The 125,562-nt window shown below is 35.4% G+C and overlaps 2 protein-coding genes across 5 annotated transcripts; both read left to right on the top strand.

The window, feature by feature from the left end:
• Positions 1-7,787: 7,787 nt before the first annotated feature.
• Positions 7,788-29,342, top strand: GNRHR (gonadotropin releasing hormone receptor; the record flags this gene model as incomplete). Of its 2 annotated transcripts, none has more annotated exons than XM_082838372.1 (3): positions 7,788-8,309; positions 21,405-21,624; positions 29,098-29,342. In XM_082838372.1, the coding sequence occupies 3 exons, from the start codon at positions 7,788-7,790 to the stop codon at positions 29,340-29,342; spliced, it is 987 nt and encodes a 328-aa protein (XP_082694498.1). The 2 variants fall into 2 exon arrangements, with proteins under 2 accessions (XP_082694498.1, XP_082694499.1); XM_082838373.1 differs by having other exon boundaries at positions 21,533-21,624; positions 29,098-29,125.
• Positions 29,343-45,752: 16,410 nt separating this feature from the next.
• On the top strand, positions 45,753-125,249 carry UBA6 (ubiquitin like modifier activating enzyme 6). Of its 3 annotated transcripts, XM_082838363.1 has the most exons (33): positions 45,753-45,851; positions 49,877-49,939; positions 62,740-62,834; positions 63,372-63,400; positions 67,441-67,535; positions 68,063-68,174; positions 80,385-80,465; positions 82,718-82,840; positions 84,642-84,765; positions 88,170-88,273; positions 89,803-89,865; positions 90,802-90,878; positions 91,362-91,428; positions 95,003-95,146; positions 96,601-96,668; positions 97,380-97,458; positions 98,583-98,663; positions 102,133-102,210; positions 103,748-103,929; positions 105,490-105,595; positions 107,387-107,476; positions 107,705-107,785; positions 108,761-108,889; positions 110,353-110,404; positions 110,499-110,562; positions 111,883-111,952; positions 113,399-113,470; positions 116,004-116,121; positions 117,308-117,501; positions 118,251-118,378; positions 120,735-120,822; positions 121,004-121,098; positions 122,891-125,249. In XM_082838363.1, exons 1-33 carry the CDS (start codon positions 45,781-45,783, stop codon positions 123,024-123,026), a joined length of 3,159 nt encoding a protein of 1,052 aa, XP_082694489.1. In that variant the 5' UTR covers positions 45,753-45,780; the 3' UTR covers positions 123,027-125,249. The 3 variants fall into 3 exon arrangements, with proteins under 3 accessions (XP_082694489.1, XP_082694491.1, XP_082694490.1); XM_082838364.1 differs by lacking the exons at positions 45,753-45,851; positions 49,877-49,939 and adding an exon at positions 61,892-62,084; XM_082838365.1 differs by lacking the exons at positions 121,004-121,098; positions 122,891-125,249 and having other exon boundaries at positions 118,251-118,390; positions 120,735-120,792.
• The last annotated feature ends 313 nt before the right edge of the window (positions 125,250-125,562 follow it).

Below are 125,562 nucleotides of genomic sequence, written 5' to 3'. Positions count from 1 at the left end.
AGAGGTCAAGTAAGATAAGTGCTGGAAAGTGTCTATCAAATTCAACAATTGCTTATTGGTAAAGTTTGGAAAGGTGCACTGGTGGAAAAACCATTTAGAAGTAAGCTGAGTAAAAGATTTTTAGTTTGCTATAGTCTCGTTTATGTTTGCTTTTATTGCCCTTGCCTGAGGAGACATATCCAAAACAATATTGCTAAGATCAATGTCAAAGAGGTTACCGCCTATGTTTTCTTCTAGGAGTTTTATGGTTTCAGGTCTTACATTTAAGTCTTTAACCCATTTTGAGTTTATTTTTGTATATAGTGTAAGAAAATGGTTCAGCTTCATTCTTTTGCATGTAGCTGTCCAGTTTCCACAGAACCATTTATTAAAGAGACTGTCTTTTCCCCATTGCATACTATTCTTGCCACATGAAAAGATGCTCAACATCACTAATCATTAGAGAAATGCAAATCAAAACCGTAATGAGCTATCACCTCACACCTGTCATAACGGCAATTATGAAAAAGACAAGAAACAAGTGATGGAGAGAATGTGAAGACAAGGAAACCCTTGTGCACTGTTGGTGGGAATGTAAATTGGTGCAGCCATTTTGGAAAACAGTATGGAGGTTCCTCAAAAACTTAAAAATAGAACTACCATATGACATGGAAGCAACATAAGTGTCCATCAATAAGTGAATAGATAAAGAAGATGTGGTGTACACACACACACACACACACACACACACACACACACACACACACTGGAATATTATTCAGCCATAAAAAAGAATGAAATCTTGCCATTTGCAGCAATATGGATGGACCTGAAGGGTATTGTGCTAAGTGTAATAAGCCAGACAGAACAACAATTACCATATGATTTCACTTATATGTGGAATCTGAAAAACAAAACAAAACAGAAGCAGACTTATAGGAACAGAGAACAATCTGGTGGTTACCAGAGGGGAGGGGGTGGGGGAACAGATGAAATAGGTGAAGGAGATTAAGAGATACAAAATTCCAACTATAAAATAAATAAGGTTGTAACGTACACATAGGAAATGTAGTCAATAATATTGTAACAACTTTGTACGGTGCCAGATGGTACCTGGACTTACAGTAGTGATCATTTCATAATGTATAAAAAATCAAATCACTATGTTATACACCTGAAACATATAATACTGTATGTTAATCATAATTTAATTTTAAAATAAAAAAAGAAGTAAGTGGAGAATGGAATGAGAAACTGGAAACTTCAGTATAGACTACTACTTCAAGTCACTTAGCTATGAGAGAAAGATAATTAGGGCAATAGAGGAGGTCTTAAAATCCAGAAAGTTTGTCATTTTTCACGCAGGCAAGACCAAAAACAAACAAACAAAAAAATGTATATGCCTGGAGAGAAATGACAGTGGAGGAAATGAAGACATATTAGGAAAAAACAAATACACAAAGCAATTATTGATAGAACAAGGTCCTTGATTCAAAGAACAGATGGGGGGATTAACCTTGGAAAGAACCAAATACATCCATTTGTCTGAAAAGGAGAGTAAATACAGATGTAGGCTGATGTAGTTGAGCTGGGAAATCAAAAGGGCCTTCCGAGTGTATAAACAATCCCCTGCTGAATCACATGGACTCCACAAGATCCCAATATTGGTGGGTTTTTGGCTAGTGAGTTGCAATAATACAGACTATAAAAATTTTTCAGTAAAATCTGTCTACCTGTTTTCTTTCTAGTCTTTGTACCAACGCTAATCCCTTCTCTATTTATGGCTTCCTCACCTTGAGTGACGCACAACAGCATGATAATCGTTGATAGATTCCTTGACGTATGCTGATGACTGTTGATTTGTCCCTATTTCTCTTTCATGTGAAAGTGAGGTAGAAGACAGTTCTCACATATACACATACAATAGTAAAATTATCCTCAGACACATGGGCTATATTTCATTATTAGGCTTAAATACACTATGTCAATAACACCATATTACATGTCTCCAATCTCTTAAAATTCCTCAACAATACAAATTATCAAACAGAATAAATAATATGAAAATGTTGCTTCTACTTTACTTTCCTTTTGCCCATATAGAAAAATTCTAGATGATGGCATATATATCTATAAAATTCACTGTTATGCCTCATGCCAACTTGCCAAATAAGCAGATCAGTTGGCTTTTATCTGGAATACGATTTCATCAGGGTGCTTTCCGAGACTGCAGTCCACCACTATCTCTATAGCAGTTTTCCCTTCTCTTTTCATCACTGACATTCCTACAGCTACCAATAATAGCCTTCATTATGATATAATTTTTTTCAAAGACCCAAAGAATAATTGCATTAATAATAGTAGCTAATATTCATAGACCACTTACTATGTGCCAGGCACACTTTACATGTATTATTACATTGAACTCTCACCATAGTCCTGTGAGGATTGTCCCCTTGTAAACTTAATTTTATAAATAAGGAAACTGAGGTAAGGAGAAGTCAAGATCAGAGAGTTTATAATTAGCTGAGCTGGGATTCAAAATCGGACAACTGAATTCCAGAGCCCACACTTATAACAACTATGCTATGTTATGTAATATAGTTGTAACTAAGTATCTGCCTAGCATAGTATTCTAAAATGAAATATTTGTCATAAAATTTTGGGATGAGTTAATAGAGTGTGTTTATTATTTGATTGGTTTTAAAATATTTTGATATACCTTGAGTTATAAATATAGCAGAATTAATATTTCTATATTTTTATTGTCTAGAAATCAAGAATAAACAAAAAACTGTATGCATTTTGGCCAGAATTCTTTGGTTGCAAGTGACAGAAACTCAATTAATAGTAGCTTAAGTGAAAAGAAGAAATATATTGACTCATTTAATTAAAAATATAAGGATCTACAAATGGCAGAGTTGAGGCTAGATCCAGGAGCTCAAACAATGTCTTGATCTCTAGCCACATCTTAACTTTCCTCTCCTCTGTCTTCATTCATGGCCAGATACTACCCACTAAGGTGGTAAAGACAGGCCTATTGGCTCTAGACTTAGATTTTCCTTAGTGGTAGGCTAACAGTCCCTCAAAAACAGAGCCCTCCTACCCATTGCCTTGAGTAAAGAAAAAAGTCCTGAGATGCCTATGATTGGCCCAGGGAACCACTCATGGTGGAGGAGGTGGGGCCTTTTACTGATAGCTTCTCAGGTCAGGGAAGGACTTTTCCAGAAAAAGCATGCTGGTAGACCAAAAAAAAAAAAGTTGTTCATTATCCAGTGGAAAATGTACTATCTTCTGAAGCAATATAATGTTATTCAAAATCTTATTACTTCACAACAGAGATTCTATGTTTTCGTGTGTTTATTGTCTTAATCAGATTTTCCATAAAACAATGTCACACTATGCATATCTTGATATCTTGGAAAAAAGCAAGATGGACTAATACTTTAAGGCATAGTACTCCTCTTTATCTAATTTCCTTGTGTATAGCAGGTATATAAAATTCCTGTGGGGGGAAAAAGTACAAAACACTCAATATTTATGTTTAGAAAATAATTTGACATGAAAACAGCTACATTGTTAGCACATTTAAGAAGTATGCCAGTTCCAAATAAGGATGGTTTAAGTGAACTAATCTGCATGATAGTATACTATGTGATCATAGACTCTCTTTCCCTCTCTACAAGAGAGACAAAACAACAGGTAATGTCAATGATAATGGTGCCTCCCCATCTGGCACCAGTGTCTTAACTACTGAGTCTCTTCAGATTCAGGCATTTCTTCTATAAATAGTATCTGGCAAGAGTTCATGATGAGAACTTCGAAATAATAGTGAAAACTCAATACACTGAATATAAATAAATTATTACCAAGTTTATTAAATAGGTAAGTTCAATATTACACAGATAACACTACAAGTAAGTACTGTTTGTTGAAGTGCACTTTTTCTTTCTGGCCATATCTACACCATATTACTCCATCCTTCAAGACACTGTGCATAGGTAAAGCCCAGACTTCTTAGTATATAATATAGATTTTCCTGATCTGATGGCTGCTTCATCTTTTCCACTCCTGTTCTCAGATTCCCTTTCCAGCCACATTGAATATCCTAACATTGTATTTGAGCATGTTGTTCCAGCTTCTGAGAATGCCCTCCCCATCCATCTACTTCATCCCCCAATCACCTTTTTGCCTTTGTCATAAGTTCTCTTTCTCTTTCTTTCTCCTTTCCTTCCTTCCTTCATTTCTTTTTCTTCCTTTCTTTTTTCTTTCTCTTTCTCTTTTCTTCCTTTCTTTCTTTCTTTTGTTATCTTCCTTTACTTCCTTTTTCTTACTTTGATGGACTAATACATATTGGAAGAAGTTTCAACCAAGCTGAATCTTGGAAAGAGAAAGGGAAAGAAATAGAACAGAAAGATACAATGAAGCTTTTATGTGTCAGTTTTTCTTTCCCTAAATGTAAAAGGCAAGGGCAAAATATACCTCAGTGTCATCAGATTTTACCGTGAACATTTTTTCCTTTATTCTTTAGGTTGCTGACCCACATATAATAGCTTTTCAGATTTATAAAATCTATCCAATGGTTACCTTGTTTTGTTTTGTCTCAAGCATATGGCCTCGATCAGATTAACTGGCATGATATATATGCAAAGTCTTTTGAGTTTTTCAGAATAATAAATTGTTATAATCAAGACTGTTTGATTTTAAGGAACCTACTATAGCTAATGCAGTAGGTACAAAATTTATGTTCACAAGTTTCAGATGTGAAAAAAAATGCCTTCAATATTCTATATAAAATCAAAATAGCTTCAAGTTCAACAAATATATTTTAATGTATTGTGAACTTCTAGATTAAAACACTATTATTTTTAATGTTATGAACATTTTCATTGTAATACAGCTTAAATTATTTGGAAGTTCTAGTGGGAATTTTAATTTTTCTTTATTCTATTTGACATCAATTCTTATTTATAGTTGATCTTTATTATTTGCAAATATATCTATTTGCTAAAATTTCTTTCAAACCCCAAAATCATATTCATAGTGATTTTGTGATTATTCCCAGGCATGTACATGCACAGAATAGGGAAATACTTGAGTTGCCCATGGTGCAATTTCCCAGCCAAGGATGAAAAAGGCAATGCTCTGCCTCCTTGTTTCAGCTCTCATATTCCAAGCTAGCATCCTTTTCATGGTTTATTTAGTACCACATTTTTCATGGTATGTATAGTACCATGTTTGTGCTTTTTGTTGGTGATTTCACTGTTAAAATGGCCCCCCAAGCATACTGCTGAAGTCCTGTCCAGTGTTCCTAAGCACAAGAAGGCTGTGATGTGCCTTATGGAGAAAATGGATGTGTTATATGGGCCTTGTCAGGCAAAAGTGATAGTGCTCTGTCCATGAGTTCAATGTCAATGACTCAAAACCATGGTATACCCAGAAAAAGGAAGAGGAAATTTTCTGATCTGTACATGAGGCTGCTTCGGAGAGTGCTAAGGTGAAATCTATAGTTTGTGATGAAACCACAGAAAACATGCACAAGTGGTGAAATTTGTGGATTCATGAGATGAGGGCTAATTTTTTTAAGTAGAGTGGACAGCACTGTTATGAGACTGAAAGCCAAAGAAACTTATGGTTACCGGTTTGCACATTTTGAAAGGTGATATAGTGTGAAAAATGTCACACTTGCAGGTGAGGCAATTTCTGCAAATCAGGCATCGCATCTTGGGAAGAATTTTTTAATGAAGTATAGTTGATTTACAATATTATATTACAGAATTTTAAAAATATCTGCTCTGTGTTATACAGGAAAAGGGTTATGTGGAGGAGCAGGTGTTCAACACTGATGAGTTTGGGCTTGTTTTACAAAGACATTGGCAAATGAATCTGTATGATGCAAATGATGTTTTTGGCTTGGAGAAACCTAACCCTGTATCTTCACGAGGAGCAACGGTTCAGTATTCACTAACTCAGAATTCATGGCAACTCTGTAGAACAGAATTACCACAAATAATGAGTAGCATGAACTGTATACTTATGCTATATTTCTGCTTAAAAATGCATTGTTACATTTTTCTAAAAAACACCTGCCTCTTGATTTCTGATTCATCTACTCCTCCCACTAATTTTTCTAAAGTAGTTTATTTCAGGACCAAAATAATCCATTTGAAAATATTTATAGATCCTTCAGAAAGGCACTTAAGAAGCCAGATTTCATGTCCTGCAGTATAATATTTCATCCAAGTCTAGAAGTATTGAGAAAAGCCAGTATTTCTGGGCATGTGGTAACAACCAAAGGGGAACCCAGGTAAGCAACTGGTCTAAGCTGCTCAAGACCCAGGAGCCAGCACAGCAGGAACTGAGGAGGCACATAAGGTAAATCCAGTCCTCTTGTCTAATCTTCTATAGTACCAAATAGGTTCCTTCAGGGCCTGGTTGATGCCATATTCACGTTTTGGCTCCGGACGCGCAGGCTCAGCGGCCATGGTTCACGGGCCCAGCCGCTCCCCAGCACGTGGGATCTTCCCGGACCGGGGCACGAACCCGTGTCCCCTACATTGGCAAGCGGACTCTCAACCACTGCGCCACCAGGGAAGCCTACCCATATTCACGTTTTAATCACCTGCTAAGGCCAAGAGAGTATATATAGCAGGTATTTAGTAATTATTTATTAAATAAATGAATATAAGACAGAACAAACAAATAAATGAACCAACAAGAATGGACCATCTAAATTAAAATAGCCACCTTTATTCTTAACATTATTCCTTCTTTGGCTGCCACAGAAGCAAACTAGTTGACATAAGACAAATCAAGCTGGTGATTTAATAAATTCCAATCTAAGTCATACCAGTATTAGTAAACAACATCATCAAGCACTCATCATGAAAGTTAAAGCAATAACACAGAGAAAGTTTCTAAGTGACCCTAATGTGAAACAATCAGATTGCATATAAAGGGATATAAACAAATATTCATATTATATATAAACATACATAGATGTGGTTACAGCATTTATACAGTATTCTCTCCAATACCTAGTCACCTTATGCAATATGCACAATAATGGCAGGTATAATATTTAGACAATTATGAAATCAAGGCAATAACAGAAAAAATAGTTAATGATTTTACTCTAACTTAAGCATGGATAATCTGACTGTTAAAACTGGTAAATTTGAATGCAGCCCAATTTGTATCAGATCAAATTGATTCTAACTGTTAAGGCATTAATTTGGTGTTTCGTGGAGGATGGTTTTAAATAAATCTATTTATCTAGTGTTTGAATGCTCAGCAGTTTGCGATTGAAAAGAAAACAAACGTTTTTGAGAAATATATTAGTTTCTTAAAACAACAAAGTTTAACTGGATCAAGTTCTTTTTTTAGTATTTTTTTTCATTTTGCATCTATTGACATGTAATAGTTTTTAGAAAATCTCTTCATTAGAGTTATTTGAACACTATCATAAGTGAATTTTAAATATAAAATTAAGTTTCAAACGTCCTTCTTCACTTAAGAAAAATGTGGTGGAAACCAGGCCATCTGCTGAGATACTACAGTTACATTTGGCCCTCAGAAAGTGTTTGCTCGCTTTAGCACTCTGTTGGATTATAAGCCCACAAAACAAGTTCACCTTGATATTTCACTTTAAATATAAAGTATCTCAGGGACAAATTTTGACGTAAATATAAACCCGTGACGTTTCTCTTTAAAGAAGGCTGAAATAAAACAGGACTTTGAGTGCAATTACAATTAAAACATCAGAAGTGCCAGAAACACAAGTTTTGAAGCTATATCAGCCGTGAAGGATGGCAAACAGTGCCTCTCCTGAACAGAATCAAAATCACTGCTCAGCAATCAACAGCAGCATCCCGCTGACACAGGGCAACCTCCCCACACTGACCTTATCTGGAAAGATTCGAGTGACAGTTACTTTCTTCCTTTTTCTACTCTCCACAACTTTCAATGCTTCTTTCTTGTTGAAACTTCAGAAGTGGACTCAAAAGAAAGAAAAAGGGAAAAAACTCTCAAGAATGAAAGTGCTTTTAAAACATTTGACCTTAGCCAACCTGTTGGAGACTCTGATTGTCATGCCACTGGACGGAATGTGGAACATCACTGTGCAATGGTATGCTGGAGAACTCCTCTGCAAAGTCCTCAGCTATCTGAAGCTTTTCTCCATGTACGCCCCCGCCTTCGTGATGGTGGTGATCAGCCTGGACCGCTCTCTGGCCATCACGAGGCCCCTAGCTGTGAAAAGCAACAACAAGCTCGGACAGCTCATGATTGGCTTGGCCTGGCTCCTCAGTAGCATCTTTGCTGGACCACAGGTAAACCAGTATCATAAACTTTTTAGGACATGGAGATCACAGATTGCCTATATAAACTTGAATGAAGGTCTTGTCAAAGGCAGTATTGTATTATCTCTAAGAGCTTGGGTTCTGGAAGTCAGAGTGTGGAATTTAATCCTGGCTCTACTCTGTTACCTTGGGCAAATGTCTTAACCCCTCTGGGTTTCAGTTCCTTCATTTATAAAATGGAGGTAATGCCTACTTTATGCACCTTTTGTGATGATTAAATGAATAGTGTGTTAAAGTGTCTATCATAATCCCTGGTACCTAGTAAATGCTCCCTGAAAATGTAGCTATTCTCAAATTTGACCACATCCCCATTCTATTCTTCCATCTACTTTTCCTTTCACTCAGGTTGACATGGTAAATTGAGAGAACCTTTAGGAACAATGAAATTTGCATAGGTAGAAAGTACGTATACCTTGTTTTACTTGGGGCTTCTTGAGTCTTCTGTCATTGCAGCTTAGAGAGAACTATACTTGATTAGTATGTTGTTTTGCAGTTTGCAGCTATGTGCGATTGAATAAAGAGGAAATGTGGGAAATCTCAGACTTTTGTAAATTTGAACATTTCCCTGAGGTTGACTTGAGCTTTTCTGGAGGTAGGCTAGACTGTAACATGCTGTTAGAAAAACTATAAGACTGTTGCTTCAGGCAAGGCCCTCTCCTATAGAAAGCAGATATCTCTCCAGACTGTCTTCGTCAGAGGCAACCTGATTGACTGACCTGCAGAATCTGCCTTTTCAACAGTCAGATCTCTGAAGAAAAGGACACATTCTTGAAAAGGACAAAGATCCTTTAATAACAGATGAACAAGTTGTCTCTATGCTTGTAAAGGTACTCTATGGTGAACCCAGGGTACAAGGATGTGTCAAGAAGTAAAGTCAGAGTTTACTGTGATTCTCCAAAAACTTGTCACTACAAATGGAAATTTATCTAGACATTCTAAACTGGCCAGGTGGCATAAAAACAACAAACAAACAAAAACTGTCACACAGGACTCACTAAATAGTGCAAGACATTAAAACCTTCTGGCAACTGTTTGAGCTGGATGGATCATTTTGATGAGGGGCTGCATAATTACTGAGTACTTGTAGGGCATCAGGGATTGTGCTGCAGAAAGGCAGAGACGGAGAGGTGGTCTAACCTAGTTCTTCCCCTTTCCATCTCCTCCTTGCATCCCAGATTTGACTCACCAGTGTTTTGACCTGGCATTCTCCTAAGCTTCCACTCCGTTCCTCCTCTCAGGCCTCTTTTATAACAGGAAGCGTGGCTCTTTCTTGCCAAGTGTTCACATCAGTGTTTCCTAGCTAGTTCCTCTTGTTAAGTGGCCACATCCTAACAGACATTTTGGTCAAGGTTGCAGGAAAAGGACTGAAGATAGACTGTTAAGGTAGTTTTCCATCTAGCCTATGGGTCAGGTTCACTCCAGTTAAGTCTTAGGCCACAGTGAAATTTTGGGGATTCGTTGTTTCTTTTCCCCTTTTCCATCTGTGTGGTATATTTTTAAACAGAATTTTATTTTTATTTTTTTAACATTATTTTGGAGTATAATTACTTTACGATGGTGTGTTAGTTTCTGCTTTATAACAAAGTGAATCAGTTATACATATACATATGTCCCCATATCTCTTCCCTCTTGCATCTCCCTCCCTCCCACCCTCCCTATCCCCCCCCTCTAGGTGGTCACAAAGCACCAAGCTGATCTCCCTGTGCTATGTGGCTGCTTCCCACTAGCTATCTATTTTACATTTGGTAGTGTATATATGTCCATATATACTAGAGAAATGGAAATAAAAACAAACAAATGAGATCTAATGAAACTTAAAAGCTTTTGCACAGCAAAGGAAACCATAAACAAGATGAAAAGACAACCCTCGGAATGGGAGAAAATATTTGCAAATGAAGCAACTGACAAAGGATTAATCTCCAAACTTTATGAGCAGCTCATGCAGCTCAATATCAATAAAACAAACAACCCAATCCAAAAAATGGGCAGAAGACCTAAATAGACATTTCTTCAAAGAAGATATACAGATTGCCAACAAACACATGAAAGGATGCTCACCATCACTAATAATTAGAGAAATGCAAATCAAAACTACAATGAGATATCACCTCACACCGGTGAGAATGGCCATCATCAAAAACAATAAATGCTGGAGAGGGTGTGGAGAAAAGGGAACCCTCTTGCACTGTTGTTGGGAATGTAAATTGATACAGCCACTATGGAGAACAGTATGGAGGTTCCTTAAAAAACTAAAAACAGAACTACCATGTGACCCAGCAATCCCACTACTGAGCATATACCCTGAGAAAACCATAATTCAAAAAGAGTCATGTACCGCAATGTTCATTGCAGCTCTATTTACAATAGCCAGGACACATAAGCAGAATCTTACTTTTAAAATAAAAGTTATTTATAAGATGATACCTTAATTACACTCCTGCAATATAGCCATTATTTTATTGTATAGTTCTAGTTATCTGTATTTTATTAATAAAATTGACAAGGTGGCTGCGGCAGAATGCTGGGTGTCACAGGGAACATACATAGCTATTCCCTGAAATTTTCCCTTTTAATTCCAACTGTGGCCCTTTTCCATGTGCCTTCACTTTAGCTGTTTGCCTTAAAATCTACAGTCTTGCTCTCCAGGGTAGTAAATAAAAAGCAACACTTGGCATTCTTTTATGTTTAAAAAAATAGTATTTTATTTATAATAAAATCTGAATATTTGTAACCCTCAAAAAAATTTTTTTCTCTCTTCCTAGTGCATTTTCTTGCACTAGAAAGCTAGATATCTAAATTCTCCCACCAATTCCTCACTTAACATTTTTTTGTACATCAGTGTGTGTTTTATTGAAGAAGAAATGGGAAAAACCAAAATGCTTTCATTCCCCTGGAAAAAAAGCATATTACAATTATTCTCACAGTGACTGCATATACAAGAATTAGTTTAGCAAATATGTCACTTAAAATGAGGTTGCTTAGCAAAGGCTTATGTTCTGAAATTTTCCATTGTACTTCTTTAAAGTAGGAGTGCTGTGTATTGTCCAGTTTTCTTAGAAAAGATAAACACAAGTTAGGTTCCTAACACTGAGCCCGGTACTGATGAAACAAAGAAACAGCCCTCAAAGAAAGTGTCATTCAGTTGTAGAGACAAAACTTACATAAAATGAATATAACTATGTACCAAAAAGTTTTTAAATGTACTAGAAGTGTAAGAAGAGAGAGAGAGATGAACAAGAGTTGAAATGGTGAAGGAAGGTTTTAGGGTAAAAGAAGGATGAACTGAGTTTTTAAAGATGAATGAGTTTTGGATGGAAAAAGTAAGCCAAGGTTCACATATATTTCTCAGCAAAGGCTGAAAAGTGATTAATTTTCATAGGAGACTTGTTTGGCTGAAGTGAAAGACTGAGAGTTGAGAGTAGCAGGAAATTAGATTTGGTGGTTGCTGTCTTTCCTTTAACCTCATGGCACATTATTTCTTTGTCAGAAAACATTATGATTATGTATTTGTTTGTCTTTTCCATTATGGTATTTGCTCTTACAACAGTGAAGACTGTTATGTTCAACTTAATATTCACAGTACACAATGAGATACCCAACAAAAATAGAAATTTTAAATGTTTGGATACTCCCGTTTCTCTCCAGATCAAGTAGACCTTTCACCTTTTACAAAAAAAAGAAAGAAAGAAAGAAAAAAAAAGTTTGGATAAATGAATCAATCATTGGGGGTGGAATGGATGTATATAACAGAAGACACCAATATCCAGGGGAAATTCTGAAAATAATGCAGAAGCCATATAGCCTTCATGAGTCCTGTGCAAGGAGTAAAATTTTTTTTTTGCTTCTTTTTTCTTATTTCCAGTTTTATTGAGAAATAATTGATATACATCACTGTATAAGTTTAAGGGATACAGCATGATAGTTTGATTTACATATATTGTGAAATGATTACCACACTAGGTTCCGCTAACATCCATCATCTCATATTGATACAGTAAAAAGAAAAAAAAATTTTCTCCTTGATGAGAATGCTTAGGATTTACTCTCAACAACTTTTCTAGACATCATACATCAGTGTTAACTGTAGCCATCATGTTGTACATTATTAAAATGATTTTTAACAAAAAAGTTTTGAGAAAATTACATAAACCAAATAGAGTGGAGAGAGGCAAAGAAGCCTTTTCAGGTCATCTGGTGATGAGGTAGTTAGGTTGGAGGCTAGGATGGTGTTAGAGGAGGTTGATAGTATTTATGAGGGACTTTTCAACCAAAAAAACAAAGCTTGGCAACAAATTGGATTTAGGGGGGTTAGTAATAGACCAAAGTAAAATAAAGTTCCAATATTTTTAGCCAAGGAGTTTTAAAACCATTGGAAATAGACCGGTAGGTTGGGAACAGAAGGGTTTGTTTGTTTGTCTGCCTGTCTGTTTGTTTGAAGGGGGAGAGAAGGCAGGCTAGTAAAAGAGCTATTTGGAAAGCATTTGGTAATTTGGGATATTGATGCAAATGGAAGTCTAAACAAAAGTCTAAATAAGTCAATTTGTGAAAATAACAAACACAAACCCAGAATTTCACTTTCTTTTAAAGGACTCTCCCAGAGACTATAAATAAAATATTGATGTATTAATTCAATTATTTTCATCTAAGTATATCACAGCAATAACAGAAAGAAAATGCCAAATACTTATCTGTCTTGATGTAATGAAAAGAAAATATGAAATTAATTTCGAATTGTTTAGGAATTTCATGTAATAGGCTGAGCTCAAATACATTACTCTACCTGAGAGATTTGTGTGAATTTGGGCCACAGAAAATGGTAGTACTCTTTCATTTTGTAAAACAAATGACCCATTTTTGATTTCAGCAACACTTTAAATTTATAAAGCACTTTGCTGAAGTTTCCTGAAAAACCGCACAGTCAGAATCTTTGGTATTTACATTGACTCTGTGAGGTACATAAAAGCTGTGTTATTGTCCCCATTTCACATATAAGAGAACATACAAAGAGAACCTTGGAAAGCAATGTCCTTCAAACTTTTTTTACAGTAACAGAAAGATATACATACTACATAAAGACTTTGTCTCTCTCACACACTTATAACTGAGAAAAGTTTTCATAAAATAAATATTCTACTCTGTTCCATTTCATTTTTTAATGCTGATTACAACCAACTGATGGGTACAACCCGCAGTTTGAAAAGCACTGGTTTAAAGGGATTGTTTGCCCAATGCCACTTGGCCTGTTGGACTCCTGTCTCTTCACTAAGTCCAGTTTATCTTTTTATAATAGCTCTCTGCTCTCTCTCTGAATAAAAGAAGTTTCAACCCTGTGACTAATGTTATGTGTATTTGATGGGGAAGACAAGAGGTAGGGAGGGCTTTTTATTTCCAGACCATGGGATACAGAGTGAGTACACCTCACGCTTCACAATGCTCCACGAAGAAGCCCATTGACAAAGGCGCATCCTGTCGTGGCCAATTTACATTGAAAGGATGACTTTTATCTTCATCTTTTGGTGCATATATTGATATTCTATCACTTGAGTAATTCATACCTAAGTTGAATGAAGAAATAAACTAACGAGCTGGTTGTCACATTGCCAGGAATCTAAGAATTTATGACATTTTGCTAGAGCTCAGAATGACCAAATTTCAAACTGACCACCTTGTTTTTCCACCTCCTAATAACCTCAGTGTTCTGTGATGATTTGGGGATATATTTTCAGAAGTTTTAGCATAGTGTGGCCAAAATGTCATACTTTTTGCTAGTAATGGAATTTTCTTTTAAAACGGAATTCTATGTGGAGCTTCAGTAAATGAAACAGATATAAGTGGACTTGCTCTGGTCAAATAGGGATAAAGGAGCCCCAGTCCTCTGCTTGGTCATAGTCTCTGAAGACCTCAGATCCCATTGCAAGTCTGAAAGGCAATGGGATAGTCAAAATAGCATGGATACTGGATTTAAACAAAGCTGGTTTCAGATCTCAATGCTGTCTCTTACCAGCTATCTGAGTAAATTAGTTAACTAAGTTTAAAAGGGTAATTGTAAAGAATTACAATTCTTTTGTAATTTTCAATTGTAACAAGTAAGATATATAAAATCATCCAGTACAAGACTATACTTAAACACTCAATGTTCATTCCTTCCTCTTTTCCTATCTTCATTACTTCCTTCATAACAGGGTTTTTGAAGTCAGGAGAAAAAAATAATAAGGAAATATGAGTATGAAAATCTAATAATTATTTAAGAAACAGCAAAGAAAATTGCTTATATAAAGATTACTTCATATTTCTCAAATTATGACATTTATTCTGACTGATAAGTAAATTTGGCCAATATACTCCCTAGTCACCAAGCTGTCCTACTCACTCTGAAAGCTCTATATGCCAGAGCACAATGATTCCACTCTTGGAAGTATCGTGTCTAAAAGCAGGATAAGAAAGGAAGAAAGAGAGGAAGGGTGAGGAAGAAAAGGAAGGGAAAAGAAAGGGAAGGGAAGGGCAGGGGAGAGGAGAGGAGTGGAGGGGAGGCAAGGCAACAAACAGAATCTGAAAGGATTTAAAACCGGCTATGGTTAGGCTAGTAAGTGCATGTTAAGAAGAAAATATTTCCTGAATTAGATGTGTCCATATCTAATTTAAAATAATAAGGTTTCCAATGACAGTCACCTAAGACCACAAGAACTCCAGAGCAGCAAATTATTTGCAGATAGAGTTCACATCATTAGTTTATCTGTGTTACTAGGGTGAATTACATGTTGACAGCTTTTTAATTCTATAGGTAACCCAGGCCTGCAGGGAAGATATGGACATCCCTCAGTGTCCTGAGGGATTGGTTCACCGATATCCTCCCTCTCCCCCTACCCCACCCCGTGGCTGCAGATAATAAATTTCCCAGATGCTCAAGTCCCTTATATAAAATGGCATAGTATTTGCATGTAACCTACGCACATCCTCCCATATACTTTAAATCTAGATTACTTATAATACCTAATACAGTGTAAATGCTAGGTAAGTAATTGTAAATACAATGTAAGTTTTATGTAAATAGTTGCTGGAGCTTGGCAAATTCAAGTTTTGCTTTCTGGAACTTTCTGAAATTTTTTTTCCAAATATTTTTCCATCTGCAGTTGGTTGAATCTGAAGATATGGAACCCACAGATTTGGAGGGTCTGTTGTATATGAGCAATCCTTTATTCTTTGGTGTGAAGACATGTGGTCTGAATAAATGTGGAGGCTTGCCTGTTACACACAGAATTTACAGGGCTAGAATGCACTGCTGAACTTGACAAGCAGTTTAAATTCAATAAATACTCGTTACACGTGTACAATATGCCCAAAACAGTACTGGAACATAGTAGTAGCATGCTAATAGCAAAAATAACAATAATGATTTTGATAAATAATAGTTATTCAGTACATAAATATGTGCCAGGAACTGTGCTAAATGCTTCTGTGGGGTTTTTTTTAATATTTATTTATTTAGCTGTGCCAGGTCTTAGTTGAGGTATGAGGGATCTTCTTTGCCGCCTGTGGGATCTTTAGTTGCAGCATGCGGGATGAGGGATCCTTTAGTTGCAGCATGCGGAATCTAGTTCGAACGTGGGCTCCTTGCATTGGGAGTGCAGAGTCTTAACCACTGGACCACCAGGAAAGTCCCTCTTCTGTATTGTGTTTTTGTTTTGTCTTGTTTTGTTTTTTTCAACCATGCTGCACGGCTTGAGGGGTCTCAGCTCCCCAAGCAGGGATTGCATCCAGGCCGCAGCAGTGAAAGCCCAGAATCCTAACCACTAGGCCACCAGGGAACTCCCTTCTGTGTTCATTACTTCATGTAAGGCTCCCAATAACCATATAAATTAGATACAATTATTATCTTTATTTTATTCATGAATAAACTAAGATTATGAATGTGATGTAACATGGCCAAGATTACCATCTAGTAAGTGGAGATGTCAGTACATCCAGTTAGCTCCATACCCAGAGTTTTTAATGACTACAATATATCGCACTATACAATATTATCTATTTTCTTTCTTCCTGTAGGAGGCTGAAGAAGAAAAAGACAGGAAAATCTTAAGGTGAGAATAGATAGTTAAGAGATATCAGAGGGACGGACTTCCCTGGTGGCTCAGTGGTTAAGAATCCGCCTGTCGATGCAGGGGACAAGGTTTGATCCCTGGTCCAGGAAGATCCTACATGCCGCGGAGCAACTAAGCCTATGTGCCACAACTACTGAAGCCAGTGCACCTAGAGCCCATGCTCTGCAACAAGAGAAGCCACCGCAATGAGAAGCCCGCGCACCACAACAAAGAGTAGCCCCCGCTTGCCACAGCTAGAGAAAAGCCTGTGCGCAGCAACGAAAACCCAAAGCAGACAAAAAGTAATTAATTAAAAAAAAAGACTCTTACAAATTATTAAAAAAAGAAGAGAGAGAGATCAGAGGGTCTTCCCTGGCAGTGCAACAGTTAAGACTCTGTGCTCCCAATGCAGGGGGCACAGGTTCAATCCCTGGTCAGGGAACTAAGATCTCACATGCCCCATGGCACGGCCAAAAAACACAGACACACACACACACATATATATCATATATATGAGATACATATTTATAAGTTGTGTGCCTCTAAATTTTTATTTTAATAATGATTATAATTTACATAGTGTTGTGTGCCAGGCACTACTCTAAGTGCAAGTATTCACTTGTTATTGTCATGACAGCTCCTAGAGGCAGATACTATTAATATCTCCCTTTTATAGATGAGAGGCACCTGAAGCACATCATCTAAAGTTAATCACCTTTGGAAAAGATTAAGTCATGTTGTCACTAGCGTGGGTAAGGTGAAGGTTAAAAATAATATGCTATGAGGAATAGCATCTGCAAGGACTGTAAATATGGAAAACAGATTGCTATTGTTGAGGGCAAAATAAAGCAAACACTGATGAGAACTGGGGCCAGGCATGACAGTAAAGAAACATAAAGAAGTTTTAAAAATATGATCCAAGGACAAAAGAACCACAGGAAGTAAAGTGGAACCTTATATTAATCATTCAAATGAACATGGCCTTGGAGCTGAAAATAAACGGAACCAAGCCTAAAACAAATTAATTTATGGACAAGTAAGATTCTGAATTTTCATAACACGATACTTCTCCTTGGGAACTTATCACAGTCTATCTTGTATTACAGATGTCACATACATGCTATATCTCCCCTACCAAAAATTTAATTCCCTGATGGCAGGATATATGAAGGTCATCTTTTACAACAGAGTGTGCCTAGTATAGTTTTTTGACCAAGGAGTTGCTTTAAAAAGTAACATTTGTTACATAAATAAAGATGACAACCAAATTCAAATCATAGTACTATAAAGTCAATTTTATTGAAAGTTTCATCATTATAACTTAAAAACGTGAAATATTAAAGTGAAAATGTGACCCAGTGCAGAGCAGAAAATGAAATTCGGGTCATCTGGTTCCAAGGCTGATTGGAGAGGTAGAGAGAAAAAGATTTTTAAGAAATATAGGACTCTCCGATTCTATGCGAAGGAACTCTTCCAAGGATTTCAACTCACAACACCTGTTGAGTCAAATTCAAACTGAACTTTAAAGGTCAGTTTGCAAAGAAGTATGGAAAAACTGAAACGGTCACTTTGTAATGTGGAAAAAGTTGGTCTGGATCATAAAATAGAATTAGCTGAATGTATGTCATTTCGACTTAAGGTAGATAATATGATCATTGGCGTCCTCTAGTGGATTGATTTTAAAATTCTTTTTTGCCCTAGACGCTGAAAAGATCTGAAACTGAAAATCAACATTTTAACTACAAATAAAAGAAATAGGTTTATATTTTGTATTATACTTACTTACATTTTATTACATTTGTATATATTTTATTATATTTTACATTTAGTAAAATTTTTCTACTCTACAAGCAAAGAGGAAAAACAGTATTTTTTTTAAGGCATAATCTACTCCCACTCCAGCCCTCCCCAAAAGGAAAGAAATTCTGGGCCTATTAAGTTAATTAAATGTAATTTAAATTTACTAATTTAATCAAAACTAATGAAAATGTATACTCTCCCTCATTTGCTTAAAAAATCCTGTAACATTTTTGCTTGAATTAACTTGCTATCAGTTTTTAAGTGCTTGGGCACTCTTTTCATTTTAATGTTTCATGGTAAAACGAAGTTTTTCAGTAGAAAATCTTGGAAATGACGAAGTCAGAAATGTGCTTGATGGATGGGGAAAGGATAAATAAATGTCCACTAAAACTTGTTTTTGAAAACCACTTGCAACATTTCCTTAATAGTTAACTCAACTTGTTCTTTTTTTAACATAATTTCACATTTAGAGAAAGGTTGCAAGAATCATACAAAGATTTCTAGGATACCTTTCCCTTGATTCCCCAAATATTAACATTTTACTACATTTGTTTATTTGCCTTATTCTCTCTCTTGTGTACATTTTTTTCTGGATTGTTTAAAAGTAAGTTCAGACATGACGTCCCTTTCAATACTTCATTGTGTTTTTTCTAGCACATAACCACAGTACTAATTATCAAAATCAGGAAATTATCACTAATACAGTGCTATTTTTTATCTATATACCTTATCCATATCTCACTCGCTGTCTCAATAATATCCCTTTTAGCAAAAGAAAATCCAAGATTATGCGAGGGATTCAGTTGCCATGTCTTTTTAGTCTCCTTTAAACTGGAACCATTCCTTGGTCTTCCTTTGAATTTCATGATGCTAACATTTTTGAAGAGTGCAGGCCAATTATTTTGTAGAATGTCCCTCAATTTGAGTTTGTCTGATGTTTGCTCGTGGGTAGATTCAGGTTATGCACTTGTCGACTGAAAAAAAATGTACAGCCTAAAAGTTGAGAATTATGTTTTATTCAGTAGATTTTCTGAGGACGTAAGCCCAGAAGACAGCCTCTCAGATAACTCTGAGGGAATATTCCCAAGAAGCAAGGGAGGAGCCAGGATGTATAGGTTGTTTTGCAACAAAAAACAGGTAGTCGGAACATCAAAAGATTATTGTTAATTAAAGAAAAATGATATATCTCAAGTTAATGAATTTAGTGTTTTTCTAAGTATGGGAAGGTGCAAGAGTCCAGACTTATTGAAATCATCCCTTTGAAATGCACCTTAACTATCTAGAGCCAGTATCCTGCCTTTTTCCATCTTGAATGCCCTCAGTGTGCACACTCGGGGGTGGCTGCAGGGGCTATGGCTTGATGGCCACAACATTCTTTGTTTACTGATATGGTAGGTGACATTCTTCATCCACACACTTTTAGCAAAAAATACCTAAGAGGTGACACAGCAGCACATTCTAGAAGGAAGCAGAAACTGTCAATTGGTCCCATTATTGGCAATGTTAATTATTTGGTTATTTCTTGACTAGTAAAGTTATTATTTTATAATAACGTTATAATGACATGTATCCTGCAGGTAGATACTTTGAGATGATATAAATAAACTACTCTCCTCAAACTTACACCCATATTTTTACCATCCATTGGTGATTCTTGCCTGAATCAATTATTATTATAGTGATTACAAAATGGTAATCACTACTTCCACTATACCTTTTACATTTATTAATTGACTTTCTACAGTAAAGAGCTTTTTCCTCTCCCCATTTATTTGTCGTTGTTGGTTTGTAATTTATATCAGCATGGAGTCATGGTTTCTTTCTTTATTCGATAGTTTATCATTGTTTTCTATCAGTGTTTGTTTGTTTTCATGCTTAAACTATCCCAGATTTGGCCAACTGAAGCTCTTTCAAGCTGGTGCCTGAACATTTTTCACATGCTCCATCATTCTCTGGGCATTTCCTGACTTTTCAGCACAACAGCTGTTCCAAGGACATATTGTACTTTGCTTTCCCCAGCCTTGGGATCACCCATTTCTCCAGTTAGGTCTGGTTCCTTCTGATAGAGAATGATACTTAGAAAACAAGATCTGGGTGCTGGAGTGCTGGGTGTGCTCATTGCTACTCAGATGTCATTATTCCTAGGCTCTTTCCACAGGCAGAGCTGGAATAAATGTATTTATGTGTACACACGCAAACACACACACACACACACACACACACACGTTACCCTTACTCTTTTTTTACAATTGTACAGCACCCCATTGTGTGGCCAACTGTAGTTTATTCAGTTACTATTCAATGAATTGTTATTTAGATTATTTTCAATGTTTTTCAGTTATAAGCAATGCATCAATGGATAATCTTGTGCATATGTATTTTCATATAATGGAAGTAGGGGTGTATCTTCAGGGTAAATTCCTGAATGTCAGATTGCTGAGTCAAAGGTAAATGCATATGTAGTTATGCTAGTTATTGCCAAATTCCCCTCCTTAATGGTTGTACCAATTTGCATTCCCATTAGCAATGTATGAGTCCCTGTTTCCCTACAGCCTTACCATGAAAGTGTGCTATTTTTTTTTTAATTTTGCCAATCTTGATAGTGGAAGATGGCATATCATTGTAGCCTTAATTGGTTGGCACTGCTCTCATAAGTGAGGTTGAACGTCTTTTCATATGATTAAGGGCCACTGTTATATCTTTTCTGTGAACTGTCTGTTCATGTTTTATGACCATTTTAATGAGATTTTGTCTCAAAAATAAAATCTAAATTTGTATTTTGAGGGTATATTCTAAATACCAGACACAGTTTTATGTGCTGAGGACATAACAATAAAATCACTTGCAAAATCACTCGCAAAAAGTTTACTCAGCATAATAGCATCTGAAATTGAAATACAAACAAGGTTTAAATCTTTGGTTGATGATTGTGCTGCGAGGTTGAAATAATTGCAAAAGAAATCCAAAATCCTACAGATCCATTCACATTACCCAAACATATTTTAAGTAAAAATCCACTTATAACTTTTTGTAGAAATGCCAAAAGAATATCAAGATACTTAGCAGTTGCTTTGGGCAACAACATGTTAGAAGGTTAGCAGAATACAGAAGAGAAAACTTTCAAGAAAACTTGCAAATACTGTTTGAAAATAAGCAACATCACTTTTTTAAAAATTTTCTTATACAGTTATACATCTTCAGGATGATCCATTTAGAAGATGACTCTGGACAGACAGAAGGTTTCTCTCAATGTGTAACACACTGCAGTTTTCCACAATGGTGGCATCAAGCCTTTTATAACTTTTTCACCTTCACCTGCCTCTTCATCATCCCTCTTCTCATCATGTTGATCTGCAATGCAAAGATCATCTTCACCCTGACAAGCGTCCTTCATCAGGATCCCCACAGTACGTATTCCTTAGATTTGGTGTTAATTGGGGGTAGACAGCTTTTAACAGCAATACTCAAAGCATAGAAGCAGAGTGGCACTTACGATGCGCTAGATACTGTTCTAAGCAGTTTACGTATATTAATTAACTCTTTTAATATTCAGAATCAACCCATGAGGCAATACTTTTATTATCCCCAATTTAGATATGAGGTAATTTAATACTCCCAATATTATAAATTTGCAGCATGAAATTAAAAATGAAAGGACAGTTACTCCAATTACCCGATAGAAGCATCTGCAACTTGTTCCTGCTGGTCCATCACAAAGCTCTATCAAACACCTAATGTCTAGAATGTAGCAAAGTACAACTCGTTAAATGGTAGCCAATAGACTTGTTAAAGTTAAGCTTTTCTGTATCACATTCAAATCTCCTGTACCCACAAATATATCCACACACTATGCACATTTGTATGTTGAGTATATGAACTTGAACGTGTAATGGACTATTTCATCTTTAACTTCACAGATGCAGTTGTGCCTTTTTGCTTTAAGAATCTGGTGCATTCTCAAATACTAAAATTTATGAATTTTTAAAATTTTATATTGTAGTATAGTTGATTAACAATGCTGTGTTAGTTTCAGATGTATAGCAAAGTGATTCAATTATACATATACATGTATCTATTCTTTTTCAAATTCTTTTCCCATTTAGGTTATTACAGAGTATTGAGCACAGTTCCCTGTGCTATATAGCAGGTCCTTGTTGGTTATCTATTTTTTTTGTTTTTAATTGGGGTATAGTTGCTTTACAATGTTGTGTTAATTTCTCCTGTACAGTGAAGTGAATCAGCAATATGTATACATATATCCTCTCTTTTTTGGATTTCCTTCCCATTTAGGATACCACAGAGCATTGAGTAGAGTTCCCTGGGCTACACAGCAGGTAGTCATTAGTTATCTATTTTATACATATTAGTGTATATATGTCAATCCCAGTCTCCCAATTCATTTCACCTTGGTGTCCATACATTTCTTCTGTACAGCTGGGTCTCTATTTCTGCCTTGCAAATAGGTTCATCTGCACCATCTTTCTAGATTCCACATATATGCATTAATATACAATATTTGTTTTTCTTTTTCTGACTTACTTCACTCTGTATGACAGTCTCTAGGTCCATCCACGTCTCTGCAAATGATCCAATTTCATTCCTTTTTATGGCTGAGTAATATTCCATTGTATGTATATATATATATATATATGTACTATATCTTCTTTATCCATTCATCTGTCAATGGACATTTAGGTTGCTTTCATGTCCTGGCTATTATAAATAGTGCTGCAATAAACATTGGGGTGCTTGTGTCTTTTAAAATTATGGCTTTCTCAGGGTATATGCCCAGTAGTGGGATTGCTGGGTCACATGGTACTTCTATTTTTAGTTTTTAAGGAACCTCCACTGTTCTCCATAGTGGCTCTATCAATTTACATTCCCACCAATAGTGCAAAGGGGTTCCCTTTTCTCCACACCCTCTCCAGCACTTATTGTTTGTAGATTTTTTTGATGATGGCAATTCTGACCAATGTGAGGTGATACCTCATTGTAGTTTTGATTAGCATTTCTCTAATAATTAGTGATATTGAGCATCTTTTTCATGTGCCTCTTGGTCATCTGTATGTCTTCTTTGGAGAAATGTCTGTTTGGGTCTTCCTCTCATTTTTTGATTGGGTTGTTCGTTTTCTGATATTGAGCTGCATGAGCTGTTTGTATATTTTGGAGATTAATCCCTTGTCAGTTGCTTCATTTGCAAATATTTTCTCCCATTCTGAGGGTTGTCTTTTGGTCTTGTCTATTGTTTCCTTTGCTGTGCAAAAGCTTTTAAGTTTCATTAGGTCCCATTTGTATATTTTTGTTTTTATTTTCATTACTCTAGGAGGTGGGCCAAAAAAGATCTTGCTGTAATTTATGTCAAAGAGTGTTCTTCCTAATTTTCCTCTAAGACCTTTATATTGTCCACTCACATTTAGGTCTTTAATCCATTTTGAATTTATTTTTGTGTATGGTGTTAGGGAATATCTATTTTAAATATAGCAGTGTGTACATGTCAATCCCAAACTCCCAATCTATCCCTTCCCCCTACCCTTCCACTATGATAACCATAAGGTTGTTCTCTAAGTTTGTGAGTCTGTTTCTATTTTGTAGATAACTTCAATTGTTTCAGGTTTTTTTAGAATCCACATATAAGCAATATCATATGATATTTGTCTTTCTCTGTCTGACTTACTTCACTTAGTATGATAATCTCCAGGTCCATCCATGTTGCTGCAAATGGCATTATTTTATTTTTTTAATGGCTAATATTCCACTGTACATATGTACCACATCTTCTTTATCCATTCATCTGTCGATGGACATTTAGGTAGCTTCCATGTCTTGGCTATTGTAAACAGCACTGCAATGAATATCGGGGTGCATGTATCCTTTTGAACCATGTTTTTCTCTGGATATATGCCCAGGAGTGGGATTGCTGGATCATATGGTAGTTCTATTTTTAGTTTTCTAAGGAACCTCCATACTCTTCTCCATAGTGGCTGTATCAATTTACATTCCCACCAGCAGTGCAAGAGGGTTCCCTTTTCTCCACACCCTCTCCAGCATTTATTATTTGTAGACTGTTTGATGATGGCCATTCTGACTGGTGTGAGGTGATATTTCATTGTAGTTCTGATTTGCATTTCTCTGATAATTAGCCATGTTGAGCATCTTTTCATGTGCCTCATGGCTATCTGTATGTCTTCTTTGGAGAAATGTTTATTTAGGTATTCTGACCAGTTTGTGAGGGGTCATTTGTTTTTTTGATGTTGAGCCACATGAGCAGCTTGTAAATTTTAGAGATTAATCCCTTGTTGGTTGCATCATTTGCAAAAATTTTCTCCCATTCTGAGGTTTGTCTTTTCATTTTGTTTATGGTTTCCTTTGCTGTGCAAAAGCCTTTGAGTTATTTAGGTCCCATTTGGTTATTTTGTTTTTATTTACATTACTCTAGGAGATGGACTGAAAAAGATATTGCTGTGATTTACATAAAAGAGTGTTCTGCCTATGTTTTCCTCTAGGAGTTTTAAAGTATCTGGCCTTACATTTAGGTATGTAATCCATTTTGAGTTTATTTTTGTGTATAGTGTTAGAGAATGTTCTGAGTTCATTCTTTCACATGTGGCTGTCCAATTTTCCCAGCACCACTTATTGAAGAGACTAACTTTTCTCCACTGTATATCCTTGCCTCCTTTGTCATAGATTAACTGACCAAAGGTGTGTGGGTTTATTTTTGGCCTTTCTATCCTGTTCCATTGATCTATATGTCTGTTTTTGTTCCCATACCAGGTTTTGATTACTGTACCTTTGTAGAATACTCTTAAGTCAGGGAGCCTCATTCCTCCAGCTCTGTTTTTCTTTCTCAAGATTGCTTTGGTTATTCTGGGTATTTTTGTTTTCCATACAAATTTTAAAATTTTTTGTTCTAGTTCTGTGAAAAATGCCATTGGTACATTGATAGGGATTGCACTGAATCTGTAGATTGCCTTGGGCAGTAGAGTCATTTTGACTATACTGATTCTTCCAGTCTAAGAACACGGTATATCTGTCCATCTGTTTGTGTCATCTTTGATTCGTTTCAGCAGTGTCTAATAGTTTTCAGAGTACAGTTTTTTTGCCTCTTTAGGTAGGTTTATTCCTAGGTATTTTATTCTTTTTTATGCTATGGTAAATGGGATTCTTTCTTTAATTTCTCTTTCTGAAATTTCATTGTTAGTTTATAGAAATTCAACAGATTTCTGTGTATTAATTTTTTAACATGTTTATTAGAGTATAATTGCTTTACATTGGTGTGTTAGTTTCTGCTGCATAACAAAGTGAATCAGTTATACATATACATTTCTCTCCATATTTCCTCCCTCTTGCGTCTCCCTCCCACACTCCCTATCCCACCGCTCTAGGTGGTCACAAAGCACCGAGCAGATATCCCTGTGCTATACAGCTGCTTCCCACTAGCTATCTATTTTACATTTGGTAGCATATATATGTCCATGCCACTCTCTCACTTCGTCCCAGCTTACCCTTCCCATACCCCATGTCCTCAAGTCCATTCTCTACATCTTCATCTTTATTCCTGTCCTACCCTTAGGTTCATCAGAATCATTTTTTTTCTTAGATTCCATATATATGTGTTAGCATACAGTATTTGTTTTTCTCTTTCTGACTTACGTCACTCTGTATGACAGACTCTAGGTCCATCCACCTCACTACAAAAACTCGATTTCATTTCTCCTTATGGTTGAGTAATATTCCATTGTATATATGTGCCACATCTTCTTTATCCATTCATCTGTCGATGGACTCCTAGGTTGCTTCCATGTCCTGGCTATTGTAAATAGAGCTGCAATGAACATTGTGGTACATGACTCTTTTTGAATTATAGTTTTCTAAGGGTATATGCCCAGTAGTGGGATTGCTGGGTCACATGGTAGTTCTATTTTTAGTTTTTTAAGGAACCTCCACAGTGTTCTACATAGTGGCTGTATCAATTTACATTCCCACCAACAATGCAAGAGGTTTCCCTTTTCTCCACACCCTCTCCAGCATTTATTGTTTGTAGATTTTTTGATGATGGCCATTCTGACTGCTGTGAGGTGATACCTCATTGTAGTTTTGATTTGCATTTCTCTAATGATTGGTGATGTTGAGCATCCTTTCATGTGTTTCTTGGCAATCCGTATATCTTCTTTGAAGAAATGTCTATTTAGGTCTTCTGCCCATTTTTGGATTGGGTTATTTGTTTCATTGATATTGAGCTGCATGAGCTGCTTATAAATTTTGGAGATTAATCCTTTGTCAGTTGCTTCATTTGTAAATATTTTCTCCAATTCTGAGTGTTGTCTTTTCTTATTGTTTATGGTTTCCTTTGCTGGGCAAAAGCTTTTAAGTTTCATTAGGTCCCATTTGTTTATTTTTGCTTTTATTTCCATTACTCTAGGAGGTGGATCCAAAAAGATCTTGCTGTGGTTTATGTCAAAGAGTGTTCTTCCTATGTTTTCCTCTAAGAGTTTTAAAGTGTCAGGTCTTACATTTAGGTCTCTAATCCATTTTGAATTTATTTTTCTGTATGGTGTTAAGGAGTGTTCCAATGTCATTCTTTTACATGTAACTGTCCAGATCTCCCAGCATCACTTATTGAAGAGACTGTCTCTTCTCCATTGTATATCCTTGCCTCCTTTGTCATAGGTTAGTTGACCATAGGTGCATGGGTTTATCTCTGGGCTTTCTATCCTTTTCCATTGATCTATATTTCTGTTTCTGTGCCAGTACCATATTGTCTTGATTACTGTAGCTTTGTAGTAAAGTCTGAAGTCAGGGAGTCTGATTCCTCCACCTCCGCTTTTTTCCTTCAAGACTTCTTTGGCTATTCGGGGTCTTTTGTGTCTCCATACAAATTGTGAAATTTTTTGTTCTCGTTCTGTGAAAAATGCCATTGGTAGTTTCATAGGGATGGCATTGAATCTGTAGATTGCTTTGTGTGGTATAGTCATTTTCATAATATTGATTTTTCCAATCCAGGAACATGGTATATCTCTCCATCTGTTTGTATCATCTGTAATTTCTTTCATCAGTGTCTTATAGTTTTCTGCATACAGGTCTTCTGTCTCCTTAGGTAGGCCTATTCCTGGGTATTTTATTATTTTTGTTGCAACGGTAAAGAGAAGTGTTTCCTTAATTTCTCTTTCAGATTTTTCATCATTAAAGTATAGGAATGCAAGATACTTCTGTGCATTAATTTTGTATCCTGCTACTTTACCAAGTTCATTGATTAGCTCTAGTAGTTTTCTGGTAGCATCTTTAGGATTCTCTATGTAAAGTATCATGTCATCTGCAAACAGTTACACCTTTACTTGTTCTTTTCCGATTTGGATTACTTTTATTTCTTTTTCTTCTCTGATTGCTGTGGCTAAAACTTCCAAAACTATGTTGAATAATAGTGGTGAGAGTGGAAAACCTTGTTTTGTTCCTGATCTTAGAGGAAATGGTTTCAGTTTTTCAATATTGAGAAAGATGTTGGCTGTGGGTTTTTTCATATATGGCCTTTATTATGTTGAGGTAAGTACCCTCGATGCCTACTTTCTGGAGAGTTTTTATCATAAATGGATGTTGAATTTTGTCAAAAGCTTTTACTGCATCTACTGAGATGATCATATGGTTTTCCTCTTTCAATTTGTTAATATGGTGTATCACATTGATTGATTTGCATATATTGAAGAATCCTTGCATTCCTGGGATAAACCCCACTTGATCATGGTGTATGATCCTTATAATTTGCTGTTGGATTCTGTTTGCTAGTGTTTTGTTAAGGATTTTTGCTCTATGTTCCTCAGGGATATTGGCCTGTAGTTTTCTTTCTTTGTGACATCTTCGTCTGGTTGTGGTATCAGGGTGATGGTGGCCTTGCAGAATGAGTTTGGGAGTGTTCCTCCCTCTGCTATATTTTGGAAGAGTTTGAGAAGGATAGGTGTTAGCTCTTCTCTAAATGTTTATCGAATTCTCCTGTGAAGCCATCTGGTCCTGGGCCTTTGTTTGGTAGAAGATTTTTAATCACAGTCTCAATTTCCGGGAGCTCCTCTTTCCATTGCCTGACCCCCAGGCTGGGGAGCCATACATGGGGCTCAAAACTTTCACTCCTTTGGGAGAACTTCTGTGGTATAATTACTTTCCAATTTGTGGGCTGCCAACCCAGCATATATGGGATTTGTTTTTATCACGACTGAGCCCCTCCTACCATCTCATTGAGTCTTCTTCTTTGTCTTTGGATGTAGGGTATCTTTGGGGGTAGGTCCCAGCATGTTTTGTTCAGCAGTTAGTTGTGATTTTGGTGTTTCTGTAAGAAGAGGTGAGCTCACGTTCTTCTACTCTGCCATCTTGTCCTCGTCCTTCAATGTCCTTAATGCCAACTAGGATTCTGACACCAGTTCCAATGCATGTGTTTCTTCCATGTGCCAAGCTTACACTGCCTCCCACAATGGCAATGACACCTCCTATGTGGCCAGTTGGGAAAGAGGAGGAATTTATAAATTTATAAAGTAAACATGGTTATGTTGGCATGACAACCAAAAGGTAGGGAATTCAACTCAGCTCAACCTCAGTCTGTTCTCTTAAATTTATATTTTAAGAATTTGAGTAACCCCTTATTTCAAATCCATATTAGTTTGATGGAAAATTTATTTTAAGAGCACTACTATCTTTAATATTTTCTATTTATTATGTAACATAGTGGAAAAATTGAAATATAAACAAGCTTTTCAAACAAATTGTCATTATTAAAAATATTAGAAATTTGCTTCCATTATATTCATCAGGTTGAATTATGATTCTGTCTTCCTTTTTGTCTATTTTGGTTTTGTAATAAAACTGGTTGTTAAACACCTACTCTTTTCTCTATCTAAAAGAACTACAACTGAATCAATCCAAGAATAATATACCACAAGCTCGACTGAGGACCCTAAAGATGACGGTTGCATTTGCCACTTCATTTACTGTCTGCTGGACTCCCTACTATGTCCTTGGAATTTGGTATTGGTTTGATCCTGAAATGGTAAACAGGGTGTCAGATCCAGTAAATCACTTCTTCTTTCTCTTTGCTTTTTTAAATCCATGCTTTGATCCACTTATATATGGATATTTCTCTCTGTAATTGTTAGACTACATAGGAAGTCACGTAAACATACACATAAACTATGTAGGACAAGGTAATGGATTTCCCCTTTTTGGAATGATAAACACAAAGCATATTCCAGCACATTTACATACAAACAAAGCAGAGTTTCAGATTACGGTATTACACTTATTCCTTTGGAAACCACATTGTCAGAAATTCAATTACTAGGAAAATTTTTTTCAGGAAAAATAATTATATATTTCCTCTTAACCATTAGCTTCTAAATTAATCTCTTCACTTTCTGAGCTCCTATAACACATTATATGGGTTTTTAAATCACTTTCTTCTTGTATAATAATATATAAATATTTAAAATAGCCATGGCCTAAGGCAAACAGATGCCAAAAAGTAACGCTGAGAAACACAGTCCTAACCTCAGCATGCCTTGGAGAGTTTTTCTCCAAAGGGGCTTAGCAGCAATTACAATCTTATGCTAAAACAATAAATGCATAGAGCACAGAGATAGTATTTCCCCTGCCCATGTGATCAGTTTTCCCTTCTATGGTTTAAAAAAACAAAATGCAATGAATCAAATTTTTTCCTTGACTTCAAAAGCATTCTGATGTTTGGAGTATTCAGCAGCCAACCCACCGTCCACTGCTCCAACCTGACAAGATTTATAAATAGTTCTCTTTCATCCCATTCTTCACTTGGTACAGGTTGTGAAGTGCCTCCATATAAAAGGGAGTTTCAGAGGGGCTCAGATTTGGACAGGGGGTTAGAACATTCCTCTTGGGCTGTGTAGTCTATGGAGTTTGTGGTAATTAAGTGTAGTAATAATAACAATGTTTTAAAATACAATCATGAAAAGATATATACTCATTATGTTTTATAAATAACATACCTTCTCTTTTAATATCAGGGATTTTTTTCTATCTTCTGATCTTTCTAAATCCATAATCCACAAATCACTAAAAAAAAAAATAAGAAATCAAGCAAATGCACAAGCAAAAATTATTTGATATGTAAAATTAACTCTGAAAACCTCAGTTTCACTATATATAGGTCAAAGGAGACAGAAAGGTATTAGAAAAGGGAAAAGAAAAACTCTCTGTAAACGTATAACTAATACCTGCTGATGTTCACATTGAGTGGTATGGTTTCCAAAATACGTCAGCACAATACCTCTTGTAATTTAGGCCTGTTTCCACCCATTCCATGAAAAAGGGGATAGGATGACATAATAACCATTAAATAAGAAAACTGTATAAGGGAATTAAAAGAAATTCAACCACTCTTTAACTTATTTTTTAAAAGAAATAGGTAAAATATTATTATATTCACATGAGGTATGTAGTGCCACACAAAAGATGAAATGTCATTTCCACACATTCCAGGCCTTGTGGAACTGTGGTTAAGTAAACTACTAATTAAACTAATGGTAGGTCTTTCCTTTCCTTATTTTTCTCTTCTCATACTTTTAGTGTTGTAGTGTGTAGTAGTTATTTTTCCACATTCTAGGTTATTTTCCAATTCTGTCTCCATTGGTCCTATTTCTGTCACTATTGAACTCCTTCCTTCTACTCTTTCATTCATATCGTCTTTTTACTAAACTCATACCTTTAATTAGCCAATCAATGCCCCAACTCTACAGTTGAATTGGGCTGGACTCAAATTTGTAATGTGCTAAAATGCTCAAAGTTAACTTTAAAGGTGTGTATACTGATACCAAGAATTTAAAGTTCACTAGATGACACAGGAATATAGATAAGTCACAACAAAACCATTCTTCTCCACCATCTCTTTATTATACGTATTCTTATTCCCAAACTGATAACAATTCTTACATATGGATTTAAAGGCAAAAATATACAAGATACAATCTAAGGGCTTTGTTAGATATGTGTTTATTGAACATATGTCAGTTTGGCTTTTACACATTCAAGAAACTGTTCTACTTAGATACACTCTTAGGCATTTTTTAATACATTAACTAAAGGGCTATTCAAAATCTTGATGCAGGTGTTTTTAAACTGTGGACCATGTGCAAAACTGTATTACAATGCAACTGCTTTACTTTTATTCCTATTTGTATTATTTTATGCATTTAAAAACATTATCCTGAGAAGGGTTTTTGGCCACACCAGACTGCCAAAGGAGCCAATGTCACAAAAAAGGTTAGGAATTCCCAACTGATTCTGTATATTCATAAAGAAGTTTATTACAATAAAAATGTATCAGAATGTATTCACCTGATACATTTTTATATATATATATTCATAATAATGTTAATATTGAAACTGTACTGGATTGATTCAATTTGATCACTCACCATTTTCAACCTTAAAAACTCTCTTAAGGCTCAACATGTAATGAAAAACTTGGCAGGAATAAATATATTATATAAATGTTGTGGTCTGTAAATTATAATGTGGATATGGATTTATACCAAAATTAATAGTGCAAAAGGTAAATGTGGCTTTTAAGTTAAAGATACATCACTCAACATAGAGTATTTCATATTTGGTATTATAGTCATTTACTCTATTTTCAGTCATAATAAAAGATGAGGATTCCTTGTAAAAAAGGATATGTTCTGCAGAGTTAATCCAATATATCAGATAATTAAGATTCTATCTTGGATATCTCCTCTTCTATTTGGCATATAAAACTGGTTAAAAACTGGATTTCCTCTTGCTAAATTCAATTTAGTAATACATGACATGAACAAACAACAATGAATTAAAAGATTGTGCAAATTCAATTTCAGCCTACAAAACAGAGATATCATGTCTTAAAACAAACAAACCAAAAATGTTGGAGCACTACAAACATAATCTTCCCAGCAGCATAAATCAGTGTAAATGAGTTAGAAAAAAATTTTAAGTGCCCTATCTCAGAACTTACTTGGTAGTCACAAAGAGATAATATTTATGAGCAGCTAAAATACATTTGAATTTCATCTATTTTACCTTTAGCCTAGTTTCAAATGTCAAACCAATTCTTGTTGTCTAATTACTATAAATTGTGTCCATAGGAGACTAAATAGAATAAGATTCAATTTAATTTCTAAGATTAATTGATTTAAATCTTCAATTTAATTCTTTTGGTTATTAAGTATAAAAATTAGGTATAAAACAGTAAGTCTAATTTTTTAAATTATATAATATACAAAGTGCATACATAGGAAAAATAGAATATGTGCAAAAAGTATTGATATAGTTACCTCTGAATGATTTTTTAAATTTCTTGTGAATACCTGTATCCCAAATTTCCAGAATGAACATATATTGCTTTTCTAATGAGAAAAAGGTACAATAAATATTATATGTGTGTTTGTATGACTTTTGTGCTGTTTCTGTTAGAGTGCTTTCTGCTGTAAGCAATAGAAATGTCAGACTAGACGTGGCATGTTTTCATTTCACGTTACAGGAAGTCCAGAAGAAAGCATGCAGAGTTGGTTAGTTCAGAGCTTTGAGTCATTTTCTCTGCTTCCTCTAGGCTTTAGTGATCAGAAACTACTTGTCACCAACTAGAAGTCTCAAAGGCACAAAGAAAGGGTGGCTTCTCACTATACATCTCTCTTTCCCAGAACCCTCAGCACTTCCTCTTAGATTGGCTAGAACTGGAGCACATGACCACCTCTAAACTATCACTAGCAAAGGAGAAAGGGATTACCCTAAACACCTTAAGGGTATGTTTTATCTTATGGAGAGCAGCACTCAATTTCCCTGAACATTTAGTCACCTGATAACTTTAAAAAAATATTTAGTTCTTTTTTTCCTCTCTCTTTTTTTTTTTTTTGTGAGAGCAAGAGGGGAATGTTTTGGGGATCAGAAGACAGAAGTACCTGCTACAATCACCAATTACCTTCTCAAAATAAAATCAGGACTATGTATATCACAAAATTTAACAGCACACAATTTAAACACAAAGAATAAAGGCTAAATATAGTCTTGGTACACTGTAATTACACAATAAATGTAGCCCTAAGGGAAAAGAACAAACTTTATTATTTTTCACAATCTAAATCCGAACATTTAAACTCCTGTGGTTGGAATCTTCATCTGATGCATAGAGGGTAACTTCCACCCAATTATTGACTTTCTTTTATAACTAGTCCACTGGATAAGAAATTCGCATAAGTTTTAAAAATTCTAACTATGACTTGAGATCAAGTGAATAATTGTCAAATTAATAATTTAAAAATGTGATTAAAACTAAAAAACTAAAAACTAAAAAAAAAAAAAAAATGTGGTAACCTGAAGTGGATTTCCCATGAAGCTAATGAAACTTAATTTCAAAGCTCCTCATTTAGCCGCCTCATGAGCCCTGGAAAAGAAGTCTTCCCATGGGTACATGTTTTATAAAATTCATAAAAATAAGATATTATAATTGCAATAATTAAGACTATCTCTTTTCACTTTTACTTCCCCTCTGTCACACTCATGCCTCAGATGAGGTGGTGTTGGAATGGCCATGGATAGCTTTGGGATCCAGCCAAGGGGAACTTGAATTAGGTATATATTTACATTGAATCTAGAGGGATATTTTGTGGTTCTTGGTCACTTTCATGTGTAGTTAAGTCACTGCTAACCATCACAGTAAGCATCTAGGCATAGTACTAGATAAAATATTGTTACCCCCATACAGACTTACCTGGCATAGTGACAGGAAAGTGTAGGCCCATACATATCATGATATGTAGAGGTCATATCATGATATGGAGGTGTCTAGAGTATGGCACCAAAACTATTTGAGTAGTGGAGGAAAAGTAGGGTATAAAACGTACAGAAACTGGTCTACAGAAATTATTTCACTCTTTAGCATGTCCACCCTAAAGTGATTCCCAATAAATCACACCCCTGTGATTTATTCCCAATAAATCACACCCCTGTATAAGGTACTCTTGCTTCCAACCATGCTTTACCTATGGAAAAGGTAATGGGATATCATTTCTTTGATTAAGCTATAAGGTAAAGGTGATAGGATGTTCCTCCCATGACTCTTGTTACATTATATATGATTATCTTAGCTGACTGAGCCCGAAATTCTCCTGCTGCCCTTGAAGAAGCAAACAGCCATGCTGTGAACTACTTTTGCAGAGAGTATGTGGCAGGGAATTGTGGGCAGCCTCTAGGACCTGAGGGTAGCCTCTGGTGGACAGCCAATGAGAAGTTGGGACCCTCAGTCATACAGATGCAAGGAAACGAATTCTGCCAACAACCTGATAGCCTGCAAGTGGATTTGTCCTTAGTCAAGCCTACAGAGAAGAGCACAGCCTGGCCAACATCTTGATTACAGCCTGCTGACACCCAAAACAGAAGACCCAGTCTCAAGCCTGGGCTCCACACCCACAGAAACTGTGAGATAAATGTGTGTTGTTTCAAATCACTATGCTTGTGGTAATTTATTATGCAACAATGGAAAACTAATACACTTAGCATGTAAAATTGTAAGAAAAAGATTGGGTCCTCATCAAATCCTAGTTAAAATAGAAATTCTCTCCTTTCAGAAATATACTCAACAGTGCAGCATATACAATTATAAATGCCTACATTATTTTTTCTTTTTGACTGGAAATGTAAAATTTATCAGAATTCCTGTGTTTGTAGGGTACAAAACTGTAGCAGTACTAAAGCCACTGAGTACATCTGTTTCATGCATCTCAATGTATGCGATTAAATGTTAGGATGTCATTACTTACAAAGAATTTTGAAATTGAAAGAAAAAATTTTAAACTATCACTATATAAAACATTATATTATAAAACATTGTTATACTAAGACATAATTAGGGAGTATGAAGCCAAAATAATTTATGGGAAAAAGTACTTTAGAGTTATGTCAAGCAGTTAATGCTTAAAATTATTACTTTTTTTAATATTTTTTTAGATTTTGTGATGTTTGTGAAAACTTCAGGCCCCAGAAAACATGAATCCTTCTGATAGGAACTAAGCCTCTGCATTATTTCTAAGACCACTTCCCACTTTCCAAACTTATACACTAGTTCTGGTAAAAGGATTCAAATTTTATTTTCTTGCCAAATTCACTATCCCAGTGATCTCTTCAGAAAGCTAGACTTGCTAGAATGGGGTCCTGCCTTATTCCTACCATTCTAATGCCTCCTCTCCATTAGAATGGGACTGAAGTCTGCTCCTAAACCAACTTTAACTAAGGAGAACATGCTATTTTTATTTCACGCATCTCTGCTGCAAACTATATACTGGTCTGTGTACCAAAATCTCTAATGCTCCCTACTTTTACAGATTTTTAATTACTATGCTCCACACACCTAATAGGATGTATCTTGCTGCACTCTCATCCACTGCTTTCTCTATTACTAGTTGATCTCTGCAACTAGTAATTATCTATCACTAAACATGCTGAATGTGTTCTACTTTCTAGGATGCACTTACCATATTCACTGATAGCTGGTTCCTCTACAACAATTGCTTGCCCCAATAGATGTAGTTCCCAGGAATACCTTCATAAGGTCTCCAAGTCCATTGCAGATAACAATACCATGACAATCTATTTGACAAAATGCAACCACTATCAGAACAGCACTGTCAAATTCAATAGAAAACAGATTCCAAAGAAATAGAAATGCAGAAGCTGACAAAGATTTATCAGAGGAGCGCTCTCTCAACTTCCCACTGTTAAACATTCCTAAACTATATCCTGTTCTCTGTGTTCTCCTATTACAATGGAAGACTTGTCCCTGCTCCTCTTAAAAGCCAATTCCTCTCCTTGTGTTGTGGATACCATTCTCTCTCACCTTTCAAGGACATCACTTCTTCGGATATCCCCTTGTCCTCCTATACCATCAATCTCCCCCTTTCTACTAAATCATTCCCACTGCTGTATGAAAATGCTTTTTATCTTGCATCTTAAAAAAAAATCCTCCTCAGCCATATACTCAATTTCAGCTTCACCTCCCACAATTCATTTCTCTACTGTCCCTCCCAGAAAACTTCTCAAGAGTTGTCCACACCTGATAACTCCTCTTCCTTACTTCCCTTTTAATCTTCAACACCTGTCACCTTGTAGTCTGTCCTTACTACTCCAGTGAAACTCTAGTAAAGGTCACCAAAGATCACCCTACTATGAAAACTAATGGTGATTTCTCTGTTCTTGACTTACTGTAATTTTCATCAACAGTCAAACAATTGTTCATTCTCTCTGTAAGGAGCTCAGGTGAAGGAGGACTGGGCCATATCTTGGAGAATACTGGAGTGGCAGGAGTTGAAAGAGAAAGCTTAATTTGGGAGAGAGCACAAGACAAAGAGGTGGGTTGGGAAATTGTCAAGCACCAGGGAGCTACATGGAAGCTTAATTGATGTCTGAAGGCCATCCCTCTGTCTTCAAGTGAGTAAATAAGATTGCCGTCACAGAGGAGCCCCATTGTTGTTTTTCTTATCACTATCTGGTTAATGGCCTTCCATTTTCAGATATCAGCACAATATCCCTTAGCCATTCATGAAAACAGTAATCATCCTAAAACAAGGCTGAGCCCCCATCTGAATAACTATTCTGGGTAGAAATCCAATTTTCATCAGTCTAGTATATTTTTAATTCCACTGAAAAGAGGGGGTGGTAATTCCTTAACAAATTAAGAACAAAGCCCAGCATCAATACTTGAGTGGAACCGGACAGTGATGAATTCCTATACCAATTTGTTTCCCACTTGAGACACTCCTCTTAGCTCTGTGAAACCATCCCCTCCCAGTTTTTCTCCTATCTCACTAGGAGTTCTTTCTCAGTTTCATTTTTTCCTCTTTCTATTCTACCTAATGTTTATATGGGCTCAGATCTAGGGATTCTTGGTTTATCTGTCTACCCTCTCCCCCTTGGGGATATCACCCAGTACTCTGTGTGTGTGTGTGTGTGTGTGTGTGTGTGTATACACATATACAAACACATGCACATGTACACACACATATTTATATATATATTATTAAATTTATATATTTAGCTCAGACTTCTTTAAGCTACAAGTTCATAGATCCAAATTTATACTTGATTCCTCTTCATGTACATCTTAAACTCAATATATCTTTATTATGTTATAATGAACTCTTTATTTCTTCCCTAAATCACTTTCTCATTTATTCTTTCCATCTCAATGCTGGCACCAAAATATGCCTAACTTGTTCAAGCCAAAATTCAGGATTTATTCTTAATTTATCTCTCCATAGTATCTTATATCTAATCCATCAATAAGTTCAGTCTTCAAAACATTTTCCAAATCTATTTCTCTATTTCTATTGTCATTGACCTAGTCTAATCCAGCATCACCTCTCTCAACCTGATTAGAGCCACAAACTTCTCACCAAATTCCTCTTGCTCTGCTATAATCCATTCTCCACAATGCAGCCAGAATGCTCGTTTTAAATATAATTAAAATGTCACTAGTCTGCTTACTCTCTAATGACTCCACATCCCACTTAAAACAAAATCCAAATTTCTTATCTTGGTGTTCTTGAGCAACTTTGAATGATCAATTCTGACTTCAGGCTGAGAGGCTGTGGGACATTGCCAATGTTAACTTTTTTCCTTCTTCAGTAAAAGGATGGAATTAGTATAATATCATCATTGTCCCTAAAGAGTGACACAGCAAGACCCACACTGTGGTTCAAGGAAATATATGTGTGTGTGTATATTTTTTATATATTTATAATTTTGTATATATATTTACATGTATATGCTAAGAAAAATGAAATATGTAAAACTCTGTAAAATTCTTTGAGATATTTCAGAGTGCAGATGTAATACAAGTTTGCTGCCTTAATGTTTCTATTCAGTAATGGAGAAAAATACTACCTTCATCAATTAGGATGCTTTAAGCTAGAAGAATGAGAAACCCAATTAAAAATGGCTTAAACAAAAATAAACTATTTCACATATCAAGCATTCCAGAGCTTAGCTGACTCAGAGTTCCGGGAAATTTAGGATTTTGGCATATGCACTATATGAGTTTTCTGATCTCAGGCTTGTCCATTTTGGCCAGGAAAAACCTGAAACGGCTGCAGGAGGCATCTCCTCACAGAGTAAGTCCAAAGACACAAAAGGGAATATTTCCATGATGTGTCTATTCTTATCAACAGGGAGAATCTTCTTCAGAAACCCATCCATAGGACTACCTCTCACTTATTATCCTGAACCGCCTAACATGTCAATGCCTAAACCAGTCAACTCTAAGGAGATTGGGATTTTGACTATTTTAGTCCAATCATAACTCAGTATCTAGGGTTAGGGAGAAATCTAGCCTCCCATGAAGCTCATGGCAGCCTTATGTCTGAACAAAATTGATATTCTGTTAACAAGAAAGAAGATAGATCTCTTACCAAGAAAGAAGGAGTGTGATGTCTGTCAACCTGTCTTTCAGCAATTTAAATGACTAAAAAGAAGCTGTGATTAGATGTCATCAATGACCATAATTTATGTTCAGTAGAAGTATTAAAAGTGATGGGAGCATCTCCCATTTTGAAGCAATCACCAGATCTATCCACGAAACTTGGTGGTAGGCAAATCTATTTCTTGCCTATTCCTTTCATCCAGAATTGCCCAACATTTGGAACTAAACATGAAATCTCACCAGCAGAGGGCTGAGGATTCATGCAGGTAATTTGCTGTTGTTGCCATTGTTACTTAATATTATCTTAATTGATAATAAAGAATCTTTAGAGTATGTTTATTCTAAACTTGTCATTTTACTAATTATTAAAACAGATATCTCTCTTCCTACCTTATTGGAGATGATAACCTGGACTCAGTATCTATTCCCTCACCTTTGCTTCCTGTTTCTACCACCCTGCATTAAAGCATCCCTAATCACATTGGTGAGGTTAGTGTCCAGAATAGAAACAGCTGCTGGGAACTCTATTTCCTGGAATATAAAATCCAGCGTCCCACCCAAAGCCCAGTGATAAGAGGATTGTGAGAGATGACTCTTTCAATACCTTCTTCAGTGAGAATAGTGTTATCTAGTATGTCCCCACAAGAATGTTTATAGACCTACAACGAATTGTAACTGATGAAGGTCTCTCTAGAATGCCGTCACTGGCAAAGATGTTGCAAATAGCTGTGCCTCTAGGCACTACACCATTGAAAGGAAATCAGTGACCTAGTGTTGAACAGGATTCAGAAGCTAGCTGACCTGCGTGTAGGTTCAGGCTTTCTTGGATTTCTGCTGGTTGGTTGTAAAGTCAGTTTCTATTTCTCATTCCTGCTGATAGTTGATTATAGGAACAGTTCTCCATTTACCCAGCTTCCTAGTTTTTCTTAGCTGTATCTGAAGTCTTCAACTTCATCTACTCTGGAGTATTACGATTGTGATTTTATATGAGATAATGGGGCTGCCTATATTTGAGTAGAAACCTTAATTACAAGCACTCAGTATACAATAACCTTAACCATATTATCAACAGTATTGTATTCTCCATCACTGCTTCCCTCAGATTTTATGATGCCTTGCACATTTATGTGACAGAATTCCGTACTAACTTTTTCTCTATCTCCATACCTACCTCCCTCTGTCCACATATATCCCAGTTATCTTTGCTAGAAAAGCCAATCACAAACATTTTCTGTACCCAAAATTACTAATTCTTTTTCTGTTACCTTGCAATGGTAAATATAAGGCATGTCTAAAGGCAGGATCCAGAGTATAACATGACATCAGAGCCAAGAGGAATGGAACCGCAAATAAACTAAGCAACAGAAACAAAAGACTAACACAAAGATCCGTGCAGTCCAGAACGCAGTAAGGAAAGCCGTACTGAAAGGAGGTTTAGAGGTAGCCCAAAGAATGAGTTAGAGGAAGCAAGTTAGAGCAGCGCAAAATTTGGTCCTAGGTCTAGCAGCGCACAGATCACCAGGGAACTTGTCAGAAATGCAAATTCTCAGCCCCTACCCAAGCATACTGAAGCATAAATGCTAGTGGGGGTCCAACAAGCTGCTTTAATAGGCAGGCCAGGAGATTCTGGTGTGTGCTGAAGTTTGATGCCTCCAGGCTAGAGGTGCTGGCTGCCAAACCAAAGATGAGAAAACAAGCTGAAGATGAGAAGGGAGATGATCTGAACGTCGTTTCAGTCAAGAAAAAAGATGTGAAATTGGATAGTATAGTTTGAGTCTATGGTGAACAGTGACTGTGGCTGAATTCATCTTTGGAGTAGGGCTCTGAGCATCCTCTTTCATAAAGGGGTTGAGGTGCCTTTATCATCCAATTAGGGCACATCCGGATGCATTTACAGCATATTGCCTAGAAAGACACAAAAACATGAAGTCCCACTTAGGGATTTTCAGGTTTGTCATCTGTTTTCTACCAATATTTGAAGAAGGTTAAACTTAGGAGCATGATTTATTATATTTTATCTCTAGTCACTGTTGCATAATCAGTTAAACAATAAAGTGCCTTGAAAAATATATTTCAATCGTTAATCTAAAATGACTTGTCTTTTTATTGCTCTATGGGCAATTTTTAAAAAATATTTCAGGAAAATGGGATATGCATATATCCTAATTCATAGACCACTTATGATGATAATTATTCACATTTTGAAAAGGTTTATTTCCTTCGCAAAGGAATTCCCTCTAGGTTCTTCTAAATAGTCTGTAATAATCAGCTTCAAGCCAGTTCAAATGTTATAGCAACATCTTTGGACAAAGAAGCCTGCTTTAAAACTCAGGAGGTTGGCTGCTTTCCAACCATGTTCATGAAGGCCTGACCTCAGGACGTAGTACTTCTTATTCTTTATGACAGTCACGGAACAGGTATTCCAATTGTTGGGATCTGGGTATAATATACTAGAGAAATACTCAACGAGGGATGAAGCTAGTCATGGCTCTATACCTGTAATGATGTGAATTTATCCAAGACATTTAAACTCTTTACCTCTTTGACTCATCCTCTATAAAGCAATAGGGTTGTATACTGAGGTGACTGCTAAATATCCTTTCTGTGCTAATAGTGAATAACTTAGGAGAATGAAGTGAAAAATGCATGTAAATAGCCTGTGTAATTATAAAACACAATATAGATGTTGTTTATTATCTTTATAATTTATGATGTGAACTATTTAATTTGCAGAAATCCAATTTGTACATAAAATTTCAGGAAGATATTCATTACAATGTACACTTACATGATGATCAAGACAGGGCAATTCTAAATGTATTGTGGTATCCTGGATTGGATCCATACAGAAAAAAGAACATTAGTGAAAAACTGGTGAAATCCAGATAAAATATGTAGCTAGTTAATAGTATTGAACCAGTATTAATTTCTTAGTTTTGACAAATGGACCACCGTTATGTAAGATGTTATCGTTAGAGGAAGCTGAGTGAAGTATATACAGAAATTGTTTTACCTTTGCAAATTTTCTGTAAATCTAAAATTACCCAAAATAAAGATTTTAAAATAAAATTATTGTACCATGCCTTGAGAATGTAACTATGCATTCATACATACATACACACATATAAACACATGCAGCACAGAGACAACAGAAATGAAGGAAATCACAGAAAACAAGCCACCATATTTTTCAGCACTACACCAAAGCAACAAAAAAGGAGCTCTCTGGCGTTAGAAAAGTTTTCCTGAAACCTGTGAGAAAGTAAAAATGAGCTTGGACTAAGAAAGTAAAAATCTGCTTTGCCATTCATCAGGTATAGATAATAAACACAGATAAAGCCAGCTGTAAAGTTAACAGAAAATAGTATTTCTCCCAAGAACATGCTGTAGTGTCACCAAAAAAACCCACTATGAGTAACTGCTGCTTTTTTTACTCACAGAGAACTCTTTTCTCTAAAATCATAGATTGTCAAAAAACTTGCTCTTTGAAATCTTTCATTAAGATTGAAATATCCCATTCTTGGCTAGATGATCTGAGTTATGTGATAGAGAAACAGCCTCTACTTCCAGAACTTCAGAAAAGGGGTTTGTGGACACATTCCTCACCTACTTCAACTCTGTAGCTACCAAAAAAACAGGGTCCCTGTTACAGTCCAGACCTAAGGTAGGCCCCCTTACATACATCCTTCCTTTCTTTTGAGTCTATCAAAATACTACTTCGTTTTATTTCTCCTAAATTCTACACTTCCCCAAATTCCTATAATAAACCTACCTTTTCCTTTGATGAGGCATCCCATGGTGGGCTCCATGGAATGTGGCCTCCCTCCTTGCAATGAGCCAGAAACCTGACATTCTTGGAATACAGTTTTGTTTCTGATGGATATAGTCTTATTGGACTAGGAAGCCTGCCTCATACTAAAAGTTAAAGAACAGTAATTTCACATAAAACTGAGCTGCCCAAAAATATCAAGTTCAAATACTATACAAAATTATTATCATAAAAGGGAGAATAGGGCTTCCCTGGTGGCGCAGTGGTTGAGAGTCCACCTGCCGATGCAGGGGACACGGGTTCGTGCCCCGGTCCGGGAAGATCCCACATGCCGCGGAGCGGCTGGGCCCGTGAGCCATGGCCGCTGAGCCTGCGCGTCTGGAGCCTGTGCTCCGCAACGGGAGGGGCCACAACAGTGAGAGGCCCGCGTACGGCAAAAAAAAAAAAAAAGAGAGAGAGAGAGAATAAGGAGTATAACATCATCATTACAGATAATGAAAGCATGGCCCAAAGATATGTCACAAAATAGATCAAAACCGAAAGTTACTATTTTTAAACTAGCTAAATGACATTAAGAAAATGATACAAGGTATGAAAGAACAACATGATTCAGAATTAGAAAAACACAATTCTATGGAGGGAATCCTTTCACACTGTATACATATATCAGATCATCACATTGCACACTTTAAATATCTTACAATTTTATTTGTCAATTATATCTTGAAAAAGCTGGGAAGAAAATAGAAAAACTCAAAAGTTAAGGTGACAGAACTCAGGAGAATTAGTAATAAAGAATTAATTACACACAACAGATTATGATTTTCCGTAAAGAACCTGAACCAATCCTTAGGTCAATGTTTTTCTCATCATTTTCGTTGTCTGATGCTCATTCTCTAGTAATTCTCCAGGAAGGGCTCATGAAAATGATAGTCTCATCAAATACTGATATCATATCAAGTGTTGATAGTAGTTTATACCCTTTGCACGTGAGAGTTAGTTTTGCTGGATATAAAATCCTTAGTGCATTCTTTGTCCCTTGAGTACCCAAAATATGTTGTTCCACTTTCTTCTGACAAAAGTTTCACTGTGAAAAGTCTAGTGATATTCCAATTTTCTTCCCCATTTTGCAAATGTAAGAATACATTTAAATCTGGGTATCTGTTATATTGTTTGTTTGAAATAATTCATACTATACTTCACCAAATCATGACCTCAGTTTTAAGAACACCATTATTTTCTGTACTGATAAAAAAGAAAAAAAATACATTGCAATTTCAAGGAAGTTAAAATGTGGAAAAATGTGGGTCTTAGATAATATTCAGTATATTCATTTTCTATTGCTGTATAACAACTTACTATAAACATAGTGGCTTAAAACAACACAAATTTATTAGCTCACAGTTCTAAGGTCATAATTGTGGGCCCATCACAGCTGGGTTCTCTGCCCAGGGCCTCACAAAGTTGAAATCAAGGTACTAGCAGACCTGTTGTGATCTGGAACTTGGGGTTTTCTTTCAAGGTCATGTAGGTGTTGACCAAATTTAGTTCCTTGCAGCTGTAGGCCAAGGTCCCCTTCTCCTTATTGGCTGGAAGCTGGAGGCCACTGTAAGCCCCTAGAGGCCATTCCCATTCCTTTCTATGTGCCCCCTTCCCTTTTCGAAGCCAGCAATGGAGATTTTCCCTCCCATCAAATTCCTCCTCACACTCTGAATCTCCTTCTCCAGGAAAAGACCAGTCTCTTTTAAAGGTAGCGAGGCAATTTACAAATAAACAAACATACACCAGAAGGTGACAAATCTCAAAAAAGAAAAATTTTAAAGTGTACACTTGATTTTCCCTCAGTCTAGAATGCTCTTCTGCTAGATATTCACAGGACTCACATCACTTAGGTTTTTAGCTCAAATGTCACTTCTTCAAAGAGGCCACCTTTGACTACTATGTCTAAAATTGTCTCTGTCCTCCTCCCCAAGTCTCTTTTCTTCACCTTATAAAGTTTTCTTCATCGTATTTACTTTCTAATGTTATTTTTCATTTATTTTCCATTTTTTTGCCTTCCCACAATGAGACTGATGAAATCAGGGATCACTGTATCACTATCACCTAATCATCATCTAGTCATTTGGCCCTAATGTTTAACAGGCATTCAATAAATATTTAAGAAGGAAAGAAACAGGGAAAAGAAATTAGGAGAGAAACTGGTGTTATTTGCGGAGCGAACCTTTCAAAGATATTTATATCTATTAATTTTTGAATAAAGAGAGAAGACAGGGGATTAGTCCAGTCCTAGAGCAGAACCTTGAAAGAATGGGACACAGACCAAGTTCATTTTCATGATTATGTAGAAAAGGTACACAACTTGATTGAGAGATCTGAATGATGGCATAGGTGAGCAATATGAAGTTTCCAGGTATTTGGAGATGTGCAAGTTGAAAAGAGAAGAGAGACACAAAGGATAATGCCCTTTTGCCTGGACCCTCTCTCCACACCAGAATGGGAAGAAATTCTAAGTAAAAATATCATACATTACAGATGATATAAATACATAGTGTCAAAGTATTTGCCAGTTTTTAAAATCCTACAGACATTTCTCCAAACATACACTTATTTAGAATGAAAGATAAATCGTAATATTATTGAGTCACACTAATTCTTGTTGTTTTCCAAGAAAAGTGAAAGGGGAGTCAATGGAAAGGGAATTAGATGAGAGGTCCTTACACATATGTTCAGGTACTTAATCTGGCAAGTCACACCAACCGTAAATTTCTGTCCCTCACAAATTGAAGGGGGCAACCTGGATGACATATGCCATTCCTAGCTCATAAAATCACGATTCTATCAAATTTGTGACAGTGCTTGACACGTAGTAGACGTCCAAAATTATTTGTTAAACGTGTAACGTCTTAAAATGGAATCCCAGACTGGAAATCCGGAGCTACTTATTACTAGCTTTTGGGGTTTTTAAAAGTATAAAATGAAAGGGTTTCTTCTTCCTGCTATAAAACTCTTAAGGATTTTGCTACGCAATCCTATCACTTCGCTGGCCGCTGGAATCCTCTGTGTTTGGTAGGTGACTCGTACCTTCAGTGTTTTGGTTCGGTTTACATCTGCCAGACGCCAGTCGCAACATTCCATTCCCTGCAATCACCTACAGCAAAGCCCACTCCACGACCACACCCAAACCGGAAGCCAGGACGCCTCTGGGCTTGACGGGAAGGCGCCGCCGGGCTGCGCGCTCCCCCAGGCCCGCCCCCTCCGGTGACGTCACCGCCCGCCCCTTGACCTCACAGTCCTGCCCCCTTCCCTGCCTCCCAATATCCAGCAGCGGCTGCGTCTCAGGAGGCGATGGAGGGCTCTCAGCCGGTGGCCGCACGTCAGGGGGAAGAGGCGTCCTGCTCCTCCTGGGGGGCCGGCAGGTGAGAGGACGTGTGTGGGCGCGAAGAAGCAAGGCGTGGCGGGCAGGACCCAGAGCCCGGCTTTCTGCTTCTCCCCCTAAGGCGGGCAGGGAGTGCGCGAGAGGCCGCGGGGCTGGCCAGAGCCGGCCCTGGGCGGCTAGGGGAGCGCGCGGTGTGGGTGTGGCGGCGTGGGCTCCGACCTCTGCGACTGCCGGCTTCGTTGAGGAAAAAGCCCACTTATCGCCCCTTTCAGCGCTTTCTCAGTTCCGGTTGGGGTTTGCCATTCCTCCTTCCTCCCAGTCACCGGACGTGGAGGGGAGGGAGAGGCTCCGGCGGGGAGTTCTGGTCCGAGTCGCTCGGTGTGAGCTTCCCAGACCTGGTGCCGGACACCTTCCCTCCTTTCGATAAAGTGAAAGCTAAGCTCTGCTATGCGCTGTCCTCCGCTGAGATCCTCTGAAAACTATTACCAGAGGGAACTTGGTAATAATGAATCAGTGGTAGTCAGGACACTCTGAGGCCTCTGTTGACTGCACTTTAAAAAGAAAGAAAGAAAGAAAAAGAAATCCAGGAAAAAAACACGAGTTACCTATTCTTATTTCCCAGTTGGTGTTGAGGTTCACGTCTTTTCCATTCTGGCAAAAATAGAGGGGAAATGTGCGTGTAGTTCCTGTTTCAATCATTTCGTAATTAATAAAGCGGATAGTTAAATTCTGCCCACTACCAGAATACAATATGCCAAAGATAAAAGTGGCGCAGATTTGATTTTGAGCTAATGTGAGTGTTCACAAACCTGTAGCATTTTCACCAGCTTCAGACTGAAGGGATGCTTTTTGGTACCATGGTATTGCCTGCCATTGCCAGCATTGCCAAATTTACTTGGGAGATATTATGTAATACAAACAAAACCTTCCCTTATTTAAAGCATTTTTGATCGCCATGTAGACCTTATCATAAGAATGATTTTTGAAATATTCCAGTAAGGCAGAACTTTCTGAAAAGTAGGTGCCAGTTGTATCGTTAAGTGACAGAACTGGTTAGAATGTAATGCTCTACTCATGTTTACTTAAGAGCTTTACCCACTAGACTATTGCCCTCCATGCAAGGAAGATAGCTAGTGAAAGTATACCAGGGATAAGAAAGCTGTAATAAAAATTTTTGTTACAGTGCCAGGGTATATTGTGTATTTGTGTGTTTTTATTAGCTAGAAGCTGATATCACTTGATCATCTAATCAATATTTGATAACAGAAATAGTCACATTTTGATATTATATTTTCAAATACTTTAGCTTGTATAGCAACACCAGGCCTAGAAAATAAGTTTCCAAAACTGGATTTTGTGCTATCACGTTGTTTTTAGAATCCTGTGATTGATAATTAGAGCTTCCCAAAACCTAGAATGGATCACACTTTTGCCAAGATGATATTGATCTTAGCTGTCACTGTGGCTCAGGCCCAAATGTCCCAGCTGGTTCCCTCTGGCTAGGAACTATTTCTGTTTCCCAGTGTTTACCTATTATTTTTCTTTCTGTGCCATGCTGTGAAAAAATTGGAATGAACTGCGGTAAATGATACATCACTTTGTGTCTTGTTACACTAGTATGTTTAACCTTTTTTTAATTTTTAAAATTCATTTAACATATTTTTTTTTTTAGTGCTTTCTTCATGCCTACTGTGAGAGGCAATAGGCAGTATAATGTGGTTGTCAGGAGCTAGACTGATTAGATTCAGGGCTCTGCCATTTACCTGCTCTGTGACCATGGGCATATTATTTAAGTTAATCTCTGTCAGTCTCAGGTTTTTTCCTCTGTTCAATGGAGACAGTAATAGTGTCTATCTCATAAAATTGTTGAAAGGGTTAACTGAGTTAGTACATCTAAAGCACTTAAAGCAGTGTGTGACACATATTTGCTCTTGTTATTAAATGTCAGGTACTGTTTTAGGGATTTGGAATACAGTAGTGAATTCCTAATGGATCATATATTCTATAGGGGAAGGCAGATGATAGTTAATGATAATGAAAAAAATACATAATTAATGATTTGAAGAAAATACAGCAGGTTGACAAGTTAGGGAGCCACTTCGTTGATTGTGTTACTAAACCAAACTTGGTCTGCTTCCCCAATGCACACCAAAGCCAATCTCCTGGCACCAGGTAATGGTGAAGAAAAGTACAGTTTATTGCAGGGCCAAGCAAAGAGAATGGGCAGCTCATGCTCAGAAGACAGAAACTCCCCATTGGCTTTCAGGGAAGGGTTTTTAAAGACAGTCTGAGGGAGAGGGTTGTGGGGTGTGTGATCCATGCTCAGTTCTCTGATTGCTTGATGGTGAGGTAACAGGGTAATGTTTTTGGAACCTCAATCATCAACCTTCTGGTTCCAGCTGATCAGCAGTTCAGCACACAGTTAACTTCGTCCACCTGGTGGGAGTTCTAGCATCTGCAAGACAACGAAAGGTCCTTGACTTTGTTTTATGGCTAAACTGTTATTACTTTGACTGCTTTCCTTTGTTTCTACATTTTCTCATCACTCTGATTAAATTTGCTCTTTGGAACTCGGGGAAAGCCTAGGAGGCTAAAACTTTTGTACAAACAAGCGGGGAGGGGAAATCTGTCCCAGGGAAGGCCCCACAGGGTCCTGCTCAGTTTCAATGGGGTGATCTCGAATGGTCTGTGATGTTTGTGAAGCAATATTTTAATAGAGGCTTAAATGGTAAGAGTCAGTTTTTCAGAGATCTGAAGGAAGAACATTTGAAGCAAAGGGAATAGCGAGTATAAAAACACTGAAGAGATAGCAAGCCTGGCTTTTTGAGAACCATCAAGTAGGCCAGTGTAGTTGAAGATAGTGAGCAAGAGGGAGAGGTGTGGGCGTTGAGGTTGGACAGGTAACTGGGAGACATACATAAAGGCCCTATTATGTATGCTAAGGTGTTTGAATTTTGTTCTAATGGTAAAGAAAACTTACTGAAGGATAATTCTAAGTTAGGGAGTAATGTCTGACTACATTCTAAACGTTTTAGGCTGTTAGATGGAAAATTAATTAAAGGGCAGGGCAATAGAAATAGAATAGTTTAGGAGGCCTTTGAAGTAGTTCAGATGAGATATGATGATGGTTTGGCCTGAGATTGTATTGACTGAAATGGTGAGAAGTGATCAGATGTGAGATCCCTTTTGAAGGTAGAACTAACAGCGCTCACAGATAGAGAAAATAAGGGAACAAGTAAAGATCCTTAGATTTTTGGCCAGAGCATGTGAGTAAATGGTGGCATCATTTGCTTGGTGGTCCCAAGTGAGTTGGGAAAGACTGGGGAAGAATAGATTAAGCAAGGGAAATTGAATTCTATTTGAGGCTTGTTATTTTTTTGTTGTTTTTTGTGGGGTTTTTTTTTGTGGTACACAGGCCTCTCACTGTTGTGGCCTCTCCCATTGCGGAGCACAGGCTCCAGACGCGCAGGCTCCGCGGACATGGCTCATGGGCCTAGCTGCTCCGCGGCATGTGGGATCTTCCTGGACCGGGACACGAACCCGTGTCCCTTGCATCAGCAGGCGGACTCTCAAACACTGCGCCACCAGGGAAGCCCGAGGCTTGTTATGTTTGTGATACCAGTTAGACATCAGAATAGAGATATTGTTCTGGCAGATGCATAAAATCTGGAGGGCAGAGGAAAGGTCAAACATGTAGAAATAAGCTTAGATATCATTATATGGTAAATTCCGAGTGTGTATATTATAGAAGGTTTATGGGGCACTCAAATAAAATTGCTAAAATATAGATCCATCAGAATATATGTAGCATTGATAAACAGCACGTGAGAATAAAGCAACCATGGGCTCTAATTTTATAATACAGGGTAGGCAGTCAGTGAATTTAATCTTGATCTGTTTTTAAAATCTAAATAAAGTGGTAAATAATAAAATATATATCTGGTTTGTAAAACCTGTTTTAGTAACTAGTGAATCTGATCCCATGTATAATTGAATATGAGTATTACAGAATATGAGTATTGAATAGCCATACTGGCCCTTATAAGTTATGTTTTCTTTTTTCAGTGTGAATACAAATTTGCCCAATATGCCAACAGAATCTGTGGAGATTGATGATGCATTATACAGGTAAGAACATTATGGAAACTGAAACATTTTCCCCATTCATTGTTCTCCAGTAATGGAGTAGTTTTATTCAAAGACACCACTAGGCCTATGCAGAATTTTGTAATATATATTCTAAGAGTTCCACTCAAGTTAAAAATTCGGGTTTCTTTTTTTGTTTTTTTGTTTTTTTTTTTTTTTACTATAGGCTGAAAGCTTGAATAATATTTAAATCTTGGTTGTGTTAGGTTTAGGTGATATGACTAAAAATGATTTTGCTATCCACTACAAAATATACCTCTTGTTTCTGGACAGGAGTACATATTTATGTTCTTGATAGTGCAGGAGTCTCATGAAAGACAATTCATTTCACTTTAGTTAGTTATACAGTAGCATCTAGAGACCATGTTAACTTCAGTGTGATCTCATTAACAACATTGCATGTTTGCACTGTATAGACAGTGGAGAAGTATTTTGTGATTGAAGATCTGTGATTTGAATGGAATTTAGTGGGACTTTTTTTACCATATTTTTTCATGAAATAAAAATACTTTTTTCAAAATTAAAGAAAAATTAAAAACACATAAATTGCTGTCATTTCTAGTAGATACTTTGAGATGTTTGCATGAAAGATAGTATACTCTCAGTTTAAAAGTTTTTAGATTTCCTCTATAACTAATCATGAAAAAATAAATTTTATATAGGTAAATTTGGAACAATAGGCTCATCATGTATTTTGGATTTCTTTCTATATTTTTTTATGTGGGATGCAGAGTCAATTTTGAGCAGTTTAGGAGGAGCTGATACATACCACCTGGTATGTTGATTTCAAGTCACATTTTGCGCTATACCTTGGAAGAAGAGATAAAGACTAACTTGTTTTGCTTATGTGAAAACTGTTTCACCATGTGGTCTCCTGACTATGATTATACTTCCGAAGTCATCTTAAATTTGGACTCTTCAGCTGTAATTACGATGTTCTTAATGTCCTTCTGATCATATTCTTAGGAAAACAAATGGCAGCTCCTTGAGATAGCATTGGCTAATTTTTTTCATTATTTGTTACCGTCCTTGTGAAACATTTTTATATCCCTCCAATCCTATAATGACTGATTAATGAACATAATTTTCAGTAAACCAGAGATTAAATTTTCCATTTGCAAAGCTAGGTAAGTAGGCTTACAGTTCACTTGTAGTCAGTTTGCTGGACTGAAAGTAATAGAATACAGCAATTTAGGTATCATATATAGCAGTTCATATATGATCAGGTATTGCTGGATCATAAGGTAGTTCTATTTTTAATTTTTTAAGGAACCTCCATACTGTTTTCCATTGCATCTGGACCATTTTACATTCCCACCAACAGTGCACAAGAATCCAGTTTCTCCACATTCTCACCAACACTTGTTATTTTCTCGGGTTTTATTTTTGTTTTATTATAGCCATCCTTACAGGTGTGAGGTGCTGTCTCGTTGTGTTTTTGCATTTCCCTGATGATATGTGATGTTGAGCACCTTTTCATATTCTTGTTCGCCATTTGTGTGTTGTTGTTGGAGAAATGTCTAGTCCTTGCCCATTTTTTAATTAGGTTATAGGCAGGGTGGGGGGGGGTTGCTATTCAGTTGTAGTTTCTTATATATTTTAGACATTAAACCCCTTATCAGACACCTGGTTTGCAAATATTTTCTCGCATTCCATAGTTTGCATTTTCATTTTGCTGATTGTTTGCTTCACTATGCAGAAGATTTTGAGTCTGTGGTAGTCTCACTTGTCTGTTTTTGCTTTTATTGCTGTGCTTTTGGTGTCATATCCAGGAAATCCTTGCCAAAACCAATGCTGAGAAGTTTCCCTCCTATGTTTTCTTCTAGAAGTTTTATAGTTTCAGGTCTTTTGTCTACGTTTTTAATCCATTTTGAGTTGATTTTGTGGATGGTATAAGGTAGAGGTCTAAATTCTAATCTTTTCATCTTTTGTTTTGGAAATCCAGTTTTCCCAATGCTATTTGTTAGTCCAAACCTACCTTTTCCTCTGAGTACACTGGCCATACTAGACTACTTCTTACCATAGTTTATGCGTTTACACCTGTTGTCTTTTCTTTTTTCTTTTTAGTTTATTTTTGGCTGGGTTGGGTCTTCATTGCTGCGCAAGGGCTTTCTCTAGTTGCGGTGAGTGGGGGCTACTCTTATTGCAGTGCGTGGGCTTCTTATTGCGGTGGCTTCTCTTGTTGTGGAAAACGGGCTCTAGGCACACATGCTTCAGTAGTTGTGGCGCATGGGCCCAGTTGCTCCGCAGCATGTGGGATCTTCCTGGACCAGGGCTTGAACCCGTGCCCCTACATTGGCAGGCAGATTCCCAACCACTGCACCACCAGGGAAGTCCCCAAGGTCAATACTTTAAATACTATTTATTTATTCCTAAATATTGTCATTGAAATTTGTTTAATATTTACTAGGTATACAAGTTTTTCCCAGATATGAATAATTGAATCTCAGGTTATAATTATTTGTAAACATTTAGGCTTTCCTACGAAACTGAAACTCTGTAAAATCTACAAATCTTGAATGTTAACTAAGTCTGATATTTGTACATATATTTAGGTAGGAAATATTTTTAGGGCAGTTTCAATACCTACTTTAACAAAGTGGTTTGCTAAATATATTTCACTTTTTTCTTACTACTCAATCTTAAATTACCTCATAGTTACTGATCAACTAAACCTGAAATTATTCTCAGAATCTAAAGATTTCTTTTTTGGGGTAGGGGAGCACTTCTAAAAGCATTCTGGGCTCCATCTCTATTTCATTTTGCATCTTTATTGCCAGCAAATTGCTGGGTGAGTTAGACAGCTAGTTAGACTTGAGCCAGTTCTGTAGATCTGCCCATTTCTTTTCCTCTGAAGATATGCCTGAGCCTGCTAATCCCAAGATTTATCTAAAGAAATGAATGAGTCCTAATTTAGGACTAAAGCCTTGGTTGTCTAACTCTGCTTTTACCAAAGAACTCTCTGTTGGAGGTAATTAAAACTAATTCAGATAGTGATACTTTGCTGTCTCTTTTTTTATGTTCCTTGCATATAGGTTCCTGTGTAAAGATCACTATAGGAACAAGGCGTGAATATCAGAGCAGCACCAGGGCATTCTTAGCTTTCTGGATTAATACAGTCATAATAGTATCAAAACTGTGTGTGTTCTAGTGTAATACTAGAGGAAACTTCTCTGGCTTTTGAGATAACAGTTTTTCTGGATTTGCTTCTACTCCTCTTGACTTCTTTCTGAGACTTTTCTTAGTCTGCTCTTGCTTTGCCTGCACCATGAATGCCAGGTTCCAACTTGAGGATTTTTCTCTCAGTTCATACTCTAGTTCACATCCATTTCCATGATTTTAGCTTTCTGTCTATATTTGAGTCCCTTTCCGCAGCTTTCTTCTTCCAAGTTCAAGACCTTTGTTTTTAAATGCACACAGGATGCTGTTTTCTTGTTTGTTTGTTTTGACTGTGTTGGGTCTTAGTTGAGGCACACGGGATCTTTTCATGACGGCACGCAGTCTGCTCAGGTTTCTCTCTAGTTGTGATGTGCAAGTTTTCTCTCTCTAGTTGTGGCACACAGGCTCCAGGGCACATGGGCTCTGTAGATTGCAGCACATGGCCTCTCTCGTCGAGGTGAGCAAGTTCAATAGTTGTGGCACGTGGGCTTAGTTGCCCCGTGGCATGTGGGATCTTAGTTCCCCGACCAGGGATTGAACCCGCATCCCCTGCATTGGAAGGCAGATTCTTTACCACTGGACCACCAGGGAAGTCCACAAGGTGCTTTAAAGGTAAACCAGGCAGATGTTCAGCAAATAACTACCTTTTTTTTAATTGACACATAGTTGATTTACAATGTTGTGTTAGAATATCTACTTCTTAGAGAAACACTATGGTACAGTGAAATGAACATGGTCCCTGGATTTAGAGGATAATGTTCACATCCAATCCTGACATTTATATGAACCAAAACTAGTTATTTAATCTTTCTACTTCTCATGTGTAAATAAGAATAATTTAATCTTTCTACTTCTCATGTGTAAATAAGAATAACATCTCTTAAAAATAATATCTAAGTCTTAAAGTGTTCACGCAAAAACTTAATATAAAATTTTCAGCATTAAGTAGCACTCAACACCATTGGAATCCTTTTCCTTCCCTCTTCCCATTCTCAAGCTTAATTAAATGGTGCCACACCCACTCAGTAACCTAAGCTAGAAACCTTGGTGTCATCTTAGGTTATTCCCTGTTTGTCATCTTCCAAATTAACTTTTTTAAATCCTTTATTTTTAAACAACTCTTAATTCCAGCTTTTTCATTTTTCTCTCCCTGCATTTGGAATCTCTCAATTGAGCTATTATAATATTCTCTTATGTGTTCTCTTTAAAACTATTCTTGTCTCTAATCCATCTTTCATAAGTTATTCAAAGTTGTATTTTTGGCACTTAGCATGGAGTCCATGGCTTCTTGGCTTAAAATCCTTAAATGATTCCCTATAATCTACACTGATGAGGCCAAACTGTACAATACACATTTAAGCCCTTTTATGGATACAGCATAACAGTAGCTGACAGTTTGAACTTAGGTATTAGATATGAATTTGAATCATTCTCCATCATTTATTAGTGTATGATCTTAGGTTACTTAACCTTTAAGTCCAATCATTTCTTTCATTTATTCATTAAATATTTAATGAGAAAATGTGCACAAATTGCAAATAAATCATGAAGAATAGTACTGTACCTATGAATTCAGTAGCTTCTAATTTACCATGAGTTATGGCCATATCTTTCTTTTTAGACTCCATGTCACTTCTCACCACTTTACACTCTGACATCCTATTCTTTAGCCTTGTTCAAAATTTATGTATATATTGTCAGGGTCTAGGATTTAATTTTGCCCTATTTACAAGCTAAAAGCTAGCCTATTATTCTTTAGTGGATGCTAACATAAGGTGTGAAACATCTGGGTCAGAGACAGAGGATTTCATTACTTATAGCAAACAGCATGGGCATCAGCCTGCCCACTGTTATCAGTGGGCATAATTTGTGTGACTTAAATTTTTTTAAAGCTTTTTAGTGCAGAATATGGTTTATCTTGATCAATGTTCTGTGTGCATTTGGAAAAAATGTGTATTCTGTTATTTATTGGATTGTCCTATCAATGTCAATTAGGTCAACTCGATTAATAGTGTTGTTCAGCTCTTCTGTATCATGACTGATTTTCTGTCATTCTTTATATCAGTTACTGAGAGAGCGGTGTTGTCCATAATTTCCTGTTTGTATATTTCTTATTTCAGTTCTACCAGTTTTTGCTTCACATAGGTTGAAGCTCTGTTATTAGTGCATAAACATTTAGAATTGTTATGTCCTCTTGGTGTATTGACCATTTTATCATTATGAAATGGCCCTCTGTATCCCGGTGATTTTCTTTGCTCTGAAATCTGTTTATCTGATATTAAAAGTCTGCTTTTCTCTTGCTTATTGGTAGCATATCTTTTTCCACCCTTTGACTTTCATTTGTGTATTCAAATTGGGCTCCTTATAGATAGAATATAGTCGGATTTTTCTTTTTATTCAATCTGACAGTCTTTTTTTATAATTAATTAATTAGGCCGCATTGGGTCTTAGTTGTGGCGCGCAGGCTCTTCCTTGCAGCGTGCGGGCTTCTTTATTTGTGGCACACAGTCTTCTCTCTAGTTGTGGCACACGGGCTTCAGAGCGCAAAGGCTTAGTAGTTGTGGCACGAGGGTTTAGTTGCCCCGCAGCTTGTAGGATCTTAGTTCCCTGACCAGGGATCAAACCCGCGTCCCCTGCATTGAAAGGTGTTTTCTTCACCACTAGACCACCAGGGAAGTCCCTGACAGTTTGTCTTTTAATGGAGTGTTTACACCATTTAAATTTAATGTGGAATGTTGATACTGTTTTTGCTGTTTGTTTTCTAATTGCCTAATCTGTTACTGGTGTTCCTTTTTTTCTCTCTCTCCTTTCTTTTGGTTGAATAATTGAGTATTTTAATTATATCTTATCTCCTTTAATTGGCATGTTACTCTACAGGTGTCCCTCACTACCCTTGGGGGATTGGTTCCAGGAGCCTCCATGTACACCAAAATCCATGGATGCTCAAGCCTCTTACATCAAGTGTTGTAGTACAGTGAGTGCAGTTGGCCCTCCATATCCTCAGATGTGAATATGGAGGGCTGACTGTATAGTTATTGAAAAAAATCCACGTATAAGTGGACCCACACAGTTCAAACCTGTGTTGTTCAAGAGTCAACTGTACTTCTTTCTTTTGCCTTTTTTAGTGATTACTTTATGGTTTATAGTGTACATCTTTAATGTGTCACAGTGTATGTTCAAATCTTATTCTGTCACTTCCTGTATAAGAAGGTTACAACAGTGTACTTCTGTTTTTCCTGTTCCAGGATTTGAGTTATTGTTGTCTTAACATTTTACTTCTACATATGTTATAAACTCACAGTACGTTATTGGTTTTGGCTTAAGCAGTCAATTATCATTAAAAGAGATTTTAAAAATAAAGAAAAGGGGGTTTTGTATTTATCCATAGATTTGTCATTTCTGATATTCTCTATTCCTTCGTGTAAATTAAGATTTCCATCTGGTATCATTTTCCTGAGGATTTGCTATAACATTTCTTATAGTGAAGGTCTGCCAGCAATGAATTCTTTCACCTTTTGTATGTCCAATGAAGTCTTTACTTCCTTTTTTTGAAATTGAGTATAGAATTTTAGGTTGACAGTGTCTTCCTTTCAGTGTTATAAAAATGTTGTGCCGCTGCCATCTGATTTGTACTGCTTTCCTGGGAGAAAGTTGTCATTTGTACCCTTCCTCTGCATGATCTGTTTTCTCTGATTTTTTTAATATTTCCTCATCATCCCCAGTTTTAAACAATTATGATATGCCTTGGTATAGTTTTCTTTATATATCTTGTTCTTTGTTTGTATCATGGTCTGTGAGTTTATTGTGTTCCTGGAAAAATTTTAACTGTTTAGTTCTTCAGTTTTGTTTTTCTCTCCCCCTTTCTCTAGTCTCTTTCAGGGACCTCAGTTTCACATATATTAGACCAAGTGAAGTTGTCCTGCAGCTCATTTAAGGTCTGGGTTTGGGGGTTTGTTTGGTTTTTTTTCCCAGTCTTTTTTGTTTTCATCTCTGTATTTCAATTTGTAAAGTCTATTGCCATGTCTTCAGGTTCACTTCTGCAGTGTCGAATCTGTTGTTAATTCCATTCAGAGTATTTTTCATCTTAGATTTTATAGTTTTCATCTCTAAAAGTTTTGCTGCTTCTTGAGCATATGAATTATATTTTTAATTATTTTAATGTCTGTTTACACATTCTATCATCTGTCATTTCTAAATGTGTTCTATTGTTGATTTTTCTGTTCACTGTAAGTTGTATTTTCTTGCTCTTTTGCATATCTGTAATTTTTTAGTGTATGTCAGACATTATGAATTTTACATTTTTGGTTGCTGGATAACCTTGAATTCCTTTAAATATTCTTGAGCTTTTTCAGGGACACAGTTAAATTACTTGAAAATAATTTTATTTTCTCAAGGCTTACTTACTTTTAAGCTTTGTTAGGTGAGATGAGAGGAGACTCAATTCTGAGGCTACTTTTCCCCCAGTATTGATGTAATATTCTTTGGAGTATTCTATCCAGTGCTCTCTGTATTATAAGGTTTTCCATTTGGCTGGAGAGGAACATAAACTCTTTCTGACCCTTTTTAAAAACAGTGATTGTTTCACTTGCACTTGTCACCTGGTTCTTTCCCCAGCTTGAGGTTGTTTCCTCATCGTAACTTAGCTGAAGACTCAAGGAGAACCCTCTACAGATGTCTGGTGTTCTCTCTGTGCATCTTTCTGCTCACAAATTCTAGCCTTGAATTCACAGCTCGCTCTCTTCAATTCAACAAGGAGACCACCAGGCTCTTCTTGGGTTTCCCTTCCTACTCTGTCTCCTGGAAACTCCAGGCTAGGCAATCATAAAACTCACCTCATTTATTCTTCTCCTCTGAGATTACTGTCCTCAGTTACCTATTTTCCAGTGTCTCAAATCTATTGTTTCATTTATATTGTCCAGTTTTCAATTGTTTAAGGCAGAAAGAGGATAAATCTGGTCCCTGTTACTTAACCAAGGCCAGAAGTAGAAGTTTTAGGTACATACTATATATCTCTTACCTGCCATTCTTTTTCATGCTTTTCTTTTTCCTAGCATAGAATGCTTTTCCTTCTTCGATTAATTTAACTCCTCTTAAGTCTTCAGATTTCAACTTGGAGGAACCTCATTTGTGAAGCTTTCCATGACCTCCACTGATAGAGATAATCACTTTCTCTTCTGTATTTCAGGTTCCCTTAGTTTCTGGTACTTCTGTATATAGTACTTAATAATGGATTATTTGATTATTTATCTCCCCCAATAACATGTCGCAGGCATCCTCCTAGGTATTTTATATATTTTATTTTAAATAATTTAATCCTCACAGTACCTCATGAGGTTGTTGCTGTCTTGATCCCCACACAGTGCCAGTGCCTGCCTTGAAATAGATATTTTAATAAATTTATGAATGCCTGAAGATAATTGAAGTACATCCAGAAGATAGTGATTAGAGTGTTGAGGGGGACTCAAAATGATGCCATGTTTGGAGTTGTTTAAGGAACTGGAGATGTTTAGCCTGGAGAAACCTGGAGGAACCTGAATACCATCTTCAAATGTTTGGAGGGCTGTCACATAGAAGAGGGATTACACAAGTTCCCTATGGCCCCAAGGAGGTAAAATTAGGACTAGTGGTCAAAACTACAGGGAGATATTGTACCTTCATTAAAGGGAGAATCTTTAATAAATAGGGCTCTTTAAAAGTAGAGTAGTTAGCCTTGGAAATTTCCTTTTTACTGGGTACATTCACTGATATGTTGCATGTCTATTTAATACAGTCAGCTGTAATGTATCAATGCTGGGCTTGAAGTTACACTCTCAGCTCTTTAAATCCCATCCGGTAAGATTTAAGGGTCAATTGCAGAGTACCTGCCATCGCCTAGCACAAACTAGGCACTCACTTAGTACCCTTACCCTTGGTGGCCAGCATTGAAAAGGCAGGTAATTTAATCAACTGTTGAGAATTTGTCTGAGATTATATGATTCTTTGAATTTGAGACCTGAGGACAAGTAGGAGTTATTCAGGCATAAAATAGTGGGGGAGAGGAATATTCCAGAAAAACATCTAATAGCCAAAGAGAAAATACGTTTGGAGAACTGAAAATCTTTAGTACACCTGGAACATGGAGTTTGTTGGTAGAGTGACAAAAATGAGACTGGAGAGCCAAGCAGAGACTAGATTATGAACAGCTTTGTGACTAATATTAGAGTCTAGACTTTATCATAAGGGATATAGGAAACCACTGGAGTTTTTAAAGCAGGAAAATGATTTGACCAGATTTGTATTCAGAAAAGTAATTCTGTCTTACTTAGTTGGAAGTTAATAGGTAATATGTAAAACTGAAAAATCAAGAAAAAGTACAGACATGTTATTGAGAAAGAAGGGGGTAAATATTAGAAGAAATAACTAAAAGAATTGAGGGTGGTTGGTCTTAGGACTTGGGAATCAGGGTAGGGAAGAGTTAGGTCAGGAACTGATTTTTTTTCTTCCTGTAAAAGCCTTGTAGAATGATTTAACTTTCTTAATCTATGTGCAGTGTAGTACAGTGGTTAAGAATATGGATACTAAGACCAGACTGCCTGGGTTGAATCTTGCCTCCACTATTTATAAATTGCTTAATTTCTCTATAAAGTTTTCCTCTCTGTAAAAATGGGAATAACAACAGAACTTATAGAATTTTTGTGAGGATTAAATGAGTTAATACAAATAAAACACTAAAACAGTGCATGGTGTGTAATAAACACTGAGTTTTAGCTGTTATTCTTACATGTCAGCACTGTTCAGGTACTAATATATAAGGAGGATAGACAAATTTACAATCATAGTGGGGCATTTTTTAAATGTTGCTTTTAGTAATCAAGAGAACAAGCGAACAAAAAAGTCAGAACAGGTATAGAGTTCATCAACATGATTATTAAGATTAATCTAATGCACATATAAGGAATGTTGTATCTAACAACTGTAGAGTACACATTCTTTTCAAGAACCCATGGAACATTTGTAAAATTGACCAAAGAAATTCTCAAATATTAAAGAGTGAAAATTATATAGATAGTGATGTCTATTCACAATACATTTAAGCTAGAAGTCAACACAAAAGGTAATTGTAAAATTCCTCATAAAATTAGAAATTTAAAAATACACTTCACATGAACCCATAAGTCAAAAAAAGAATCATGATTAAAATTGGAGAATCAAATTTTGGAGAATCAAAATTTGGGATGCTGTTTAAGATCAGTTAAAGTTCTACATGTGGGGCTTCCCTGGTGACGCAGTGGTTGAGAGTCCGCCTGCTGATGCAGGGGACACGGGTTCGTGCCCCGGTCCAGGAGGATCCCACATGCCATGGAGTGGCTGGGCCCGTGAGCCATGGCCGCTGAGCCTGCGCGTCTGGAGCCTGTGCTCCGCAACGGGAGAGGCCACAGCAGTGAGACGCCCGCGTACCGCAAAAAAAAAAAAAAAGTTCTACATGTGTATTTTAGAATAGAAAACCTAAAAATTAAGGAGTTTTTATTTCAGGAAACTCAGGGAAGAAAAATAGAAAAGTAGAATTATTAGCATAGGAAACATTTCAAAAGCCAAGTTCACAGGCAGTGGCCAAGGGCTAGTTCCCATAAGCAGGCTAAAGATCAGGCCTGCTATGTTAACTTTTTCCAGCACATTAAGGATTTGAAACTATGGGGGCTTTGATACACTGCCAGGAGGAGAGTAAATTGGTACATCCACTTTGGAAAACAGTTTGGCGTTATCTAATAGTTAACCCTGCATTTCCTCTCCTAGATATGTGTGTTATAGAAACTACTACACTTGTACCATGACACATATATAAGAATACTCAGTCTTATTATTGGTAACTGTCCAAAACTGTAGAATAGGTAAATTATGGTAAATTATCACAATAGAATAGTACAGTATAATAGAATACAACATGAAATGAAAATCAACAGCTACGTTGATATGAATAACTCATAAAAGTATTCAAATGATCCTGTTTATATAAAGTTCCAAAACAGACAAAACTTAAATATATTGTTTAGGAATACACAAATAAGGGTTGTAAGACTATATTATACACTGTTCCATACATACCATAGTAGATGTTCAATAAATATTTCATAAATAAATAAATCGATTTTATCTCTGAAGCAGAAATGGTGAATACCAATTTAAAAAGAAAAGTCTAATAGAGAACAGACTTGTGGTTGCTGTGGGGAAGGGATGGATTGGAAGTTTCGGATTAGCAGACACAAACTTATATATATGTAGAATGGTTAAACAACAAGGTCCTACTGTATAGCACGGGGAACTATATTCAATATCCTGTAATAAGCCATGATAGAAAAGAATATAATAAAAGAATATATATATATATATGTACAACTGAATCACTTTGCTGTATAGCAGAAACTAACAACATTGTAAGTTAACTATACTTCAATAAAATAAATTTTAAATAAACAAAGAAGAAAAGTCTAGCTTTTATTATATATTGTAGGGAGTAAGGATGGAAATAGTAAAGATAGCTTGTGTTTATAAAGTTTCTTCTTACTAAACAAGAGACCCTTTTTCAGGCTTTTATCTTGAATATCAATAGATGAAATATGGAAATTAAATAAACACCTATATATTAAACATACATTAAACCAGCATCTGTAAATGTGCATGTGTGTCAATTCCAAAAGAAATATTTGGGCTTCCCTGGTGGCGCAGTGGTTGAGAGTCCACCTGCCGATGCAGGGGACACGGGTTCGTGCCCCGGTCCGGGAAGATCCCACATGCCACGGAGCAGCTAGGCCCGTGAGCCATGGCCGCTGAGCCTGCGTGTCCGGAGCCTGTGCTCCGCAACGGAGAGACCACAACAGTGAGAGGTCCGCGTACCGGGGGAAAAAAAAAAAAAAGCCAAAAGAAATACTTGCAACCCAAGGGGCTCTGGAATTATTTATTTATACTGAACTCATCTTTCAAAATAATTCTGGTGAGAAGCCATTAGAATGCCCCATCTTCAAAAACTAGTATAGCATCAAGTTAATGAATGTTCTTTCAAATAAACTCTTACTATTGACTATTACTATGTCTAACTTTTTAAAATTGCCAATGTGTATTTTTTGAAATTCTCATCCTGATACTGCCTTGTGACTGTTAGGATGGATGACTTAACAAGGTCCTTTATATAATTTATCAGCTTTTATATTTAAAATAATGTTTGAAAACTACTTAAGTCATCTAAACTCCAAGAAGGAAACCAAATTTTTGCCTGAGAAATCCTTTTCACAGTGAAAGGCTTTAAGTGGAAGTGGCAAACTCAGATGCCTGTGGTGGCCACCGAGGTAGTAAATGAGAGGAGAAGGATGGGAACTGTGGCAAATCTAGATCACATAGTCCTCCCTCTCTGAACAGGGCAACTCCTACTCAACTCTGTAGCCATGAGGGAATGTGGACTGTGGTGCCAAATCTTCTAATTTTTAAAAATATGTCATATATTTGACATTAATTCAGAACTTTTAAGCACTATGCAAGTGATCCAAAACAAGTCTGTGGGCAGGATCTAGCTGCCAGGTTATTAGTTCACAAATGATTTTAAAAGGATATACAATTTTGGTAAAATAATTTTCATTGTGTTTTACATGTAGTCGACAGAGGTACGTTCTTGGAGACACAGCAATGCAGAAGATGGCCAAGTCCCATGTTTTCTTAAGTGGTATGGGTGGTCTTGGTTTGGAAATTGGTAAGCAGTATTTTTATTCATAATTTTATGTGATGCTTTTGAGCAACATAATTTAAAGAATTTAATTCCTTTCCCTTGTATTATTTTCTATAAAGGAAATTAGATCCAAAACCTTGATCAGGTTCAGTTTTGATTTTGGGTGGGGGGGCAGCTGGGGCAAGAGTATTTCATACTGTTACATTCTTCCACAAGGAACCAGTAATGACTCTCCTGCTTCTCTTTTTGTGATGTTGATAGTTATTAATGATCTTTCTCTGTATCCATTAATTCATTATGGTAGAGCACACATGCACACATTCATAACAGCATGTCTGGAAGCATACACTGAAATTTTAAGAATGATTATCTCAGTGTGGTTTGATTACGGAAAATTTTATTTTTTTCTTTTTGTTCATCCATATTTTCTAAGGAACCTATATTTCTTAGGTAGTAAAAAGTTAAAATTATTCAGAGATTTAACCAAACTCCATGAAGACATATCTAATATACAATTCCTAATATTAAGCTATTCCTTTTTTTTTTCTTCCCCCTTTATAGCAAAGAATCTTGTTCTTGCAGGGATTAAGGTGAGTAAATGTCCTTGGTAAGAAGAATTGTTTGTTTGTTATGAACTCTTTTTTATTCCTCTCATCCGTAGTGGTAATATTAGTTACACTTTGGCCTAATTATTGCTTCTTCATTTAGTAGCAAAATTGTCATAATTCTCTATTTTCCTCCTTTTAAAAAGCTTTTTATTACAGAAAATTTCAAAATTATCCAAAAAAAGAGAATAGTGTTAGCATAACCCCATGTATCCATCATGCAGTTATTAGCTCATAGACAGATTTGTTTCATGTATCTTCTTCCCATTCCCCACTGCCCCCAACTGCCAAATTATTTTAATATCAATCTCAGACATCCTATTATATCATTCTTAAATATTTTACTATAAACCTCTAAAAGATAAGGGTGCCTTTTGAAAACATAACCACAGTATCACTTCCACACCTAAAAACGTTAACAGTTTTTTAAGATCATTGTTATCTTTAAACAGAACTTAGCAACTTAAACAACAGCATTTACCTCAGTTTCTTTGGGGCAGGAATCAGGTGCAACTTAGCAGACTCCTCTGAGGATCTTTCACAAAGCTCCAGTCACCGATATTGGCAGGGCCTGCAGTCATCTTGAGGCTAGGGAAAGGATCTGCTTCCCAAACCTGCCCATGTAGTTATGGATAGGATTCAGTGGCAAGGTTGTATCGTTCAACTTTCGCACCTCAGTCCCTTGCTGGCTATTAGTCGGAGGTCACCCTCAGTTCCTTGCCATGTGGCCCTCTTCATAGGGCAGCTCACAATATGGAAGCTTGTTCCATCGGAGTAAGCAAGCAAAAGACAAGAAAGGGAGGGGTTTCCTTGGTGGCGCAGTGGTTGAGAGTCCGCCTGCCGATGCAGGGGACACGGGTTCGTGCCCCGGTCCGGGAAGATCCCACATGCCGCAGAGCGGCTGGGCCCATGAGCCGTGGCCACTGAGCCTGCGCGTCCGGAGCCTGTGCTCCGCAACGGGAGAGGCCACAACAGTGAGAGGCCTGCATACTGCAAAAAAAAAAGGGAATGTGCTAGCAAGATAAATCGCAGTCTTTTGTAACCTAATCTCAGACGTGACATTACATCACCTATGCTGTAGTCCTTAAAAGCAAGTCACTAGGAGGAGACAGGATTGCACAAAGGCCTGAATATCAGGAAGTGGGAATCATTGGGGTATCTTTGAAGCCTGCCTACCACAATCGTCAAGTATCTAGTTAGAGTCCATATTTTCCCAGTCGTCTAAAGAAAGAATTTTTCTTAAATTTGTTTTGTTCTAATCAGGATCCAAGTAAAGTCCATATACTGGACTTGGTTTCTTTGAATCAATAGGTTTCCCTTCCCTGATTCTTTTTCTTGCTTTCAATTTACTTTTTAAAGAAATCAGGTCATTTTTCACATGTACCTCCATCTCTGTATTTTTTATAAACTGGTCGTTATATCCAGAGAATCAGATTCAGATTTGATTCTTTTGGCACTACTGCTTCACAAGTGATATTGTGTTCTCCCATCAGGAGGAAATAATATTGTTATCTTTTTTTGTGATTATTACTACCTATTAATGATCACTGCCTAGATCATTATTTTATTGGGGCTGTGATATTCTATTTCTGTCATTTCTATTTCATTTATTAATGGGAATAATATTTTAGAAAAGTTTCCATTCATCACTTGTTTGGTTTCACTACATATAGTTAGTACATGTGTAAAAGGCAAGATAAATACTTGATTTTCCCCCTTTATTTACTACTTTTCAAAATCACTGGTTTTCTCTGATCCCTTAACAGTGACAGGTGAAACTTGGGTGGTATGTGTGTATGTGAACATCATGATGGATTTAAACGTATTTGATGTGTTTTGAGTCATTGATGCTCAGATTGTTTCATCTTTGCTTTGGGGGATCTTCTTGAAGTCCTTGAGTCCTTTTGACACTACCCCAGTATTCTTTGGTTGTCACTGCCTATAAAGTCTTAACAGTGGACAGAGCTAGAACATTCATTGTGAATGAACACTGAAATTTCTGAGTTTCAAGTTTAGGATTACAGGGTATTTACTTATTTACTTATTAGATTTTATATTTGTATCTCTTCTCTTACTATAAGGTTTTGGGTCTTAATGACATGAACCTGATTACTTATTTGCTTTATCCTATATTATATCCTGTTATATCTATGACATAGTTTTGGAATAACAGTTCCAGCATTATTAATAACAATATGATTATTGAAAACAGTTTAAGATAAATTGTTTTATCCTTAGTATCCCATCTGGATTTGGCAGACAAATTAACTGCTTTCTTAAGTCACTTTAAATAATTCCTTTGTGTAATTATGCAACAAATTCAAATAGATAGTTTTGTCCATTTATTCATTTTACTTTGGATTTTTAGGGATTGCTTTTTTAATTTGATTTAGTTTTATTATTATATGAGACATATAATTCAAAGTCAAATTTATAAAGCAAAGTATATTCAGGTAAGTCTAGCATCTCTCTACCCTATTTCCTCCTTCCCTTATTAGATTGCCTTCTTTTTTTAATCTGTTTTTAAATATAAGCAAATACATACATATAGACATGCAAATCTGTATGTGTGTATGTACATATTTATCCCCACCTGCCTTTCTTAGGTAAAGTGCCATACTTCTACCTTGCTTTTTATCACATACCAGCATATCCTGGTATTACTCCATAGTGATAAATATATTTTTTCACTTATTTTTTTCATAGCTGCATGAATATATGTTGTGTTGATGTATCATACGTAATTATACCCAGTTCCTCATTGGTGGACATTTTGATTATTTTCAGTCTGTTGCTATTACACATAGTGCTGCAGCTAAGAGTCTTGTACATATGTATTTTTGTATTATTTCCAGTGTGTCTTTGTGATAGATTCTTAAAAGTGGGATTGCTGTGTCAAAGGAGAAATGTACTTGTCATTTTGCTAAAGAATGCCAATTTTTTTTCCTTTGAGGTTTTGTGCTACTTCATATTCCCACCAGTAATGTATGAGAATGCCTGATTTACTTCACTCTCACCAATTTGGATTTATGCCATTCTGATGAATGAGAAAAGGTGTTTCATTCTTGAGCAAGGTTGAACATGCTTCAATATTTTAAAGGGCCCTATGTATTTCTTTTTCAGTATACTCTGCGTTCATATACCTTGCCCCTTTTTCTATAAGATTTGTGGCTTGAAATATAAGTTAAAAATATATTTTCCAGTTAGTTTTCTTTCTTACTTAGAACATGACCGTTTGGAAATGTTAGTTTATGTGAATTTTTAAAATCTTTGTATATATGTTGATCTGTATAATGTGCTACTTTTCTAAACTTGAATTCTCTTACTGTTTTTTAAAGTAGTTTTTCACATAGCGTAAAGGCACTCTGGTGATGTAAGTGCATGGTAATATGCCTAATTTATTCATTTTTTTAAAGTCAACTAGGGTTCAGTACTATCTGAAAAATAAAGTACATATACACACACCTACAGCAAGCATATAGTATATCTATTTGGAATTACAATATTACATCATGTTAATTATTTTTTACTTAATTAATTGAGAATTGTTATTGATAAATGTCATAAGTGGAAAGTATTATTCTTATTGTCATCAGTATACAACTATCGTTACATGAACGTCTCTGTAACTTGGAATTACAATTTTACTGTGTTAAGTAATCAAAACCCTGCTTTTAACGTTTGTCTTATCTCACTTCACAGTCGACAGTTGAATAATGAAGCTATATTCAAGTTAGTGTAACAGTAATCTCTACCAAAAAAATCATATACTAGCATTAAAAAATTATTTTGTGTTATAAAAAAAATAAAGTAGTTTTTCCATGAACTTTTCTGGGTTTCCAGATGTATATAGTCATATCATCTGTGAATGGATCTAACTTTATAACCTTTCCAATTACTAGGACTTTAATTACTTTCTATTGTCTAATTAGATAATTCTTCCAAGTCAGTGTAAATAGTATTAGAAATAGTGAGCATCCTTGTCTTACTCCTGACTTTAACAGATAGTTTTCTCTTTTTTGAAGGCACTTACAATTCATGATACAGAAGAATGCCAAGCATGGGATCTAGGAACCAACTTCTTTCTCTGTGAAGATGATGTTGTTAGTATGAGAAACAGGTGAAGATAAGATATTTTGATGTATTATCATAGGATTTTTTTTTTCTTACTGTTGTAGTTACTTAGAATATTTTCTGTATCCAGAACACCAGTTCAATCATAGTTGTTTAACTCATAACCATAAATTCACTCTACTGTAGATAAGTAAGTGTTCACATTTAATTATTTATATTTGTCAAAAATTTAATACATTCACATTGCTACCTAGAAATGCATTTCTTTAAGATTGTTTAAGTAGGTCTTTATTATTACTGAATCATTAACAGCCTTAAGGAGCATTGACCTATAAGGGTACACTTTGAGATTATGTGACTTACTATGGAATATGACAGTGTGCTACATCTCAAGATTGTGTAGTAAAAATAAGTTTTAACTTCTTTTATTCCTCTCCAGTTTAAATTCCCATGAAATTTTGTAACATTCACGTTCTTCTGATGTCATCAAAGTGTCCAAGTTTGAAAGATTGAGTATATTTATTGAACAAAAGAGTAGTAAAAGTCTTTTTTCCTTTTCTTTTCTTGTTTTAGGGCTGAAGCTGTACTTCAGCGTATTGCAGAATTAAATCCATATGTTCATGTCACATCATCTTCTATTCCTTTAAATGAAACTACCGATCTTTCCTTCTTACATAAATACCAGGTTGGTACTCCATTTTATATTAGATGTTATTGACAGACTCCAAGGCAAATCATTATGTATTAATATAGTATAACTAATTTAACCTAGTCTGTTGAGCAGCTCAAAACATTTCAGGTAAAAAGACTTAGACTAATACATTTCAAGTGCTTCGTTTTAGGGAAAGGGCCTAGTAACTACTCACAAAGTAAATATACTGGTCAGCTATTTTCACAGTAATGTACATGAAAAACTACCCAAATTTAGTGGTTTATAGCAACATGTATTTCTTTCTCATGCCATCTGCATGTCAGTTTGAGTTCTGCTGTTCTAGGCTAAACTTGAACTCCACAGTCTGGGTTCTGGTCCATGTACCTCTCTTCTGGGACCAAGAGGCTACCTAAGACATGGTCTCATAGCAATAGTAGAAATGCAAAGGAGTGAGTATAACCATTCAAACACATTTTAAGCCTCTGTTTGTGTTGCTTCCATTAATAGTCTGTTGGCCAAAGCAGGTCACATGGACAAACCCAAAGTGAAGGAGCAGGAAAGCACACTATACTCTTCCTAAGGCCATGGGCAGAGAGTAATGTATAACCCAGGAACAAGGAAGTAAATAATGTGGACCAACAATTCAGTGTAAGTCAGGTAACAAATAAAAACAAAATTTCTCAGCACCTTGAAAGTTCTAAAAGTGACTAGATTGACCCTGATTTTCCCTGTGATTAAATTATGATGTTAGCCATCGTCTAGGGAAAAGCACTCCTGTGTTTCTTTAAGATCTCAATACTTCTGGCACTTGTGTGACTATATGCATGTGGGTTTTCCCCCCAACACCATCAAACAATTCTCCAACTCTCTGGACACCTAGCTTGGTGTCCTACAGTTTAATCCAGTTCTGATACTGTCTGCCTGGAGAAATAGTGTTAGATTCCACAGGTTAAGGGCTCAGTCCCACAAGAACCCACACCCTCCAACCCCTTTATGACTCCAATTTCAAGTCCAGGTTGTTACCTGTGCTTCTGAGGACTGGCTATAAATCAGAGGTTTCCACATCCCCTTCCTCAGGTTCAGTTAATTTGCCAGAGCAGCACACAGACTCAGGAAAAGAGTTTATTTACTAGATCACCAGTTTTTTGTAAAAGGCTATAACTCAAGAACTGCCAGATAGAAGAGATTCATAGGTCAAGGTATAGGGAAAGGGTTGCCAAGCTCCCATGCCCTCTCCAGGTATGCCATGTTCGCAAACTTGGAAGCTCTCTTAAGCTCCTGGTTCAGGGATTTTTGTGGAGGCTTCATTATGTAAGCATGAATGAGTAACACATTGGCCATTGGTGATTAAGTCAGTCTCCAGCCCCAGAGGTCTGGGAGATAGGGCTGAAAGTTCTGAACCTCACATCCTAAGGTTGGTTCCTCTAACAACCAGCCCCCATCCTTAGGGGCTTTCCAAAAGTCTCCTCATTAACATAAACTCAGGTGTGGCTGAAAGGGCTTGTTACGAATAACAAGACATTCACTTCATCTTTATCGCTCTGAAGCTATTTCAGGAAATAGGACAAAACTAAATATTATAACAAAAGATGCACCTATAGCTCTTATATAGGAAATTACAAGTGTGGTAGGAGCTATGTGGCAGGAACCTTGGATGAAGACCAAAATATATATTTCTTACTATAATCATAATATCACACCCACTTAAAAATCAGTGTAGACTTCCATTCTTGACTGGATAGCTTGAAATCCATCCTGCTACAGAGATGCTTCATAGACTGTCTACAATAGAATTGCTTAATAGACTTCCTTTTCAATGATTACATGAGGTCAGAATATGTAAGGGAGGTGCTCAGAGACCAAAAATGAATAGGTAGCTAACAGAGGACCAGTTAACTGTTGGCTGTGGTCATTTTCAGGGACAGGGTTTGCCTGTATCAGTAACCACATTTCTTGTGAATTAATGGTCACACAAAAACAATAAAAATTTGTCTATATGTGATGGAAAAGTGTAATTGAGACATACCACCTTTTGTAGCTCTCTGGAACCTCAGAAAGCTACACCCTTAATGAAAGGGTGTAGGAGAACAATCTTTGCCCATCAGAACAAGAAGCTTGTCTGTTTTCTTTTGAGCTCTGAATAAAAAAAAAAATCTTCTCTGGGAGTTCATAACGATAGGCCTGCCCTCACATAAGTTTGGAATAAACTTTATAATCCGTTGTATTCTAAAATTTCGCAAGCTGAGAACTTAACATAAAACATAGTACTGCCCCTGTCCACCTCCCTGTGGCTGCCCGGCCGGCCGAAAAGTTTCTCCAGGTGCAGAATTCTGGTCTTCGTGACCACCAGCGCGAGTGTGTGCACCAGTCAGGAGCCAGCCTGCCTGATAGCCCGGGGAAATGGATATATCAGAAACTGAAGCAAGAAGGTACTCGGCAGAGGGTGGAATCAAGATGGTGGACTAGGAGGATGCAGAATTCGTGTCTCTGCACAACTAGGGCACCTACCAAGCACCGGTGGTGGACCACGGACATATATGAGGACGGGAGGAAGCCCCACAGACTAGGTCCTAAGCAGAGGCCCCTCCCCACGCTTGAACGTCACCCTGCCTAAGCCCCGCCCCCAAGGCCTTTTCCAGCTGTGTGGGTCCTGAGCCTAGGCCCGGCCCCATGCTCAAACGTAACCCCCCGCACCAGCCTAGGTCCCGCCCCACCCTAACCCCACGCCTGCCTAAGTTCCATCCCTGCCTAAACTCCGACCCCATAGCCAAGGCTATTTTTTTCCTTCATTTTTTTCCTCTCTTCCTTTTTCCTCTTTTAGATTGAATAGAACTTCAATCTAAAAGGGCTCAGTCCCACAAGATTCACTTGTTGATTCACTGTTGTTCATTCATTTATATTTTATTTTTTCTAATCTTTTATTTTTCTAATTTTATTTTATTCTTTATACTTGTTATTGTTCTCTTCTTTTGGCTTGTTCCGCTCCCCCTGCCCTGCCCCTTTCTTTTTCTGTTACGGTTTTATTTTACTTTCTGGCAGTTGTTTCAATTATATTTTTATTTTTCCTAATATATTTTTTATCTTTCTAAATTTATTTTGTTTTTTATTCTTTGATATTGTACTGCTTTTTAATCTTTCTTTTTTCTCTTTCCTTTTTTTTTTTTTTGCCATGCCCTGCAGCTTGCAGGATCTTGGTTTCTATCTCAGAGGTTGGGCCCGAGCTCCTGTGGTGCGAGCTCTGAGTCCAAACCACTGGACTAACAGAGAACCTCAAACCCCAGGGTATATTAATCAGAGTGAGGCCTCCTGGAGGTTCTAATCTCAGCACCAAGACCCAGCTCTATCCAACTGCCTGCAAACTCCAGTGTTGGAACGCCTCAGGCCAAACAACCAGTAAGACAGGAATAACCCCACCCATCAAAAAAAAAAAAAAATGACAAAAAAATGTGTTACAGATGAAGGAGCATGGTAAAAACCTACAATACCAAATAAATGAAGACAAAATAGGCAACCTACCTGAAAAAGAATTCAGAGTAATGATAGTAAAGATGATCCAAAATCTCGGAAACAGAATGGTGAAAATACAAGAAGCATTTAACAAGGGTCTAGAAAAACTAAAGAGCAAACAAACAGTGATGAACAACACAATTACTGAAATTAAAAATACTCTAGAAGGAATCAATAGCAGAATAACTGAGGCAGAAGAACGGATAAGTGAGCTGGAAGATAAAATGGTGGAAATAACTGCCAGGGAGCAAAATAAAGAAAAATGAGTGAAAAGAATTGAGGACAGTCTCAGAGACCTCTGGGACAACATTAAACACACCAACATTTGAATTATAGGGGTCCCAGAAGAAGAAGAGAAAAAGAAAGGGTCTGAGAAAATATTTGAAGACTATAGTTGAAAACTTCCCTAACATGAAAAAGGAAATAGTCAAGTCCAGGAAGCTCAGAGAGTCCCATACAGGATAAACCCAAAGAGAAACATACCGAGACACATATTAATCAAACTATCAAAAATTAGGTACAAAGAAAAAATATTAAAAGCAGCAAGGGAAAAACAACAAATAACATAGAAGGGAATCCCCATAAGGTTAACAGCTGATCTTTCAGCAGAAACTCTGCAAGCCAGAAGGGAGTGGCAGGACATATTTAAAGTGATGAAGGAGAAAAACCTACAACCAAGATTACTCTACCCAGCAAGGATCTCATTCAGTTTCGACAGAAAAATTAAAACCTTTATAGAGAAGCAAAAGGTAAGAGAATACAGCAAACCAAACCAGCTTTACAACAAATGCTAAAGGAAAGTCTCTAGGCAGGAAACACAGGAGAAGGAAAAGACCTACAATAACAAACACAGAACAATTAAGAAAATGGCAGTAGGAACATACATATTGATAACTACCTTAAATGTAAATGGATTAAATGCTCCAACCAAAAGATATAGACTGGCTGAATGGATACAAAAACAATATGCTGACTACCAGGGACCCACTTCAGACCTAAGAACACATAGAGACTGAAAGTGAGGGGATGGAGAAAGATATTCCATGCAAATGGAAATCAAAAGAAAGCTGGAGTAGCAATTCTCATATCCACAAAATAGACTTGAAAATAAGACTATTACAAGAGACAAAGAAGGACACTACATAATGATCAAGGGATCAATCCAAGAAAATATAAGAATTGTAAATATTTATGCACCCAACATAGGAGCACCTCAATACATAAGCCAAATGCTAACAGCTGTAAAAGGGGAAATCAACAGTAACACAATCATAGTAGGGGATATTTATACCCCACTTTCACTAATGGACAGATCATCCAAAATGAAAATAAATAAGGAAACACAAGCTTTAAATGATACATTAAAGAAGATAGACCTAATATTTATCGGAAATTCCATCCAAAAACAACAGAATACACTTCTCAAGTGCTCATGGAACATTCTCCAGGATAGACCATATCTTGGGTCACAAATCAAGCCTTGGTAAATTTAAGAATATTGAAATTGTATCAAATATCTTTTCGGACCACAATGGCATGAGACTAGATATCAATTACAGGAAAAAAAAAACTGTAAAAAATACAAACACGTGGGGAGGCTAAACAGTATGCTACTAAATAACCAAGTGACGACGACCCAAAACCTATGGGATGGAACAAAAGCAGTTCTAAGGGGAAGTTTATGGCAATACAATCCTATCTCAAGAAACAAGAAGAATCTCAAACAGCCTAACCTTACACCTAAAGCAATTAGAGGAAGAAGAAGGGAAAAACCCAAAGTTAGCAGAAGGAAAGAAATCATAAAGATCAGATCCAAAAAGAAATGAAAAAGAAATGAAGAAAACAATAGCAAAGATCAATAAAAGAAAGAGCTGGTTATTTGAGAAGATAAATAAAATTGATAAACTGTTAGCCATACTCATCAAGAAAAAAAGGGAGAAGACTCAAATCAATAGAATTAGAAATGAAAAGGAGAAGTATCAACTGACACTGAAGAAATACAAAGGATCATGAGAGATTACTACAAGCCATTATATGCCAATAAAATGGACAACCTGGAAAAACGAAAAATTCTTACAAAAGTAACAACCTTCCGTGACTGAACCAGGAAGAAATAGAAAATATAAACAATCTAATCACAAGCCCTGAAAATGAAATTGTGATTAAAATTTTTCCAACAAACAAAAGTTCAGGACCAGATGGCTTCACAGGTGAATTCTATCAAACATTTAGAGAAGAGCTAATACCTATCCTTCTCAAACTCTTCCAAAATATAGCACAGGGAGGAACACTCCCAAACTCATTCTTCGAGGCTACCATCACCCTGATTCCAAAACCAGACAAAGATGTCACAAAAGAAGAAAACTATAGGTCATTATCACCGATGAACATAGGTGCAAAAATCCTCAAAAACTACTAGCAAACAGAATCCAGCAGAACATTAAAAGGATCATACACGATGATCAAGTGGGGTTTATCCCAGGAATGCAAGGATTCTTCAATATATGCAAATCAATCAATGTGATAAACCATATTAACAAATTGAAGGAGAAAAACCATATGATCATCTCAATAGATGGAGAGGGCTTCCCTGGTGGCTCAGTGGTTGAGAGTCCGCCTGCCGATGCAGGGGACACGGTGCCCCAGTCCGGGAGGATCCCACAAGCCGTGGAGCGGCTGGGCCCGTGAGCCATGGCCACTGAGCCTGCGCATCCGGAGCCTGTTGCTCCACAACGGGAGAGGCCACAACAGTGAGAAGCCTGCGTATCGCAAAAAAAGAAAAAAAGAAAAAAATAGATGGAGGAAAAGCTTTCGACAAAGTTCAACATGCATTTATGATAAAAACTCTCCAGAAAATTAAAAAAAAAAAAAAATCTCCAGAAAGTGGGCATAGAGGGAACCTACCTCAACATAATAAAGACCATGTAGGACAAACCCGCAGCCAACATTGATCTCAATGGTGAAACACTGGAACCATTTCCACTAAGATCAGGAACAAGAAAAGGTTGCCCACTCGCACCAGTTATTCAACTTAGTTTTGGAAATTTTAGCCACAGCAATCAGAGAAGAAAAAGAAATAACAGGAATCCAGATCGGAAAAGAAGTAAAACTGTCACTGTTTGCATATGACATGATACTATACATAGAGAATCCTACCAGAAAACTACTAGAGCTAATCAATGAATTTGGTAAAGTAGCAGGATATAAAATTAATGCACAGAAATCTCTTGCATTCCTATACGCTAATGATGAAAAATCTGAAAGAGAAATTAAGGAAACACTCCCATTTACCATTGCAACGAAAAGAATAAAATACCAGGAATAAACCTACCTAAGGAGACAAAAGACCTGTATGCAGAAAATTATAAGACACTGATGAAAGAAATTAAAAATGATACAAACAGATGGAGAGATATACCATGTTCTTGGATTGGAAGAATCAACATTGTGAAAATGACTACTTCCCAAAGCAATCTACAGATTCAGTGCAATCCCTATCAAACTACCACTGGCATCTTTCATAGAACTAGAACAAAAAAATTTCACAATTTGTATGGAAACACAAAAGACCCTGAATAGCCAAAGCAGTCTTGAGAAATAAAAACGGAGCTGGAGGAATCAGACTCCCTGACTTCAGACTATACTACAAAGCTACAGTAATCAAGGCAGTATGGTACTGGCCAATAACAGAAATATAGATTAATGGAACAAGATAGAAAGCCTAGGGGTAAATCTATGCACATAGATTTTGATAAAGGAGGCAAGAATATACAGTGGAGAAAAGACAGCCTCTTCAATAAGTGGTGCTGGGAATACTGGACAGCTACATGTAGAAGAATGAAATTAGAACAATTCCTAACATCATACACAAAAATAAGTTCAAAATGGATTAAAGACCTAAATATAAGGCCAGACACTATAAAATTCTTAGAGGAAAACATACGCAGAACACTCTGTGATGTAAGTCACAACAAGATCCTTTTTGACCCCACCTCTTTGAGAAATGGAAATAAAAACAAAAATAAACAAATGGGACCTAATGGAACTTAAAAGCTTTTGCACAGGAAAGGAAAACATAAGACGAAAAGACAACTCTCAGAATGGGAGAAAATATTTGCAAATAAAGCAACTGACAAAGGATTAATCTCCAAAATATACAAGCAGCTCATGCAGCTCAATATCAAAAAAACAACCCTCTCCCAAAATGGGCAGAAGACCTAAATAGATATTTCTCCAAAGAAGATAATACAGATTGCCAACAAACACATGAAAGGATGCTCAACATCACTAATCATTAGAGAAATACAAATCAAAAGTACAATGAGCTATCACCTCACACCGGTGAGAATGGCCATCATCAAAAAAATCTACAGACATTAAATGTTGGAGAGGGTGTGGAGAAAAGGGAACCCTCTTGCACTGTTGGTGGGAATGTACATTGATACAGCCACTATGGAGAACAGTATGGAGGTTCCTTAAAAAACTAAAAATAGAACTACCATATGAGCCAGCAATCCCACTACTGGGCGTATACCCTGAGAAAACCATAGTTCAAAAAGAGTCATGTACCACAATGTTCATTGCAGCTCTATTTACACTATCCAGGACATGGAAGCACCCTAAGTGTCCCTCAACAGATGAATGGATAAAGATGTGGCACATATATACAATGGAATATTACTCAGCCATAAAAAGAAATAATTTCATTTCTGAAATTGAGTTATTTGTAGTGAGGTGGATGGACCTAGTGTGTGTCATACTGAGTGAACTCTAATGTGTGACTGTAAGTCTAGTGCATCATTAACCTAAGGACCTCACCATTTGGAAGTTACAGTTTTCTCCATCAGCTTCCCTTATCCTTTTTGGTCTGGTTCTTTTCCTTAAACTGTGGAAACGTCTTTCTTTCAAGTTGCTTTTGTTGCAGAGTTAAGCAAATGGCTGTTAGCAGCTGTGGTAAAAAAAAATCCACAGAATACCCCAGCTGTTCATCTGCTTCTCAGAAAAATGTACTTTGTGTATTTTTTTGTAAAACAAAGCTTTTTTCAGTGTCAGTGGTGGAAATGTCACAGAAATTGAGCATTGGTAGTTCAGAATTTATAGTTTCACCAGAGAGAAAAAAAGAAAGACAAGCCAGCAAAGGTATTACCTCTGGAAAAGATTTGGTAAATATTGAAGATTCTACATCTCAACACAAGTTGGTGTCCCATTCCCTAATTCCATCTCTAGATTCATCCATAGACCATGGGCCCTTGTCAGCTAATTCATTGCCTTCTTAACTATTAAAGTAATATTTCTTTCTTACATAAGGGGTGAGAGAAGTTGGGTGATAATTTCTTTTATGCTGTTTCCAACCACTGCCCAAGTTAATGATTTCCCAGGATTATGAATAATTCAGAATGTTATTCCAGCTTTTTTAAAAAATGGTTTATATGGAAATGAATTGGTTTTCAAATAGAATTAAATCAGAATTTTGGGGCATTTTCTTCAGTTGATTCAGAATGAGATTTATGGTTGTGGTTAAATATAGGATGGTTATTATTTAAGACAGTTCCTGGTTATGTAGATGGAATATCAAATACACCTTACAAAACTGACTTGCATTAGTTACAATCTATGACTACCCAGTTGGACTGGTTTTGGTATATTCACCTTTTATAGAGAAGAGGCACTGTGGAAGACTGTCATTTATATAGTACAACTTTGGAGACAGAGAGCCGTAAGTTTAAGAAAAGTTAGGTTATCAGCCCTTAAATTTGTACCTTTTTCAAATTTTCACCCTAAACTCTTATTTCTGATTTGTATTATGGTATAGTTTTTGCCATATAGGTGTCTCTGAGTGAATTGTTGCTATGTTATTTTCATTCAAAGCATATTTTGTGAATGTCCGATCAGTAATTTTTTGTGTATAACATATTTGAGATGATTGTTATGTCTTGAAACAAGTGTGATTGAGAAAGCTGTGAAGTTGCCTTGTGATTTTAAAGATTTTAAGTCTTGATTTTACTTCTATGCACATTATCATGTAGACTTGCCTGCATTCAGGAGCTTATATTGAATAACTTCTTAAGGCCTCTTTTAGCCTAATGAGTGAATGAATTATACAGGGTTTAGAATTTGAAAAAGACAGTAAACTATCTTGTACACAATAAATATCTTGACACACACACACACACACACACACACACACACAAAGCGTAGTACTAAGCTGGTGATATGCTGGAATGCCAGACAGAAACAGAAGATCTAGAGGCATATACCCTCAACCAGGCCACAGTATATTCTAATACGTAAAGCTCCTATGAGGTTGTGTTCATAATACAAAATAATAAGACAGGAAAAAGCAGTTCAGCATGATCAAGAGTCAGTGGATATAACAAACAATAGAATTAAACCTCCAAGAATTTCAGACAATAGAATTATTGGATAGGGACTATAAAATATAGATGTTCAAACAGACTAAATCTTACAAGAAGGGATTAAATATACAACAGGAAAATAAGACACTATTGAAAGCAATCAGGCAGATATAACCAAATGGAACTTTTAGAAATGAAAAATATAGTCCTAAAAATTAAAACAATGAATATATTAAACAGTGGATAGATACAACTGGAATAAGAATTAATAAATCGAAAGATAAAGCTGAGGAGATTCGTGAAACCACAGGGACTTCCCTGGTGGTGCAGTGGATAAGAATCCACCTTCCAGTGCAGGGGACAGGGGTTTGAGCCCTGGTCCGGGAAGATCCCACATGCTGCAGAGCATCTAAGCCTGTGCACCACAATTACTGAGCCTGTGCTCTAGAGCCCATGTGCCACAACTGCTGAGCCCACGTGCTGCAACTACTGAAGCCCCCGCGCCTAGAGCCCGTGCTATGCAAGAAGAGAAGCTACCACAATGAGAAGCCTGCATACAGCAACAAAGAGCGACCTCTGCTTGCCACAGCTAGAGAAAGCCCACGCACAGCAACGAAGACCCAACGCAGCCACAATAAATAAATAAATAGAATTAAATCTAAAAATAAAAACTACAGCTCACAGTAATAAGAGAATATACTAAAGAGAAATTAAAAGAAATGAGAGCTTGAATAAAAAGGTCTAATTCGTGAGATTGGACTTCTAGAAAAAGGCATATTCAAATTATGGTTGAGAATTTTCTAGCATTGATGAAACACAAATTAGACTCAGTATGTACTGGGTCTAATAGGATTTGATTTTACCCTAATTGCAAGCCAGTAAGTTAGCCTGTTACAGTTTCATGGATGCTGGCAGAAAACATGAGATTCCTGGATCAGAGACTAAGGACTTTATTACTTAGAGCATGGTAAATGTGTGAGCATGATATTTGCCTTGTTTCCTCCTGCATTCCTCCAAATCCCATCTGTGCAGTGCAGAGGGCTCAGTGGATACCTTCACATGTAGTGGGTTCCTTTAGAGGAAAGGAACATTGAGCTTGGGGAACTTGCTGTTTTATAGCAAGCAGTGAACAAGCTTGCTCTTTGTCCCAGAGGGAGACATTACCTCATTTCTCAAGTTTGCACAAGGCAAATACAATCCTGAGAAACAGCCCACGTAAAGAATGGTCAGAGCCTTGCATTCGTGGCATACCCAGTGAGAGATATATAAACAGTAAGAGATCCATGGAGGATTACCGCTCTGTAGGAATCACACCCTATTCTAAGCTAGATAAAACTAAATCCATACCTGGTTATTTGTAGTGAAACTGAGTTATCCATTTCATGGAAACCAGCAGTAAGGAAAGCTCTGGACTGAGCGTGTCAACCTGCTTTTGCCACTTGATAGATAAATGACCCTAAGAAAATATTTGACCTTTATAAGTTAGCTATGATAAAATCTAATTATAAAACGTTCTCTACTTATCTCACAGGGTGATGATAAAAAATTAAAGTAAGCATTGAAAATTATAATTTGCTATCTTAAATAACAGAACTTGGTGGCACTGTCATAAATAAAAGTTGTAATGTGAATCTGTTGAATCTCTGAAGTAAAAGTAAAAGAAAGCTCAGCCAACTAATGTATCTTTGAAAATGTAATTGTTTTAAGCTAGCATTTAATTAATATTTTGATGACTAAGCATTTCCATGGCAGTAACAGGTAAAATAAAATCTCCAAGGGGCTTCCCTAGTGGCGCAGTGGTTGAGAGTCCGCCTGCCAATGCAGGGGACACGGGTTCGTGCCCCGGTCCGGGAGGATCCCACATACCGCAGAGCGGCTGGGCCCGTGAGCCATGGCCGCTGAGCCTGCACGTCCGGAGCCTGTGCTCCGCAACGGGAGAGGCCACAACAGTGAGAGGCCCACGTACCGGAAAAAAAAAAACCAAAAAATAAACCTCCAACCATTTGGGTTGTGTAAATGCCACATAGGATATTAAGGTTTGCTTCTAATTGTGATGATAACTGCAGGTTTTGTCCTGTATATACTATGACATTTTATGTGAGGGACTTGAGTATCTGCAGATTTTGGTATCCATAGGGAGTTCTAGAACCAATCCCCTGCAGATACCTAGAGATGACTGTATATGTTACTTTTACTTTTGCTACTCTGTACCTCTGAAGGTATTGACCTTAAAATGGAGTACAATACGATAGTATTTTTTACCAAGAAAACAAGGTATTTTTAGCATAGTGCAAACTGAAATGCTTCTGATTTAGAAGTTGTACATTACCAAAATAATTGTTTATTTTTTAATCTTTAATTCTTGTATTCTTCTCAACAGTGTGTAGTATTGACTGAGATCAAACTATCATTGCAGAAGAAGATCAATGACTTTTGCCGTTCTCAGTGCCCTCCAGTAAAGGTAATAGTATCACTTAATAATGACACATAGTTTACCAAAGGAAAAGCACTTTCGGTATTAGAATTTATAGCTTTTCAGTGAGTTATATAAGAAACTTTTTACATGAGGACAATCAATAATACTTTTTAATTTTGGTTTTCGAAGTGTGGTCCAAGGACACTGAGGGTCCCTGAGACCCTTTCATAGGGTCTGCAAAGTCAAACTATCATAATATTACTGAAATGTTATTTGCTTTTTTCACTCTGATTCTCTTATGGGGTGCAATAGAGTTTACAAAGTCTACTTGATATGTGGTAATATTGCTCTGACAGCTAATTGAATGTGTGTGTGTTCTTGTCTTTTAAGTGTTTCTTGGTTTTACTTTCTAACACAGTAAATATCAGTAGGTATAACCCACATAAATAAAATCTAATTGGGTCATCAATAATTTTTAAGAATATGAAGGGATCGTGCAACCAAAAAGAAAGAGAACTGTTGAATTGTAACAGTAGAGTAGAGGTGGCTAGGCCAGTTAGGGGCTAATGCAGTAAGTAGTCCAAGTGAGAGATACTTGTGCCTTGATAGGAATAGAGAGTGTGAGAAGTCATTGAATTCGAGGTATCTTTTGTAAAAACAGACTAATGGGATTGAGAATGGATGAATAAGAGTTGTGAAGGAAAGAATGATAAAGAATGACTCCTAGATTTTTGTTCAGAGTAATTAGGTATTGTTAAGTAGTGATGACATTGAGAAGAATGGAAAGAGGTCTAGATGGGAAAAATCATAATTCATCCCCTGCAACTGCATACATATTACTAACTCCACCTCCTTCGTGGGGTCCTTTGTTCCTTTGGCAAAAGGAAAATGCTGTTTGTTCCTTTGAGACAGGCACTAAACTATCATCATACTGTATAAAATAGATGTGCTGAAAATCTTTGGATTGTGATACTTACATAGCATATTTATACTCTGTATAACATTTGTGGTGTTTTACAAATTAAATTAAGTAGATGAATAAGACAGAGTAGTCAGTAAACTTAGAACAGAACACAAAAGTTTTACAAAATAGGGCTTCCCTGGTGGCGCAGTGGTTGGGAGTCCGCCTGCCGATGCAGGGGACACGGGTTCGTGCCCTGGTCCGGGAGGATCCCACGTGCTGCAGAGCGGCTGGGCCCATGAGCCATGGCCGCTGGGCCTGCGCGTCCGGAGCCTGTGCTCCGCAACGGGAGAGGCCACAGCAGTGAGAGGCCTGTGTACCGCAAAAAAAAAAAAAAAAAAAAGTTTTACAAAATAATTACACAAGGTTGTAAAGTAAAATCTTTATGTGATTGATGCATATATTCATACTTTAAAGTTGTTTTGCAAAGAAAGAAATTGTCCTTGAGTTTGCAGCTTTTAAACTTAAAAAAAAAAGCTTATAAATTTCTTCTCAGTTTTATATCTCATAAAAAGTGCTGTAGGTACCTATTTTGATAGTAAAGGCAGTGCATGATCAAGTAGGAGGTAGTCTTCTGTTAGCTATTTCACTACCTCATATAATAGGTGGTATAAATTATTTTAATGGGCTACGTTCTTATGCCCAAATATGATTGGCTTTAGTTTTTGTTAGAAAAATATCACCTTATACAGGATCATATGTGTTACAGATTAAGACTTTTTCTTTATTATCAGTATGTCTAAAACTGAGCACAAAAATAATTTCTTTACATTTTCTTAGACTGGAGAATGTTATAAAAATCACTTTCAATGAAACATTTATGATTGTGTTTAAGAATCTGATTCTTACCTTTCATAATTTCGATGTGCACTGTTAGTACCTCAGCCCCTTTCCTGTTGACGCCACTCTGAGTTTTTAGCTGTTTTATTTTCCTTCAACTCTACCGCTTTTGGTGAATGGACACTCCATTCTTCTTTTCTAAAATGAAAGGTAAGAATTCACTGCTAGACCGTCAAACCAAGTTATCTTTCTTATATTCTGTGCTTGATTTTTAGGGCAAGGCACGAATTTTTGTTATTTAAAAATTATAGAATGTACAATGATGGTGTGCTGATGTTGCTTCTAATTTTGTTAACACTAGATATCCAGTCCAAAATATCAAAATCCTTGATTCCAAAACCAGTTTACAAACAAATTATCATATTTGTGGTCACTTTATACCTCAAATAATATGCTTAATTATAAATAAAATTGTCACCAAAAGGCCTAAGACAGTTGAGGGGTTTTTTTTCTTTATATAAATGTGTAAGCTTGAACTTGTTTCTTCATTTCACAGTTCATCAGTGCAGATATACATGGAATTTGGTCACGGTTGTTTTGTGATTTCGGTGACGAATTTGAAGTTTTAGATACAACAGGAGAGGAACCAAAAGAGATTTTCATTTCAAATATAACGCAAGTATGATTATATACATATATTATTGTATATGTATATGATTGATTTTTTTAAGTTGATGTGAAAACTATTTTTTAAAAGGTGATATTAGCAAAATATTGTAATATGCAGTATTTTTTATTTGTTTAAAATTGAAGTTAGAATACTAAGAGAGAGTATTCTGGATTCCATCTAACATTTTTTAACAATTGATGAACATTTGCTTATGTCATTAATTTTAATTTTGTTTTCTGTCATGTTCCTATGGGACATGAATTGTGAGTCAGTGTTTACTGAACTGTTGATTGTGTCAGATCATAGATGTACTAAGTATGTCATAAGTCTCTTGGCCCAACACTCTGACTCCAGGAAGATGAACACTTAAGTCATCATAAACAAAAGCTTTTCTAATTTGTTATATTTCTAAAACATTATTTGGAGGATGAGAAAAGTTTAAGAGTTAATTAACCTTCAAATCAAAAACTCTGAATTTTCTAACCATGTTCTCTTAATATCATGCAAGCTTAATTTTTTATTCCCTGAAAGAATTGGAGAAATTATTATGATCCATTTTTACTACTCTTTCTGTAGTTTAGCCTAAATCATTAACTTTATTTGCACTCTTAATGATCAATTTACATTAAAGCTCAAAAGAAACCAAACATAAGGAAATGATAATATACTTTGACTGAATGGTATTTGTGATTTTATCTTTATGCTTTCTTTTTAAAGCCACTGTAATGTTGCCTTTCTCACCCCTTTTTAAGAAAAACTTCATTGAAAAATCATTTTGTGTATCTCTTTGCTTACAGAATGGTTATTGTTCAGCCTTTTACCTTCTCTAGTTATTGTTAGTTTGTCCCTAAGAATATTATAGAGTTAGAATAAGCTCCAAGAGATCTTGTATTGCACTGATATTGTCTTTTATTGAATAGTGCAGGAAATATGAAGGTTATCCATAAAAAATTAGACAAATATCATGAATGTTCCCATTTAACTTATCTGTAAATTATTTCTCCTTAAAGTCCTTATGAATTCTATTCTTGTTGAGATATTAGTAAACCCACATTACATTAATTTTATCCACATGTTTGTGATCATAATTGTATTTCTCAAACCCTTAAACAGCAAGAGAATTTTTAGAATCTACACACTTATGAAAGAGAGAATTATAATTCCATTAGGTTTTATGTAAATTAAATTATTATCACATTATTCAAGCAATGTGATGGATTATATGCAGTTAGGAAATTTCCTGGTGTCTGACCTATCTCATCCACCTTTTAGATGAGTTAAGCCAATTCCTTCCTGTTTTTATCTTGATAAGCAGGGATACATAATATTTCTTTGCTTTAAAGTGTTGGATAAGCTTTAAACTACCACTTTCCTGGCTTTAAATTTCCATCCTCTGTTCTTACATTTCTTTGATCTTCAAAGTTAGACTCATCTTTTATGTACAGAGTCTGTCATGAATGACTTTGAAACTTACCATTCAGTCACTTTGAATGTTTTTATAAATCACAAGAATCTTTGCATCTGTTAAATATTTGAACTCCCTTGTGGAATCTATTTCCCCCAAACATAGAAATTATATTTTAAACATTCATAATAAAATAAGTTTGAAAATCACATAATAAAATGATAAGTCACTATTTTGTTACAATTCTTTAAAGCATTGCTTTTAATATGGAAGGAGAAGAATGGCTTGGAATTTTGGTTATTTTGAGAATTTTATGATAATATGTTCCTTTTTGTGTGAGATTTGGAATTTGTACAAAAAAGGAATACATGGACTTGTTTTTTAGTATATTACTCTTATTTCTAGGCTAATCCTGGCATTGTCACTTGCCTTGAAAATCGTCCTCACAAACTTGAAACAGGACAATTCCTAACATTTCGAGAAATTAATGGAATGACAGGCTTAAATGGATCTACACAACAAATAACTGGTAAGTTTATGTGTTTTATTAATTCATTTATACTTATCCATTATTCAGCATGTTTACAGTTCAGACACTATACTCAGTGTCAAGAACACACCATCAGCTCAGACAGACATCCAATTCTTGGCCTCAAGACATTTAATCCAAGTGAGGGGATGCTAACATTCAGCAGTGATGGTATAAAGAGAGAAAAGGCATTCTGGGAACTCTAACCTTAGCAAGGAAACCTACTCACTTTTGGTACAGCAGCAGTGGTGACAGGGTATCTTGATTAAAATTGATTGCATTGGCTTACGAAGATGATGAAAAGAATATTCTGTGCAGAGACAAACAGTAAGAAGCAAGATAGAATTCAAGGAACTTAAAGATATAATATAGCAGGGGTGACAGTGGGAGTTGAGATAGCAAGAGTCTTAAGACATTTAAGAGAAAACTTTATGGTAGGTGAGCGAAGATTCTGGCACCTTATTTATTTACACATTAGGGAGTGCAAGAAGAGGAGCAGGTTTTGGAGAGAGATAATGAGTACAGTCTAGGCTTGTTGGGTGAGGTGACAGTGAAGTATTCAAGTGAAGATACATGTTTTTGTCCAGTGGCTTGGATAAAGGGATGAATGGATGTTACTGCAGACAGATTTGTGGATTTATTGGCAAGAAGCTGTAGGAATCTGTTTTGTCAGTGGACTGAGATGAAATCATGACCCAAAGGAGAGGTAAGGTGGTAAGGCCAGAGATTTGAGGAGAATAAACATTTTAAAAAATTGAAAAATCATCAGGCTTCATTTAGGATCCATCTGAATTTGAAAATAATGAATTTATAGCAGCGTTAGTCTGCGTAGTTTGTGATTTTCCTCCAGCCATATTTAAAAGAGTTAAAGACATTGCTAGATGTCTTGTAACTCAGAGACAGCATGTTTACACCTGTTCAGTTGAGAGTGATTCAGTTTTATCTTTAGGGCATCTAAAAGTATAATTATGTGATTAGTGTATAGACTAGTAAATGGATTACTTTTATTTTTCTTTTAATGACTACGAGATGGATCCTTAGGAGAGAAAAAAAAAAAAATCAGTCCCTGTTATGAACTCTTTATACCAAAACAACTTTGGATCTATATTTGAGAATCTTTGGGGACTTCCCTGGTGGCACAATGGTTGAGACTCTGCTCCCAGTGCAGGGGGCCAGGGTTCGATCCCTGGTCAGGGAACTAGATCCCACATGCATACCGCAACTAAAAGTTTGCATGCCACAACTAGGGAGTCCACGAGTCACAACTAAGGAGCCCACCTGCTGCAACTAAGACCCGGCGCAACCAAATAAATAAATATTAAAAAAAAATCTTTGGTAACAAAACTGTTGGATTATGTTTCCCAGACTGTATCTAAATATGTAAAATATAGATTGAGATCACTGATATTAAAGAATTTTTATCTGTTTTTGCATAAAATTGACTCAACTAACTATTTAGGATTATCCTTTGTTGTGTTGGGGGCCATGCAATGGTGGATCTGGATCTGCATCTTGAGGCTATATGTATATATTAACAGGAGAAGCCACTGGATATCAAGGAATGAAAATAAAACCCACATTTTGTACCAAAAATTCTTTGGGCAGAGAGAGAATATTTGAATAGAGTAGCAGTTTATGAAACTTTTTTTTTCTTAACATTTATTAGTTGGTACTTACTGCTCTAAAGTAATTTTCTGTTATTTGAAAAACATTTTTAAATAGCTAAAACAATGTATGCTTATTCTAGATATATATATGTATTTATGTTTAGGTAGAGTTAAAAATGAGTACTAGTTCAGACCTCCCCTCTACTCCAGAAGTAACAGCAGCTAAGTTTGATGTTTACTCTGCTGACCTTTTCTGTCTACTTAATATATAAACCTTGTTTATTTAATTTAATTTTCTGAATAAGGAAATCGTTCAAAAACAATAGAAGGGGAACTTCCCTGGTGGCACAGTGGTTAAGGATCCGCCTGCCAATGCAGGGGACACGGGTTCGATCCCTTATCTGGGAGGATACCACATGCCACGGAGCAACTAAGCCCATGCACCACAACTGCTGAGCCTGCACTCTAGAGCCCGTGAGCCACAACTACTGAGCCCACATGCCACAACTAGTGAAGCCTGCACACCTGGAGCCCGTGCTCCGCAACAAGGCAAGCCACCGCAGTGAGAATCCCATGCACCGCAATGAAGAGTAGACCCACTCACTGCAACTAGAGAAAGCCCATGCACAATGAAGACCCAGTGCAGCCAAAAATAAATTAATTAATTAATTTTTTTAAAAAAAGAAGGCAAATGTTTGTAGTGAAAACTTTATTGCCCACCTATGGCTCCCACTCATTCTTACCTGTCCACTATTCTTAGTTTATTGTGTGCCCTTCCAGGTTTCCTTATGCATTTTTACATGCAAGGTAACATATTATGACTAGAGCTACCCTTTGCCTTTTTATTAAATTAAACATCTAGATGGTCTTTTCACATCAGTAATTGTAGAATAGTCTCCTGTATGATTGAAAGTGGTATAGTATAATTTTGATTTGCATTTTACATTTTATGTATGAGATTAAGTATCTTTTCTTAAGTTTTAGAGCTATTTCTTTTTCCTTTAATGTGAATCATCTGTCCTTTGCCCACTTTCTCACTGAGTTGTTATTTTTCCCCAGAACTCCTAATATATAGGGCATGTTTGCTGAGTTTTTTTTTTTAATATGAGTCGCAAAAATTTTTTTCTAGTTTGGCATTTGACTTTGCTTGTGATGGCTCTATGTGTATATGATGTCAAAGCTTTCAATTTTTTCTTTTGAGTCATAATTAGGAAAACCTTCCTTACTGCAAAGTTTTAAAGAAATTTTTCTCCTATGCTCTTATCTAATAATTTTTTTGTCATCGTTTTTGATATTTAAAACTTTTATCCATTTGGAATACTTTCCCAGATGGCTTTTTTTCCAAAAGATTTATTGAGTATCTTTTCTTTGCTAGTTTGAGGTACCACCTTAATTGTGTCCTTTGTGGGTCTGTTACTGAATAATCTATTCTGTTTGTCTGCCTGTCTATTCATGAGCCAGTATCATACTGTTTTAATTATTATGAATTATATATATAAAAAGTATCAGTATATTAATTATTGAGTCTTTATAAAGTTTTAATATCTAATAATAAGCACCTCTCATTCCTTCTTTTTCCTTCCAAGTTTTCTTGGCCATTTTTGCTTAAGTCCTTATATTTGTATGGGAAAAATAATCTGTCTAGCTCCCCACACTTCCACCCACCACCAAATAAAATGATTTATACTGAGATCTTAATTTTGTAAACTATGAAAAATTAACATCTTTATGATGATAAACCTTCAAATTTAAATACTTATATCAGTATGTAATGGTTTTCTTTTTTCCTCCTTTTAGTGGTATCACCATTTTCTTTTAGCATTGGTGATACTAGAGAACTGGAACCTTATTTACATGGAGGGATAGCTGTTCAAGTTAAGACTCCTAAAACATTCTGCTTTGTAAGTATTTTTTTTTTCTGATTAAAAAAATGTTTCTTTACAGAAGAATGGCAGGGAGAAAAAAAGCAATAAAAGTAATTCAAAGGCTGAACAGATTTTGTTTTTTAATTTGTACCCACTTTCAGGAAAATGGAATCAATCTATGGAAATAAACTGATAGCAGCAAAAAAATTTACAGCTACAATACCCATCCATATAGTTCACAAAGGAACTACTCCTTTGTGAATCATCAAAGAGTTGATTATACTTCTTATAATTACTTCCTAAGACAAAAGATATAATTAATATGTATTTGAAAGATTTAATAAGCATTGATTCAGTATATGTTCTATTTTATTACTCAGTTATTTACATTTTTGAAGTAAAAGGAATATTTCTTTTATCATATTTGTTAATCCAGGTTTTAAAATTTTTAATGTTTTGGATTTCAAGAAATAGTGTAGGGGCTTCCCTGGTGGCGCAGTGGTTGAGAATCTGCCTGCCGATGCAGGAGACGCGGGTTCGTGCCCCGGTCCAGGAAGATCCCACATGCCGTGGAGCGGCTGGGCCCGTGAGCCATGGCCGCTGAGCCTGCGCGTCTGGAGCCTGTGCTCCACAACGGGAGAGGCCACAACAGTGAGAGGCCTGCGTACCGCAAAAGAAAAAAAAAAAAAAGAAATAGTGTAATATGTTAGAAATGTTAAATAATTCCCATAAACTGGCATTGAAAGGAAAGGTAAGTATCCGTATAGAGAGAATGTAGAGGCTACTTGTATCAAGGAACCAGCGAGCCTCTTGCTGCTTAAATCCTTAGGCCACTTCTCAGTATAAGCTGTCTAATAAGTCTCTGTTTTTTCTTGCAAGTTCTCAAGGTTTTAACTTGACTGCCTTTTCTTTTCCAGAACAATTATTAACTAAAGTCCTCTACAAGGTTTTGTTCAAGCCAAAGTTAGAGCTAAACAGATTAAAATGCTACAGCTAGTCAAATCTGCTGTAGGAAGATTTGTGCATTACTTCCTCTTGCCATTTACCCCAATTTTTAATTATGCCTCAAGTAAATTTCAGATTGGGTTTGTTTTTTTGGGGGGGCAGAGGTGGTGGTGGAGTGTTGGTTGGGTTTTTTGGCCTTGGTGTGTTCTTTGCTCCACACAGAAAATTTTAACTGGGTATTTATTCAAGTTATGTCAGGCATAACGAGTCCTGATAACTTGGTATCAAAAAAATGTGGTAGCTCTTTGACTAAGATTATAGATTTTTTCAAGTATTACAAATGTTTGTACCAATTCTTCCCAAATTTACTATTTGGAGCAGGTTATCTAGTTGCATGTAACATTAAAAAAATAAAGTGTGATAATATGAAAAGGGGTAACCAGTGAATGGTAGCTATTTTATATTTCAGTTAAAACATATTAGCCCAACCTTATTTATTTCAGACCTTTGGGAGGGAGCCATTGCTTTTAGTGCTCTGTGTAGTTTGTCAAGTAGTCATGTGCTTGCTCCGAAGTAATAGTGGATTTTTTTCTGTTGTTTGTTTTGTTTTTTTCTGTTAGGAACCATTAGAGAAGCAGATAAAACATCCAAAGTGCCTTATTGCGGATTTTAGCAAACCTGAGGTAAATAAATGCTTTGCAGGTTTGAGAAAGGCGGGTGGGGATTGGTAAGGGATTATGAAGATTTCTGTCAGACTGTCGGATTTTTTAAAAATAAAAGTTGTATTCATGTATCTAGAGCTGATGCCGAAGGATTATAAATAGGAATTTATAGAATGGAAATGTTAAAATAATAGGAAAAAGGTTTACTTTTATAATGATATACCATGTTTGATAGTATAAAGGTGGTTTCATTAATTTATGCAAAGGTGATCATATTAAAAGATTTTCTGAACCATGTAGAGTTTTATATAATACATAGTTCTTCCATAAAAACTTTGGAAGCATTTATTCTGTTTTTTTTAAATCACTGGATCAGTTTTGTAGCAGTGAATGTATTTGTGATAAGTAAAGAATTATATTCGATATTAACAATTTCCAAATTTGTAAATGTTAATAAAGAAAAAGAATTCGGTGCTCTTGTACAGACATTTTGTTTCCTTTGTTCAGTTGGTAATACTTTGTTTCATATGGATAACCTAATAAAAACTAGTCATAGAGCCTGGGATTAAAACTTAGATCTTGGGCTTCCCTGGTGGCGCAGTGGTTGAGAGTCCACCTGCTGATGCAGGGGATGTGGGTTCGTGCCCCGGTCCGGGAAGATCCCACATGCCGCGGAGCAGCTGGGCCTGTGAGCCATGGCCGCTGAGCCTGCATGTCCGGAGCCTGTGCTCCGCAACGGGAGAGGGAAAAAAACCTTAGATCTTTGTTTAAATATATCTTTATGACCTTGAAGTCAAGTCTCAGCTTCCTTATCTGTTATATAAAGATAATAATAGTAATAAGCTAATACATTTATTATAATGATTAAATTAAATAATGTCTTAAAAGCATTAGCACAGTGCCTGACACATATTACACACTCAATAAATATTGACCAATTTTTAATGTTCTAAATAGGCACCTTTAGAGATTCACTCAGCCATGCTTGCCTTGGACCAGTTTCAGGAGAACTATAGTCGCAAGCCAAATACTGGGTAATGTTCTTTGTTTGAAATAACTTTTTTTTTAAATTGTAATACCACTAGATACACCAAACTGTATAAACACTTCTGACCTGGTCTTTTTTCTGGTAGGAGTGGAGAGATCAATTTATAAAAATGGAGTTATACTAAATAAGAATTTTCCTATTTTGAAGTCTTCAAAAGCTATAACTTTAAAATAAAAAATCTGAGAATTATTAAATTATGAATCCGCTATAGAATTTTTTACCTCCTGGTATTGTTGCAAAAAGTTTTTGCCATGTATATTTAAAACTAAACATTATATACTGTTCTTAGGTGAGCATGATTTTGATGTAATTTTGAAGTAATGTATTTATAAACCAGTTACCTTAAAATCAGTAAGCACTTTGTAATCCACAGGTTTTCAACATATTTCTTAAATTTCAGTTTTGAATATGACCTACTGTTTATAGCAACTGAGAACATTGAAATTGGGTGTTTTATTTTGAATCCTAGATGCCAACAAGATTCAGAAGAGCTGTTGAAACTAGCAACATCTATAAGTGAAACCTTGGAAGAGCAGGTGAATATTCAAAGCTATGGCCATCAAAAATTATGTAACATATAAATCTTCTATATATTACTGTTCTCTTATCCTGCAAATTCCAGTATTGCTACTTATTGACTCTGTGACAGTAAGCAAGTTACTTGACATTATTCTACTAGTTTTGCAAATCTTTGCCTGGTTTTTAATTAGGTTGTTTTCTTCTTATTAATTGAGAGCATTCTTTATATAATCTGGAAATTAGTACTTTATCAGACACACATTTTACAGATATTTTCTTCCAGTTTGTGAGTTGTATTTTCATTTTACTATCAATACAGTGTCTTTTGAGGAGCACAGGTTTTTAATTTTGCTGAAGTTCAGTTTATCAGTTTTTCTTTTTTATGGTTTGTGCCCTTTTTTAACTCAAAATCATAAAGCTTTTCCCCTGTATTTTCTTCTAGAAGGTTTATTGTTTTGTGAGTTTATTTTTCTATACCATACAAAGTATAGTTCGTGTACATGACTATACATTTTGAACTCACTGTGTACAGTTTTGTACTTTTTTTTTTTTTTTTGCTGTATGCGGGCCTCTCACCACTGTGGCCTCTCCTGTTGCAGAGCACAGGCTCCGGATGCGCAGGCTCAGCGGCCATGGCTCATGGGCCCAGCAGCCCCGCGGCATGTGGCATCCTCCCGCACCGGGGCACGAACCCGTGTCCCCTGCATCAGCAGGCGGACTCTCAACCACTGCGCCACCAGGGAAGCCCTGTACTTTTATTAATTTGTTTTTTTCTATCTTGCCAGGCATAGATCAAGGTTAATTTTTTTGTGTATGAATATCCAATAATTCTAGCCCATTTATTGAAAAGACAGTTTTTTCTTTATTCAGTTTTTTTGGCATCTTTGTCAGAAATTTATTGACCACATATGTGTAGGACTCTTTCTGAACCCAATATTATCTTCCATTGGTTGTTTCTGTCCTTTTGCTAGTACCATCCTATTTTGATTACTGTAGCTTTATAGTAAGACTTGAAATCAGGTTTAGTCACTGGTGCATTTCTCAGAAGGAGCTTAGAATTAACCGTATTCCCTGAGTTCTTAACACATTTCAAATTTTTCTGTAACCTTTATTCTTGAAAGGAGCCTGGCTGAAAGTAAAATTCAAGGCTGTTAACTTTCTTCCTTGATATCTTGCTTTGTATCTTGTAGTTGAGAAATACGATGTCGGCTTACTTTTCTTACTTTTTATAAATAATCTGGTCTTTTTGCCTTGGGGCCCTGTATATTTTTTTCTTCTGTGTAATTTTTCATCTGTGAAATCTAATAGTTTTACCAAGTTATAACTCAAGATTGATCAGTCAGTTTTTCCAGTTATACCATGAGCCCATTTTGATTCATAGATTCATATTTTCTTTTATTTATTTATTTTTCCCCTTTGGGGAAGGTGGAATGGATCATTTGGGTTCTTAGTTATTAAATTTCTGATTCAAGGTGGGGTTTTCCACATCTCCAAGTGTTTGTTGATATATAATTCACTCAGTCAAATTTACTCTGCCTTGTAATTAGTTTGGGGCAGAAATTTTCGGTACTGAAATGTTTTGATTCTAATTTTCTGTCTCCTTTTTACATCTGCTTTGTTTGGTAAACTGATTTTTCTGTATATGCTTTTGGACAGGGTAAGGGTTTTTGGTGCTTTTTCAGATTTCTATTTCTAGAGCCCCTCTTCCTCTTCTCTTCCTTAAAAGGAGTTTCTTTAATAGGTGATTTTTTTTTTTTACCTAAAAAAATTTTTTTGGTGGATACGTGTTGATATATCTTGTGGATCTCTTTGCTTTCTGCCAAATCCTACTTAACTTCCTCTCTTACTTCCTTTTTTAGCTTCTCTGTCAAGGGATATCTCCCCCTTTCTATTTACATCATTCTCCCCAGGGAAGTTCTTTCACCATAGCCACTGCTGAGATCTGCCAGACTTCATACATGTTCAGTATTTTTTGCACTTAGTATGGGCCTTCTGTTTTCTCAGGATGATTTTGACTGTGCTTTGTCACATTAGGCCTTTCATTCTCTTTTCTGTGGTTACACGCTTCCTGCTCTCTGTTCAGGCTTGCAGCAATATGAAGTCCAGAAATAGTTCATTTGGGGTTTGGTGTTTGTTTTTCTATTTACAGGCAATTTGAAGTTCATATTTTCTGTTTCTTAGTAATACTGAAGCCCTGCCACTGGTTTATTTCTCTTCTTGTGGATATGTATCATCTTTTGGAGACCGTGTGCAGAAATTCAGACATAGGCCTTAGTCATTATCCTAGGGTGATGAAAAACTCCCTAGATTTGGATGTTTGTTTATTACAAAATATAAAATCTTGAAAGATAGTGTAACCTAATGGTAAGAATAGAGCTGGAGAGTTGGACTTTTTGGGTTCAGATCCTGGTTTGACCACTTACTAGCAGTAAAATCTTGAGTAAATTACTTAATCTTTCAAAGTCTCAGTTTTCTAATTTGTATGATAGAAATTATATTTCCTAGGATTATTTTGAAGATTACATGTGGACTAATAATATACAACTCAAAATAGATGCTCAATCAAATTACTTGCTTCTATTAGCATTCTTGTCATTGTTTTTAATATTATCAGTACCACCAATATCTCTGCATTCAGAAATGCCACATCTTAAATGAAATTGTAATCTGAGTTGAGTTTAGTGCTTAATAGTTGTAAAATAGTGAGATATAGAAAATTGAAATGCAGTGGGTGGAATGTGAGTAAATAGTAACTTCTTTTTGTATCATAGATATCTTTGATAATGTTATAAAAGCCTTTCTTCTTCCCCTAAATGTACATTTTACATAGAATTTCAAGAGATTAATTGAGCCCTACTTGAATCCTAGGTTAAGATTCTAGTTACTGATGTTGAAAGAACAGGAAGAGAAAGAGAAGCCAGAGCTCATGAAGAGATCTTTGTGACAAATAAGAAATTGTGCTAAAATAATGGCTCCAAAATCCAGTTCTCCATTTTTTTCTTAAAAATACTAACAAATTTTATTTTGAGAAACATCATTTCAGTTTAAGTATGATAATGAGAACTTTGTGGTGATTGGCTCTTAGATTTGTATGCAAAAGTGCCATTACTCTCAATTTTTTTCCTAAACTGCCTTTTCTAACAATGTATTGCCTCATTTTTTACAGTTTTACTTTTTATTTGCCACTTCAAGCACAAATGATAGCTCATCATTTTTTATGGGTCATTTTTTTTTTCATTTATGTAGGTGCAAGGTTCTTCCATAGTTTTCATTAAAACATGTTTTTTAAAATTCTGGTTGTTTGTCCGACATCACGGTAGATAATCCAGTTAATTCTAAATTGTTCCCTAGTGTCACATAAAGAGTCAGAAAGCAAAATTGGGCAGGTACTGGTAATGAAATATACCGCTTAAGGTAACTGACATGGAATTGGATCTTTTATTATGAGATTGGGACTTTTTTTTAGGACTTAAAAACTATTAGGGAAATTGAGTAGCTCTTTTAGAAGTTAAGGTATAATTATTTATTGAAATTTTGAGTATACCATGTGAATACTGTTAATATTATTGTCTTTCGTGGCTTGTGTTTCAGCCTGAAGTAAATTATGACATTGTGCGTTGGCTCTCTTGGACTGCCCAAGGCTTTTTACCCCCACTTGCTGCAGCAGTAGGAGGTGTTGCCAGCCAAGAAGTATTGAAAGCTGTGACAGGAAAGTTTTCTCCTTTATGCCAGTGGGTTAGTTCTCTATTTTAATATTTTTTTTGTACTTAAGGTTGAATTATTCACCCATATAATGAAAGTCTGTTATGAATTATAACATAGTATTAATTAATATATTATAAAAGCAACCTTAAAATATTTTTTGATGCATGAGTCAGATGTGATGTGCCACCAAAACTTAATTCTGTAATGGAAACTGACAGGATCATTTGTTGAGGCTATGGCATGTAACCCAGAGTTGCATTCTAGGATGTATTTCCCTCATTTGTGAGAGTGAAGGAATTTTCATTCTTATATTCGTTATATATAAGGAATTTTCTTATCCTTATATTTAGTTTCCACTACTGTTAGTTTAGCAGTCACATGCTTTCAGGACTCCTGAACTGTTCCATGGAGTCTTTTGGCATCATGAATCTTCAGATTCCCTAGTTTCTATGTATAAACTTCTAAAGGTAGAAAGCATAGGAATGGTAAAAGTTTGATAACTATATAGGGTAAAAACATCACAAGATGGAAAAACCCTGGTTTCTATTACCAGAAGGAATAATTGGCAAAGTGTATCAAAGGATACTCTTCAGGCCCTTTATTTTTTTTTAATTTTAAACATTTGAATATAACATTGATCTTGTTTATTATGTTTTAAAAAGTTTAAATTTAGCTTTAATAATTAAAATTTGTAAATTTATTATCGATGCTATTAATTAATGTTATTTTGCTGCTGGATTATTTGGTTTATTTTAACACGGTGTACAAGTTCAATTGTAAAAGTCTGGTTTAGATATAACTATTAGCAGCATGGGGAATATAAATTATGTTATTAATATAGATTCTATGTTATAATTAAATAAATAACCATTTATTCATGTTCATGGTCATGTTCACGTTTTTTAGCCATATAAGTTAACTTAAAATGAAAATGAGAATGAGACTCAGGGGTTTTTTTCATTAACCTGAACTAATTCTGTTTGATATTATTTTAAATGCTGAAATTGTGGCTTCCTAGACCATTTCCTCTGTAGTGTATGTAATAATTACAGATGACATAGTTTCCAAGTTGGAAATTAAATATGGACTAGGTACTTTCCTATCAAAAGTAAACAAATTATTCACATGTAGCTGAAATTGAATGAGCTTCCAGAAGTTTTTATGTAGTTATAAAAAATAGATTTGGAGGTGAAATTTCCTTTTGTTTGTTAATAATAGAATATGTCGTCTGTAAGATGGCTAAATGACATGAATCAAATTATATCTTTTTACAGTTCCTCCAGATTTAACCATTGTTTCAATGAAAGAATGTAAGGAATGTTTATTGCATAAGAAACAATTATATTTTTTAATCCATTATTTTACTCTGAAGCAGCATGTTTATCATTGTTTTCTTTAATGATCATTAAATAACTACAGAAGATAATTTTTCTAGCAATTTAGCTTTCTACATAGTAAGTTATGTTTTTATCTTCTACTTTAAGTTATATATTGAAGCAGCAGATATTGTCGAATCCCTAGGCAAACCTGAACGTGAAGAATTTCTCCCACGGTAATACTGACCTTTTTGTTGCTTTTTTCTTAGTTGTATGTTTATAAGGAGCAACTAGATTAAAAGAGTTTTTGTGCAAACATGCATTTGTTTTAGATGTCTTTTCTCCTTAGCTCACTTCTGCAGTCATTTCTTCTCTACTTAGAGATTGTGTCATAATAATGCAGTATCTCTTTACCACCTTATAAGTAATGAATATAAAGTGTTAAATTTATATCATGAGAATGGTTAGGTTTCAAAACATCATTCTGATTTTAGATGAAAACAGTTGCTACCTGCAGCTTTTATTTATATCAGTCATTCTTTACCTTTTGGGTCACATATCTCTTTGGGAATCTGATAAAAGCTTATGAATTCATTCTCCCAGAAATACACATAACCCAAAGTTCTGCCTTCAATTTAAGTGGGTTAACAACTTCAAAGCTCAACCATAGTCTTCTCTACAAACCTTTATTAAAAATCCCTGCCTTAAAAATTTTTTTCCAGATAAACTAAAGTGACCTTCACTTAAGTCATTTGGACTTAGAATATTAAGTCAAATGGAAAAAAGAAACAACTGATTTCTTTATGAAGTTTCTTCTCTTTCAAATAAGATAATGTATCTATTAGTTTGGAAGAAACTCATTAAATTGGTACTAGCAGCAATGAAACTAATCTTAATAATATTTTTTTATGCCATTCTATTTTCTTGGTTTATATTGTTTTTTACAGAGGAGATAGATATGATGCCTTACGAGCCTGCATTGGAGACACTTTGTGTCGGAAGCTACAAAATTTGAATATCTTTTTAGTAAGTAGGAATAATAATGAGAATAAATAGTACAGTCAAACTGCTCTTGTATATCAAGTTAATTTATTAAAGGAAATTTGAGTACAGTTTCTAACATAGTAGACATTCAGGAAATGTTTAAAACAGGAATTTGTAAACTGTACCTGCAGGCCAAATCCATCCTGCTGCCTGTTTCTATAAATAAAGTTTCACGAGAACACAGCCAAGCCCATTTATTCAAATATTGTCTATGGCTTCTTTCATACTATAATAGTGGAGCTGAGTAGTTGTGAAAAAGACTGTATCGCTTACAAAGATGAAAACATTCACTGTCTGGCCCTTTATAGAAGACGTTTGCCAACCCATCGTCTAGAGAATTAGTATGTGTAAAGTTAAAATACGAGTATAATAGTTTTGAACATTAAATGATTTTCTAGAAATACATTAAAAATTGTGGGTTTTGGGTTTGTTTTGTTTTTTCTAACCAAATGTAGGAATATGTAGGTGGATCTGTCTTTCTTAAATGTCTTAGTGCATTGACAGGGAAGCTCTCCCCAATAGCATAAGACGACTTCTCCTGCCACTTATTTTTTTTTAATTATTATAATCAGTCCTAAAAGTACTACTGATTTTTATTATTCATTTTTTAAATAATATTTTGAAAATCAGCAGTATTCCTGAGCTTTTACCTGCATGTAGAATCTCTTATTAGTTTTTACTTAAAAGTCTTAGAATAGTTATATTCATCAAATGAGTTTAGAAAATTATCTATAAACAAGTAATCTTTTTAATTGTAATGTTGCACTGTTTCATGCTGTTTGTTTCCATCTTATATAAAAACTGAGTTCAAACTTTGGCTTTTGTGTGGAATATTAAAATGTCTTCTTTTTAAAGGAATTATAAATATTATGCTTTTCCTTCTATGATTTATACATTTTTTTAATCGAGACATTTATAATGATATCATGAACCATTAAATATTTTAAAGTAAAATGATTTTTAAGTTACTTTAAAAGTTCAAATTATTTTTAAAAGTATGTATTTATTGTAACAGCATTTGTAGAAACTTAAGATGAAATTGCTCTTTAGTAAGTAGATGTTTTAATTTTATTTAATCTGATACCTTTTATTTTTCTTCTCCATAGGTAGGATGTGGAGCCATAGGCTGTGAAATGTTAAAAAATTTTGCTTTGCTAGGTATTGGCACAGGCAAAGAGAAGGGAATGGTAAGAAATAAATCCTTGAGAGTTAAAAGTTTATATTTCTTTTGCTGCCCAGTTTTGAATCATATTTGACTGCATGGATCTGAAGTATTGTTTTTTGAGGATAGGGCCACTAGGCTAGAAATTGGAAGATTCTTAATATACCCTGACCATTTTTCAAAATTTATGTGACCTTGTGACAAATAACTTGAGTTCTCTGCTCCTCAGTTTCTTTCTTTAGTATTGTGAAACTGTTATCTGTACTACCTGCCTCATAATGTAATTATGAAGATCAAATATGAAAGGGCTTTTGAAACAATAAAGCACATTAATACTGTTATTTCTATTAGATACTACTTATTATTAAATAAATATTTAAGATGGGAGAAGCTAACATTAGAAAGTTGCAGAGTACTCAGATATTGTTTCAATTGGTGAGTATCAAAAGAAGAGTGAGTAGTGTAAACTTTGGTATACAGTATAAATTCTTAAGATGATAAATGTCAGTTAACTGGAAAGCCATGTCATATATTTAAATAAAAATGTATTTCATTGATGCTGTTTGCCTTTAAGATGTACACTACAGTGGTGATGTCATAGATTTATCATGGTGACTAATAGTAATTAAATGACTAAAATTTATTTAATAGTTCACATTTTATAGTTTATTAAACTTACTCTCACAGTTACAGGCAGCTGTCCTACAGTTAATGTTATTCCTGCTCAGCATTTCCTAAATTCTGTTCCACAAATGACTTAGTTCTGGTAGTTTTTAAAGTATTTCTTAAAAAAAAAATCCTTGGTTACACAAGTTTGGATATCACCTACTTTACTCCTTGGAACTTCATAATACATATCAGCATATAAAAGTCAGGAAAAGAACTATAGTAAATAAACCTACTTACTTCAGGTAACAAAACAAGGTAAGTTAATGTGGACAGATTTCTAGCCTACTGCAAATGGATAGTCTTGCTGTATAAATTATTCTTTTTTAAAGTGTTTACATATGTAGCCAAACTAACTAGAAGGAAGGAAAGAGAAAGCCCCAGGTTCCAGGAACCAAGAGGAAAATTAATTCCTGAGCTAAAAGCTGTGGTGACTCATAAGTGTTTCTGTCTTAAATATATGTCCAATACATTAACTAGAAAGAAAGTCATTTGTAAGAAATCATAACTCAGAGCTGCACCACACTGGTGTATGGGGTCCAAAATTATACCATATAAAAACTTCAAGAAGAGAAATGAATATAACAAATTTAGGGCCATTGAAACCTCTGATTAAAACAAATGCAAAACCACATCATGGTGGTACTTACACACTGAGAGTACATAGGACTATGCAGAGAAATCAACATCCATTCAAGACAATTCACAATGAAAAATGACAGTCTACTAGAAAAAGGTACCACCTGGAAGAATCAGCCAATGAAAATAGAAGAATTAACTCTCTAAGAACTATAGATAATAGGAGTGCTACAGGTAATAGAACAAACTGTAAAGTTAAAAATGACCAAAGACATAGAAAGAGGAATGGAAACATGAGGGAAAAAGGCACTGGAATTTTCACAAAAAGCCAAGGAAGAATTTTTGTATAATCAGTGAACTTAAAATTCCAATATAGCTGAAGTGAGAATTGATGAAAAGAAGATAAATACCCAAAATATAGTATAGAAAGATTCTTTTTTTTTTTAAATGAAAGAGGATACATTTGCATGGTCCAACATAAGTGTAGTAGAATTTCCAGAGAGAGTAAAGATAAGGGAGAAGAAGTAATATATTCCAAGGATAATGACAAGTTTCCAGAGTTGAAGAGACAAGTGTGTTCAGATTGAAAAGGTAAACTAATCCCAAACAAATCAAAAGCAAAGATAAAAAGAGATTACTTAGTAGACTTCTCATCAGCAATAAATGCACACCTGAAGATAGAGAAGCATATCTTTATAGTGCAAGGGATTATCAACCTAGATTTCTATACCCAGCTAAATTATCTGTTAAGAGAAAAAAAAAAAAAAGATAATTGACTAGTAAAATGATGAAAGATTACTGCTTATTCTCACTGAAAGAACTATGGATTAATACAGGCAATGTGTGAAGCAAGGGTAAGTAGAGGCATTTATCAGCATTCTTAGATTTAAATAAGCATTAATTTTTAAAACCTTTAATTAAAATATTGACCAGTTTGGGGGTGGGCTGGTTAAGAATAAGTAAAATGTTCATTGATATGGAAAACAGAAGGGAGAGTTCAAATATCCTCCAGTTGTTCAGGAGGAAGATGGAGATTTTAATTTTAGATCTTAAGTCACATGTACATGTTAAAATTTTGAATATCACCACATAAAAATAGAGATTTAACTTCCAAATCAGTTCAGTGAGGGGTTGACAGGGGCGTTGAGGGAGGATTAGAATCAAGAATACTCGATCAATCCAGTAGAAGAACAACAAAAAAAAGTGGATAAAAAGTAGGGTTGGGGGAGGTAGAAGAAAAAGCTTTTTAATCAGTAATCACAATAAGTATACATTGATTAAGCTTTTTCTTAAAGGACATTTTCTGTGCTTTTTTTTCCCCCCATTTCAAAGAGATACCCTCTAACACGTAATTAAAAAGAACTGTTGAAAACAAAACAAACAAAAAATATATATATATATACACATACCTATATCTATATATACATATATATGTATATATATATATATATCTGAAATGCCAGCTAAAAGAAAGTGAATGTGTTTGGGAATACAAATCAACATGTAACAGCTGGAACACACTCTGAGAATACTGCTTCTAGTGAAATCTTATACAAATACTAGCTTAAGTGGCAAATGCATTATGAGTACTTTTTAGATTATCTTGGATCTGTTTACTTTAATCTTTCATCCTTTAGAATGGGGGTCTGCAAACTTTTTCTTAACCAGATTGTAACTGTTCTAGGCTTGTGGATCTTAAGGCTCTGTCACAGCTGCTGAGCTCTGCCATTGCAGTATGAAAACAGCCATAAAGTGGCGTGACAGTGTTCAGTAAAACTTATTTACAAAAACAGGCAGCCTGCCTGCACTGTAGTTTGTAGACCTCTGCTTTAGCAAGAGCTTTCAAATTGAAACATGCAGGCTTTCTTTCCCAATCAATTGAGATTGAGAATAAATATGTGTAGAAAGAAGAGCTAACTCCTCTATGGCTAATCCATTACGGTTCTAAAATGTGATAGTGATGTTAAACCTTTATTTTGTTATGAATAGTTAAAAAAAAGTTTTGAGTAGGAGTTGCAGTTGGTTTCAGCTGTTTTGTTTGACATGTTCGTATGCTAAACATTATCATTAAATATAAGTATAAAAACAGTAGTATTGGTAACCAGTTTTGGAGTATTTGTATTATAACTTTCACCAGCCAAATTAATTTAGAATAACTTGTGGGAGTTGTTTTAGTCATTCAGAGAAAAACAAAGTAGATTTAAATTTATCTCTTATGTAATTTCAGCCATTTTTTTCCTTGGTATTAGGTTACAGTAACAGATCCGGACTTGATAGAAAAATCCAACTTGAATAGACAGTTTCTATTTCGTCCTCATCACATACAGGTGTGTTGTTATACTGTTTCAAATTTGAATCATCTATTATGTTATACAAAAAAGAAGAGAGTTTCCTTTTTATAAATAGAAAATGGAGCTTGAACAAGCATAGTATCTTCTTTATTTTATGAGAATCTCTCAAATTATCAAATAATGGGAATGACAATAGAGAAAATATATAATTATTTTTTAATATAAAAATTAGTTTTTGCATTGATTTTGGGTGTTAAAATCTGAGTTGTGAATGATGGGCAGTATTTTTTTCATTTTATAATCAAGATGTATCTGTAATTTTAGAAACATCTTAGGATATAAAAACAGCTTCCCTAATTTGAAGTTTTTATAGATGACAAATTTGGCACTGTCTTTTTTATTAACCTTTATTGCAAAACAGGTAAAGTTTGAGACATTTTTGCTCTTTTGATCTTGTTTGATTATTTAACATCCCTTTTTATTATAAAATAATGCTTATTTTCAGTCTTTTTTATGGAGGTCAAAATATTTAAGTCAGTAAAAGAAACAATTTAGTCAGTCAAGCAAATTTGCTCTTTAGAAATTTTTTTCACTTTGTTGTTCTACAACTCATTGAGACTCTTAGTAAACTAAGAAATGTCATGAACAGGAAAGTAATTAAAGCATACTTTTATATAGTTATATAGTGGCATAGTTAACCGAATGACCTCACCTATCCAAATACAAAGAACTAAGTAACAGGGTCTCTCATGAACTAAAATTTATGTGATAAGATTCATTCACAGACCTTTGTGCATTTTACTTATAAAAGAACTATTAAAGCCTGTTTGTTTTACACTTCTAACAAAGTTTACAGTTTGTATGTATGAATGCTAATAGCACTGAGAAGTAAAAACATGTCCGTCTAACAATATGAGAAGAGACAGATACCATTAAAACTAGATACATTTGTTCAAGCTGAATGATCTATAGATACTTAGTGTCAGAGCCAGTACTCCCAAATAAACTATGATAGCACCTGAAAGGACACCAGTGATTTAAAAATGATCACTAACTCTAAAAGAAAAGAAAGAGTACTCTTTTTATAAAACTGAAACATATATAATAATTTTTTATTTCCATCCAGAAATGGTAAAATTTTTTAAACATTTTAGTACCAAAATATTGATATTAGGTTACCATACCTCTGAGAGTTCATATTCTATAGAACTTGGATTTCTAATATTGTACTGAATGTGTTCTCATTTTTTTTCTAGGCACTTACTTGATTCAAACCTCATTACTAGGGAAAAATGTACTTTTAATTAGACTTTTAACTAATATTTTAAGAATTACAGAGCACTTAGCTGTAAAATAGAAGTTGTTTACATTTTTATTAATAATGTATGAATTATTAATTCTAATGTGCATTACTAAATGCAGCATGACCACAGTGAATGTAATATCCACAAATTAAAAATGAAAACTGGTCTCATTACATTATTCTTCATATAAAAAATGTTTTAAGTTCAGTCATGGTCTATTTTTCCTGTTTACCATTTATTTCTTCTGTTTTTATATGTTATTTGTTTAGAAACCTAAAAGCTATACTGCTGCTGATGCAACCCTGAAAATAAATCCTCAATTAAAGATAGATGCACACTTGAACAAAGTATGTCCAGCCACCGAGGTGATTTACAATGATGAGTTCTATACTAAGCAGGATATAATTATTACAGCATTAGATAATGTGGAAGCCAGGAGATACGTAGACAGGTATGTTCTTGAAATTCAGGTTCATAGAAATTGTCTTTCTTTTGTTTTCAGTTCATTTCTCACACCTATTTATTGAAAAGTTACTGAAGTTTCTGATTATTCTTTATGTTCCTATTATAGTTCTCCTCGAACCCAAGCCTTTTGATGATTTCCCATTAGAGACAGGATAAAATTAAAAATCTTTAAAATGACCTAAATGTTTTTCATAGAGTATCTGCCACCTGTCCACCACTCCATCTTAAAATTTACTGTTTCTCCCTGGCTCCCCTTATTCTAGCCACACATTCTTTCTTTCAGTTCTTACAGTGGGGGCATCTAACACTTTTCACCTCAGGGACTTGTACATGATCTCCTTCAACCTCAGGAAATTATGTTTATCTTGTTCTAAAGCTCCTGACCCCAAATCTGCCTACTTACTCTTCACTTCCTTTAGTTTTTTCTCTCATCCTTTCAGTTTCAGCCTAAATGTCTTTATTCAAACAGACTTTCTTTAACTCCTGAATTCTAAATTAGATCCTCCTAAGATAATCTTTCACAGCACTCATGTTTCCTTCATAGCACTTATTTTTTATTGATATGCACATTTATTTAATATTTGTTTCCTCATTAAATCATTTATTCAGTTATTATTTATTTTCCCATCACTCTGTCCTCAGTGCCCAATACATGGTGTCATTCAGTAAATATTTGTTAAATAAGTAGATGAATAAATGACTATGATGTATACACCTTACATAATCTTTCTTATATCTTTGTATGACTCTTTAATGTTAGGGTGCTAGAGCAGATTTATTAGCAGGAAAATTTACCAGTTGAGAGTACAGTGGAAAGTTTGTAAACTTGTGCAGAGAAAGCCAAAAAAGAAACTAAGAAATTAAATAAAGTGTGTTGAATATAGGTATCATAAGTATTGAGAAAGAAGGTTTGGGATGAAGAAAATGTTGAAAAGATACAGTGAGGTAGAACTTATAGTCGGAAAATAAACCAAAGAAGAAATAGAAAACAAGAAAAGAAAGGGTAACACATTAATTAAGAGTTAACCCAGAGGAAAAAAAGTTGAAGCCCAAAATTTGATAGGAGTTTGTTTTTTCTGTTTTCTTATTGAAGTATAGTTGATTTATAGTGTTGTGGCAATCTCTGCTGTACAGCAGTGACTCAGTTATACACATAGAGACATTCTTTTTTTATATTCTTTTCCATTATGGTTTATCACAGGATATTGAATATAGTTCCCTGTGCTACACATTAGGACCTTGTTGTTTATCCATTCTGTGTAGGAGTTTTAGAACAAGATAAACGTAATGTGTCTTGTTCTAAAACTACCAAACTTTGGGAATGGAAGGTAGAGACAAAAATTGCTATAGTGAGCAACAAAGTTTGTGGGAGGAAGGGGATGGTAATAATAAATGGGTTGTTTGGTGGTCATGTATCTGTTTCCTAAAGTGTTATATCCAAGAAGTGATCAACATGTGAAATGGTCAGTAGAAATTGGTAAGTTGTCCTCTGTTTACATTGTTACTGCTCACTTTTATGTTTGTTACCTATTTTCTTTTCACATAGCCGTTGCTTAGCAAATCTACGGCCCCTCTTAGATTCTGGAACAATGGGCACTAAGGGACACACTGAAGTTATTGTACCTCATTTAACTGAATCCTATAATAGTCATGTAAGTGAACCACTTTTTTTAAAGTAAATATCTCTTCTTTATATCTCATCATTTTTATATCTCACGGTTTATTTCTCTTCATTAGTCAGCAAATTTGGTTTAGCATTCCTAATCCCTTCTGTTTTTGATCCGCCAATGATGTCTGTGCATATGTGTATAGACATTTTTTTAAATGTAGCTGAACTTATTTTTTTAATCATCAAAATTTTGTTTCCGGTCTTTCTGGAATATTATTCTTGTGTTTACTGTTTGTTTCTCAGAGCTGCTTGATTAGTTTTTAGCAACCTTTGAACTGGTGACCCACCCAAAATCTTACTGAAGACTCGGTTTCTCCATATGAGGGACCAAGCCATTTATAACAATATATTTTATACAAATGATATAGGTGTAACTTTTTTTTTTAACCTCCACGAGTGATTTTGCGATACTGCCAACTTTGAAAATCACTGGTCTAAGAAATGTAGGCTTGGGGATTTAAAAAAAAAAAAAAGGTTGGGCTTCCCTGGTGGTGCAGTGGTTGAGAGTCCGCCTGCCGATGCAGGGGACACGGGTTCTTGCCCCGGTCCGGGAAGATCCCACATGCCGCAGAGCGGCTGGGCCCGTGAGCCATGGCCTCTGAGCCTGTGCGTCCGGAGCCTGTGCTCCGCAATGGGAGAGACCACAACAGTGAGAGGCCCACATACCGCAAAAAATAAATTAATTAATTAATTTTTAAAAATTTTTTAAAAAGGTCAACCCAAGTTGTAAAATTGAAAGAAGAATATTATTTTACAAGCATAAATATCCTTTATTTAATGGCTATGTTTGGTTCAGAAAATTTTTTAAATTTTAATAAAATTTGTTTTCCCCTTTACTCTCATGCAATCAGAAGTTTATGTAGTAAAAACACTATAATAGACAAAATTGATAAGTTTGATTTGAAGGAAATTAGGTGGAGAAAATCATGATATGCTGCGATCATACTAGAAGATTTTCAAAGTAGGGGATGTTACAAAATTCCGAAAGTTCCCTTGATTCTCTCATTCTACCACATCTTCCCCTTCTCCTATATGTATATTCTCTAACTTCATACTCAGAAAAATTAGAATTGAATACTCCATCTGGCTTTCCTTTTTGGTTTATAAAATATTCCGTGGTATTTTATAGATCAACACACTAAAATAAAATCTCTAAGTAAAAAGAGACAAAGTGAGTTGTTTTAGATTGGGTAAGCCAATAAGACTAAATGTACCAAATGTACCCTTTAAGAGAATATGGATTTCTTCAATGGTACTTTTTCATATGACACAACATAGACATTTGCCATTTATTTAATACACAATTTCTGCGAGAAACTATACCAAGCATCGAGAACGTATGATTCCTGCTTACAAATATTTTTTCTGCCTGGAGAAATAAACGGTATGTGGGCACTATATTGGGAATTCTTGAATTATTTTTCAAAATGCAGAATATTTAAAGTGTTAAATGTCACCTTGATACTTGGAGAAAACAAAAAAAGGTAATTATATATGATAGTCTGCTATATGAGTACTACATGGTACCAAAGGAGTGCACAGATAATAAGTGACAATAGAATTTGTGTGTGTTGTTACATTGCTATAAACACGTGGGTTAAGTGTCAAAAGAATAAACTTTTCCTCTTAATGTGTAGGAGAAAGAAGATAAAGAATGTTGGATTTGTTTTATTTTTGAATTTTGTTTTTTAATGGTCTTAAAACACTCAAGTAAATTCATTCCATAAAAAATTGTCATTGCTTCTCTTAACTGTTGTCATATTTTATAAAATAGCGGGATCCCCCAGAAGAAGAAATACCATTTTGTACCCTAAAGTCCTTTCCAGCTGCTATTGAACACACTATACAATGGGCAAGAGATAAGGTAATAAAGATATTTTTTAAGAAATTTTTCTTTGAAGTAGAAAAGATGATATATTCAACTTTTTTTTTAATTTTTGAATTTTATTTTTTTCTACAGCAGGTTCTTATTAGTCATCAATGTTATACACATCAGTGTATACATGTCAATCCCAATTACCCAATTCATCAGATGTTTCCAACTTTTAAACATACTTTTATTTGTAATGTGTTTTCCTCTTTTCCCTTATAGTTTGAAAGTTCCTTTTCCTACAAGCCTTCGTTGTTTAACAAATTTTGGCAAACCTATCCATCTGCAGAAGAAGTCTTAAAGGTAAAAAACAATATACTTTTTTTTTAATTGAAGTGTAGTTGATTTCCAATGTTGTGGTAATTTCTGCTGTACAGCAAAATGATTCAGTTATATGTATATACATTCTTTTTCATATTCTTTTCCATTATGGTTTATCACAGGATTTTGAATTTAGTTCCTTGTCTTATACAGTAGAACCTTGTCGTTTATCCATTCTGTATATAGTAGTTTGCATCTGCTAACCCCAACACTTTATGTCAGTGTAATCTTATTTTCAGGTTGCCTATAAATAGTTTACCTCCTTAAACAGAGATTATACATTAATATTGTATATAGTAAGTATATGAGGAATCTCGAAGTTAGCAGGTCACAAATAACCCTTCATTTTTAATTTGGTCAAACTATATGGACTTGCAAATATTTTACCATGTTTGACTCACAGAACAGCAATTCATATGGTTCAACCTGATAAGGATTTGATAAATGATAAGAGAGCTACAAATAATAAAACAGATTGTTAAGCTCTTTGGAAAAAACTGAAGTAAGTTTTAGTGAAAATTTCAGGAGTAGGAATGGTCTCAGATTTATTAGTCTCATGGTGAGGGCAACTTCAAAGCTGTTTTTTCACTTTCCTTTAATCCTACACTAAAAAGGCCAGCTTTTTAGTGTAAAATATTATTCATAGCACCTCGTATAGTAAGTACATACATAGTACTAACTTACCACTAGCAAGACATGAGGATAACTTGGGAGATAAGAAACTTTAGAGTTAACATTTTACATACTATCTTTTCCCATTTCCCCTCCAGAAAAGAAAAGAAAGAGGGAAAGTAGAAAGACGGGGACAGGGAGCTTGAGGTGAAAATAATAAAATCATAAGACACATGAGCTGGCACTTCAAACTTTGGCTGACATTTCCTGGGAATATGTGCATGTGTGTTTGTGTGATTAATTGGACATGTATTTGCTTTGTTTTCTTTTTTCCTCTCATTCTAGAAGATACAAACTGGACAAAGTTTAGAGGGCTGTTTTCAAGTTATTAAGTTACTTAGCAGAAGACCTAGAAATTGGTCCCACTGTGTAGAATTAGCAAGATTAAAGTTTGAAAAATATTTTAACCATAAGGTAAGTATACATTATAAAACATTAAGAAAAAGTCTAAACTTGGCTCATTTAATTACTATGAAATTAATTTCATTGACCTGAAAATGTGTACTCTTTCTTTCAGGAAGCTTTTCAGAAATTAGTAAGTTAACTGAGAACAAGTGACGGGCACACAACTAATTTCTCCCTGAATGTTACTGATTAAAGAATGCATTTAAACTCCACCCATTGGCTTGTCAGTTATACATTTAACTAATCCTTGTCTTTCTGTGTACAAAATGGGTTTTAATAAAATAGGGGTTCCTTCTAGAGAAGAAGGAATACATTTAATCAGTAATCATAAAGAAGTTTGTTGTTCAGAGTAAAGCAAGAGACTGAGAGAATAGAGATTCCATCAGAAATTTTGTTGGAATTTTGCCTTCCCCATATATATCTAATAATCACATTTTGTCTGTTTCCTCATTGTAAAATGGGAGTAATAAATTGGTGCCTGACTCATAGCATAGTGGTGAGGATCAAATGAGTTAATACATGCAAAGTCTTTAGCACAGAACCTGGTCCATCCCATAAATATTTAGTGAAATATTAGCTGTTATTCTTACTCCAGTTACATACAGAAGCTTGAATGTGTCCTGCACTCTGTTTAGTCTCTCCCTCTCTTTAGGCTCTTACCTATTGGAATATAAAATAAGCTCATCTTTTTAAAGTCTTTAAATTATACTTATTCCTGTTTTTCAGTTCCTTTTTTGCTCTGCTTCTTGGAAAAGTGGTCTATACTAACTGTTGGCATGTCTTCATCCAGTAAATGTGTCTTCTTTCCCCACGACTATTGAAATTATTCTTACCATGACTATCAATGACCTCATGTTTCAAAATCTACAGAACTCTTTTTTGTCCTTATCTTCTATGGGTTTTTTAACTTTTTTTTATCATGGAAAAATTCAACCACAGAAATAATAGAGAAAGTAGCATATAATTAATCTCCATGTATTCCTCATATATTTGTCACCCAGGTTTAACGATTCACAGCTCATAGAAAATCTTATTTCATCTATAATCCCACCTAATATACCCTCCCCCTAGGTGGTTTTGAAGCAAATCTCAAGCAGCATATCATTTCAAAATATAAAATACTATGTATTTTTACTGGGTTTTTTTTTGCTTGTTTTAAGGATTAGCTCTTTGAAAGGAGCAGAATGATATGTAAAATATGCCACCGTTTGTGAAAAGGGATAAAATAATCTATATTCATGTTTGCCATAGATGCAAAAAAAAGAAAAAAGACTATATAAGTGTTGATAAAAAATAGCAATAGAGGTTATTCCAAGTTGGGGTGGGGGGCAGTGACAGGAGAATGGGCAGATTGAGTACACGGTGACTGGAAGACTTCACTATATATCTTTTTATGTATGTTGTTTTTTGAGGTTTTTTTACTTTAGTTAATATTAAGTAGTGATTTTTTTTTAATTCAATTTTTTTTTTAGGCTCTTCAGCTTCTTCACTGTTTCCCTCTGGACACACGATTAAAAGATGGCAGTAAGTATATATCAGTGTTGAGAAGAAAGTTTAATGCAATTTCTTACTGACTGCTGACACTGAAAATAATATTTTGTATTTTGTATTTTGTTAGGTTTGTTTTGGCAGTCACCAAAAAGGCCCCCCTCTCCATTAAAATTTGATCTAAATGAACCTTTGTAAGTATATATATCCAGTTTTATATACATCCTTCATTGTAAACTTCTTAACTGTATAGGTTTACATTGGAGGGTGAAAACTGCAGGCTCTTTAATGTTAAATTATTGCATCCCTGTTAATCTAAGAGTTAGCATAGCATTTTGGCCAACAAAGCCAGCCACAATACTTCTCCCCACACATAGGTGAATCTACTTTTTTACATGGTAAATAATCTTATTATTTTTGTCTTCTCTAAAGTACAACCAAAGTGTCATCTCTTTGACATTATTCATTAAAAAAGTAAAATGAAGACAGATGTTTTCCTATTTAATGAAGTCAGTATATAAGAAACTTTAGTTACATGGGGGAAAATGATCACTACTAAATAACTCCCTAAATAATCTCAGGTTAATTTTCAAATGAGTACATCTTTGAGTAAATGCCTGTATATCCTATCTATATTAGATATGCATTTTATACACAAACATACTTATATGTATATATTTTAATTAAACACTTATCTTGTTAACCTTCCTTTCAACAAATAATTCTGTGCTTAGTTTTTTCCTCTGGTGCTTATTCTAGTCACCTTATCCTGATTGCTGCTTCTTTTTTTTTTAATAAATTTATTTATTTATTTATCTTTGGCTGCATTGGGGCTTCGTTGCTGCGCTTGGGCTTTCTCTAGTTGTGGCGAACGGGGGGCTACTCTTCGTTGCGGTGCACGGGCTTCTCATTGCAGGGGCTTTTCTTGTTGCAGAGCATGGGCTCTGGGCGCACGGGCTTCAGTAATTGTGGCTCTAGAACGCAGGCTCAGTAGTTGTGGCACCCGGGCTTAGTTTCTCCGTGGCATGTGGTATCTTCCCAAACCAGGGCTTGAACCCATGTCCCCTGCACTGGCAGGTGGATTCTTAACCACTGCGCCACCAGGGAAGCCCTGATTGCTTCTTCTATAAAACTTACCTTTTTTGTTGTTAAACAAACTCATTTGCTTAGTTTGAACTTACTGTACACTCTTTAAAACCAAGTTTGTAATATTTTCTTATGAATTAAAATGAATTTTCTTTCAATAATTTTTCTACTTCTGGCCACTTCTCTCCCCAAAATAGTCTTGATCACTACCTGAATATTAGTGCTTATGAGGATAAACATGTGATGTTTTCTCTTTTATAACTTCTACAATGCCTTGGTCTAGACCAGAATTTCATTGCCTAACTTTAAAAAAAATAATCCTGTAACAAAAATTCTGTAATTACTTATCTTCAGCATTTTAAAGGCTATAGTTTCTGGTAAACATCTTTGAAACTGTGCATTCACACTTTATTTTTTAATTTCAAAAGGCACTTCAGTTTCCTTCTGAATGCTGCAAAATTATATGCTACAGTCTATTGCATTCCATTTACAGAAGAGGTAAGATATTCTTCAAGCCCTAACAAGTGATAGAAAAGGTTAGAATTAGATGACTTAGCTAATTGCATCATCAAAATGTGTTTTATGTTATAAGAATCATTCTTCAATATAAACTTCATTTTGTTCTAGTGTTGCCCATTCTAATAAAGCAGAAGCTAAAATCTCATTGCAGCATCACTAAGTGGAAGAAAGTCACTTTTTTTTCTGAACTTAAGTAGCGAAACAAATATTTGTAAAAGCAGTCTTACTTTATTTTTAAAACATTTATAACCTACTAACTTTAATTATTGTAATTATTCTGAAAACCCAAAGTGACCTATTTCATAACAATTTTTAAATATTTCTTAGTGATTCTGTTTGTTATCATTTGTTTGGCTTATTTTTGTGAAATTAACATATGCTTTTCAGGAGATTTGAAAATGCTAGCCTACATTGACATTTCTTTACTTTTATCATTTATACCTTTTCTCTTAGACATCGTCTTCATTGACTCATATGTAAAGGGATCTAATACAGTTTTATTTGAAAGGCAGGTCTGCATTAGTGAATTTTCCTTCTCAAATGCATAATAGAGCTAAATAAATTAATATACTTTTAGGTACTAGGCTGAATGGGAAATATGAGCCAGATCCATAACTAGAATTGGCTATTTTGGATCTAGATAAAAATGCCTGTTGTACATTAATCCCTTTTGGAATTAACACGCAGTAAAATATACCATAAATGTCTGGTAAAAATAGTGGCATTCAGTTGGGTATTCTTTTTGTGAAAAGAGTGATAATTTTGTGATGAGTTGTAGGTGACCTCAAAAGCACTGTATCTCAGTTTTTCCTAAGTAGATTCTTAATAATAAACATGTATATAGCCTTAAATTCATCTAAGTTTATCCTGAACCATTTAAATATTTTCCTGCTTCCAAAGGTATGAATTCCATTTACTGTGAGTCAATGTATATTGAGTATAACTTTCTGCAGGGAACTTTGTAAAACAATGAAGAGATAGTTCATGATCTCAAGGCACTCTGTCTGATAAAACAAGTCCTAAAACTACCTTTTTAAAAATTTGTGGATGGACTTCCCTGGCAGTCCAGTGGTTAAGACTCCATGCTCTCAGTGCAGGGGGCACGGGTTTGATCCCTGGTCGGGGAAGATCCCACCTGCTGCATGGCACGGCCAAAAAAAAAAAAAAATTTGTGGAAAGAACTAAGATTTAAGGTTTGTTGACTAACAAGTACTTTTTTACACACACCACCCCCACTTCCCAGCCTTTGTGGATGGTATTTCTATAGAAATAAAAGTAAATGTCACAAACAGATGTGGTCTAAACAGTTATATCATAAATTATTCAAATATTTAGTATGATAAAGGACCTTTTTTAGGTTGTTTTTTAGGTTTAGAATTCAGAATTTTAAGAATATGTTGATAAAATTACTGTTTTAAAAACCAGGACTTATCAGCAGATACCCTGTTGAATATTCTTTCCGAAGTAAAGATTCAGGAATTCAGACCTTCCAACAAGGTATGTGTACAAGTTCATTCATTTAGCAAATAGTTATTGAACTTCTACTTGTGTCAAGTCTCTTTCTAAACCTGGAGAAGCCCATAGGAACAAAACAAAATTCTTGTTCTTGTGCGAGTTGGGTCAGAGGCAGACTATTTAAAAAAGTGCCAATAATTATGTAATATTGCATTATGGGCATAAGTGCTAATAAGAAAAAGTAAAACAGGGAAAACAAAGGGTAATGGAGCTGGTGTCATCTTATACGAGATAAAAGGGGAAAGCTTCTCTGATATGGTAACATTTGAGCAGAAGCCTGAAGGAAGTGAGGGAGTGAGCCATACTGTTATCTGGTGAAAGAGCAGTACAGACGGCAGGAACAAGTTCAGAGAAAGGCCTTGAAAGACTTTGAAGGCTAGAATTTTTCTGGAGGAGAATATGCAAGAGAAGAGTGGTAAATAGCGAGATTGGAGAGGTAGTGAGGGTTATAAGTACTTCATGTTTTATTATGGGATAAGAAGCCAGTGGAGGATTTTAAGCAGAGGACACAGCCTGACATATTTAAAAGGATGACCCTGGCGATTGTGTTAAGAATGATTAGGACATGAGAGAGGAAGCAGAAATAGCTATTAGGAGATTATAGTCAAGATGTGATGGTGGTTTGAATGAACCACCAAACAGGGGTAGTGGGTAACAGGGAAGATGTGGTAAGAGGTTGGATTCTGTGCACATTTTGCAGTAGCCCTGACAGGATTTGTAAGGAATTGGTTTGAGTGTGCAAGAAAAAAAGATTATTTTCTTAGTTGAAAAAAAGAAGCAAGCTTAATCGCTCCGAGTGACAGGGAGAAGATAGAGGAAGTTTGATCAGAGAAAAAAAAGATGTGAAATAATTGCCTAGGGGAGTGGGAAAAGTGGGGAATTAGAAGATGTTGTAGAATTTTGAGATAATATTTAAGATCCACTTAATGTTAATTCCACTTAATGTATTCCACTACATGTGGCTGGAGAAAAGGCATTTAGCAGCTTGGGTGCTACTGTAGAATAGCTGGTAAATTGGATTGTAACAAGGGTTGGGATTTTGTCGGCAAATATGTTGGAAGGAGAAAGACAGGGAGTATTAATAAAGATGGAACATGAAATTTAGGCAGGGTAAATAAAAAAGTTTGAAAATGCTAAATATTTTTCTTTTTCACATGTTCATTATGTGCCTTTTCGTATGCACTCTAAAAAGAAATAAACCACAGAACAACCTTCTGTTCCGTTTACCTTTAGCTATACTGGAAAATGTGGAGTAATGAGTGCCTCTCTGCAAAATTCAAGTAGGAAGTGGTGTGTGCAGTCTTCCACTCTGTATTTTTATTTTAGGGACAAGGAAAACTTGTAGGCAGTTCATTTTGTGCAAGTAAATAGGTTTTCTGAATGAAATGTTCATGACTTGTAGTTTATCAAGAACAAAAGTACAGAAAGGAAAAACAAAATTCCTATATAAAGAAGATTCCTAGCCCATGTTTCTAATGGGCAAAGCTGCTAGACAGAAGCCAAGGAAATATGCATCAATAACTGTACAGGTCTCTACTGCTCTTCAATATGTTTTCTAGCTTGAATTGCTTCTTTCTGTGTCGAAGTTTTGGCGGCATAAATTACCCTGAGCAATTTTAACATGACTTATGAGCTTTTTCACCACTCCTTGAAGCAGCTCCCACTGAAGCTTCAGCGTCTGGCACTCCTAGTTAAAAGATGCCATAGCCAAAAAATATCAACTACACATTCTGGCAAATAAAAATTACTGCTTCTCTGACTCCTTAATATTTCTCAAATATTTATAATCATATTTAATATGTAAAAATGTGAATTGGATGTGTTTTTTTAATAAGAAATAGTATTTTAATGATGATGTGTAGCTAGTTTCTTGGTTTGAGAATATTAACTTCACTGCCCTTGTTAAAGATAAATTACTTATATGTGCTGCCCTAAGCATGCAACTATATGAAGGAAGACATATTCTTTGGGATAGAACTTCTTTTCAGTAGTCAATAAATATTTAAAAGATGCCCATATTATATATTTTGTGGATTTTGTCAGTTTCTTTGGAGACAGAAAACAGCTCTGCACTAGTTAGAGGTATGTAATTTGGTTTGAAGTTGATTTGTCAGAATCACAAACTGTTGATTAACATTAACTTTATTTTAGTGTGGAATTTTAAGAGAGAGTTGTATGAACTTAGATCTTATAAACTATTCAGTAAGTATTTTTAACACCCACTATGAGCAAGTTTATTTTAGATATATTGAGGTTATCTCAGTGAACAAGATAAAGATCCCTGTTCTCATAGAGTTTACGTGTCAGTGTGAGGCAGTAGATAATAAATATGTAAATAACATAATATTACTTAACAATAGAAGGTATAAAATACATTGGACCATAATGATTAATAATCTAATTAAACCAATAGAATGTTTTCTTTTTGTGACTTATTTGATAAAAACAGATTTGTTAGTCAAACTTAGGTGTAGGATGTGATATCATTAATGAATATACATACATATATTTAAAGGTTGTTCAAACAGATGAAACTGCAAGGAAACCAGACCATGTTCCTGTTAGCAGTGAAGATGAGAGGAATGCTGTTTTCCAACTGGAAAAGGCTATTTCATCTAGTGAAGCTACCACAAGTAAGGGGAAATCTTTATAAAAATGTTTTGAACTAAAGGGATTTTTATTTTCACTAAACTGTACACTCAGAAGGTTGTGGGATTAAATCATAACAACAATAATGATATTACTTGATTCCATGATCATATGAAAGTCACTGTTCATTTTTAACTGTGACTAAATTCATAACTTTCTCCACCATTTCCCTACCGTAGAAGGCTGAAATGTAAGTCTGCTTTGTTTTTGCTGTTCTGATTGTTTTAGTTCTTGAGATTCTATTGTGTGATTCCTTTTTAACTTATGGCTAGCATAATGAAGAAAACATGGAGTCCTTTGGAGACTAACCCTGAGATCCAGTGAAATCACTTTAGGAAAAAAAATCATAGACAGATTTCTTCTTGGCTTGTTAGTCTCCATAATTACACACAGGGAATACAAACCTGACCTATGTACACCTTTGCTAAATAGTCTTAAATATAGGGAAACTGAACTTTTAATTCCTTAAAAACAGATCTGTATTAGCTCATATTTTTAGACCTGCTCAGCACCTTTCTACTACATAAATTAGCAGTTTCTAAACTTTTGGGATTTTACACAAAGACCAGTAAAATTCAGGAGAAAAGCCTAGATTAGCCAGCTATTTATTTTGCAAGTAAAAGGTTTATATCCTAAGTTAATAATTATAATTCTAGAAAAAACATATTACCATTTCTTACTTTCTCGTTTCATCACAGATTAAACTACACCTGTCTACAGAATGATCTGAGGAACCACTAATCTAGAAATCTTTCATAAAGACACTTATTTTTATTTGACCAATATGTACCCTATCCTTAGTTATCAGAGGTAAAATGTTTCAGAGTAGTATTTATGAAATCAATTTTTGAACAGTACCCAGTGTTGACTTTTTTATTGTAAGCCACTTAATAGCAGATGTACATGGCTTTCTTATTTTTATGTTTTTTTAGAAAGGTTTTTTTTTTTAAATATTAAAACTTCTAATTTAGTGGTTTTAAAGCCATCATTTTCATATCCTTCAGTAACTTCAGTTCCCTGGATGTTGTTGTTGTCGTTGTATTTTTCAGTCATTTGCAAACCTAAACAAAAAGGAATCTTTCAGTAGTGAACCCACACTGCCTTGCTTTTTACCTAGTAAAGCCTTTATCACTTACTAGGAAACTTTGTTTTTCTGGTTGTTGTCATCAGGTGACCTTCAGATGGCAGTGCTTTCATTTGAAAAAGATGATGATCGTAATGGACACATAGATTTCATCACAGCTGCATCAAATCTTCGTGCCAAAATGTATAGCATTGAACCAGCTGACCGTTTGAAAACAAAACGCATAGCAGGTAGAATTATACCTGCTATAGCAACATCCACTGCTGCAGTTACTGGCTTGGTGAGACTATGATTCCTTGAAAATGCTTGTTATTCATTGCTTCTTTTCTGTCTTCCCTATTACACCACCCCAAACCATTCACTCAGAGATCTTAGAGAAGGAGGGATACATATTGATCTTATAATTTAAAATTGTAAGATATTTCTGAAAATACAGTAATCTGTATTTTGAACTTTTACAGATAATACAGACATTTTAATGTAAAAAAAAAAGCTCTGTCAAGACAGAGTATAACTTTTCTTACAGGCAATAATCCTCTTCATCATCTTTGTATCCTCTATACAATCCAAATGCTCTATTTTTCTTGAATAAAATGAACTACCCTAACCTTTGCTCTTTGATTATATTGGATTTTAGTTCTTTGTCTTAAAATAAATGTAATTTCTGTTTGTTATTTGGATTTCTTTAAATTTAGTCTTTCCTTAATGATTTAAAATCTTTAGGATGGCCCTAGTTATTATACCTTACTGTAGTGTTATTCTTAGAAGCTATGTAATTATTGTTCCTATTATTAAATGATTTTAGACTGCTGTATTGCTTGACTTCTGATATCTACTTTCAAAGTAGGAAGATTACATGGTCAAATTAGTTAGAGGCTTATAAGAAATTTATATTACTCCAGTCCAATAGCTGCTTTTATTCTCTACACAGAAATGCTTGAGAAGAATTCAGGAAAATTATATAGATGCAATTAAAGTCATGAATAGTTTTAGGCTATTTATATAATCAGATCACCTTCTTTTATCTAGGTTGCACTGGAGATGATCAAAGTAGCTGGTGACTATCCATTTGAAGCTTACAAAAATTGTTTCTTTAACTTAGCCATTCCAATTATAGTGTTTACAGAGACATCTGAAGTAAGAAAAACTGAAATCAGGTATGCATGAAGGTGTGTTTCTCTTGCATAATGAGAATGAAATAATTTTTTTACCTTTTAAAAGGGATAAATAATAGCTTTATCTCTCCTTTTCTCCTATATATATAAACTCTTACATCACTTCATGATGAGGTCAAAACTCCATCTTCATGTAGCATTTCTTTTTTTTTTCTTTTTTTATTGTATAATTGACATACAGCATTAAATTAGTTTCAAGTGTACAACACAATGATTCAACACTGGTATATGCTGTGAAATGATTACCACAATAAGCCCAGTCACCATCCATTATCATACATAGTTATAGAATTTTTTTTTCTGATGATAAGAACATTTAAGATTTACTCACTCAGCAACTTTCAAATATGCAGTAGAGTATTATTAACTATAGTCACCATGCTTCACATTATATATCCATGATTTACTCATCTTACAACCAGAAGTTTGTACCTTTTGACTCCCTTTATCCATTTGCCCACCCTCACCACCTGTTTCTGGCACTATCAGTGTTCTCCATATCTATGAGCTTGGGATTTTTTTGGGTTTTGTCTGGTTGGTTGGTTGAGTTTTTTGTGGGATTTGTTTGTTTTAGATTCCATATATACATGAGATGATAAGATATCTGTCTTTCTCTGTCTGACTTATTTCACTTAGCGTAACGTCTTCAAGGTCCATCCATGTTGTCACAAATGGGCAGGATTTCATTCCTTTTATGGCTGAATAATACTTCATTATATATAGTACCACACTTTCTTTATCCATTCATCAATGGACACTTAGATTGATTCCATGTCTTAGGTATTACAGGTAATGCTGCAGTGAACATGGGAGTACAGATATCTTTTCAAGTTAGTGTTTGCATTTTCTTTGGATAAATACCCAGGAGTGGAATTGCTAGATCATATGGTAGTTCTGTTTTTAATTTTTTAAAGAACCTACATACTGCTTTCCATAGTGACTGTATCATTTTTACATTCCCACCAAGAATGTACAAGAGTTCCAATTCCTTCACATCCTTGCCAACACTTGTTATCTTCTGTTTTTTGATGATAGCCATCCTAACAAGTGTACGGTGATATCTCACTGTGGTTTCGATTTATATTTCCCTGATAATTAGTGATAATTAAGCATCTTTTCATGTACCTGTTGGCCATCTGTATGTCTGCTTTGGAAAAATATCTTTTCAGGTCCTCTGCCTATTTTATTATTGGATTGTTTGGGTTTTTTGCTGTAGAGTTGTATGTGTTCATTATATATTTTGGATATTAACCCCTTACCAGATATATGATTTGCAAATATTTTCTCCCAGTCGGTAGGTTGCCTTTTCAGTTTGTTAGTGGTTTTCTTTGCTGTGTAGAAGATTTTTAGTTTGATGTAGTCCCACTTGTTTATTTTTGCTTTTGTTGCCTTTGCTTTTGGTGTCAAATCTAAAAACTTATCACCAAAACCAGTGTCAAGGAGCTTACCACCTAAGTTTTCTTCTAGGAGTTTTAGGTTTCAGGTCTTACATTCAAGTCTTCAATCTATTCTGAGGTAATTTTTGTGTGTGGTGTAAGATAGGAGTCCAATTTCATTCTTTTGCATGTAGCGTGAAGCATTGCTGACTAAACTAGCCCTAGAACTCTCACAATACATAATCTGCCACACTGTTTAGCATTGTACTTTCTATGGTTTCATCTGTCTGCCTAATTCAGATGAATTAGAAGCCATTCTAGTGTCTGACTAATGGATAATGAGATTAAGAATCTAGTTCCAAAAGTTGTATGACAAAGCAAATCAATTCCCCTGGACTTCCATTTTTCAATTTTTAAATTGGTAACAACCAAAAATTTGAAAAATATTATCTTGGCAAGAGTATGAGAAAGCACTGTCATACATTACTGATGAGAGTATAAAATAATATAACCCATATTAAGGCAAATATAGCACTATATTTCAAACTTGCAGATACATTTGCACTCATCTCAAATGATATATGAACAGGATATTCATTTTGGCATTGTTTATCATAGCCAAAGATTGGAACAACCTAAGTGTCTAGTAATAGGAGACTGGAACATCCACACAGTGAAACTCATGGAGCTGTTTAAAAAGAGAAATGGAACTCTCTTGCTAAGACATACTGATTTATAATAATAAGACACTGGAAAGATAAACAAGGTACTGATAAAAGTGGTTACCTGTGTGGTGTGATGGGGAAGTAAGATGGAATTATGGAATATTTTGTTATATTTTCCTTTTTTATTCCCACATTAATATCTAGCTAAATCACAAATAGTGGACTTCTGGGATTTTTTATTATTACTAAAGGAAAGAAAATTTAAATGTTTTTGTTCTGAATATTTTTCTACAACAGAAATGGAATATCATTTACAATTTGGGACAGATGGATTATACATGGAAAAGAAGAGTTCACCCTCTTGGATTTCATAAATGCAGTCAAAGTGAGACAATTATTCATTAGTTGCTTCGAGTCTGTTAGTTTTATACATAATTTCGTTAGAGGCTTTTATAAATATTATTTAGCAGGAGTTTTCTCTCTTTTTACTGGTTGTAAAACATTGTCATCCAGCATTTTATATTTGGGTGGAGCTTTGATTGTTTCTTTTGGGTATTCACTTTCAGGAGAAGTACGGAATTGAGCCAACAATGGTGGTACAGGGAGTCAAAATGCTTTATGTCCCTGTAATGCCTGGTCATGCAAAAAGATTGAAGTTAACGTAAGTATTGAACATTATATGCAAGATATTCTCAAAAGGTGAAATATAAGTTGGATGCACACTAGAAAATTAAATATAGAGGTTATTGAAGTTCAGATAAAAATATGTGATTTACTCCTATCTAATGGCAGTAATAAAGACAGTGACTCTGCCAAGCTCCACAGGCGGCTACCTATCAAGTGAGATTTATAGGATTATAATACCCTTGTGAGTTTATTATTGTTCAGGGTCATCTTATAAGCTAATAGGCTTAGAAACCTGATTTGGTCAATATACCAAGTAAAAGTAGATCCACCTCTTATATGCAAACACATAAGGACTAGGCTTGTGAGACTGAAGTATTTTTTTTTAAATGCCGAATTGTTATTTTCATTTATTCAACAGATTTTTTTAAAGAATGCCTGCTATGTACCAGGTACTTTTGTAAACATTAGGGATACAGCAGTGAGCAAAGCAGAGTCCCTGCCCTGCCTGAGGAGTTTACATAACAATTAAATATGTATGTAAGATGGTGATAAGCGCTATGGAAAAATAAAGCAGAATAAGGGGGTATTAAGTTGCTACAGTATATTGGGCAATCTAGGTATTCCCTCGGCCTGTCATTATTCTTTTTGTTGTTGTTGTTAAAGATTTATTTATTTATTTTATACTTATTTTTGGCTGCATTGGGTCTTTGTTGCTGCGTGCAGACTTTCTCTAGTTGTGGCAAGAAGAGGCTACTCTTCATTGCGCTGCGCGTGCTTCTCATTACAATGGCTTCTCTTGTGGAGCACGGGCTCTAGGCATGCGGGCTTCAGTAGTTATGGCTCATGGGCTTAGTAGTTGTGGCTCGCGGGCTCTAGAGCGCAGGCTCAATAGTTGTGGCGCATGGGCTTAGTTGCTCCGAGGCATGTGGGATCTTCCCGGACCAGGGCTCGACCCGTGTCCCCTGCATTGGCAGTCAGATTCTTAACCACTGTGCCACTAGGGAAGTCCCTGCCTGTCATATTCTGATGTGAAAGGCTGACATTTGAGCAGAGACCTAAAGGAAGAGAGGGAGGAAAACAGCCAGTCTTTACAGTGGTCTGCAAGGCCCTAAATTCTCTAGTTCCCACTTACCCTTCCAAGTTCCTTTCATACTTCTCTCTCCTTGCTCACAATATTCCAGTTATACTGGCCTCCTTACTTCTCCTTGAACATTCCAGTCTCCAACATGCGACCTTTGCTCTAGTTTTTCCTCTGCTTGCAACTCTTTCTGAGATGGCCATCTGACTAACTCTCACCTCTGGTCTTTGCACTTCCTGAAGAGGCCTCTCTGAACCCTATTTAATACTGCATCCTGTCTGGTACCCCAGCCTAGCATGCCTAATCCCTTTTATGCTGCTCTACTTTTCCTCTTTCTCATAGCATTTATCACTGTCTAACAGTTACTGTATTATTTATTGTCTCTCCCCTCCCACCAATATAAGCTTCATTCACAAGGGCAGGGATCTATATTTGATATATTCATTTTTTTAAAGCGTATCTCACATTTTAGGTTTTTTTCTGTGGAGTTTTTTGTTTTTGTTTTTAAATAAGTGGTCTGTATTCCTTATCATTACCAGCAAAGGTAAAAATTGATTAACTGTTAGGTAAAAGAATGTCTTGATTTTAGAGCTTTTAGTAAAGAAAATAATTATATGAAAGCAGGTGAATTATTAGATTTAAAAATAAATTTAAACAAGCCCAGATTCTTTGGACAACATTATCACCAAATCACTCTTTCATTTTACAGAATTTACCAAATTATTTTTCCTTGCTTATTTTTCCTTAGAATGCATAAACTTGTGAAACCTTCTACTGAAAAGAAATATGTGGATCTTACTGTGTCATTTGCTCCAGATACTGATGGAGATGAAGATTTACCTGGACCTCCAGTAAGATACTACTTTAGTCATGACACTGATTAACAGAAGTTGTCTTAAATTTAGGACTACTTGATTTTGGAAAGAATGCACTTATTCAGGAGCTTAAAGAGTCAGCTCATAATGCTATGGATTTCTCTTTGATGAAGCCTTGATTTAAGGGAAACATCAGTAAAAAACTACAGTGAAGAATTGTAAAGCATTTTGAAGCATAGTATACACATGTGTAGTGCTTCATATGTGGATGTGCTCACAAGCAACTTCGAACTGGAATGCTGTTTTATAATGCTTACCAAAAAATTGTGTATTAACCTCTTTGGATGAAAAGAAGGAAAAAAATATGTATCTAAGACCAGAAGAAATAAAAGATCAAGAAATTGAAAATAACAAATGCAACTATCCAAAAAGATTAATCCCATTTTATGAATTTCTTTTTGTTTAGTATTTGAGGCCCATTTTTCTATACAAACAGTGTTTGGCTCCCTGCACCTCTCATGATGAGGCTTTGAATTTAACACCAATGGAGCAGGGATGGTAGCAGTGGATGAAGAGTAGTTACTCTTAAAACTTTAAAAGTTACAGTTTACTGACATGTTACCTCTGCTGATTTAACCAGAGTTTGTTATATCACTGTCTCCCTAAAATCAGGATCTTTTGCTGATAGCATCAGTGTTGTAAGTCATGAGCAAGCACATCAGATGACAGGTGTTAACTGGGACTAAATGTTAACAATAGCATATGGACTCTGACAACCCGCTTAGAGAATCCATGAATGTGAACAGATAAATATGGCTAGTCATTTGATTCTTTAGTATGCCTTCTAGTGTGGCTATTTTATTTATTTGGAACTCTAAACCTGATTGTCATAGTATATAAGACTAAAAGGTTTTGTAAAGGGAGTGTCCTTAGAAGTAGATGAAAAGTAGAAATTAAAAAATTATCACTAGTTTAGTCTTGATTTTTTTTCTTCCAGCAGCCTAATGGACAGAAAAAATAATCATAAATTAATATTTTATTTTAAAGGGAAATGTATTATTTAATTCTACATTCCCAGAAAGGGAGTTGACAAAGATAAAAATTTATTTTTTTAGGTCTTTATTGATAGAAACTTTCTGTTTTCTGATATGAGCTATTGCATATGTTCATAGAAATGCTTTCATTAAAATAACATAATGTGTACTCAACACTGTAAACTCAGTGAAAACAGCAAGTGTTTCTTTTATTTCCAGGGCTGTCATGCATTCTAAAGCAATTGGCATTTTGTAACCACAGAAAGTCATTTCCCTCTAGCTGCTTTTCTTCTGCTCTTCTGTTCAAACCATTAATAGGTACTTTGATAAATTAAAAACTAGATTCACATCAGTATTACTCCAATTTGGTATATTTTTATATTCTCTACTTAACTTTCCTTTTATTCCACTTACAAATAGTTTAAGTTACTTGGTCAAACAGCTGTATTGTTTCATTCTTTTGTAAAAGTATCATCCAATTGGGAAAATATATTTAGGAGTGGAGGGTGAATTTGTATGAATAAAGGGTAGTCTGCATTGGAGGTGAGAATAAGTGGACAGGATGAGTTTAAAGGAAATGGCTACCTTTGAAATAAGCAGTTAATTTTGGTTCATCATATCCTACCCTCTCCCATCATGTATATTGCAAATATAATGCTTAAAATTAATATTACTTGAATCCAGGAATATCAAAGCTCTATGGCTTGGAACTTTAGAGGCTAGCAGCAGTTAAAAGCACTTTCCTATAAGAAGTCTGTTCCCACTTTTTTGTTTTGTGCTCTATGACAATAACTGATATTTTCCAGGTAGCCATTCAATAATTCTCAACTGTGATCTAGTAGCTTGCTTATATTTGATCTAAATCTCCACATCTCTTCAGAAGTAAATTTAGAACAGAACCGTGCTATCAATTCTTATTTACAGAGATCAGTGCTTTAGCAGATATAAATAAAATCAGTAAGGATTAAGTTCATTTTGTGATTAAATCTGAAACCATATTGTCATTGCTTTTTTTTCTGTAACGGTTATTGCCATTAGTTTCTTCTGTATAGTTCTACTAGGCTGGAAAACCAGCGTGAATTTAATGACGGTTTTTTTTCATTATCTGTTTTATTTCTGTACCATGAGATCAGTGCTGGTGATTGAAATACCAGGTGCAAAAATTAATGATTTGATTTTGTATGGTACCACTGAGTGATTTTTTACTTATTAAAAATAAATTAAGAAATTTGACAATATCTTTGTAAATCCTGTTCCATAGCTGACTCCAGAGATTCCAATTTTATTATTCATTTTGTGAGTAGTGTTGCTTTGGTGTTTCCTAGTTTTCAAGTTTTGCAATCATGGAGATAGAACACTCACTGGATGTGGAGAGACATTACTTTAAAGTGCTTTTAGCTCCTGGAAATTCTTTTAAAACAATTGAAAAATTGTAAAACCTAGAAGATCTGGTAAATCCCAGACTGTTGGTTGGGGATTTCCAAAGTCCATTCCTTTTTAGAGTTCAGAGCAGTATGTTACACATCTATAAGTTCCTCTAAATTGTCCCAAAGAACTTGGATGTAGATGTG

The sequence above is a fragment of the Leucopleurus acutus genome, assembly GCF_964270905.1.
Source record: "Leucopleurus acutus genome assembly, chromosome: 4".
NCBI lineage: Eukaryota > Metazoa > Chordata > Mammalia > Artiodactyla > Delphinidae > Leucopleurus > Leucopleurus acutus.
Note: the sequence above shows the minus strand (reverse complement) of the source record. Positions and strands in the feature narration are given on the sequence as shown.

Bases quoted from the DNA above. Each gene is read 5' to 3' on its own strand.
- UBA6 (XM_082838363.1), top strand. From the start codon at position 45,781: ATGGAGGGCTCTCAGCCGGTGGCCGCACGTCAGGGGGAAGAGGCGTCC. The intron at 113,471-116,003 runs GTATGTGTACAA...ATATATTTAAAG, and splicing joins AATTCAGACCTTCCAACAAG to GTTGTTCAAACAGATGAAAC. The intron at 118,379-120,734 runs GTATGCATGAAG...TTTCTACAACAG, and splicing joins GTAAGAAAAACTGAAATCAG to AAATGGAATATCATTTACAA.